The 113,257-nt window shown below is 45.8% G+C and overlaps 4 protein-coding genes, 2 long non-coding RNA genes and 1 other non-coding gene across 11 annotated transcripts; 3 read left to right on the top strand and 4 right to left on the bottom strand.

Annotated features, from left to right (window-relative positions):
- Positions 1-12,186: 12,186 nt before the first annotated feature.
- On the bottom strand, positions 12,187-17,194 carry LOC126496921 (serine protease 40-like). The gene is made up of 5 exons (XM_050134605.1): positions 17,017-17,194; positions 16,241-16,403; positions 15,353-15,627; positions 12,929-13,095; positions 12,187-12,510 (listed from the first exon to the last, which is right to left on the bottom strand). Exons 1-5 carry the CDS (start codon positions 17,192-17,194, stop codon positions 12,187-12,189), a joined length of 1,107 nt encoding a protein of 368 aa, XP_049990562.1.
- Positions 17,195-40,602: 23,408 nt separating this feature from the next.
- Ptpn18 (protein tyrosine phosphatase non-receptor type 18) lies at positions 40,603-55,201 on the bottom strand. Of its 4 annotated transcripts, none has more exons than XM_050134781.1 (15): positions 55,069-55,201; positions 52,128-52,236; positions 51,789-51,865; positions 51,602-51,697; positions 51,471-51,509; positions 46,354-46,422; positions 44,527-44,589; positions 44,110-44,252; positions 43,215-43,281; positions 43,055-43,132; positions 42,880-42,969; positions 42,592-42,680; positions 41,408-41,613; positions 40,947-41,021; positions 40,603-40,781 (listed from the first exon to the last, which is right to left on the bottom strand). In XM_050134781.1, exons 1-15 carry the CDS (start codon positions 55,159-55,161, stop codon positions 40,714-40,716), a joined length of 1,362 nt encoding a protein of 453 aa, XP_049990738.1. In that variant the 5' UTR covers positions 55,162-55,201; the 3' UTR covers positions 40,603-40,713. The 4 variants fall into 4 exon arrangements, with proteins under 4 accessions (XP_049990738.1, XP_049990737.1, XP_049990740.1 ...); XM_050134780.1 differs by having other exon boundaries at positions 41,408-41,616; XM_050134783.1 differs by lacking the exons at positions 40,603-40,781; positions 40,947-41,021 and adding an exon at positions 41,984-42,096 and having other exon boundaries at positions 41,469-41,613.
- Positions 41,610-42,872, top strand: LOC126497008 (uncharacterized). The gene is made up of 3 exons (XR_007590502.1): positions 41,610-41,969; positions 42,073-42,147; positions 42,679-42,872. It is a non-coding gene; the product is annotated as an uncharacterized lncRNA (long non-coding RNA).
- Positions 55,202-66,056: 10,855 nt separating the features above from the next.
- Positions 66,057-70,758, bottom strand: Imp4 (IMP U3 small nucleolar ribonucleoprotein 4). The gene is made up of 9 exons (XM_050134699.1): positions 70,607-70,758; positions 70,381-70,489; positions 68,029-68,112; positions 67,179-67,288; positions 66,972-67,104; positions 66,744-66,898; positions 66,563-66,657; positions 66,385-66,458; positions 66,057-66,295 (listed from the first exon to the last, which is right to left on the bottom strand). Exons 1-9 carry the CDS (start codon positions 70,607-70,609, stop codon positions 66,183-66,185), a joined length of 876 nt encoding a protein of 291 aa, XP_049990656.1. The 5' UTR covers positions 70,610-70,758; the 3' UTR covers positions 66,057-66,182.
- Positions 70,759-71,039: 281 nt separating this feature from the next.
- On the top strand, positions 71,040-75,092 carry Ccdc115 (coiled-coil domain containing 115). The gene is made up of 5 exons (XM_050134700.1): positions 71,040-71,289; positions 71,373-71,476; positions 71,558-71,640; positions 72,368-72,499; positions 74,085-75,092. Exons 1-5 carry the CDS (start codon positions 71,179-71,181, stop codon positions 74,195-74,197), a joined length of 543 nt encoding a protein of 180 aa, XP_049990657.1. The 5' UTR covers positions 71,040-71,178; the 3' UTR covers positions 74,198-75,092.
- A 1,160-nt stretch (positions 75,093-76,252) lies between these two features.
- On the top strand, positions 76,253-76,324 carry Trnae-uuc (transfer RNA glutamic acid (anticodon UUC)). The gene has a single exon. It is a non-coding gene; the product is annotated as a tRNA-Glu (tRNA).
- Positions 76,325-101,764: 25,440 nt separating this feature from the next.
- LOC126496988 (uncharacterized) lies at positions 101,765-107,384 on the bottom strand. 2 transcript variants are annotated; one of them, XR_007590493.1, is made up of 3 exons: positions 107,274-107,384; positions 102,179-102,320; positions 101,765-102,075 (listed from the first exon to the last, which is right to left on the bottom strand). It is a non-coding gene; the product is annotated as an uncharacterized lncRNA (long non-coding RNA). The 2 variants fall into 2 exon arrangements; XR_007590494.1 differs by having other exon boundaries at positions 107,206-107,375.
- Positions 107,385-113,257: the final 5,873 nt, after the last annotated feature.

Raw genomic sequence — 113,257 nt, forward strand, 5'->3', positions numbered from 1 at the left:
TTGTGTGTTTGCACGTCCCGCCCTTATCGTGTTCCCCTCTCCCCATTAAAGCGCACCCACGTGGGAGCTGCGTGTCTGTCTCTTCCTTTGCGTGCCGTCTATCCCGTGTTTGTCCACACACCCACGCCGCCCCGCCGCCGTTTTTAAAGGAATAATACTCTGCCTCCTGAGTGCTGGAATTCAGAACTCAGCACAAAGAATCATTTTTAAAAATTTCTTTGCATTGCTTGTAAAGACATACACTCCCTTGCTTAGCATATGGGTGATTTTCTTCATGTGGAAGTTTGTATTGATTTGAAACAATAACATGTTCTTGTTCTATACATCCAGTTGAACTGTGTTCGTTACTAGTGATAAACATTACATTGAAAAATGCATTTTTGTGTCTCGCTGAAGTCCTGAGGCCCTGTCCTCTGTGGGTGTGGCATTGCACCAGTTGGAACTCTGCTACTGACAGTGACCTGAGGATTTTATGGCACGTTTATCAAATGCTCTTTTGAGACTTGAGATGAATCAGAGACCTTTATCACATCCATCGGTGTTGTGCCTCATGAAGAAGAAAGAGCAAGTAGGGTGCAGTCTGGACATGCTCAGCTGTCTCCATCATGGGATAGGAAACACACACTAGGTATGTTTTTACTCAGGGATAAGAGATTTGTTTTTTAAGTCAGTGACCACTATGCATGAGGATAGTCATCATCGTGTCTCAGCATGAGGACCAGACTCTGCACCTCTGAACTGCTCAGTGAATGGTGGCTCCATTGTGGCCACAGTAACGGCTGCGCCCTCCTGGTGAATATGCCACCCTAAGTCAAGGCACTAGTAACTGGGGAGAAGGTTCAGTGGGTAAAGTGTTTACCACACGAATGTCAGGACCTGATTCTGGTCCTCAGAACCCACACAGGAATGTAGGTTCAGTTGTGGAGTATGAGGGGTATCGTTTTGTTTTATTTTTAGTTTTTGATACCTTTGTATGAGTTCCTTATCCACATCACTCCCCCTCCCATCTTAAACTCTGTCCAAGTTCGTTCTCCATTCCCAAGTCAATCCCAGGCTGGGAAGGCAGAAGCCACAGGAGCTCAGCCAGCCAGCATCTCTCCAGCCTACCAGCCTAGTCTAATCTGAACACCTATTTAAAAAACAATGTGGACAGTCCTTGAGGAATGACAACTAAGGCAACCTCTGACCTATACACACATACATACATGCACATACACACATGCACAAATGTGCACACATACATGCACACACAAATAAACATATACTTGTACACACACGTATACACGTTTGTGTATGCACACAAACATATACATTTATGCACATACACATGAACAAACACAAACATGCATACACATGTACATAAACACATACATGTTCACATACCCGTGCATAAAAATGTACACACATGTATGTATATTACACATGTGCACAATATACATATATATACATCTTCAAATACACATATACATATATACACATCTGTCCAAACATAGAAAAACAAACTCATGTACAGACACACATAAACACACAAACACACCTACCCATGTACACAAGACAAATGTGGACACACATACGCATAAACATGCACACACACATATGCATACTGTTGCACATACATGTACATGTACACACAGTCACACACACAGATGCACACACAATCCATATATACAGGTGTGCACACACAGGCAAATACTGTAATTTTATTGTTCATTAAATCCCTTCTATTTGGCTGACTGAGTCACATACAACCCTCACAGCTGCTCACAGCTCCATGAGAGTTACTGAGGGCTCTCCTTCGTTAGTCTTTAAAGCACACAACCATTCTCCTTCACCTCCAGTTGTCCACAAAAATCCAGGTGTGCCTGACTGCAGAGAAAGGAATGTTTTGTTTGCTTTGAGTCTAGAGCCCTGTGCTGCACTGACTAGGGCTCTCCCACTGAGTCTTTAAAAGGACATCTTTTCCAGCAGCGGGCCCAGCGCATCCCAGGGCAGGGGAGCTATGCTGCCCCCTCCTGTAGGTCCACAGCAGCTGAATTGACCGTGCTAGAGGCCGGTGTCACCCCACAATGTAGGTCCACAGCAGCTGAAGTGGCCATGCTGGGCCAGTAGCACCCCACAATGTAGGTCCACAGCAGCTGAAATGGCCGTGCTGGGGGGCCAGTGGCACCCCACATTTATTAACACATTAGTCCTGGTGTAAAGAAGCCCGGGAAAAGCTACACCACTTAAGTACAGCTTCATTTCTGGCTAATGTTCCATTACTCTTTGTCTTCGCTAGGGTTTCTATTGTTGTGAAGAGGCACCGTAACCACGGCAACTCCTACAAGAAAACATTTAACTAGGTGGCTGGCTTACAGGTTCAGAGGTTCGGCCCATTATCATCGTGGTAGGTAGCATGTTAGAGACATGGCACTGGAGGAGTAGCTGAGAGTCCTACATCTTGCAGGCAACGGAGACACCAGGCAGTATCGTGAGCAGAGGAAACCTCAAAGCCCACCCCCACAGTGACACACTTCCTCGAACAAGGCCACATCTGCTCCCACAAAGCCACAACTCCTAATAGTGCCACTCCCTATGAGATCATCGGAGCCAGTGACATTCAAACCACACTACTTGTACCCAGTAAGCATGAGTGGAGGACCTGAAAGCTCGTCTTCATGGGGCTAATCCACTAGCATTTTCTCATTTAACACTCGGGAATACCGTGAGGACGGAAGAAACCCCATTTCATGCTCGGCATCCATCTGTGTGCCCACTAGCTCTCTGTGTCTGCCACCAGTCCCTGGAAGATAAGCTTCCAGTAACCCCAACTCAACGACCCCCACCCCAAAATGTACAGCTGTCAGTGACTATCCACTTGCTATGATTTGACTGTTTTTTTGTTTTTTGTTTTTATTTGTTTTGCTTTGCTTTTGCTGTTGTAACTTGCTTGTGCAGAGACCCAAAGGTCATTTTGACCTGTCTTAACCACTTAACTTGACAGAACAGGTTTTACTTGCCTATGTAGATACTGAAGGTCTTCTTGTGGGTTTTTTTTCCCCCCTTTTAAAATCCTTCGCCATACCCCTCCTTTAAGGCAATCTCAAATTTGTCTCAGAGATGGTTTGTTCTGCTAGCAGCTAATCAATAAACTTTTTAATTAGAATTGGATTGAGCCTACGGTCTTTTCCCAGGGGTCACAAACTCCATAATGATACCACTAGCTGAGCTATTTTTAATACAGCCAGACCTTAATTTCCCCTGTATAATCTCGTCTATTAACCTCCACAGAGTCTTGCTGCTTTCTCCTAGACATAAGTCTTACATTACCTGGTGACAATGTGTGCTCTCCCCGATTAGAGCAAGTCAGATGGCAGAGCTGAGGTCCCCACTGCCCGAGGCTGCCAACAGAACTGATCAATGCTGTAACTCGAGTGACCGAAGGTCATCTGTCTGCCCTATTGGTTCATGGGACCCCATAGGGCAGCCCCTGCTGTTGGACCAGGTCAGGGAAGTCCAGGATTCCATGAGCTCTCCACGCTCTGTCCACCCCCCAGCCCGAGTCGCTCTCTTTGTCTCTCTTTTCTCTCTCTCTCTCTCTTTTCTCTCCACTTCTCTTCTTCCTTGACACTCCTTGTCTTCCTCCTTAATGCAGAACCAAGACAAAACTCAAGTCCTTGAGCAGTCAGGACTCCTGAGCTACATCACCAACCACGAGCTTGTCATTAGCTGGTCACTAGCTTGTCACCATGTTGTAGCATAGGAACTGCGGCAGGGTAGTTTGTAGAGAAGAGAAGTTTATGTGAGGTCAAGGTGCTGGCACACAGATCAGGTGAACAAGCAGGCAGAGGCCTCCTCTGGTATCAGGACATAGTAGCAGCATAAGAGGTGGAGAGAGGCGCCCTTAGAAAAGGTCATGGAGAGCCAGGCAGTGGTGGCACACACCTTTAATCCCAGCACTCGGAGGGAGGCAGAGGTAGGTGGATCTCTGTGAGTTCGAGACCAGCCTGGTCTACAAGAGCTAGTTCCAGGACAGGCTCCAAAGCTACTCAAAAAAAACAAGAAAGAAAGAAAGAAAGAAAGAAAGAAAGAAAGAAAGAAAGAAAGAAAGAAAGAAAGAAAGAAAGAAAGAAAGAAAGAAAGGGTCACTGGGAGTGGAGATGAGGGATATTGAGGGATAGGCTCACGGTACAGCAGACATGTTTTTGAATAGCCACTGCTATAGGATGGAAGGTTTCTGTTCTACAGTCAAGAAGTGTGAAGTTTCTATTTTCTGGTGTGCTGGGGAGTGAACATGGGGCTTGGTGAGCACAAAGCAGGCGGGAGTTATATCACCAACCCACTGAAAGATTTTTTGAAATACTCTTCACTTGTCTGCTCTCGGAGTCATTTTGAAATCTTTAATTTGAATTTTAATTGCTGTTTCATTTCTCTGGCAGTGTGTCTGGAGAACTGTGCAGAAAGACATTCATCACCAGTAGCTTTGTGGTCATTTGTGAGTTAGGAAGAGCCCGAAATGAAGAATGGGTGCATTTTGTTCTTTGCCATGTAAAAAGCCTGAATTACTTATGCTTCTGCTTTCCTTTACTTCTCCTGGTCTTTGTTTTAAGAGAAAGTCTCTTGTGTACTCTGATGGCCTTTAACTTGTATGTAACCAAGAAAGTCTCTGACCTGATCTTCTTGCCTCCACCTCCCTAGGACTGAGATTACAGGCTTGCCTCACCGTGGCTGACAGTTTGGGTTTGGATTGGATTGGATTTGATTTGATTTGGTGGTCTTATTTTTTCCTTGGGATGTGTATCAGTTACTGCTCTATTGCTGTGAAGAGATCCCGAGTGCTGGGATTAAAGGTGTGCGCCACCACCTCCCGACAAAAGTTCTTTTAACAGACAAATATTTAAGTCTGTATATAAAATTTGGTATTAGATAAAGAACAAAGAACACGGTATTGTAAAAAATCTTAACTATGATAACTAAAATTTAAAATTAGTTATTAGTCTTCCTCAAAGGATAAAGAAAATCAGGCAATTTTATTAACTAAAGGAAAAAAAAAAACACAAGCCACATTCTGAGACATTCACGTAGGCTTTAGAAAAGTGTGACTTTGTTGCCATTGACCGTGGGGGAAGGGGATTTAGCTGCTAATCGTTTCTTTCGCTATTTATGTTTCTTAAATACCTTTGTAATTAGACTTCTTAAATTGTTTATGATGTGTGATAGTCTATCTGGTTTAGTTCCAAGTGATAAAATTATTCTAATCTTGGCTTTCATGGAGCTATAAATGAAAATGCTATGTTCTCTCATTTGATGTGCCTGTTTGCTTACCCTAAACCCTACCTTATTCAAAAATTAATCTTCTAAGAGCTAAGGTTTTTCACTGCTTTCATAAATATATATTCTCCTTATTTGGCATAATTTGAATACAATAAAAAAATTCAGTTTTTAAGTTAAATTTCAACTCCATTTACTCTACCTAGTCATACTCAAAGATTTGGATTAACTCTTCATATTCAAATTATATGAAAAATACAATCCCTAATAATAACATCCATGATGTTTTATACCTGAAGTACTGATGGATTCTTTTTATTTAAATAGCATCTAAAATGTCCTATAGTACAACTCATCAGGATGAAAAATTAAATAATATTTGTGATTTACTAATAAAAAAGGGAGACAATAATATAGTAACTCATTCCAAAGTTCCATTCCTAACTATTTAAATACATGTTAGTTTATAGGTGCAAATAACTGCAAATACAGAAGGAAATATGTAGTCAATCTACATATTTCAAAATGTGTAAATTTTGGTTATTTTAGACATGTTTATTTCATATATTACTTTTACTCCATTAGGCCAAACTGTTCTCTCTCTCTCTCTTTCTCTCTCTCTCTCTCTCTCTCTCTCTCTCTCTCTCTCTCTCTCTCTCTCTCTGTTTGAGATAGGGTTTCTCTGTGTAGCCCTGGTTGTCCTGGAACCGCTTCTATACTGCTCTTGAACTCAGAGATCCGCCTGCCTTTGCTTCCCGAGTGTTGGATTAAAGGCGTGCACCACCACCACCTGGTGTCAAACTGTGCTCTTGATTACTTACTTTTATACTAATTCTATGTCGTGCACAAACATTGTGTCAGTTTCAGAGGATTTTTAAAAAAGAAAATCAGATCCAGATGATGATGGCTAACAGTTTTGATTTGATCCAAGAGTTTTTTATTAACGGCTTTTACCAGCTATTCCTCCCACCTGAAGACTGCTGTCTTGCCCAGTACTCTACCTCACTTACACCAGATCCTAGTGAGGAATATTCCCAGCTACAAAGATCTTACAACATTGAACATAACACATGTGACCCCGACTACAACATTGAACATATAACATGTAGTCTCCCAGGGAACAAAATGCCATGCTTGGCCAGCAGGGGGAGCTGGAGAATTCCTGCAAAGATGCTGTGCCTGCAGAGACTGGCTGACCACGGTTTCAATGCTCTGGCTGGGACGGTGTAGGACCCAGGGCAGTTTGGTACACACCTGCCAAGACAGACTCTACAGAGACCCACCAGAAAGTAGGCCTGACCTTAGGGCAAGAAAGACCAGAAACTGAGATCACCCAAGCACCACCCAGGAACAGACCCGTAAAAGGAAATTCCTAACGCTCCAACTATTGTAGATAGGATCACCTGATGTCCCTTAGGCCAGCATACTTATCAGCCTTCACCAAGACACCCCAAGACAAATGTTGGCCAGTCAGTGGTCCTGAACCTTAGAAATCCCTCACCCTTGTAGGGTCCACATCTCCTCCCGGGGTTCATTTTGAGGATACCTTGCAGTTTCTGGCCACACATCCAGTTTGTTCCTGTGCTCCCTCTGCCTCCACTGGTGGTTAGCTTAGGGATTTTGTTTACTCTTGAGCCTGGTAATTTCCCACCTGCCTGTGGGGGGTGGGGGTTCCATTGTGCAGCAGATAGGTATATAAGGTTTTTCTAAGCTTGAATAAATGGCATTCAGCATTCTCTCTTCACGAATGACCCATGTCTCTTGTGAGTTCCTTTAATCTCCATGCCCTTGCCTGCCTGCCTGCCTCGCGAATGGTACAGTAGCGTGAACTGTACCGTCAAGAGTAACACAGGTGTTACAACTCTAATCTCTGCTATTATAAAAACTCATCCCAACTGAGCTCAGGGCTCTCTGATCCTGCCAATATGTTGGACACATGGAGAGTCTGAGTTCGAACTTGAATAAGAATAAAGGCCCTTTGCTTTTGCATATGGGACTCAGTCTCCTAGTTGGTTTTGTGGGGACTTTGCAGTCAGGGCATAACACAAGCCAACCAAGAGACCAGTTGCCTATGTAACTCCCCGAAATAGCCATTCCTTGTCCTTCTCTGTGTTGAAATTCATATCTTGTGACTGACAGATAGAAACCCCTAGGATCTAGTAACCTAAAAGATCACTAGCTTCTGCCCATCAAAGCTAAAACTGTTTTGGGTGGTTTTAGTGACTGTAAAAGTTTGTGTAGACCCTAGTCCTCAGGCCAAACTTGTCAAGAGCTGAGAAAGACTCTGCTGGAAATTTCCTGTGTCGATAAGATGAAGACAAAGACTTGTATCTGGAGTGGCCCCACAAAGAACTGTAAGCAAAAGGTTTGCCTGTAGGAGATAGGACCTGGTAGGAGAAATTGGGGTCATTGTAGGAGAGAGTGGTGTCAACCCTCAAAGGAAATCTTAGGAGCCTTAGAACCCCATCTTGCTCCTCTTCACCCTTGCTTCTCAGCTACAATTCAGTGAACAGGCCTCATCTGCCGCGTGACCTGATGTTAATCCTACCAGTCAAGACCACTACCACAACTGAAAGCCAAATTTAAAGCAACCTTTAAATAAATACTACCCGTTGTAATAAATCTGCTTGCCTGTCCTGTCACCTGGGTACCCTGTCCCTTAAAGAGACAAGCCCTGCTCACTCCCAACTTCCCCTTCTGAAAACATGGTTTCTCTTTGCAACAAGTGACCACCAGCATCTTGACTAAGGGCAGATAACCAAGTCACCATCTTCATTGAGGTACTCCTTGCCTTGTCTCACCATTTACTTACGATTTTGTCTCTAAATTTCTCTTACTGACTCTGTTACGTGTGTGTTTTGCACAGTGGCATGCTTTTGGTAGGGCCCACGAGAGCATCCACTTCACCCAACTCCTGTTTAATATATGTGTGTGTGTACGCATGTGACTTTTAATTTAACTTTATGTATGAACATAAGTTAGTTTTAATTCTGTGTATTTGTGTATAAAACCTAAATTCGACTGTGTATTTTGTACTTGTGTACATGTACTTTCTGTTGAAAAATGTTTTAAGTCGTCCCAGTCCTAATGAGCTCTGTCCATTGTATCTCATTCCAGACTAAGAAAGCAATGTCTCAAATATGGTAAATTGATATGTACTTTTAAATCTGTTACAACACACTATATAGTAATCCAACTCTCCTTTAAAATATATTTTATCTAATGATAAATTTAAGGTTATAAAAATCTATTTCAGATTAACAATTTCCTGTAAACTGTTCTCCACTATTGTCAGTTTTACTGCTAAGCTTCTACTGCAAACAGTGTTTTTTTCTTTGCCTTTCACAAATATAAATCTCACCTGTTAAGTTAAAAACCTGTACGGTTAAGCCTGGATCCAGCTCTCCAGGCAGATCCTATACCATAGTCATAACTTATCTATACCCGATAAACAGCCCTCAAGTGTTCAGAGATCTGGGGAATATGGCATTTAAATGTTTAATTATTAAAGGGCTTTTCATGGGGCTGGAGAGATGGCTCAGTGGCTAAGAGCACTTCCTGCTCTTCCAAAGGTCCTGAGTTCAATTCCCAGCAACCACATGGTGGCTCACAACCATCTGTAATGAGGTCTGGTGACCTCTTCTGGCCTGCAGTCATACACACAGGCAGAATATTGTATACATAATAAATAAAATAAATATTTAAAAAAATAAAGGGCTTTTCATAACAGAGAGACAGATTGGTTCCTAGCAGCAATACCCTATTTCCTCCAAAGAAGACAGAAGGCAGGTGGGCACAGAACAACCTCCATCCGCAATTAGCTTCATCAAGGGAAAGTGCTAACCACTGGGGAAAACTGCCTTTCATCTAAACTGAAAATCTCCAGACAGACAGTGGATAAAGGAAAAGTAGAATCGACAGCTTAGCTGCTCAGGCCAAGGCAGGCTTGTCTTCCTACAGATTCCTGACCCACAGGATCCGTCTGAAGCCTGGCAGGCTCTGCTTCTAACAACAGAAGGCAAATACAGCCCTCAAAGTCCCTGCCCTCAGTGACCATGGAGGACCCTGAAGAGTGGCTCAGGGTAGCCAATCGAGTGAGTTCTCCGTCATTTTTAAATCAATAACTCATGTGAAATTTTATCCTTCTCGAAGATCTCTGATGCAGTTTGGTAGCTGAGAGGTTTTGCCAGTTTAAAAAGGACAACCTCACCAAACAAATTTCAGTATAACTTCTTACCATGTTCTAAATAAAAGGTGTTTAAGATATGCAAATATGAGTTATTAAGGTGTGTGCCTGTAAGGTATAAAGGTCTGAGAACAAATGAAAGTTACCAAATTTCTTTCTCATGCTGTCTTTCGTCGTTTTAACATTATCAATAAAATGCTGATAAGCTATTAATCTAACTCTGGCAGAGGACTCTACTGCAAGATCAAGATTTTAAATTCTCTTTGGTCATTTTCTAAAGATACTTTTATTTACGCAAAAACATTTGTCACAATCATTCTGGCATAAATATACTGCTGTTTATACAATATATGTGTCTAAAACTTATGTTTTACAAACTCAAAGAATTCTTGTGGGTTCTAGGGAGCTGAATTTATGGACTCACCTTAAACAGATCAGATATACCCCCCTCTTAATTCCCTAGTCCTGATAGCCTCCTCCTCAATTACCAGGACCTAAAAAAAATTTTTTTCTTCCTAAACTTAACCTTGTTCTCTGCTCTGCCAACACCTCACCAGGTCCAAGAGACACCAGACAGTTTCGCACCACAAATCCTGGATAGGAGTGAAGCAACCAGATACTCCAGGACGTGACCAGCACCCAGCTTTCTCAGGTCCCCCAAGACTCTGACACCCACAAATAAGCAGGAAGCAGTCTTGAGAACCCAATGCCCTCATCTCCTTAACCTGCCATGCCTAACTCCTTACCTTTTTATTATAAGAGAAAGGTAGGAATGTTGTAATAAACCTTCGGGCCTGCCCTGTCACCTGGGTACCCTGTCCCTTTAAGAAATAAGCCGCGCCTCCTCTCCATCTCTCTTTCTTTCTCTGTCCTTCTTCTGAAAAGGTAGTCTCTGCATCTCTCTTCTCTTTCCTCCTCTTTCTTCTCTTTCTCTATCCCTCTATGTCTCTCTCTCCCTTTCTCTCTCCCCTCCATAATCCCTTTACCCTTATACCTTATACTCTTTCCAATACCCACTAAATAAACTCGATACCCAAGCGCTCTCTCTGCATGGCAGATCTATCTGTCTCCCACCTGCCGTGGTCTCCCACCCACCAGGGGACCTGCCAGGGTCACGTGCATCACGAATAACAACACTGCCTAGGGGGATGGGCTCTAGCCAGGTCCATCTCCAGTTAAAAAAAAAAGAAAATGGCCCCGAATCAAGTTTTGCAGGGGCTTAAGAATGCCAAACCCACAATTCCCATTGCTCATCAGGCCCAAACAGGGGTAAGCGTACATCCTGACACATTCCCTGCCTGTGAACCTCCTGCCTACGCGTGACTAAGCGCATCTAGTGCCGATGGGTCAAACACACTTGTTAAGGGAATGAACACATGTGGCTTGCTATGTCCCATAAACAATAGCCACCAGCATCGTGGAACTATCTGTCGTTGGACAAGTGGCTTGCCAATCAGGGGTATTTTTGCTTCATGGGTCTCTTAGGCCTAGTAACTAAAACTTAAAATGAAGCTTTGGCTCTCACACCACCCGTGACATGCTATGTCACTACGGGCAGAGCAACAGGCCAACACACCAAGGGCAGAGACTTTAGAAACTATGATCCAAAATAGCCGCCTTGCTGCTTTTCACACGGATTCCTCAGGTGTCTTGTCCCAGTGATGGAAACCCAGGAAGAAAGCCAGAGCCCATGCTAGGCACAGAAGAAAAGAAAGGAAGGAGGGAAGGAGGGATGGACCTGCAGAGAGGGAGGAAGGGGCAGGGTGCACACTGGGAATCTTGGCATTGCAGCAGAGGGTCTGCAAGTGGGCACAGCATGCTGGTTGTGCACACAAGAGCTGTTTTGTTCCCACCTGCTGGGAAGGGCCTGGGATATTCTAACAGGCTTGGGAAGGGTTTCTCAAAGCCCCTGGATTTCTCCCAGGGCATCATGGATCTGCAAGGAGCCCAGTGGCTCCCTTGTCTCCAGTTCATGTTGGAGGGTGGAGACTGTGCTGTGGAGCCCTAGTAAGCTCCCAGACAGACTGAGTAGGATGTGGTGACTCAGAGAGGTCTGCAGGGCAGCTCAGGGCTAACCCAGTCATTCCCAGGTCTGCCACCAATGCAAGCGGAAGCAAGGACTATGGGTGGGGCTTATCAGACAAGGGGTGGAGTTTGGAGGTAGACTTTTAGGGAGATTGCTGCTCTTGCGGAAGAACTTTGAGGATTACTATTGAGATGTCAGACCTCGGAGACCCTCACTGCTCGCTGTCAAACTCTCTAGAAGCACTGTTTGACTTTGGGCTTGCAAGACGCCCCTCATGCCTGAGCTGGGGCTAGCTCCAGGAACACAAGGCAACATAGCGAGGGCTTGGCCCAATACAGTGGCTCATTCTTCTGAAATAACACACAACCTTAGGGGCAGGGCTGGACTGTATCTCTGGAAGCCAGCTGGGAGACAGTCAGTTCCTACACTGGTAGGCCAGCTCCCTGGCTGTCTCAACTACTGTTCCCACCCAGAGAGGACATAGCCTTATGATATTGGAGAACTGGAAGCCTGGTGGGACACGGTGGGGGGGGGGGGGAAGAGGAGGTTGTGTTAATGAGACAAAAGAAGAAGGATCCAGAAATTTCTTCAGCTGTTTTATTCTGTCAGGCCTGGAGCAGGGATAGCCTCAGCTAGGCAGATGAGCCCACAGATGGCAGCGTTCAAAGTGGTATCATTGAAAAGATTGCTAGATCTTGAGAGCTGGCATGGCTCTGTAGCGCCATCACGGAATCTGGAACCAGAGCGACCGCAGGAGGAGGACTTGAGAAGAGAGGAGGGCTCTGCAGATACTGGGTTTGAGAACAGTGCCAGTGTTAAAACTCCTCCAGCCGACCAGAGTGGGTGCGTTCTCGTCAGCGGGTGCCGAGAGGGGGTCGGCGTCCGGCGTCTCTTCCTTTTTCTTCGTGATCCAGTTGGAATAGTAGGAGACTTTGGTGAAGATGTTGGGGCTGGAAATTGGCTCTAGACATGCTGGGCTCCAGCTGCCCAGCCCTACCAGATACCAAGAGCCATTCAGGGAGCAGACAAGGGGACCACCAGTGTCTCCCTGAGGAGAGAGAAGACACAGCTGATAGGTTCAGGAAGGAAGGAACACACATTGCCCAAGCTAGAAAGGACTTGCTGACTCTACAACTATCTTGAGTGGTGCCCTTTGGGTCCATGGAGGCATATTTTTGTTTGTTTGCTTTTATTTAAAACATAGGAGACCTCTCTAGTCTGTATCTTTGAGGCAGGATCATAGAATTCTACTTACTACAGTTGCAGAGGGACCTTGTACAGCACCCACCTGGGGAAACCACAGATTTTTAGTATGTGGATGGCAACTAGCACAGCTGAACATCTGGCACCTGTCCCACCACCCACAGGGGAGAGGGAGCCCCTAAAAACACACGCGGGGTGGCCTGCTGGCCGGGGTTAGAGAGATGGCTGAGCTCAGCTGCAGTGTTGGCGCCATGGTCGCTTACTAGGCAGATGGATTTTCCGTTCTTCACGTCCCCAGCACATATCATATCATCTTTTATAATGTTATATTGACCGACGCTTTCTGAAGTATGGAAGAAGGTTTCGCATTCCTTGACATCAATGAGGGAGACCTCTGCTTCCTGCAGAGGGAAAGGCGATGGCAGGAACTCTGTGGGAGAAGGGTTCAGCTGTAAGAGGCAGCTGAGGGAAGGTGCCAGCTCCCTTTCCAGGACGATTTGGGGTGGGGCGGGGGCGGGATGAGGCAGTCACCCGAGGCCACAGTGGCGGGGAAGGGCTCGTGACAGGCATGCGATGACCAGTGGAAATGGCATTCAAGAGCAAGCAGAGGGGCTGTGGAAGACAGGGACAAGCTGGAAGTCAGGGCGACTGCAAAGGTCTCAGCATGAGGACCTCAGGCAGAGCTTCCTCAGCAGGTTAGGAAACTGAGACTGTACCCAAGGGCACATAAGTCAAGGAAAGGGCAACTCAGCTTTCCAACAGCTCTGGCTGCTCTGTGGAGCCCAAGCTGGGTGCAGGGATGCTAGAGTCTGGTGCAGGGATGCTGGAGTCTGGTGCAGGGATGCTGGAGTCTGGTGCAGGGACTCTGGAGCCCGAGTGCAGCTGTGGCATAGGACTCAGAGCAGAAATGTTTAGGACCACGACAAGAAGACTGGCCAATCACAAGGAGCAACTGGACCTGGAGATGTGAACTCTGCTTCCAAGTGCTCTCACAGATCTGGCCTGGGGTCGCCTCATAGGAGCAGACCAACAACAGCACGGCTCACTTCATGCGGGGGTCACCGTGCGCAACCCTCAAGGTTGGTCAGGGGCTGCCTGTGTGTAGCAAACCCAAACCTGCCCCGAGGCCCAGCAACCGTGATCAGCAGGGGACGTGACAGAAGATGGCTGACGGTTTGGTCTCTTAGGGAGGCCAGGTTCTCTGCTCTGAGAGCTGCCCCAGACCACACCTTCCTTCTGTGCTCCTACTCCCATCGCCTGGCCAGGCCTGAAGACCCTACCTGCCCTGACATAGGCCCTTAGAGAGTGAAAGTCTGTCCCTTCTAGTTCTGCTGAGCCATTGTTCTCGGGACAGACTGTGGGACTGATCCCAGAGAAACATCTGACTGTAAACCTCCTTGGGGCTGCTTTGCCAGATTGTGACCCTAAGTTTTATGTCAAATTTATATTTACTTTATTTAACTTGCCATTATATTGTCTTAAATCAAAAGCATTCTGCTGGGCTGGAGAGATGGCTCGGTGGTTAAGAGCACTGGCTGCTCTTCCAGAGGTCCTGAGTTCAATTCCCAGCAACCACGTGGTGGCTCACCACCATCTGTAATGAGATCTGGCGCCCTCTTCTGGCATGCGGGCATACATGGAGGCAGAATGTTGTATACATAAGAAATAAATAAATAAATCTTTTTTTAAAAAAAGCATTCTGCTGTGGGATAATGCTCTTGTATACCGTAAGATTTGTCACTCATATTAGTTTAATAAAATACAGATTGGCCAGTAGCCAGGCAGGTGACCAGACTAAGAGGATTCTGGGAAGTAGAAAGGCAGAGAGTTACCAGCCAAATGCAGAGGACGTAAGATGAGAATGCCTTACTGAGAAAAGGTACCAAGTCTTGTGGCTAAACATGGACAAGAATTGTGTAAGAGCTATTTAATAATAAGCCTGAGAAATAGGTTTATATTAATGTTATAATTAATATAAGTCTTTGTGTGTTTCTTTGGGAATGAATGGTTGTGGGACCAGGAGGGACAGAAATTTCCATCTACAGCATCCTGTGTAAAATCACTGCCTAGAAACTATTCTCAATCTAAACATCAACAGCTGTCCCTTGCTGATAGTAGGCTCTTCCTGTGGTCCAGCATACCAAACTCCAAAGACACTGAATTTCCTTGTATGCAGAAAACCCGTGCACTTGAAATCATCTCTATATGAAACACTATCTGACCCAAGGCAAATGCAATACAGAGACTAGCAATACTGTATTGTTTAGGGATTAAGGACAAGGAGAATGTCAGTCCCCAACACTCAGGCTTTTGGTCCCCAAGTGACCGGATTTGTGCATCAGAAACAGACTGCTCTGGCCTTAAGGGTTGGGCAGTAAGGTTCTCAGAGGTGAATGGCTCCCAGTTAAACACTAAAACCTACCCCATGCCTGGCCGCTCTCATCCTCTTAAGGATACCTCATGTCTTTCCTGGCCAGGGTAGAACAACCACTGTTTGGTTCTCTGTGCCTTGCAGTGCACAGAGTCAACCGCACTTAGAGCTCTGGAATCAAAGAGCCCGCACTTCTGATCTGAACGGTGGAGTTTTGCTTTTGAGCCAGAAACCGAGGTTCTGGTTCAAAAAAAGCACAGCAAAGTCCTCCACGGTCTCTTGCCCCTCACCCTCTTCACCTGCCCGGTGTACTCACTATCCTCTCTGAGCATCCCCCAGCCGCTTATCCAGCAGGACCTAGCTTGAAACACCTTCGTGGTATTCTCTGGGACGCAGGCCGGGAAGATGGAGGAGCTGTACGCCGCAGGCCTGTGCAGCTGGATCAGAGCAATGTCATTCCCCTGATGGTGGAACTTGTTATACTTCTCATGCAAGATGAGCTTATTCACCGTCATCTGCCGGCTGGAGTTGGTGGGACCGCCCAGCTGGTTGTACCCTAGCAGAATCCGGTAGTCAGATGGTTTTCGGGACCTATTGGAGGGCGGCACCTCTGAGTGTGACGGCTGCTGACAGTTGACAGTGTCACCTGAATTACCCACCCTACAGGCAGCCATATTGCACGTCCTATCATAGTCCTCCCCTCCTGATACTGGGATGGCCCTTCTCTTGAAGGGCAGGCGACCTCCAGCAGCCTGAGGACTTTGGTCCTTTTGGAGGCTTCCAATCACTTCTCCAGCATACCCTAGTATCCAAGGAGCTGTGGATTTCATTCCCGTTAAAAACTATTTGAGGTGCATCCAACTGCTTCATCTTGGAGGCAGAAAGACTGCTCACTTCCGGCCCTGACCAGATCCCTCTCAGGGCTGCGTGAGAATTGTTTTTCTCAGAGCTTCTAGGAATACCTAAAAGGAAAAATATGTTTCCTAGCTCTGGGCCTCTCCTTATTGAGGGATGGCAAGGCAGGTGGCGGGCACCATGCAAAGGCAGGGCCACAGGGCAGAGGACTCCCATTGGCAGCAAGCTATCCCAGAACCCAGCCTAGAAGGACTGTCAGCTCTGCATCCTTCACCCCTCTCCTTCCCTCCTAGTGACTCTCTCCTGCACCCCCTTCCCAGTAGAAGGGCCCCGGGGAGGGAACACGCACCTTAGGAAGCAGTGGGCAGTGCTGGCTACCCAGTTTTTGTCGATGAGAACGGCTCCACAGATATGACTGCCACGAAAGAGCAGACTGGCCTGCCACGGCCACCGCTCAGAAGCTGCTTTCTGACCGCCATAGATCTTCCCTTGGAAATTGGTCCTGCCACATACTGTGGAGACAATCCCAGCCGCCAGGCACCTGCATTCAGGATGCATGTGCCTGGTGCCCCAAATGTCAGCATCAGCGGGACCCAGGGGACGCAATGACTTCTCTTCTCCCTTTTCAGGTGGCCAGAGTCAAGATCAAGAGCGGAACGGCATAGTTCATGTTAACAAAGAGCCTCTTGGATGGCGGGGATGGGGGTGGGAGGGGTCAGGCTGGGAGCCTCTCAGGAAGGGTCAACAGAAGAGAGGTGCAGGCAAAGGGGAGCATGCCGCCAGGGTCTCTCTTCAGACTTTATTCATGTGAGGAGCACAGCTCTGAAGAGGCGGAAACCGGGGCTGACAGAGGCCATTGTTGTCTTTGGATGGGGGTGCCCTCCCGTCTCAACCCAAGGAAGAGCATAGTATAGCCTCATGCATGGCCTTGACCCTGAACTGAGGGGTCCAGAGATCAATGGGAAAGAATCAGCAGAGGCTGTGGGTATCCGGTATAGACCCCCCCCCCACCTCCAAATGTTCACCTTCAGTGTAAAGGCCTGAAGAGCCTCCCAACTGCCTATGTTCAGAGGGAAAGGGAGGGGACATGCCCCCTCCCATCTGTCTCCTCTTCTCAGCACTTACCGTTCTGCTGGGCTTGGGGGCCTTTGGGGATGGGCCAGACATCCACAGTGAGTGGTGCTCTTTGCGGGGGCGTGTAGTCCTGGGCATGGAGTGGCAAGAAGCTGAAACAGAGAAGACCAGCCAGAAGGCAGGCTCCGCTCCAGCCCAGACCCAATTGCTGGGCCCTGGTGCCCCGCATCTGGCCGGCCTGCCTCTGGGTTCCAGACAGAACAGAAAGCACGTGCAGACAACCGCCTACGCTGGCAAACTGCCTCTAGGGAACTCCATCCCTCGCCCATCCTGACCTCGCGGAGCTGAGCAAGTGTGCTGAAAACCTAGGTCCATGGGAGGCAGTCTGCCCTGGAGGAAGTTTTGTCCTCAGACCCTCTTCTCGGGCTTCTGCAGAAGTATGCTCTTGGGGGAGTGGGGCCAAGGAACATTCACCGCATCCCAGAATTTCCCAGGTTCGTTCTGTTGCAGTGCACACGCAAAAACACGAAGTCTCATCATCGATACTGACATGTCACCAGCTCATCCAAGTCCACAATGCCATCAGCTACCTCCTCTGATGGGGCTATGTGTGGGTAAGAGTCCCCACCAGTAACCAGCGAGTACTGCCCTTGAGCACAGTTCTAGAAACTAAACGGTCCCAATGTGCCTGCCAGGATTAGTAGTGGGTGAGTTAGGGTCACTTGCTAAAGGCAGGTAGGCAATGAAGAAAATACAAGGAAGGCGCTGATTTAGAGTCGGTTTTATGCCCTCGTTAGAGGTCAAGGCCTGGGGAAAGCTTTCCCTGGGACTCAGAGTTCTGCCCTTGGGATTCTCAGCCAGTTTTTCTTTTTAACGTCTTATTGTGTTTTTTTTATTATTATTATTTTATTTTTAAATCGGAAAACAACACACATTTGCATGCGCGCACTTCTCTAAGCTCCCCGCCAAAACAGTCAGGGCGGATTGGAACAGGATGCGCTTTCTGTGCCCCCAGCCTTCCTTGCTGGGGCAGATTGTGTAGCATGGCTGTCTTAGGCACTTCATGGTGATTGCGTGTGTTTCATGCGACTTTGCTTCATCGGACAAAGCAGCAGCCATGTATAAAACACTTCCTCCTCTGCCTCGGCTACCTGAAGAGACAAAAGGGGGGCGAGTGCTCTAAGGTTAGACCCCATGCCCTTGGCTCTGACCGAGACCTGCCCGTGAGGAGCATTCATCCTCTGGAAACTTTCTATGTATACAATAGTCTGTTTGTGTGTATGCCTGAAGGCCAGAAGAGCGCGCCAGACCTCATTACAGATGGTTGTGAGGCACCATGTGGTTGCTGGGAATTGAACTCAGGACCTTTGGAAGAGCAGTCAATGCTCTTAACCACTGAGCCATCTCTCTAGCCCATTGGAAACGTTTCTACACTAGACGCTGAGACAGGGTTTCACTGTGTAGCCCTGGCTGCCCTGGAACTTACTCTATAGACCAGGCTGTCCTCAAACCCACAGAGATCCTCTGTCTTCCAAGTGCTGGAATTAAAGGAATGTGCCACCACCACTGGCATACGGTTGGATATTTCACTACTAATATCATAACATTAGGCATTAGGCACCAGCCATGTATCCTGGCTGGATGGCTCTGTTATGTTTTAAAAGGTTGTAAGAGGCCTTTTTATTCCCTTTCTTTCTCGTTTGGTGAATGAGATCTTCGGGTGGCTTTAAAAGGCCTTGGGTGGGATTACAACCTGATCAAATGAAATCAGAAAACACTAGGGTGACACTTGGGGTTTAGCATATGTCTTTTCCTTGAAAATTGGGGTTTCTGGTGACATTCCTAGAAAACTGCAGGTTTATATCTAAAAAAGGAGAAAATCGGTAAACAGTTGTTAACTATACAGGAATAGTATGTGTGTGTGTGGGGGGGGGGGAGGTCTGGGTGGGGAGTCTCACGAAAATAACCACACAATCCAAAGGTAAAAAGGTTTATTTCCTTGGTTCTTTGAGAAAATCAGCAAAATAGACAAACTCTTATCCAAAATAACTAATAGACAGAGGGAGATCATCCAAATTAACAAACTCAGACAGGAAAGGGTGAGATATAACAACAGAACTGAGGAAATCCAAAGAATCATTAGGTCATACTTCAAAAACTTGTACTCCACAAATTAGAAACTCTAAAAGAAATGGATCATTTCCCTGATAGATACCAATTACCAAAGTTAAATCAAGATCAGACAAGCAATTGAAATAGACCTTAACTCCTAGGGAAATAGAAGCAGTCATTAAATCTCCCAACCAAAGAAGAAAAGCCCAGGGCCAGACTGGACTTTTTAAGCAAAGAATTCTACCAGACTTTCAAAGAAGAGTTAACACCAATACTCCTCAAATTATTCCACAAAATAGAAACAGAAGGAACAATGCCAAATTCAATTTATGAGGTTACAGTTACCCTGATACCCATAACATACAAAAATTCAACAGAGAAAGAATTACATACCAATTTCCCTTATGGATATAAATGCAAAGATACTCAACAAAGTACCCAGAAACCAAATCTAAGAACATATCAAAAAGATCCTTCACCATGATCAAATAGGCTTCATCCCAGGAATGCAGGGATGGTTCAACGTTTGAAAATCAGTCAATGGGCCGGGCAGTGGTGGCGCACGCCTTTAATCCCAGCACTCGGGAGGCAGAGGCAGGCGGATCTCTGTGAGTTCGAGACCAGCCTGGTCTACAAGAGCTAGTGCCAGGACAGGCTCCAAAGCTACAGAGAAACCCTGTCTCGAAAAACTAAAAAAANAAAAAAAAAAAAAAAAAAAAAAAAAAAAAAAAAAAAAAAAAAAAAAAAAAAAAAACAGTCAATGTAATCCACCATAAAAACAAACAGAAAGAAAAAGCCACACGATCATCTCATTAGATGCTGAAATTCCACAAAATCTAACACCTCTTCATGATAAAAGACTCAGACAGACTAGGGATAAAAGGGACATACCTAAGCATAATAAAGGCAATTTACAGCAAGCCTATAGCCACCATCGAGTTAAATGGAGAGAAACTCAAAGCAATTCCACTAAAATCAGCAACAAGACAAGGCTGTCCACTCTCCATATCTATTCAACATAGTCCTTGAAGTTCTAGCTAGAGCAATAAGACAACTGGAGGGGATCAAGGGGATACAAATTGGAAAGAAAGAAGTCAAACTTTTGCTATTTGCAGATGATAGGATGGTATACTTAAGCGACCCAAAATTTCTACCAGGGAACTCCTACAACTGATAAACACCTTTAGCAAAATGACTGGATACAAGATTAATTCAAAAAGATCAGTAGCCCTCTGTCTTAGTTACGGTTTTATTTCTGTGAAGAGACATTAAAACTACCACATTCAACCAGGCAATGGTGGTGCACACCTTTAATTCCAGCACTCAGGGAGGCAGAGGCAGGTGAATCTTTTTGAGTTTGAAGCCAGCCTGGTCAACAGAATGAGTTCCAGGACAGTCAGAGATACACAGAGAAACCCTGTCTCGAAAAACCAAAAATACAAAAACAAAAAAACTACCGCATATATACCTGCATGCCAGAAGAGGGCACCAAATCTCATTATAGATGGCTGTTAGCCACCACATGGTTTCTGGGAATTGAACTCAAAACCTTTGGAAGAGCAGCCAGTGCTCTTAACCTCTGAGCCACCTCACCAGCCCCCTCACTATAAATCTTTATAAACATGAACACTAGTATGCACACAACAGAATCTATACTAGGGTGTTTTGAGATTTCTTCTGCCAATGGGGTCAATCCAAAATTATTTACTTCAGCCTTAGGCAGATTGTTTGCACAAGGGCAAAAGGCAGCCACTTTCTTTAGCAAAATATCTCTAGGCAACATACTAAAATTCTTCCCCTCTGAAACCTCTTGAGTGAGTCCCCATACACGCCTGTCTACCATGCTGCCCATTAAGGGGTACTTAAAGCATTCCATTGCTTTCAAACCAAAGTACCAAAGTCCACATTCCTCCAAACACACACATGGTCAGGCCTATCACAATAATACCCCAGTCCCTAGCACCAACTTCTGTCTTGGTTAGGGTTTTTATTTTTATTATAGGCTCACAACCATCTGTAATGAGATCTGGTTCCCTCTTCCGGCATGCAGAGATACATGTAGGCAGAACACTGTATAAACAATAAATAAATCTTAAAAATTTTAAAATAATTGTTTATTTATTATGTATAATAATTTTATTTATTCTGTATACAGTGTTCTGCCTGCATGTATGCCTGCATTCTGGAAGAAGGCACCAGATCTCATTATAGATGGTTGTGAACTACCTACCATGTGCTTGCTGATAGGTGAACTCAAGACCTCCGGAAGAGCAGCCAGTACTATTGTCCTCTGAGCCATCCCTCCCGCCCTCACAACTCTTATAAAAGCAAATATTTAAATTGAGGTGGCTTGCTTACAATCTTGAGCTCCAGTCCACTATCATCATGGTGGGAACATGGCAGTGTGCAGGCAGAAACAGTTTTGAAGAAATAGCTGAGTCCTACATTTTGCAGGCAACAGGAAGTTGCATGACTCACTGGGCAGTATTTTGAGCATAAGAAACCTCAAAGTCTGTTCCCACAGCATCACACTTTCCTCCAACAGGGCCATAACCACTCCGACAAAGCCACACCTCCTAGTAGGACTACTCCCTGAGATTATGGGGGCCAATTACATTCAAATAACCATACCCTCGTAGACTCAAATGACAAGAGGTCTGAGAAAGAATCAGAAACACAGCGCCCTTCACAACAGCCGCACAGAATATAACTCTCACCAAGCAAGTGAAAGACTTGTATGACAAAAACTTCAAGTCTTTGAAGAAAGAAATTGAAGAAGACATGCAAAGGTGGAAAGGTTTCTCCTGTTCATAGATCAGTAGGATTAACACAGTAAAAATTGATATGGGAGAGTCTTCTGTTTTGTGTTGATTTCATTGGTTAAATAAAGAAACTGCCTTGGCCCTTTAATAGGACAAAAAATTAGGTAGGCGGAGTAGACAGAACAGAATGCTGGGAGAAAGAAGCCGAGTCAGTCAGACGCCATAGCTCTCCTCTCCAAGATGGACGCAGGTTAAGATCCTTCCTGGTAAGCTACCACCTCGTGGTGCTACACAGATTCTTAGAAATGGGTTAATCAAGATGTGAGAGTTAGCCAATAAGAGACTAGAGCTAATGAGCCAAGCAGTGTTTAAAAGAATACAGTTTCCGTGTAATTATTTTGAGAAAAGCTAGCCTGCGGCCGGAAACTGGGTGGCGGGAAGCGGCCCGCTACTCCTATTACAAAAATGACTATCCTACCAAAAGCATCTATAGATTCAATTCAGTCCCCATCAAAAGTCCAACACAGTTCTTTACAGACCTTGAAAGGACAATAGTCAACTTCACTTGGGAAAACAAAAATCCCAGGATGACTAAAACAATCCTGAACAATAAAAGACCTTCCAGAGGTTTCAACATCCCAATTTCAAGATACACTATAGAGCTACAGTACTAGAAACTTCATAGTATTGACATAAAATCAACAGGTTTATCTATTAACAGAATTGAATTGAAGACCCAGATGCAAATCTACACACCTATGGACACCTGTTATTTTTAAATATTTATTTATTTTTATTATGTATACAATATTCTGTCTGTGTGTATGTCTTCAGGTCAGAATAGGGCACCAGACCTTATAACAGATGGTTGTGAGTCACCATGTGGTTGCCAGGAATTGAACTCAGGACATTTGGAAGAGCAGGCAATGCTCTTAATCACTGAGCCATCTCTTCAGCCTGACACCTGTTTTTTATACTTAAAAAAAGTCAGAAAAAAAAGAATATAAAAAGACACACACACACACACATTGAAAAAAAGAAAGCATCTTCAACAAATGGTACTGCTCTAACTGTATTTCAGCATGTAGAAATATTTACATAGACCTGTATCAATCACCCTGTATAAAACTTAAATCCAAGCTTATCAAAGACCTTAACATAAAATTAGATACACTGAATCTGGTAGAAGAGAAAGTGCGTAATAGCCTTGAATCATTGACACAGGAGACAACTTCTTGAACAAAACACCAATACTGCAGGCACTAAGATCAACAATCCATAAACGGAACTTCATGAAACTGCAAAGCTCCTATAAGGCAAAAGACACTGCCAATAGGTCAAAAGAACAGCCTAAAGAATGGGGAAAGACCTTCACCAACTCCATATCTGACAGAGGGCTAATATCCAAATGTGTAAAGAACTCAGGAAACTAGACATCAACAAACCAAATAAAAAATAGGGTACAGATCTAAACAGGGGATTCTCAACAAAGGACTCTCAAATGGCCCAGAAACACTTAAAGAAATGTTCATTATCCTTAACCATCAGGGAAGAGTAAATCAAAATGAGTCTGTGATTCCATCTTACACCTGTCCGAGTGGCTAAGATCAAAAACACAAAGGACAGCTCATGCTGGAGGTGATGTGGACCATGGGAACACTCCTCTGTTGCTGTTGGAGGGCAAACTTCTACAGCTACTACGGAAATCAGTATGTCAGTTCTTCAGAAAACTGGAAATCAATCTACCTCATGATCCAGCTATAACACTCTTGGGCACATACCCAAAGGATGCTCCATCCTACCGCAAGGACACTTGCTCAACTATGTTCAGAGCAGCTGTATTCATAATGGCCAGAAACTGGAAACAACTTAGATATCCCTCAGCTGAAGAATGGATAAAGAAAATATGGTACATTTACACAACGGAGTATTACTCAGCTGTTAAACACAATGACGTCAGGAAATTTGCAGGCAAATGGATGGAACAAGAAAAAAAAATCTTCCTGAGATAACTCAGACCCAGAAAAACAAACATAGTACGTACTCACTTGATAGAGTGAGGTCTGTCTCTGACTATTTTGCCCACTCTCGGGATCCTTTTCCTCCTCCTGGGCTGCCTCACCCCGCCTTGATATGTGCGTTTGTGTCTAGCCCTAGTATGCTTGTTATGCTATCTTCTGTTGATCTCCCTGGAAGACCTGCTCTTTTTCTGAAGGAAAATGAAGGAGCATTGGGTCTGGGAAAGAAGGGAATGGTGGAATTGGAGTGGGGGCTGGGAGGGTTAGAGGGAGGGGAGGCTGTAGTCCAGATGCAATGTATGAGAGAGCAATATAAAAGAAGAAGAAAAAAAAAGTTTTATTTCTGCAGAAGGGTATGCAGCCATGCCCAATCAAACAATCAGGCAACCAGACCCAGATGGGGTCTGACTGAGTCTTAATTCCTAGTACAAAGCAGTCCTGTACCTTTCTCTGGGTGGGCAGAGCTCAGTCTCACCAGCTTCAACTTCCTGGGTAAGGGGTTCTTCCCCTTCTCATGGGCCCATAATTTCTACTGTCTTTCTATTCAGCAGCAGGTCCTCCTGCTTACACGTGTGCATAGGCATTGCCCATGCCTTAGGAACTACTGCTTGGAAACTGGTGAGACCTAACCGAACTCCTACGCCTTCAAAGCTGAAGTTCAAAGATAAGATAACCATCATCTTTCTGTCAGAGTCTCACCCTGCACGCTCTGCCCCAGACTTCCAAACGGCACCTAAGGCTCTCCACCGTCATCCTAAATCTGCAGTTACTTTAGACGTCAGAAACAGCGAATCATCCAAGGGCAGACCACCCTCTGGATGAAGTCAGTTATCCTTGATGGCAAGACACATTCCCTAAGAGCCAGTTTGTCCCCTGAAGTAATAAGGACTTCCTGGGGCTGCCTTGCAGAACCAGAACTGCCATTGGCCATGCCAGAGGAGCCCCGAGTTGCAATGGAAGCCCACCAGAAGGGCATCCTCCGATGGGGCCAATCTTGTTTAGGCAAGGCCACGGGACTGCAGACCCTGGGATGTCTTTTGCCGTGCCTTTACATCTTTGCTGCAGCTCTCTCTCTCTCTCTCTCTCTCTCTCTCTCTCTCTCTCTCTCTCTCTCTCTCTCCTCTCTCACGATCTGACTGGCTGTCGGTCGATCTCCACTGCACACAGACACACACAGAGAGAGAGTGGAAACATCCCATTCTACTGGACATTTTTACCTGGGGGTTGTCGAGAAGACGACCCCCTCCCTAAGCTGCACTAATTTGATAATAATGATGATGATAGCCTATGCAGCGTTTTGATAAATAAAAGCAAATACAAGGATATGTTTCACAGCCAGGGTCTGTGAGTCTCACCTAAGGAGCTGCTTGGATTGTAGCTCAAGTTAATGACTAACAATTGAGTCCCAATAGCCCAGCTGGTTTAAATTCGTTCAATCTTAATGTTGGGGATGTGTTCATGGGTCTCAGAGTGCATCACAGCTGAAAGAAAGTTTTTAAAATAACAAAGTTAGAGTAAGATTTTTTAAAACACAACTTTGAGGTGAAAACATCCAGGAAGATAATCTAAAGTTTTAGAAAGGCACATAGATGAATGCAGAACTCCTCAAGGTCAGGGAACAAGAACAAAGCAGCCCAATTATTATTGGCTGCCGTGCTCTCTTTGCTAGGCAAGGAGATGATTAATTCCTTATACCCATTTCTGCCCTCAAAATCCCGATATTAAAAAAAAAACTATTTAATGAATGGATATGTACCCTGAGGATTTAAAGTAGAGCTGACTGATTCTTCTTCATATGTAAAAGTTTAAGCTTGTGATTTCTTTAAGATTCCTTATAAGATTACCTTCCAAGATAAGTAATAAAGTAACTGGCCCTTTCTTTGTAACTGCAAAATGCAGCCTGCCAGTAAAAGACCTGACAAGAACACCTTGCTTGTCCACACAGTTAAATCTATAACAAGTTGCTTGGGTATGAATGTGTGTGGGTTCTTGGGATAATTTTTTTTTTACTTGCAATACATAATGTTTAGTCATATGAGGGAGATGAAAACCATGGTTTTCTCCCTATAACAACTTCCTTGAGAAACGGAATACAACTGTTTGGACTCCTGTACTGCCTGGAACATTCCGTTGTGGTATAAAATCTGGGGAAAAACATGAGGGAAGGTGGAATAAAGAAGGAAAACATGTAGAGAGTTTGTGAGGGCCTTTCTTCCTAACCCCCCTCAGATAGAAAGTCTAGCCTTGCCAACTCCATGGATTTTTGTCAAAGCCCTCTGCTGTTGGAGGCTGCCTCACCCCCAACAAGAAGTAAACCAAGTCTACACTGAGCATAGCTTGAGCCCAGGAGACCTCAAAGCCCGCCCTCTTGGTAACACACTTCCTCCAACAAGGCCACACCTCCCAATAGTGCCACTCCCTGTGAGCTTATAGGGGCCAGTTACAGTCAAACTGCTACAGGTACTTTTAAAATAATTGCTCAGATTTATTTGTTTGTTTTATGTGTTTTGACTGTGTACTGCGTGGGTGTCTGGTGCCTTCAGAGACCAGAAGAGGGCATCAGATCCCCGGCCCTGGAGCTAGAAGGAAGTAAAGCACCCTGCGGGTGCTGGAAACCAACCCTGGGTCCTCTGCAAGAACAGCAAGTACTCTCAACATCTGAGCCTCCTCCCTATCCCCAGGTGGGACTGTTAAGAGTTTATTTGTGAGATTACTCATTCATTGACTAAGGAGCTAACGAGCTCTCTCAAGAATGCATGGCTGAAGAAGCCCGTTTGTCTCTGGTCTCTCCTTTGTGTCCCATTCACCCTGCCTTGGCTTGCCTCACCTCAGAGTTCTGCAGAGACCACACAAGCAGCTTTTGCCTTACTCAAACGCCACCCCTGGATCTTGGCCCTTTTCTGCCTCCAAAAACTAAGTGACCCAAAGAAAGCTTTATTCCCAAGAAATTTCCAGCTAGGGTATTTGTTAGATTTCTGAGGCTGCTTAAAGGTCAGGAGGCAGAGAGGGGATGCATCTGATGCCAGCAGAGCGAGAGGCAAACACAGCAAGAAAGGGGTGTCTGCCAAAGCTGAAGGGGACGCCTGGGGTTAATAGAAGAGCTTTGGGGAATGGGAAATTAGACTCAGCTGCTGGGGCGAAGTGAAAACCTGCAATTTCTCCTTGGAGTTGTTTGTTGAGAGGAGGCTGTTTTGTCTTTAGAAACCGCCTTGCCCTGGGCTGTATTGATGCAGGCAATAGCGGGAGACTGAGGTAGGCAAGGGCATTGAAGGCAGAGGAGCTATAGTTTCAACACAGGGCCCTGGTCAGGATTGACACAGCTTGTTCAGGGTTTATTCAATTATAGTAGCAGAAAACAGATGAGGAGACTCAAGACAACCAGCACAAAGTTGTGCAGCTGTGGCTGATGATGTGGGAGTCCCCTCTGTGTGCCATGGTTACCATTAATGAATAAAGAAACTGCTTTGGACCTACAGCAGGGCAGAACTTAAGTAGGCAGAGAGAACTAAGCTGAATGATGGGAGAAAGAAGGGCGGAGTCAGAGAGACGCCATGAAGCTGCCACCAGAGATAGGCGTGCTGAAACTTTGCTGGTAGGCCACTACCTCGTGGTGATCTACAGATTAATAGAAATGGGTTAAACTAATATGTAAGAGTTAGCCAATAAGAAGTTAGAGCTAATGAGCCAAGCAGTGATTTAATTAATACAGGCTGAGGCTGGGGGAGTGGCAGGTGCGAGGGGACCTTCAAAGCTTGATGTGTTTGTTGCACGTGCATCTTTCCAGAAGGGCTGCACCTTTTTCTCCTGCGCCCGCCCATACCCCTCTCCACCTCCTGAGACTTTACTGCTTAGCATTAGAAGTGTCTCCTGCTGTTCCATCTCACACCCACCATTGTTCTCAATTTTCCATATCCCCTTCCAGGAATGGGTCATTTTCATGAGGCTGTTGGCATATTGTACTTCAGCCATTGTTCTTGTGGCGCTGCTTTGCATGCGGCTTGCTGCACTCAGAAGCATTCTGCATTCCATGCGGTCTCAAAACAGTTTCGCTTTCCATACTGTTTCCATTTTTTTTTTAAATGAATACTATCGGGTAGACAGCTGTCCCCTTCTGTTGAAGACTTTGCTCTTTTCAGAGAGTGAAGTGATCGGATAGTGGCTCAAGGCACGCAGATGCCCACCACATCTAAGTCACTCCCTACACATAAAGATAGTGGTGACCTTTGTTCTTAATATGCAAAGAAAAAAGATAAAGAGCCAGTGGAGAAATAACAAGCGATATGAATGTCATCATAAACGTTGAAACCTATTCAATTTCTCTTAGAATTAGAGGCTCAGAAACCCCAGCAAATAAAGAACCCATCTTAAAATCAAGGATCACAAGTTTGGAACACACCTCACAGCAAGGCAAGGGTGGAGAAATAGCCCCATCTGGCTGTGCTCTTTGAAGTGGGGTTATCAAGAGTTAGGGGAGGGTAACTTAGAAACTGGTGTCAAATTTGAAACTGCCTGTGCTTGTTATGTGTTTTGGAAGTGTTATTCTTTGGTTGAGCACTTGTTTGTCATCTGGGAGACCCTGGGTTAAACCCCCGGCTTACAACAAGTTACACGCAGCCAAATCTCAGCACTTCAAAGGCAGAGGCAGATGGAGCTATGCGTTCGAGGCCAGCCTGGTCTACAGTTCCAGGTCAGCCCAGGCTATACAGAGAAACCCTGTCTCAGAAAACAAAGTTACTTGCCTTTATTTTGTTTCTGCATTCAAAAATCCTTCTATACAGCCCAGGCAGGTTGGCTTTAGACTCTAGGTCCTCCTGCCTCATCATCCTGAGGGTTCCATTATCACTGTGCACCACCACACCCTGTGAGTACACATCTCTTTTTCTTTCACATGTGTGTACATGTGGTGTGTGCTCGTGCGAGCAGGTACAGGGGTGGATGCCAAGGGGTTGACTTCCAATGTCTTTTTAAGCTCCATCTCAATCACAGAGGCAGGGTTCCTCAGTAGAACCCAGACCTTGCTGCTATGACTAGTCTGCCTACTCTGCTTGCTTTGGGGAACCCCCATTTCCTCCTTTCAAGTGCTGGAATTGCAGGCATGGCACCACATAGACTCAGCTTCCACATGGGTTCTGGAGACCCAGACTTCAATCCACATGATTGTGCAGTGAGACCTTTAACCACTGAGTCATTACCTCAGTCCTGTACATGCCTTGCCCGGGCATTTCCCACCCATGACTTCGTTCCCCAGATTTCTTTATGAAGATAAGTAAAAACAAGGGAACGGCTGTGTGGATCTGTAGGGAAGGGGTGTGATGGGTCTGCTCGTGTTTAAATGATAGGGGAAGACATCAGTGACTCTTCGTTTTATGTCACAGGATCCGAAATTTGAACTAAAATTTTGTATTATGTTTTAAACACTAAGAAGAGAGCCAAGCAGATGGTGGTGGCATATGCTTTTAATCCCAGCACTGGTGGAAGCAGAGGCAAGTGGATCTCTGTGAGTTCAAAGCCAGCCTTTTCTACAGAGCAAGTTCTACAATAGCCAAAGCTACACAGAAAAACCCTGCCCCCCAAAAAAACAAAGAGAAAGCCCAATATGAAAAACAACTATTAACATGTTTTCAAGAGTATCAAGAAAGAGTCAAATGGCAAATTATGCTAAAAGGACCCTAGTGGCTTCTTTCTTATCCAACTTTGCTGTTCTCTTTGTGAGTCCTTTGGAATAGTCTAGGGAAATTACCAGAAAATCAGAACTGTTCCTCTCATTAAATTTTCACTAAGCATTTCCATCTCCTTACTATGCCAGGATCTGGGCAAAAGGGCAAAATCATAACATTTGAGAAGGAAAACAATTGAAGCCCAAAGAACTCAAGCAAAGACACAAAGGTGTCAAGTAAAAGGAAGGTAATGGCAGGGCTGGGACCAGGCTGCATCAGGCTCTTCTACCGCCTGTTTCCGGAGGCAGGCGTGTGTCCTCCTCAGCAAGCATCATGCATCTGCCCCAGATCTGACGGTTATCACAAGAGTTCAGATTCAAGCCCCTGTACAAACCTTGCTGTGTGTTCCAAACCACATGACTGACAACCCAGATCAGTGCCTGCCAAGCCTGGGTGTCCTCTGCAACAGCATCCAGCAGCATTTTCACCACTATGGGAGGTTCTAGCCTCATGCCCCTCACAGTTTCCAAAACCACATGTACTTACTGAGCACCCGGAGTGTGGCCAGTGCAACCAAGAGACTGGGTTCTTTTCATTTTACTTCATTCTAAATAATTCAGATACCCACATGACCCCAGCAGTCCCTGTAGTGGAAAGCTGCTCTGTAGACGCTGGACATAAAAAAGACCAGTAACCTATGACAGGGAGGCTCTGACATCCCGGTCAGATGCTGTCAACAAGAACAGTTAGCCAGGGCTGGAGAGATGGCTCAAAGGTTAAGAGCATTGCCTGCTCTTCCAAAGGTCCTGAGTTCAATTCCCGGCAACCACATGGTGGCTCACAACCATCTGTAATGAGGTCTGGTGCCCTCTTCTGGCCAGCAGACATACACACAGGCAGAATATTGTATACACAGCAAATAAATAAATAATTTTTTTTTTTTTTAAAAAAAAGAACAGTTAGCCAGAAGCAGAAGCCAAAAAGCAAAGTTAGCACATTTAGAGATTTTTCTAGAACTATTTGGACTTTGATGGATTGGGCCTATGTTTTATTTTAGCAGGTGTTGTGTACATACTGAGTTTTACAGTCTGAGTGGTATTTCCATCATGGAGTCAGTTGCGCTAAGGTCTGGGGTCCTGTTACAGTACAAACTGCAGAAGAATCTCCTCTCCCATGCCTCTCCTTGGGGCTGGTCAGTCCTGAGAAAACCCTTGGTTTTCTTTCAACCTTTGCACCCATGCCTTTTTCTCTCGAACTCTTCAGTAACCACTTACTGTTTCCACTTCCTGCCCTCGGGGTTGAGAAAACATGGTGTTTTTCAAGTTTTAAAGACCCATTCATTGTGCTGGGTGTGGTGATACATGCCTTTAAGTCTAGCACTGGGAGGCACAGGTGGGTAGATCAAAGCCAGTTTGTTCTACACATAGTAAGTTCCAGGCCATCCAGGGTTACGTAGTGAAACCATGTCTCAAATCCACATGCACACACACACACACACACACACACACACATGCGCGCGCACATGCACAAACCCATAACTTTTAAAGCATTCCATTAACCCAAATACCATGTCCTCAAGTCCATATTAGAACTAAAATACTCAAAAATAAAAAAAAAAAAAAAGAACTAAACTAAGAGTACAGTTGCTCAATAAAACAACGACACGGGACTCTGCAAAATAGAATGTGTTAGCAAAATTATTACTAGAGGATAAATGTAGACATATTTGATATTGGAAAAGTAGGGGGTTGAAGAAGGTAGAAGATTGAAGGAGCCATGTAGTTGATCCAAATGCTACTTCCCTTTAACCCTAACCCTAACTCCACTTTACTTTCCTGTTACCTATCTATTTCTGCCTCCCCTAAGATCACGCTCTTTATGATCACCTTTTTGGCTTCATGACCTACACACACACACACACACACACACACACACACACACACACACACACGTGTGTGCCATTTTAAATGTAGGCTCCGCATATGAAATACATGTGGCTACTGTCCTTCTGAGTCTGGCATCATTTTAATAACAAAATAAGTTCCAGTCACAATCATACCTCCATTTTCCTTGTTGACCGCATTGAATTCTATTATGCATGGGTACCACATTTTAAAAATACATTTGTCTGTTGATAGACATGTCAACTGCTCTAGTTCCTGGCTAGAGTACACAGTCTGGTTACAAACACGGATGCTCAAGCATCCATAGTATGTTGACTAAAAGTCCATCAGGTATATCGAGAGTGGTACAGCCGGGTCATTTCGTAGTTCTATTTCCAACTTGCTGAGGTGCCTCTGCACTAATTTCCATAGCAGCCACACAAGTTTACATCCCCACCCACAGTGGACAAAGAATCCCTCTCTCACCACATAGGCATGGGCACACATCGTTTGTTTTCTTGATGCCTGAGACAAGATAAACTCTCAAAGTAGTTTTGTATTTTTGGTTGTGAGCCTAGCCTTTAACAGCTGAGCCATCTCTCCAGCCCTCAAAGTAGTTTTTTAAAAATATTTTATTTATTCATTATGTGTACAATATTCTGTCTGTGTATCTGCCTGCAGGCCAGAAGAGGACATCAGATCTCATTTCAGATGGTCATGAGCCACCATGTGGTTGCTGTGAATTGAACTCAGGACCTTTGGAAGAGCAGGCAATGCTCTTAACCACTGAACCATCTCTCCAGCCCCTCACAGTAGTTTTAATTTGCATTTCCCTGATAGCTAAAGATGTTGGACACCTTTTCAAGTATTATTTTGGCTATTTGTGTTTCTTCTTAATTTGTTTACATTAGAGTGTGATATGCATCATCACTTAAAAAATGCAGAGACGGGCTGGAGAGATGGCTCAGAGGTTGAGAGCATTGCCTGCTCTTCCAAAGGTCCTGAGTTCAATTCCCAGCAACCACATGGTGGCTCACAACCATCTGTAATGAGGTCTAGTGCCCTCTTCTGGCCAGCAGGCATACAGACAGAATATTGTATACATAATAAATAAATATTTAAAAAATGCAGAGACTCCCATGGGTATATGTTTATAGAGATAAGTATTATTAATACACATATTTTTAAAAATGGTGTCTGGTGAGATGACGGAGCAGGTAAAGGTGATTACTTCAAAGCCTACAACCTTAGTTCAGTTCCCCAGGACCCACATGATGGAAGGAGAGAACCAACTCCCACAAAGTGACCTCTGATTTCCACATGGGTGCATGGTGCATGCACAATCACACACGATAGATAGATAGATAGATAGATAGATAGATAGATAGATAGATAGATAGATAGATAGAGACAGACAGACAGACAGACAGACAGACAGACAGACACAGAGAGAGAGGACACCACTGGAGTAACTCAGAAATTCCCAAAGTTGAATATTAAGACTGATAGATTCACGAGTATCCTAATGCAATTTTTTTTTCAAGATAGGATTTCTCTGTGTAGCCCTGGCTGTCCTGAAACTCACTCTGTAGACTAGCCTGACCTTGAACTCAAAGATTCTCTTGCCTTTGTCAAGAGAATCCCAAATGCTGAGATTAAAGACACGCTTACCACTGGCCCTGTTCCTAATGCAATTTCTAAGGGAAGATTAATAAACATGTATTTGAATGAAATGCTACAAATAATTTTATGATGATATGTGGTACATCACTGGTTCTTTCCTGTTTCAGTTTCTGGTACAGGAAAAGTACGTAGCCTTTGTCTGTGAGTCATCTTGAATGAGGAATGATTTAGTAAAGGGCACTGCTGTAAACACCGTTGAAACATTTCATCTTTTCTCCCTGCATTTCCCTCCAGAATGTAGAAAGGCTTACAGAGGATTCTTAATTCCATTATGATTTTTGATTTGCATAAGTTCCATGAGCTTTCTTTCTCCTTTTTTAGCAGACATTGTGGGAAACACTGGTTATGGTGTTCAGACTTTGAAAATTCTCAGCTGAGAATGGTGTTGTGATTGTTAATACTGATTATCAGTACAACAATATCCAGATTTACCTTAGAGACCAGTCATGGGCTGGGGCATGCCTACGAGGGATTATCTAGATGAAGGTGGCCTCTGGCTATGTCTGAGAGGGAGGTTAGCTAAGGTGAGAACAGTGCCCAACAGTGGGCAGCACCATTTCACAATCTGGAGTTCTGAACTGAATGAAAAGGAGAAAGGATGCTAAGACCAGCGTTCATTGTTTCCTGTTTCCTGAATGCTAACGCAGGGGCAGTGTGACCAGCTGCCGCCAGCTCCTGCTTCCAGGACATCCCTGCCATGGTGGACTGGACACTCACGCTGTTGGCCAAAAAAGACGTCTTTCTCCCTTGTCTCTCTCAGGGTATTTTATCAAAGCAACAGAAAAGTAACTAATATGTGTTTGTAGAATTAAGCTCTGAACAGAGCTGAGGGCCCTTAGTGGACTTTACACAGCCCTGTGGTAAATCCAGCTTTGAAACTGAAGTACCACGTCTCAAGCCTTGGGATGAGAATGGGTGGTCTCTTGCTCAGCCCAGGAGCCCCTGATAATCTCAAGGGAAGAGGAAAACGGGATTCCAGTAGTTAGTGTGGTTCTGAAGGTGAGCCCTCATGTTATCACTGTGATAAGGGCCAAGGGGCAAAGATGTGGGGGACTGTTGCATTAGGAGCGGCGGCAGGGCTGCGTCCCCGGCACCCGGCCGCCCGCATGGCTAGCTTATGCCCCGAAATAATTACACGGAAACTGTATTCTTTCAAACACTGCCTGGCCCGGCTAGTTCCAGATTCTTATTGGCTAGCTCTTACATATTGTTCTAACCCATTTCTAATATTCTGTGTAGCCCACGAGCTGGCTTACCAGGGAGGATTTTAACCTGCATCTGTCTGTAGCGGGAGAATCATGGCGATTCTCTGACTCAGCTTCTTTCTCCCACAATCCTGTTCTGTTTTCTCCACCCACCTAAGGGTTGGCCTATCAAGGGACTTAGGCAGTTTCTTTATTAATAAGAAATCACTCCCACATCAGGGGACAGGGTCTGGAAGGAAGTTTCCCTGACAGGAACCGCTGGAGCAGAGTGTATCAATCACTGATTGCTAAAGGCAAAAGATTAGAGCAATGGCACAAAAGGAACCCTTGGCAGAAATAACCTTTGCTTCGTTATCACAGGAAAGCACCCATGCTTGCTGGAGACAAGGAAGGGTGAGGTGCAGGCAGGTGTTGCACTGTCCCTCCTCTGTCTGAGACAGCGAGGACAAGCTGTACCTCCAGCTGAGGGACAGAAGGAAGCAGGTGGCACCTATATTCAGAGACTCTGTCTGGGTTTTTCCCCAACACTTTCATGGGGCCTCCCTTTGCTCCAAATAAATGCTGTATTTGAATCTCTGGGCTAATGCCTCTGGTGCAAAGTGTATAACAACTTGGCTTTCCAGCTAACACATACTTAGAAATTTAATAAGATTCTTTGCAGAAAAACTCCAGCAAAGAAGACGGAAAAGACCAAAAATGCAGTCAAGTACTCCTTGCTGAAAATAAATATAAATAATCAAAGCAAATGTAACATGTCAGACAAATGTTCTAATCAGGGGTCACACCACACAGTGGGTGTACTGGCAAATCTGATATTTCAACAGAAAAGCGCAGCCTGTTCACTGATCCCACCCGAAACCTGTTTGTGGTCTTGGTTCTGTTTTCTGCCTCTCTGTAAACCAATTATCTTCTGCTTTGCACATTTTAATCCTTGTCAACACCCCTCTGTTTTCTCCTGCTATTTTCTTATAAGTCCCCAAAATGGTTCCCACTTTTCTCATGCTTTCCTGACTTGGGGTCTCCGAGAGTTGGAGACAAGAACCTGTCTTTCCAGGCTTCCATCAGAACTCCGAAGGAAGTTCTGTAAAACAGGTGTGTATCCCACCTCAGCGCCAAGAAATAGCCGGGGCTTGGCGGGTGACACCCATATCATCAACCTGAGACCTGCCATTGCCAACCAAGAAATGCACGGATGTCTTTGGTCTTCTTCCTTCACCACCCAGAGATGCTCTGATCGCCACCCTCACCAGCTAGCAGGTTATCTCAGACTCGGGTGCCACTGTTAAACTTTGCTTTCACTTTGATTGTCATAAAAATTCTCCTCCCTATATGCCTGACTAGTCATGAAGTCAACAAACATCCTCTTCTACCAGGTCTCGAAAGGTGGATTAATGCAGCACAGAATAATAAGAACCCAGAGACAGATGTTGGGGTTCAGGCTGAAGATCAGAAAAGTTAAACAGCCAAGCTACTAGAGAAGTCTCACCTCTACCAAGGCTGGGCAACTGCACACTGAGCCTCTGTCTCCTCCCGTCTTATACTACCCTTTAGTGCTGAGGTTAAAGACGTGTGATTCCCTAGTACTGGGATTAAAGGTGTGAGCTATCACCACCTGGATTTGTTTCTGCGTTGACCTTGTGTAGCCCAGGGTGGTCTTGAACTCACAGAGACCTGTCTGTCTCTCTCCCAAATTCTGGGATTAAAGGTGTCTGACACCACTGGCCTGGCCTCTAGGTTTTTAGTTTTACCTTCTGATCTTTGGGCAAGCTTTATTTGTTAAAATATCACTGTAGATTAATAGTTGCTTAGTGAAGCAAGGAAGCAAACATTGTAGGCCTTATGTTATCAAGGAAAGGAAGAATGTGTCTATTTCCAGAAGATGAAGAGGAGGAGGAGGAGAAGGAGGAGGAGGAGGAGGAGGAGGAAGTCTGGTGGCACAGACTTGTAATTAGTTTCTCTGGAGGTGAGACAGAAGGATTATAAATTGAAGACAGCCAACTGTGGTGGCACACACCTTTACTTCCAGCACTCAGGAGGCAGAGGCAGGCATCTTTCTGAGTTCAAGGCCAGCCTGATCTCCAAAGGAAGCTCCAGAACAGCCAGGGTTACACAGAGAAACCCTGTCTGATAAACAACCAACCAAACAAAAGAACCTAACGAGTTAGTTCAAGACTGACTTGAGAAAACTTACTGAGACTACATCTCAAAATAAAAAGTAAAAGATGAATCAGGCATGATTACAGGTATAAATAGTCTCAGAATTTGGGAGATGGAGGCAGAATTAGGAGTTGAAGACCAGCGTTGGCCTAGAGAGTGATTTCAAGGTCAATCCAAGTTACGTGATTCAAAACAGCTGTCTTAGTTAGGGTTTCTATTGCTGTGAAGAGACACCATGACCACAACAACTCTCACAAAGGAAAACATTTAACTGAGGTGGCAGCTAACAGCTTCGGAGGTTTGGTCCGTTATCACCATGGTGGGATATGGCAGTGTGCGAGCAAACATGTCGCCGGAGAGGTAGCTGAGAGTTCTACATCTTGGGCAAGCATCACAACAAGTGGTCTGAGAAGCTGAGTAGAATCCTCAGAAGATAAGAGGTCTCAAAACCCGCGGCCACAGTGACACACTTTCTCCAACAAGACCACACCTACTCCAACAAGGTCACAGCTCCTAATAGGGCCACTCCCTTTCCCTTTCAAACCACCATAATAAATAAATAAATAAATAAATAAATAAATAAATAAATAAATAAAAAAAAATAAAGGCTGCAGAAATAGCTCAGTGGGTAAAAGCACTGGCTACTCTTCTAGAAGACTTGAATTTGAATCCCAGCACCCAATTGGAAGTTAAGAGCCATCTCCAATTTCAACTCCAGTTCTAGGGGATCTGATGCTCACTTTCAGTTTCTTGAAGACATGGTGCAGACGTAGAAGCAGGCAAAACACCCATACATATAATTGTTTTCAACTTTAAAAATAAATAAACAGCTAAAAGATGGTTGCGGATATAACTCAGTCATGAAGAACCAGGCTACCATGCATGAGGCCTGAGGTTTAATCTCCCGTATAACAAGACAAATGCAGACAACAACAGCGACAAGACCCCTATTTCTTTGGAACAAGATCAAAGAATGCCTAAGACTTTCTTCTTGACCAGACTTCACTTCCTGTATCCATGATGTTTCTATTGTGATGTGACAAAACACCGGATTCAGGCCACTTAAGGAAAGACGGTTTTATTTGGGGTCACAGTTCCAGAGTACAGTCCATCAAGGTGAGGAAGTCACGGCGGGAGCCTGAGGCAACTGGTCACATTACAGCTGCAGTCAGGAAGCAGCGAAGAATTCAGGTGCTCAGATCCCTTTCTTCTCATTCAGTCTAGGACCCTGGCCTAGGGTCTGGTGCTGTCCACACTGAGAGTAGGTCCTCCCACTTCTCTTACCCTGATTTACAGACTCTCACAAAGATGTGTGTCTCCTACGTGGTTCGAGACTCTGTCAAGTTGACAATCAATGTAACTGTCATACAGGATTAAAGACAACAAAGACTAGCAGGCTGGCATTTATCCCGGCAAAAGGGGACTAAGAGGAAGGCTAGGAAGGTGGCTGCAGAGTCCAGTCAGGAGGGAGCCGCAGTCTGGCTTAGGGCAGATTTCCAAGACAGACCTGCCAGGACCTGCCAACAGTTACCCTAAGTCTCCCCATCCTAGAGACTTCAGCTTCTGGACTTCAGCATGGCCACTCTTTCCATTCAGACAGGGAAGCTAAGACCTGAACAGCATTCCCTGAGCTCAGCACTGACCCTATCAACTGGAAACCGCCCCAGTTTCTGGCCTCCAGGAGAGAACTTTGGTCCGTTTCTCTTTGTTGGGATGAACTGATCTTCCTCTTTCTGCAACAGCTCCCCATTTCCAGGAATTTACTGTTTTCCTTGCTGCTATTTGGGACTGAGGAATTCAATAGTTCTGGCTTCTGAGATTGACCTATATGTCAGCTGACACCCCAGATGACACCTTATCCTCATTTTGCCCTTCCATTTGTCAGCCCAGGGTGGTCATTCCAACCCAGGCTCTAAAAATGGCACCTTGACCCATTTCTGTTCCAAGCTACCTCTCAGTATGATCAGCCCCAATTTTCCTCTTAGAGTTTAGATTCATCAGAGGTGCTGAAGATTTACAGGGTTCCCTTGTCACCCCCTGCTTCCTGTTGGCAGAGTTGTTCATGGCACAAAGTTCTTTGAACACTTGACAATGTGGCCAAATAAGGCATGTTTCATACTCTTTTCTTCTTCTTCTTTTTTTTTTAACCAACATTTGAAAGGCAAATGACTTCCCAGGACCACTGTGAACTTGGGAGTCTGGAGCTGAGTTTATGACCTGCTCACCACTGAATTCTCATACTAATCATTTTAGTGATGTGTGCCCAGCTAAGCAAGTTCCTGGTAGGAGCCCTCATCAAAGTCGGATCAGTCTTTCCAAGAGCCTCGAGAAGGCACAATGTCAGAAGGCACAGCCAGACGGAACAGCTGTCACATGGATGCTGACTTGGTTGTGGGCATCATGGGGGGGGGGGTGGCTGGATCAGGATTAGAGCATTGTGCATGTATTTATTCTTGTCTTTCCATCTCAGAGAATCTACTTTCTTGCATCTCAAGAAAGAAGGTTTGAAGTTCTGTCTTTCTAGATGGTGTACTATTTATCTTACTGGGTGATCCATTTCTTTGACCAGCCGGAGATCTTTCTAGCTCATTGGGAGTTTGCACGAGGGTCTAGCTATACGTGTCTCTAGCTGGAGGTGTGCATGTCAATTCAGGCAGGTGTCTGTCTGAGGCTTTGTCAAGTTAGAACTCTGTCTGGGGTGTACTTTCCAGTGATGTCGTCTATCTCTAGTCTGTCCAGCTGGTGATTGGTCTGACACTCTGGGGTTTGGTTCATCTGTCTTATTAGGCCAGAAGTCTGTGTAGCTGGCTGTAGGCATGTCCACCACGTGGTAGCCTGTGTATATCTGTCTGTTCTGCTCAAGGCTGACTAACTACAGACTGTGTGAACAATTGTGTTCAGTGTCTTGGACAGGTCTTTCTGCCTCCTCAGGTTCTGTCTAAGATAGATTCTAATTTGTTGAGCTTCCACTTGTATAACTGGAGATGTAGTTGTATACATTTGGGAGGTATGTCGGCTCATCTACAGGGTCAAGTATGTCAGTTGGGGTCCACCTGGCAACCTGGCTAGCTTATGTCTATCTACCTAGCTTGGAATTTGGCTTGCAAATCTTGATGTGGGATCTATCTATCTCTACCTGAAAGTAGTCTGTCACCCAAGGGTCCCTATCTAGATGAAGGCTGGAAGTAGTTCACCAGTCTGCAAGCTGGGATTCTATCAAAGACTATGCCAGGTCAGCCTAGCTGCTCATGATCTAATAGTGGGACGTTCCAGCTCACGCATGCCCAACTAGGGATGTATATCTGCCTGTCTCGCTGGTTGACTCAGCTATCTGTCAGCCATCTGACCAAAAGGAGCAAATTCCATGTGTCCACCCAAACAGGAATTCTATGTCAGAAGGGCTCCGTCTGTCTGGATAGCTGGGAGTTTAGCGGATGACCTGTGATGTCTGTACAGTCCCGTTCTGTCTATGGCTGGTAGGTCAGTCAGTCTGCCCAGTCTAGCTGGGATGTCTTGTACTAGTTCATCAGGAATCTGTTTATGTCTGGGGTTCTGTCTGGCTAGGAGTCCATTTGGCTAGCCAGGCAGAGTGAGGGCCTGATTTGAGGGGACTAGTGATCACTGACTGGGACTGGTCTTAAAGGCTATTGGTTGGTTTATTTCTCTCTGGCTGAAGTCCATCTGTTTTGCCATAGACAACTCCTCTGAAGGTGTGGATATTTAGCGACCTAGCTCTATGTCCAGATTTGGTGAGCTATGTTTTCCTATCTGGAATCTTTTTTCTTTTTCTTTTTTTAATCTGCCTGTCTGGAGTCAGTCCACTTGGCCATAGCTAGGCTTGATCTGGATCTGTCTGAATAGTGAGAGGTCCATCTACCCATCCTCAGGGTCATCTACCTCATCCCCTTGTGGTCACCTGAGTGCCTGGGCAAAGGAAGCCCCGGTACTGAGGATACACCTCTCATTCTGTGGGGAGGGGATGTCTCTGGAAGCTTACCAATAGATTATATCCTCTTGGGTATATGGGGAGGGGGTCGCAACGCCCACTCCTGATGTTCTTTCTTAAATTTCCTCAGGGTAGACCCACCACCAGTGATTTCCCACTTACCTCTCCAAGCCTCGGGCTTTGATTGCTATAAACACTGGGGCAAAGCCCTTATTTTTTCTGCCCTGAGAAAGTTTTATTTTGATGCAGACCCACAAGTCCCATTTCCAACACAGCGCACAGCAGCAAGGCTGCAGAAGTCCAGCCAACTATTGAGCGATAACACTCACACCCGCGTCCACTCCGCTGGAGGATCCCGTGGTCCTTTGGGTCTTCCAATGCGCAAGTTGAAGCCTGAGAGAAGGGAGAGAAGTTGGGGTGTGAAAGGGGAACCTCTCCCCAAACACCCTCGCATGCCCCCAGGCCCTGGTATATGAAGGACAGCCTGAATCCCAAGCTCCAGCCAGAACTGCCAAATTCCTGGGGCTCTCCAAAGCTGCACCGTAGGCTCTGACTTACCTAGACCACCAGTCTGCGCTCCATTTGTTACTTCTTCATAGGCATCAGGCCCGGGAGGATTTAGATCCACAGGAACTGCGGGCATAAGAACCTCTACCGGTCAGTTCAAGCAGCCTTCTCGAGTCCCAGGGGACTCGACCGAGGGCGCAGTCACAGACTTCCCTCGCAGAGGTAAACAGCTGGAGGCGGAGCCACGGGCGTGGCCAAGTCCGGAGGTCTATCTTTGGGGCCCGTCTTAGACCCAACCTCTCAACTGAGACCTGACCTGCGATTCATTTTGGGGCTTGAACCCCGATAATCAGGAGCCCAGGACGTGGCCAGACTGGGTTTGGGAGCTGACTCCCGCGTGGTTGCTTAGATCTCCCACCCCCACCCGGAGCCTTAGCAGGTGGCGAACATGAGAACAGGTGCGCGCGGGTGGCCCTCAGCCCTGCTTTCCGAGCGGGCCGGCCCCAACTCACCACGGCCCGGTGGCGTCGTCCCCGTCGCGTCTTCGGTGTGTGCCACCGGCCGCTGGGAACGCGGAGTCACCTGGCTGTAGATTATGGTGTCGGTGCTGCTGGGCACCCGCGTCCCCCGCCCTGCGCCCGCAGGGGCGCCACGCTTCTGAACCACAGCGTACGTGTCGGCCATGGTCCGGCTCTGGGATCCGGGTACGGAGATGCTCCTGCTGCGGGCAACAAGCAGAGGAAGTGAAAGCGCAGAGTACAAGGAGAGCAGGGGAGGGAGCAAGCTCAACCCCAGGCTGCGGGCTTCCTTCCTGCCTGCCGGCCCCAGTCCCCTGCGCAGCAAAGGAGGGAAGGGGCGGGCCACCCGAGGGTTGAAAGCGGGGTTCCGCGTCTCTAGTATCCCTACAGTAAAGGGGACAGGGACAGACTGACAAGTAAGACCCATGTAAAGGCAGACTTGGTCGAGTGTGGCTGTAGCCCCAGAACTCCTACTTGAGAGGGGAGAGAGGAACAGGTGAATCCCCAAAAACCTGATGTACAGAGTGAGACTAGACTGTCTCAAAACATATGGGAGGTGAGGACCCATACCCGAGATTGGCCTCTTGATGTAGGAGGGTCTTCTATCTATCTGCTGACTTTCATTGGTTAATAAAGAAACTGCCTTGGCTTTTTGATAGGGCAGGAGTAGACCTAACAGAATGCTGGGAGAAAGAAGAGTCAGTCAGACACCTTGGAGCCAGCTTCCAGATCAGGTAAGCCACCAACCACCTCGTGGTGCTACACAGATAGCAAGATGTGAGAGTTAGCCAATAAGAGGCTAGAACTAACAGGCCAGGCAGTGTTTAAATGAATACAGTTTCCTTGTAATTATTTCCGGGACTAAGGTAGCCGTGTGTGTGGGAGCCGGGCGGGACGAAAAGCAAGCCTGCCAGCAACTCCTTCTACATCCTCTGACCTCTCAGTGCATGTACACACACACACACACACACACACAGAGAGAGAGAGAGAGAGAGAGAGAGAGAGAGAGAGAGAGACACAGACACAGACACAGACACAGACACAGAGAGAGAGAGAGTCTAAAAACATTTGCCTAATTAATTACTGTCTGCAAGAGCAAGGGAAAGGCTAACTCAGAATGCAGGGGTAGGCAGTCCAGATGCAGAGTGGACTGTGTGTGGGTCAGCCAGTACCAGTACCTGAGAACACCACCTGGTGGGCGGGATGTGGCAGACGGCTCTGGGGAGATCCTGAGGGACAAGGAATCCTTTCCAATTGGGGCACAGTTCTACAGGAGAGCAGGCGGAGAGGGTCGTGAGGGCCATGCCCCTTCTGCTGGTCACTGTGGATGCTGAGATAAGCTTATGAGGGGACAGACTGAGGAAGTAGTCCTGAGGAGGCGAGGGCCCTGGCACAGTAAGTCCATTGTTGTTCTCAGGGGTGTCAGAGTGTTGGTGGCTGACAGAGTGGAATTGGGGGCTCCGTACCTCCTTTAGTTTCTGGCGGTGGGGGCTGGTGTTCTGGAGAGTACGGGAGAATAGCTGGGCCACGGTGTGGTACAGGAACCTGTACTGCTCCTGTTGGGGTGAGTGGTCATTGAGAAGGGAAAACACAGAAGCCTCCCCGTGTCCTAGGGAATAGGAAGGCAGGGCAAGCACACACCTCTGTCTGCACGGCTGCAGGACGCTGTTTCCTCATCTCGAGGACCACATCAAAGAGGTTGAAATTGGGTGGGATTGTCTGGGACAGAGAGAGGGAGTGTGAACAGGCCCTGGTAGGCAGGTGTGAGACACGCTGCACACAGAGGAAGATGACATCGTACCTGGGTCAGCAGCAACTGCCTCACGTAATCCACAGCACACAGGACACCTGTTCGTCCGCAGCCAGCGCTGACAAGCAAGGATCGGAGCAGACTCTATCACAGCCGGCCCACAACGACCTTTTCCCCATTTTTCCATTCTTCTCCCAATCCCCTCCACTTCCCATAGGTTTTGCCGTGTTGCCCAGGCTGGCTTGGACCTCTTGATCCTCTGACCTCAACTTCCTAAGTGCTGGGATGGCCAGCCTGTCTATCATACAGATGCCAATACCTCTTCTACATGGAGAATTTGGGGCTGAGCTGAGTCAGATCCCCTGAAATATATATATATGATCCCTAGATTATAATTTCAAATAAAATACTTTGGTTTTTTATATGTACACTAGTGTGTGCCAATTTGGTGTGTGTGTGTGTGTGTGTGTAGAGATCAACATTATATTTGAGACAGGGTCTCCTATTAAATGGGGTGCTCACAAACTGGCTTGATTGGCTGACTAGCAAGCCCCATAGATCCATGTGTCTACCCCTCACCCAGCCATGGGGTCACAGAGACAAGCCACCCATCCTGGTTTTCCCTGGGTGCTAGAGATCTGAGTTCAAGTCCATGTACAGCAAGTACCTTACCCACTGAGCTAATTTTTCAGCACAGGAAAACCATTTTTTATTCACTTGGGCTTATTAAGTATCAGCTATATGCTTACTCCCCAGTAGGCAGTCTGTGCTCGGCAAATGCTATAGATTCCAGCTCATTATATCATGAACATAGGGACGGAAGTTTCTCAAAAAGAGGCAACGGAAAGGGAAAGGCTGCTTTCGAGCCAAAACCTCTCTTCCTTGCTTTTCTGCCTCACCCTCTACCTTCTGCCTCTACAGAGCCCAGAAAGCCTGTTCTCGAAACCTGCAGTGGATACAGAGGGGTCCAGGGCCAGCTCCATGGAGGCGACGGGCCTCCTCCACCATGGTGAGAATGTGGTCGGAATTGCTGGGAACCCCATGGTCTGGCCAGGACATATACTGCAGCTGGTGCACGGAGCGCGATTCCTGGGATGGGGAACAGAGAATAGAAAAGCATACATTTATAGAGCACCTACTATGGCCCTAAGTGTATTCCATTGAAATCCACCAGATAAGGCTGGGGGAAGAGCGCTTGTACAGCATGCACGAGGCTGTGCGCTCCATCCCCAGCTCCGCAAAGGAAAGCCAACCCACGGCATAATCACTGAAGGTGATGAAAACCATCAAGAGAGCCCAGTTTATGGCGGTGGAAACAGCTCCACCCGTGCAAGAGCCCCTTCATCTTTTGCCTGTTCAGTACCTTCTGGAATGTAACCCGGAGGGTCCTGAGAATGATGTCTGCATTCACTGGCATCTCCTTTATCTGAGCATGTGAGAAGAAGAGAGAGAACAAAAGGGAAATACAGACCTGCAGGGGCACATTTCATACTTCTAGAAAGCAAAGCTTTGCGTTTTGATTTTGGTTTTGAGACCGGTCTTGCTGTAGAGCCCTAGGCTAGCCTCAAACATGAGAGCCTCCTGCTTCAGATTCCCATGTGCTGGGATGACATGTGTATACTACATGTGTATACTACATGTGTATATACTTGTGTATACTACCATGTGTATATACATGTGTATACTACCATGTGTATACTACATGTGTATACGTGCTGGGATGACATGGGTATACTACATGCCTGATGCAAGCAAAGCATTCTTGAGTAAAAATCAAATACTAAAACATTTTTAAAAAGTCTCTGGCCTGCAGTGCTGTTCTTACATTTCTGGGACCACAGACTTATTTCCCATGTTGCTGAGAGACGAGAGAGCTTTCTGAGCATGGCTTCCAATTCAGACTCTGTTGGGCTAGCTTACGTAGTGTGTCCTTGTTAGAATTCCCAATCCTCAGAGGACTTATATTTTCTCTTTGCTTCCTTGTCCATTCTCATTGTGTATTTCTTTTTTGTTGTTGTTTAGCTTTATTATTATTATTATTATTAAAAATTTCCACCTCCTCCCCTCCTCCTATTTCCCTCCCCCTTCCCCCACTCTCCCTCCCTCTCCAGTCCAAAGAGCAGTCAGGGTTCCCTGCCCTGTGGGAAGTCCAAGGTCCTCCCCCCTCCATCCAGATACAGGAAGGTGAGGATCCAAACAGATTAGGTTCCCACACAGCCAGTAGAATCAAAACCCAGTGCCATTGTCCTTGGCTTCTCAGTCAGCCCTCATTGTCTGCCACGTATTTCTTTTAATTTCAAAAGAATATCTTTAAATGGTTTCACAGTCAGCTGGGCACTGGTGGTGCATGCCTTTAATCCCAGCACTTGGGAGGAAGAGGCAGAAGGATCTCTGTGAATCTGAGGTCAGCCTGGTCTACAGAGAGTTTCAGGACAGCCAAGGCTACATAGAGAAACCCTCTCATCAAACAAACAAACAAACAAAAAGTGGTTTCACAGCCAATGATGTTATTTCCTTTAGGTAAGTATTATGTTATTATAAATTCAGCCATATGTTTTTTTAATTCAAATAAATTTCTATACTGATAATATTTATAAATTTTCCTTTGGTCTAAACTTCTCCCAAAGTTTTCAAGGAAACTTTTCTCAGAACAGGAAAAGAGGAATGACTATACAAACAAAATTAACCCCTGTCCAGTGAACACGAGAGGTCCATTGTTCTGAAATACATTGGTCTCATTGTATCTGTATGCAGTTCTCTGCACATGGTAAAGAAATACGAATTGCAGAAACCTGAACAGGCACATTTTGGAGGCCAGCCTGGTCTACAAGAGCTAGTTCCAGGACAGGCTCCAAAGCTACAGAGAAACCCTGTCTCGAAAAACCAAAAAAAAAAAAAAAAAAAAAAAAAAAAAAAAAAAAAAAAAAAAAAAAAAAAAAAAAAAAAAAAAAAAAAAAAAAAAAAAAACCAATAAAATAATAATAAAGTAAAAACTTTAAATTGTGTTCTGATGGTTTGTATGACGAGCCCAGAGTGTTCTGAGTCTTCCGTGGTGTCAGGGAGCTGTGAGAAAACGGCTCATCCTTGCACATCCGGTTCAAGTTTTCTCCTTCTCTATATCTTCCTGGAGATCTCCCCACTACCCAAGGCCTGCAGAGCCCACCTTCTTCCCACCCCTGTCCCGGCTTACCAGGGTGATACAGAAAGGCCCTGTCTGCAGTGGCCCCTGCTCCTGGGCCCAGTAACGTTCACACTTCCTCTGCAGAGGGAGGGAGGAAAGGCAAGAGTAAGTGGGGAGGTCACTTTCAGAGTGACAAGACACCCAAGTGAGACACGTGGAAGGGCCAGCAGCTGTGGCTGTGACAGAGGCCAGCTGTAGAGTATGGCATTAAACACATGCATAATCCGCACACTCCACAGGGGCAAGATTAGTTATGTATTTATGTATTTATTTATTTTGGTTTTTTGAGACAGGGTTTCTCTGTGTAGCTCTGGGTATCCTGGAACTCGCTCTGTAGACCAGGCTGGCCTCGAACTCACAGAGATCTACCTGACTCTGAGGGGCAATGTTTTGATTATTCTGGGGGAAGGCAGTTCAGGGTATCCTCCTGCTGCCTGGAGCTGGAACTAAGTACATGAACCAATGCTTCCCATCAAAGACACATGCACTGCAAGGGTGTAGGCACTAAGTGGACTAACTGGCCTACTGCCTTGACATGTAGGAACTAAGGAGCCTCACTATTCCAACATGCTACAGAAATGCAGATCGCGGCTCAGAGAGGGCAACACTGAATTTTCAGAGACCCTTTCTCAAAGTAAGGTGGAGAGCAATAGAGAAATATACCTGCAGTTACCCCCTGGCTTCCACACACATGCTCACACATATGTACACATACCCTCCCACTCACACACATGCACACATACCACACAGCACACCCATACAAGCACACAGAGAAAGGACAAATTAGAGGACTCACTTCCACACTGGAAGCTTACAGGACTATGAGTTTAGTCTAGGAATAGAATGCTTCCCTACCAAGAAAAAGGCTCTGGGTTTTGATGCCCAGCACTGAAAAAAAAATCTCAAAATTTGCTACTACAATACAGTAATCACAACCTTGTCTTGCTAATGCAAAGACAGATTTATAGATCAATGGAAAAATTTGAGAGCTCAGAAATAAGCCTTTACAATTACTTTTTTCAATAAAGATGCCATGGGATTAATGGAGAAGGCCCAGTGGGTGACCAATTAAATGGAGAAGGCGTGGTCTTCACCAAAGGTATGGGATCAATTGAATACATACAAAAGAGCTTTGGATTCCTTTTTCATCCTGTATACATAAAAGTTAATTCAAAAGAATAAGAAATGTAAGATATAAAGTTGTGAAAAACTTAGAAAGCACAGAAGTAGATCTTTATTTTTTAGACAGTGACTTCCTAGATGTAAATGCAAAAATATACCAGCAGAATGATAGGTTAGGGGCTGGAGAGATGGCACAGTGGTTAAGAGTACTGCCTGCTCTTCCAAAGGTCCAGAGTTCAATTCCCAGCAACCGCATGGTGGCTCACAGCCATCTGTAATGAGATCTGGTGCCCTCTTCTGGCCTGCAGGCACACATGCAGGAAGAATACCGAGAATACTGTATACATAATAATAAATAAATACAGAATGATAGGTTAGAACACAACGATCAAAGCATATGTGTTTGCAAAGAGTTACTACTGAGAAAGGAAATGACAGTCCACAGGATGGGAGAGAAGCTTCATCAGTCGTATGCTGATAAGCACTTGTACCCAGAGCTCTTTCAGTTCAGTAACAAAAACAACAGACCAGTTTTAAAATGGGACCCAAGTATATGCTTGTCCAGAAAGGACATAAAAAAATATTTGAAAAACAAAACCAAAATGAAAGTTTCTTTTTTAATATTTATTTTTGCCTGGTGACGGTGGCACATGCCTTCAATCCCAGCACTAAGGAAGTAGGGGGCAGGTGGCTCTCTGGTCTATAGAGTGAGTTCCAGGATAGTAAGGGCTATGCAGAGAAACCCTGCCTCAAAAAAAAAAAGGACTTATTTTTATTATTTTTAATTGAGGAGGTGAATGCAGTGCCTGCAGAGGCCAGAATTGTTGGATCCTGGAGCTGAGTTACAAGTAGTCGCAAACGCTTGATGCTGGTGCTAAGAACCAAATTTGGGTCCACTGCAACAGCAGGATGCAGTCTTGACCACTGAGCCGTCTCTCTATCCCAGGAGCCGTTCTCTTAAAGAGTGGGAAGTAAATAACAACTGCTGAGCTGGGGAGATGGCTCATGCGTAAGAGCGGTTACTGAACAAGAATGCGGATCTGAATTCAAATACCCAGCACCCACATGAAAAGTCTGGGTTGCACCTGTAACCACAATACTGTAGGGGCAGAGGCAGGAGGATTCCTAGGGCTTGGTTGCCAGCCTAGTGCCAGGCTAAGTGGATGACCCTGCCTCTATGGAAAAAGGCAGAAAATTAATAAAGGAGGATGTCCAATTCCTCCTCTGGCCTCCAAATGTGCAAGAGCACACCACACCATACACACACACACACTTGGTGTGCACACAAACACATATACACCCAGACACACATACATGTGCACACACATGTGCATACACATGTACGCACACAAAATAGCAAGTGTTAGCGAACATATGGAGAAACCGAAACCCCTAGCTGGTGAAATCGTAAAAGGTTTAGACACTGTGAAATAAAAATTAAACAGTGATTCTACTGCAGATTTATATTCAATGAATTGAAAAAATAGAAGGTGCGCTAGAGAGATAGCTCAGCAATTACGAGTGCTTGCTGCACACCCATGAGCACTAAAGTTCAGATCCCTGCACCCATATAACAAGCCAGGCATCCTCTGTATACCTCCTACAGCCCCAGCTCAGGTGGTCAGAGACAGGACGCTCTCTGGGGTTGCTAGCTTCTAGGCTAGCTGAGAAAATTCAAGCACTGAGTTCTGGGAGAGATTCTGCCTCAGAAGGAATAAGAGAGCCGGGCAGAGCCAGAGCCTAGCCTTTAAACCTAGCAATGTGGCAGAAACAGAGAGCAGAGAAAGGTGTGTCTCTAAGCTTAATACCAATCTTGTCTACATTCTGAGTTCCAGGCCAGCCAGGGTCACTTAGTGAGATGGGAGATGTATGCACACAGGTGTACACATCCATAACTATACATGTGTTGTTGACACACAGACACAAGTATGCACAGACACATAAATGAAGGAAAACAAAACCCAGATTCAAACAGATAACTGTTTACCAGTGTGTGCGAACAGCATTATCCATAGCAGCCTAAAAGATAGGAACAACCCAAACATCTATCAACACATGAATGGGTAAAGAAAACATGGCACAAAGCGATGGCATAGTAGTCTTAAAAAGAATGAGATCCTGATGGGACAGCATGGACACACCTTGAAAACATCAAGTGAAATAAACCAGAGACAGGAGGACACTTGCTTTATAATCCCGTCTACAACTAGAACAGGCGATTCAGCGGAGACGGAAGACAGGTGGCCAGCACCAGGGAGAAAGGGGGAGTCTATGCCTTTTATTTGTGTGTGTGTGTGTGTGTGTGTGCACGCACACACGTGCGTATGCATGTGTGCATGTCTCTCTTGTATGAGAATGAATGTCAAATGTGTTTGGGTGCCCAAGGAGCCCAGAAGAGGGTGTCAGAGCCCACTAGAGCTGAAGTTGCAGGCAGTTTTAAGCTGAGTTCTGGTCCTCTATAAAAGCAACAAGTGCTCTTAACCTCCAAATATTTCTCAGTCCCTTAAGAGGCAAATTTTATGATTACATACATTTTATATGTTTTAAAAGACCCAGTTAGAGATTCCTTCATATTCCCAATAATGGCTATACAGACAGATGAGTAGGGAGCAGGCAAAATGGCTCATCTGGTAAACATACTAATTGCCAGGACCTGAGTTCAATCCCAGGAACACATGGTAGAGAAGAGAACCAATTCCCAAAGCTGTCTCTAACCTCCACCCCATTCCACAGTAGGCACTTGCACACATGGACACGCCCCCCAATAAAGGAACTTTCTAAAAAGAGAATAACAAACACTGGCGAGGCTCTGATGAAACTAGAGTTGTCGTGCACTATGGATGAAAACGTAACTCGGTGCAGCTCCTACGGAAACCAGTTTGTCACTTCCTTAAAACAGAGTTAAAAGCAGACTTCCCCCATGACCCAGCAGTTCCAACAGCTCGAGAAACGAAAGTTCATGTCCACTCGAGGTTTGCATATGAGTGTTCATAGCGGTGTGATTCACCGAAGCCAACATATGGAAACAACCCAGCATCTACAAACTGCTCAAGGGAGTGAAATGCAGAAACATTCTGTGTGGTACGACTCAGCAACAGGAGCAAACTGTGAACTCACTACCATGTGCAAGAACCAAAGACACAAAGAGAAAGACACCAGCCACAAAAGACACTCCGCTGCACAATTCCATCGTGTGTCAATCATGCAGAGTAGGCAAACCTGCCGTGATCAAAAGTGGACTCGGGGTTGTCTGTGACTCTAAACGCGGCGTGTGACTGCTAACGGGATGATGGAAATGTTGGCGGTCTCCCTGAGTTGCCCAGACTGCCCTCGAACTTTTTATCCTCTCACTTTGGCCTCCCAAGTACCAGCAGCAAGGGAGGGAGCTGCAGCTGCTATCCGCAACTGAACAGATTGTATTCCTGCAGAAAGGCGAAACCAATAGCGTGTGGGGTGTAACCACACTTTTGTGAGTGTACTTCACATGTAGAATTAGCCAGTGTGTTGAGGTAGATACGAACTGTTGAGATAGACTAGAAATGGGAAAATACAGGAAGGAGTTACAGGTTGGCACGCTGGGGAGTGGGAAGCCAGTTGAAGGTCCAGGTAACAGAATGGGCAATTGAAAAGTCTGAGGCAGGGGATGGCTGAGGCACAGGCCTTGGAGGAGAGCCCTCTCTGTCTCATCTGAGGAACAGGCAAGCGTAAGTAGAGGGGAGTGTAAAAAGCAAGGAGGGCTACAGAGAGAAAGACCAGGGAGGAAACAGGGCTGTACAGGTCCTTGGACATGTCGTGGGCTGGTGGAAGGCCCCGGTTGCCAGCGCCGAGGGGACAAAAGAAAAAAGATCAAAGCAAAACTAGGACTAGCTGCTTTTGCAGAACGACAATGGAGTCAGCCAAGGACTTTACCCAGGGTCCTAGAGACAAGAAGGAGACCCTAAGATTCCTTCTCCTGCCTCCCTACACAAGCCTTCTTTGCACTCTGGGAGGCTGAGGATACACACCCGTCCATTCTCTGTCTCTTGACAGGCCATCAGGATCACCTAGACAAGAGGAGCAAGGAAGAGGGAGGTCACTGGTGAGGAAACAGGAAGGAGGTGACTCAGAACCATGCCCAAGGTCCCCCAATGCTGACCGTGATCCCGAACTCCCAAACCAGGCGCCAAAAGTCCAACAGAGTGTGAGGCAGGGGTCCTTGGGTCGCAATGTAGGCATGACTTCCATCTGTGCCCTGGGAAAGGCCCATTCACCATTCATTAACAAGATTCTGAAGCCCACCCTCCCCACCCCCAAGCCATTTCTTCCCTGGTCACTAGCCTGACCCGGATGAAGTTGGCATTGATGTAATCTCCATGTCCTTCCTCCTGCAGCAGGGAAAGGATGACACGGGTCTCGTCATCTGCCAGTGGGTAAGACATATGGAGAGGGTGTGCAATTATCTGATGGCTTCCAATGCGAAAGCAAGCCAGGTAACGGAACACTGGTAGGACTCTGCCCCTTGTGGCTTCAAGGAGTAATGCAGCTGCCTCAAGTAGGGGAGGTAGAACTCTTTGCGGAGCGGAGGTTTGGGGCCGGGCAGTGGGTGGCTGCTGCCACTCAGGCACTGCCACCTAGCGTTTGTGCAAGTGGCCCTGACTCCCTAAAGATACCCAGTGACTTACATGGCACCACGTCTTTGTAGCGGTTCTTCTTCGTGTTCCCAGGCCGGTTGCCGACCTTAGTGGAGCACACACCCCCAGTCTTCCAGGCCACGGAGCGGGCCTTAATATCCTGGTAGAAGGCACCACGAGCCAAAAGAAGAGAAGAGGCAAGAGAGAAGAAGAAAAGAGCCAGGTCAGAGTGTAGGAACGCTGAAACATCCCAAGAGTTATCCAAACAGAAAGACTCGTGCAAACCCATGGCATAAGAATCTGTTTAATAATATCCAGCAACAGCAAGTGAAAAACACGCCTAGGTGATTCAGTCGTCCTAAGTAGAAACTACCCACTGTCCATTGTGTAGATGAAGCTGACGGAGGAAGTGGTTGAGCAACTTGCCAAAGGTCCCACAAGGAGGTTGATTTCTCAGGCCTGCACCCTCGATCCACATTATAATGTACTATAAATAATAAAATATGCATTATCTAGACCCGAAAGATTGCTCAGTGGGTAAAAGCATTTGGTATTCGGACATGAAGATTTGCGCTCAATCCCCAGAGCGTACATCTTAATAAGGAGTGAGAAGCAACACCAGAAAGTTGTTCTCTGACCTCTACATGGGTACTTGTGGCATGCACAAGACTCCCACCCCCGAACAAATGAAATGGGCTGGGAAGATGACTCAGAGGGTAGAGGTACTTGCCACCAAGCCTGATGACCCGAGATTGACCACCAGAATTCATAAGGTAGAAAGAGAGAGCCAACTCTCATGGTTACACACACACGTGCGCACGCACGCACGCATGCATGCATGCATGCACAATTTTATAAGAAGCTCAGAATCATCCTTGGCTACATATTGAGTTCAAGATCTGAGGTACATAAAATACTGTCTCAAAAAAAAAATTAAATGGTGGTTGGAAAGATGGCTGAGTGGTCAAGTGCTTTCTGCTCTTGCAGAGGACCCAAGTTCGGTTCCTAGCACCAGCACTGGCCAGCTCACAACTGCCTGCAATTCCAGCTTCAGGGGATCCAAAACCTTCTTCTGGTCTCTAAGAATACTGTGAGCACATGTGTGCATGTGCACATACATACCAAATAAAAATTTAAAATAAGTGCTTTATACAAGGTACAATGTGACAAGATGTCATATATATGTTATAGTATATAACATATAAGAAGATGCTATAGGTGCTTTATAACTAGTACATTATTATAATTAGTGAAGAATATTATTCTTATTATCCGGTGTTCATAATTGCAATGATAATAAACACCTATCAAGTTGCCATTGTGTTTGGGCCACCACTGCAAAGGGTTTTATTCCAGCCCCCAGAGACACCTTCCTACAGTGGTGGCACTGTTGGAATTTCAGTCCCAGAGGCGGAAAAACCAAAGCCCTGGAGTGAGGGAGTGAGTGCAAGACTCTGCCCTCAGAACTGCTCTCTTCATCAGCCTGAACGATACACCACGTGTATATTTATGCACATTTTCATGTTTATAAATTACATATTTCAGGGCCGGTGGTGATGACCCACACCTTTAATCCCAGCACTGGGGAGGCAGAGGCAGGCAGATCTCTGTGAGTTGGAGGCCAACCTGGTCTACAAAGCAAGTTCCAAGACAGCCAAGGCTACAGAGAAACTTTGTCTCAGAAAAACCTATATTAATATGTATTACTTATATATTTCTTATGTTACAGTATTTTACATGTGCAAATTATTCATATTTACAATTATACATGTTTAGTCTGCATATTTATTTATGAATTTAATAAATTTGGTTCTTATTATGTTTGTTGTATGTATTGTGGTATTGTTGTTTGTTGTGTGTATGGTGGTATTGTCATTGGTTTTGAGACAGGGTCTTTCAGCATGGTCCTGGCCATCCTGGAGCTCTCTACATAAACCAGGCTGAACTCAACTTACAGAGATCCACCTGGCCCTGCCTTCCCAGCGGGAGTACTGGGATTAAAGGTGTGCACCACCACGGTGTATTGTTATTGGGTTACACAATGATCTTTGTGTAAACTATCTTTTTCTTTTTGTGAGACAATCTAACTCTGTATTTCAGAGTGGCCTCAAATTATGTAACTCAGGCTGGCCTTGACCTCGCAGTGATCCTCCTGTTTTAGGCTACCAAGTGTTGGAATTACAGGCATGTGCCACCATGCCAGGCTGGAAGTGGTTATTTAATTGTCATATTTGGCTTTTATATATTTATAGTACATATTTGTGTTGGATACAGTGTGATCATGTCGCTATATTTAAAACACTTCGTTACCTGTTGAGTGGTATTCTCTTTCACAGGCTTGATTGGCACTACCTGATGTAACGTTTAGAAGTTTTGTAATGTATGTTGAGGGCACCTATCCAGTGAGCAACCCAAATAAGTGCTAAGTGTTTCTACCAAAACTACCTAATTTTTCAGACCAACTTTTAACATTCACATTTTCAAAACAGTGGAAACTGAAGTCAGACTTCCCCAGGCCACGGTCAAGGACTCGAAATTCTAAACTCCGCGGAGCTCAAAGGCTAAGCGACAACGTTTCCCTGTTCCTCTTTCTGCTGCCCCAAGCCACTTCCTCCCAGGGATTACAAGGTGACCTAGGAGTGGCCCGGGTTGGGGACTAGGAGTCCAGCGCAGGTGTGCTGCCTCCCTCCCCAGCTGCAGCCACCGCCCTGCTAGGGAGAAGGGTCGCTCGGGGATACACTGACCCTGAGTGTGCCCGACTCCTCCCAGACAGCGGTGTACTTCACCCTCTGGGCACCTGCGGGCAGAGTAGGAAAGGCTGAAGGAGAGTGTGAGAGCGCGACGGAGGTGCTGGAAGAGGAAACCAGAGAGCCGGAGGCAGGAGACAGACGCCCCGGGAACCGAGAGAAACAGGCAGAACTTTGACATTGCACAGGTGGACAGCGGTGGGGACAGCCTAGCTGCGAAGTTTGATCGCTGGAGTGTCACTCACTCTGAACTCGCGGCCAAGGATTTCTCCCTCCCGGCAGTCCCGAGCCTCCAGCTGCTCCAGGAAGCTTCGCACCAGGTCCAAGTGGCGACTCATGCTGCGACCCGCCGCCGAGGTCTGTGCACGCCGCGCTCCCACCCCGCGAGAGAGTTTAGACAGTGCGGGGCGGAGCCTCTGTCCCAGAAGCCAATGAAGGCTGCCAGTGGCTGGCAAGCCACGCCCCTTGGCCAATTGCATTAGGAGCTCACTCCACTTCGCCCCACCCACGGGCGCGGGCAGCTACTGCTGTCGAACTGGACGTCGAGTGGCTGTCTCGACCCGCAGTTCCCCGATGGCGCCTCAGGTGCTTAGACTGCGGTGCAGCAGCAGTTGAGTTCTTGTGGAACGCTCGGACCCGCTTGAACCAGCCCCTAGACCGAACTCACCACCACGTCCCTTTCCGGGTGGATGGTTGCGCCCTCAGCCCTCAGTGTCGCAGTCCAGGTTCCCAAGGTTGCACCAGGGTAGTGAGGCCACCCAGACTGAGCTGCACGCAGACATCCACAGCTGTGCCACAGCTGAAGATGAGAGAGGTCGGGGAAAGGCAGGCTTCGAAGAAAAATACTGTCCCGCCACTGTGCGTTTGGAAAAGGCCTATTCCTGAGAGCTTTTCTCTTTCTGGAATCTGCTGGAAAGGCGAGGATACCAGGATCAAGCCCTAATGTAAGGCCCTTAATCCCACACCTCTCTGAGAGGAAGAGAATTGAGGTACTGGAAAAGAGTTCATGGGAAAGCCGGGCGGTGGTGGCGCACGCCTTTAATCCCAGCACTCGGGAGGCAGAGGCAGGTGAACAGTACATCCCACCAACATACACACAAAATAAAATAAAAAGGGGGCTGCCAAAATACAGGCTTAAGTAGATGGGCTAGCAACACCTGCAGGGTAACCAAAGAATTTCAGGGGTTGCCAGCCCTCTATTGAGGGAGGGCTCAGAGGAAATCATTTGGGGCTGAGTGTGGAAGGGTGGGGCCGAGGACCAGGACCGGACGTGCTTTAAGTCACTGAAAGATCAATGGGGTCGTTGGTAACAGGCTGTCAACATAGTGGTCATCACAGTGTTTACATGAAAGAATGGAGAGCATCTTGAAAAGCCAGAGAAGAACTGGTTTGGGCTTGATTACTTGACCTCTATCCTACGTACTTTCACATTGCCAATATAAAAACAGCCAGATAGTGGGGGAGGGGATGGCTGTTTCGGGCAATAAGATGTCTCCGAAGCTAAAGGCCTTGCTGCCAAGCCTGTCAAGAAGTTGAGTTCCATTCCTGGTACACTCATGGTGGGAGGAAAAAAAACACTTCCATGAGTTAGCCTGACCTCCACGTGCACAGCCTTGTGCATAAACACACAAATAAATGTAATTTAAAAAAAAACTTAGAGGGGCTGGAACAATGGTTCGGCAGTTAAGAGCACTGGCTGCTCTTCCAGAGGACCTGGGTTTAGTTCCCACCACCCACATGGTGACTCTCAACCATCAGAAACTCTAGTTCTGGGGACCCAATGCCCCCTTCTGGCCTCCACAAGTACCAGGCGTGCACATGGCACAGATATACAGGCAAGTAATACTCATATACATAAGATAAATTTCTTTTTTTTTTTTTTTTTTTTTTTTGTTTCTTGAGACAGAGTTCCTCTGTGTAGCCCTGGCTGTTCTGGAACTAGCTCTGTAGACCAGGTTGGCCTCGAACTCACAGAGAACTGCTGCCTCTGCTCCCTGAATGCTGGGATTAAAGTTATGCGCCACCACTGCCTGGCCAAAGTTTTTAAAACGTTTTTATACACTGTGTTGGCAACAATCCTTTAATTTCATTACATGTTTTATATTTTGTGGTTTGCAGATACTAGTTTGCTGGACCTAGCTTAAATATTGAGAGATGAGGGTAAAATCAGACTGTTTAAAATGCTGAGGGTGAGTGGTCCTAAAAGGGACATCTGTACCACCCTCTCCAAGGCTCGGGGAACGTTGCAGGGTGGGGATGAGGGCAGGAAGAACATAAGAGCTGGAAGGTGAGGGGTGCCATGAAACATTGTCTTCTGGATATGGCATAGCTGTTGCACCCATGAACCCATAACTCTGGGCTTATCTAAGTGCCATCATGAATGAGAGGGACTCAGCAGGCCTCATCCCTCTCTGAGAAGCTATAGGCAGTTAATAGTCACGGGGGGTCACATTCCTCAATAGTACAGCCACTGGTAAGTTTCCCTTACTCAAGTAAGGGAACCCGCCCTACCCATGCCTATTCAGTTCACTGCAGTGGGGCACATAGACACAAAGGACAAGCAAGTAGGAGAGGGCTTGTCACGAAGGGGGTCTGCAGGAAGAGGAAGGGGATTAGAGAGGGCAGTGGGAGGAATATGATCAAAGCACATTGCATATGTATGGAGCTACGGAGGAATTGTTTTAAGCCTTAAAATGTGGGGATCTAGACTATTGTGAGTTATTGGGGAGCCACTGTTCATGTTTGTGTGTTCTAAGGGGGTCAGCAGGGATCACTGAGAAGGGACAGTAATTGTGGGCTCACTGGAGGGCATTTATGTGACCAACAGTGATTGGAAGTTGGTGTCACCTGGGGCAGGGTGAAGGTCAATTCATTAATTGAGGGGCCTCAGAGACTTGGAGGATTGGTTCCCAAGGAAGCATGTGAGCAGTAAACGCCAGCGGGATTGCTGATGCCTGTTGGATGGACATGAGTGGCAAGTGACTCAGGCAGGCAGTACATAGGTCTATGAACTCCGTGAAAATAGAAGTCACAGAAGCCGAATCTCCGAGATGACTAATGGCTGCCATTCTAAGCCAGGTGACTCCAGAACAAATGGAGGAGTGCCACTAAGGGATCGAGAAAGTCTCCATGGAGCAGCAGTAGATATCACTGATGGGCAGTGGCCACTGGATACTGGTGGTACCCAGGAGCAGTGGCAGCACTGAGAGGTCCATGGTCAGCTACGGTAATAGGCAGGGGGACAGGAAAGCTGACCAGCGCACGGGGAATCTCTGCTTTGGTAGCTGGAGATCTGTGCAAGCAGGGCATGAGAATCCAGCTGGGAGGCCCAGTGGAGTCTATTTCTCCAGAAGGAGGTATCCTTTCTGCAGAAAAAGGTTGTTTCTCTCATAGGCTCAAGTTTGGCTAATATGTAAGCCTGTCCATCTGAACTCTGACTGACTGGGAGGGTGACGGGTCTCCACTGGGGTAACTTAATTGGTGGCGATGTTTTGTCTTCTGCTTGGCTGGGATTGATTTTAGTCAGCAAAGAAAGGGGGCTCTATTTCTCTGGGACCACTGCTCTGTCTAGATGTCTGTCTCCTTGTCTAAAATTCTATCTGGCTGTCCAGATGGGAGTCTGTTCTCTTGGGATTCTGTCTATCTTCATGGTTAATCTTGACTGTCATCTTGACACACCTGAGAAGAGGGAACCTCTGTTGAACTCCATTACGTCAGGTTGCTTGTGGACGTGAATGTGGACATACTGTTTTAAATTGCTAACTGATGTAGGGGGGTCCAGTTCATTGTGGGTGGGGCTACCCCAGGCAGGTAGGTAGTCCTGGGCTATATAAGAAAACTAGCAGAAAAAAAAATATATTATTTGAAGAAAGCTGAGTGCACAAGTAGGAGAAAGCAAGCCAGTGATGCAGCAGACCCCAGGGGACTCTGCCTCCGTTCTGCCCCCAGGTTCCCACTTGAGTTCTCTCAGTGATGGGCTGTGATCTGTAAGTCAAATCAACTCTTTCTTCCCTTAGATAGGGTTTCTATTACCATGATCATGACCAAAAACAGCTAGGGGAGGAAAGGATCTATTTCACCTACCCTTCCAAATCACAGTTTATCATCAAATGAAGTCAAAGCAGGAACTCGAGGCAGGCACTGAGGCAGAGGCCATGGCGTGTTCTTACTGGCTTTGCTTAACTGCTTTCCTAGAGCACTCAGGACCACCAGCGCAGGGCTGGTACTAGGAGCACCATGAGCTTGGGTCCTCCCACATCAATCAGTCTTTAGGCCACAGGCAAATCTGGTGGGGGCACTCATCAGTTGAGGTTTCCTTTTCCCAGCTGACTTTGGTTTGTGTCAGGCTGAGATAAACTAGCCAGCACACGCCTCAAGGTGCTTTTGGTCACGATGTTTGTAACTGCTGCTGCAAACAAACTAGATCAGAAATTGATACTAGGAGTGGGTTTTTGCTGTGCTGAACCTGACAGTGTTGATTTGGGGGAGGACTGTGGAGGATTTTGGATCTTTGGACTGGGAAAGCCACTAAGTGTTAGCGAACTGTTCTGTAGGACCTTGGAAGAGAAGATAACAATGGCTTACAATGTTTCCGAGGGAAGTTTGAGAATCTTTCTCAGTTCTATTTGTGTGGTATATTTGAATCCAGAATCTGGAAGTGAAGCCTTCTTTGTTTTACTGGGGTGATGGATGCTGAGAAGGCAGCAGCAATTATTAAGAGGCCAGTATCACTGAGGTGTATACTGGGTCAGTATACAGAAGCTGTGGTCTGGGCCGGGTGCATCTCTAGCTGATAGCTGAACTTGGTAATGGATGAAAGCCTCCCACATGGAACTGGTTTGTAGGCATGAAGGGGTCATCAAGCGCAGCAGATTTGGTACTGTGGCTCGGTGGCAAACTCTGCAGAGATGCCACTGGTAAAGGCGCAGTCTCGGTTTTAGTGAAAATCAGCATCGAAGGGGTCACGGAGAGAAGCTGAAGTCTGGCCCCGTGTAAAAGTGCCAGAGTTCATGAGGAGGTCAAGAGAAGCCACTGGTGAAGGCACAGCCTTCCTAGCTGCAGCGAAGACCCCAGCATACTGGAGACTACGGGATATCAGTCAAGGACAATTAACAGAGAGGAGCCAGCCTAAGCTTACAAGACAAGCTGTGCGTGCTGCAGATAGCAGAGGCAGAGAGTGGGACTGTGTCTTACTGTTCTATTGCTGTGAAGAGACACCATGACAGAGGCAGTTTATAAAAGAAAGCATTTAATTTGGGGATTGCTTACTGTTTCAGGGATTGCCTCCATGACCGTCATGGCGGGGCGTATGGCAGCAGGCGGACAGGCATGGCTCTGGAGCAAAAGCTGAGAGCTTACATATCAACAAGCAGCAAACAGAGAAAGCAAGAGTGGGCCTGGTAAGGGCTTCCAAGACCTCAAAGCCCACCCAGTGTCACCCCTTCTCCAGCAAGGCTACACCTCCTAACACTTAAGCACTTAAGCATTAAGGGAATCAAACATTTAAATACTGAGCCCATGCCGTCCTTTGGAGCTCAGAAGATTGTGAATGAATACCAGCTGTCAAACACTGAGCTGCAAAATTTGAGCAATGATGTTGGGCTTGAGGTTTGCTTTGATCTGATTATAACTGTTCCCTGGTTCTGCCCTTGTGCAATAAGAAAGTATTAACATGTTCTACCCATTGTAAACGATAGTAACTTGTAAGCCAAGTAAACCCTTCCCTCCTCAAGCTGCTTTTGGTCACGGTGCTTGTCACAGCAACCAAAAGCAAACTGGAGCAGAACTCTGTCTAGGTAAAACTGGTCTGACTGGTTGGTGGCAAAGAGGGCAGGAATGTTTGACTCTAACTGGATCTGATGCTTTATATAGTTTTAACACTCAGAGTCCTTGGTCCACTGGCCACTCAAGAGCTGAGGACTGAGTTGATGGGTGCTGTGAGGGGCCCAGCCTGAACTGTTGTTTCAAAGGGAAAAAGAAACAACAGTGGAAAACCTGGGGGACAGTGCTTTAACTCAGGAGGCTTGTGGGGAGATTCTTGATGATAACCCCCTAATACCCAGTTATTCTCAAGCTCTCTTTTCCACTGAACCAAAAAAATTCAACAAACCGAATGGACAGAAGATATTGTCAAACATCCCTTCCCACACACACACTTCACTGCTTCACTGTTAAAAACGCTCAGGCTCCACAGGCTGACACCCTAGCCATCTGCAAGCTTGACCTTCGGCAAACAGAATGCACAACCCTCTCCATCTGCAAGCAGGGGTTTGAGCCCAGCAGTACCAGGGCTTCTTGGAAAGCTCCTCTGGGGTTCCCCAATCTCCTCAGAGGTTTCAGTATTCTGAATCAATGGTTCCTTCCTTGGAACAACATCAGCATCTCCAGGCTACAGGTACACATCATAAAGAGAACGCCACACTACACTTTAGCGCTCTCTGGAGGCTAAACAGTGATAGTACAGCTGACTATTAACAGAATCTAGAACTACCTATGAGGTAAGCCTTCAGGCACACTTCTGAGAAATCTCTAGACCAGTCATCCTCAACCTGTGGGTTGCAACTCCTTGACAAACCTCTGTCTCCAACAATATTTATATTACGATTCAAAACACCAGCAAAATTACAGCTATATAAAAATATGTATGAAGTAGCAACAAAAATAACTTTATGGTTGGGGGTCACTACAACATAAGGAACTGTATCAAAGGGTCGCAGCATTAGGAAGGTTGAGAAGCATTGCTCTAGCCAAGTGTGTGAGGCATTAATATAGATTAAGCTGGGGCAAGAGCCATCCTAAAAATAGGCGGCACCATTCCCTGGGCTTAAATTCTGCACTGAATAAAAAGGAAGCTAGCTGACAAGCAGCGTTCCCCCGCACTATGCTTCCTACGTTAATTCAAGTTCTTGCTGCCATAACTTCCCTGTCCCAAGGGACTGTATTTGAACTGGGAGAACCAAAATTAATCCTTCCTTCCTCAAGAGACTTCTCAGGGTGTTTTGACATAAACTGAGACTGAGAAGTGGGGCCGCTGCTGTCAGACCCTGTGGTTTGTAGATCATGGGAACTTGTTCGATTGTAGGAAGGGAAGGAATTTAGAACTGTGGACAGGAAAAGCGATTGAGAACTGCCAGTAGAGCCCAAAGGGCTTACATCTGTGTGCTAGTCTACAAAAATGACTTCATCCCGCCATGTCCTGAGAACTGCGGTGAAACTGAATGTAAAGTCAGTGGACAAAGACAGGGGAGATGTCAGGCTGGTGATGAGGATGCGCCGCACTGTTAGAGCAATCAGCACCACTGAGAAGCACCTGTCAAAGCACTGGATTACAATGTCTCCCCAGGCTAGCACCAATTAGGCGTGGCAAGGACACCAGGCTACATTGTATCTTAGCAGCAGAACTTGACAGCACCATCTATGTGGGTCCTGGATTTTCAGACATGAAAGATGCAAGATTGAGGGGTACAAGGAGTCATATCCATGGTTTCAGAGAACAGATAAAGCCAGGCAATGTGTGGCAGGGTAGGTATGGGGTCACTGCATGAAGCTGTGAAGGTAAAGCCTAAATTGTAACTGAGATCCCAGGATACTGGAGCTACCAGGACCATGAGATTAATGCTGTTCTCAGATTTGAAAATGGTGTCTTCCCAGTGGTGGTGGCGCACGCCTTTAATCCCAGCACTCGGAAGGCAGAGACAGGTGGACCTCTGTGAGTTCAAGGTCAACCTAGTATAGAATGAGTTCCAGGATAGACAGGGCTACACAAAGAAACCCTGTCTTGAAGAAGCAAACGATCAGGCTAAAATGACATTCTTTTTATTTGTTCAGTTTTGAGACAAGGTTTCTCTGTGTAGCCATGGCTACCCTGGAATTCCCTCTGCTCCCATGTGCTGGGATTAATGGCATGCGCCACCATTGCCCTGCAAAAGTCTTTATTATATTTTTATTTATTTTTTTGTGCATGGAGGCATATGTGGAGAGAACAACTTGTGGGTTTGGGTTCTCTCCTTCCTTCATGGGGGCTTGGAGACTGAACTCAGCTTGTCAGGGTTGGCAGTAAGTACCTTTACCTGTTGAGACATTTGCTGGTGCAGAAACTGACATCCTTAAAACCTACATATTAACTTTTCCCCTAGACTGTTTGTTACCTCTCCAAGGTGGCCTCACCTACCTGCCATTGCCTTGGAGGAAATTTACTCAGACAAGTGCTCACACATGTTTCTGGCAGCACCAGGGCCTCTTTTTTTTTTTTTTTTTTTTTTTTTTTTTTTTTTTTTTTTTTCTGATTTTCGAGACAGGGTTTCTCCATAGCTTTTGGTTCCTGTCCTGGAACTAGCTCTTCTAGAGCAGGCTGGCCTTGAACTCACAGAGATCCGCCTGCCTCTGCCTCCCAAGTGCTGGGATTAAAGACGTGCGCCACCACCGCCCGGCCAGCACCAGGGCCTCTTAAAGATGGATGTGGTCAGAAACCTGCATCACTGACCTGTAGCTCCCATCTGATGTTAACCCAGCCTCAGCACACTTCCTCTGGTACTTTATTTAGAAGTGAACAATCAGATCAGGCATGGCAGAACATACCTTTCAACTCAGCATTTGGGAGGCAAAGGCAGATGAGTTCAAAGCTAGTCTGGTCTCCACAGTAAATTTATAACCTAATCTCCCACCTCTCACCTCCCTTGTGTTCCCACCATTCCTTCTTTTACACGAGCCCCTCCTCCACTTTACAGTGACCTAATAGTAATTACCAATCCCGCTGTGGTTTTTCTCTCTCCACTCACACCCAGAGGAACTAATACACTAACTAGCACACAAAATGCAATTGGTGGCCCTTCAGTTCCCCCCAAACTAGTATTTAAGGAAATGTGTTTTGCAGTCAACTAACACTCCACTTTAAAGATCTTTGGGACACAAAGGCAAAATTTATAGGCATACAAGAATAGGAATTGCATGTCAAATGAACAGGAAATATTTTCAATAAAATTATGGAAGAAAAATCTCCCAACTCTAGATGAAGTGATGCCCAAGGAGATACAAGAGGCCCACAGGACACCAAATGGACAGGACCAGAAAAGAAACTCTGTGTCATATCAAAATAATTTAAAAAACTAAACACACAGAACAGAGTGTAGAGAAAGTTACAACAAAGAACAAATTCATATACAAGTATGCTCAGTGCTTAAGAACACTAGATGCTGCTGCGGTGGTGGTGCACACCTTTAATTCCAGCACTCAGGAGGAAGAGGCAGGTAGATCTCTAAATTCTAAGCCAGCCTGGTCTACAGAGCTAGTTCTGGGACAGCCAAGAACCATACAGAGAAACCATCTTGAAAAACCAAAAGGAGAAAAAGAATACTAGGATGCTCTTTAAGACCAAGGTTCAATTTCCAGCATCCATATATGATGGCTAAAAACTGTCTAACTCCAGACCTAGGGGATCCTATACCCTCTTCTGGCCTCCTCAGGCACCAGACCTGCAAGTGGACAGACATGTATGCAGGCAAAACACTTTTACACATAAAATTTAAAAAGAAAAAGACATTCTAATCCTTAGAACCTGTAACTGTGAGTGCATTTGAAGGAAGGGTCTCTCCCCTCGACTGAAGAATGGATAAGGAAATGTGATACATTTACACAATGGAGTACTACACAGCAGAAAAAAACATCTTGAATTTTGCAGGAATATGAATGGAGCTAGAAAATACCGTTTTGAGTGAGGTAACCCCAGACCCAGAAAGACAATTATCAAGTGGTTTTTAAACATAAAGCAACAACAACAACAAAAACAGCCTACAAGTCACAATTCCAGAGAACCTAGACAACAATGAGGACACTAAGAGAGAATACATGGATCTAATTTACATGGAAAGTAGAAAAAGACAAGATCTCCGGAGTAAATTGGGAGCATGGGGACCACAGGAGAAAGGCAAGGAGGGGGGCAGAGAAAAATATAGAGCTCAATAAAATTCAATAAAAGGAAAAAGAAAGAAGGGTCTCTGCAAATATAACTGAGTTCAGAACTGTGTAAATAAGATCATCCCAGATCATGGGCTGTAAACACTCGGACAAAGGTCCTTCTAAGAGAAGCATTCAAGAAACTTGATAGGCAGAGGAAGCATGGAAGACAAAGGTTGGCACTGAGTCGATAATAATGAATGCCCAGGGTTGCTGGCAGTCATCACAAGCAAAAGAGCTACAGATCCCCACCCTACACACACAGACTTAGGAGGGAGTGAACACCCTGACCTTGAACCATGACTCTAAAACTAACAATTTCTGTTAAATTACCTGGTCCCCAGTAATTCCTATGGCAGCTATAAGAAATAAACACAGGACACCACAATTTTGATTTTACTTGTTTTAAAATTTCAACAATACACACATACAAAGGTTCATTCTTCCAAGAAAGAAGCAAAATCCCCAAGGCCTTGCAGAGGAACTGGATCCATGAGCTGTAATGGTGGTTTCATCCCAGACTTTCCAACACAGTGGCCTCCGTGGCTCCTATGCCTCCCTTCCTCCTCTTCTACTGGGTCTCATGTCATCCAGATGGCTTCTGTTACCTCACACTAATTCGGTTCTCAGGATTCCATGTAGACATGTCTTATCCTGTCCTGACGCGCTTCCTCAGAGGTCTCCTCCTAACTGCATGATGGATCGCATCACAGCTCTCCTTGTAAACTCTAGTGCATTTGCAGGGTCTTGACAACCACGCTACATAAACCCAGGGTCCCCAGGCATGAACAGAAATGTGGGTACAGAGAAGGCGTAAGTTGGAAGAGACTGGGGCACAGACTTAGAATCTTGAGGCACCTCCCCGTGTGCTATTGGATAGGCCCATCTGAAAGAGTTAGAGGAAGGGCAGGCAGGTTGTTGGTGTCACCATGTCTCCTGGGAAAGAGGAAGGATGCACCTGCTTGGCAGAGGGACCCTGTTAAACTGACAAGTTAGGCTGGCACTGGAATGGGGTCAGCTTGCTGCTGGTGAAAAAGACTTACCCTAAACCACCGAGATAAGTGATCACAGGGCCCAACTCCCAAAACAACCACGCATTTTCCAGTGGGGAGTCTGTACCATCCCCAGCCTGAGAGGGGCTGCTTTTACTCCACATAAAACGAGGCCTGAGAACACTCCACAGTCATTAGGTCTTCAACTCACAGACACTCTGTGGGCTTCATCTTTCAGATTTGGCCTGACAAGAGAGTAGGCCTACTGTGACCAGTGAGAGGCACTTGGGGAGCATGACGACAGAGGATTTATTTTGGATCCTTCCAGCCCCCACGTGGGAATAGCAAATCTGTCTGTGACAAGTCCCTGCCCCAGAAGTCCAAGTCCGCATCCTGACTGGCCAGTAGCTCACAGGTTACTCAGCGCTCAGGAAGACCCTCTTGCGGGCAGTGTTGGTGTAGGGGTGCCAGCGCCACTCCACGTCTGCCGTGGCCTCCTGCTCCAGTGTGCCCAGGCGAATCATGTATACTAGGGTCAGGGGAAAAAGATGTCATCCCATGCTCAACCAAGCCCCTCCTTAACCTCCCCCCAGGCATAAACCAAAGCTCCAAACTCACACTTGAGCTCAAACCGAGGCCCAACCTCAGTCAGCTCCACATTGCGGTGGTCTGTCTTCTTGTAGACATGGTGCCTGGGGAGAGAGCAAGCAGAGATAGGGAAGTGCCTCAGTAGGGCTGTGGGTCAGCCAAAAGGCTACGAAGGTCATGGGGTCCCAGATACAGCCCAGAGACGCACCGGAAGGAAATGTAGTCATCCTGGTTTGCAAAGGTGATGACCCGATGGCTGTCATCTTTGGGCACAGGGAACAGGTAACGAAGGATATCAGACACCTGGGGCACAGGAAGGGACAGTCACAAGTGGCTGGCCTGACCCTTACTCCCCACCCCCACCACTACCCCAAGGCTCCCGTACTTACCCGCTTGCCCAACCGTGAGGTGAAGCCGTGAGTGATGAGGTGAGGCTTGGCCTCTGACATGGTGCCCAGGTCAGGGATGTCATGCCGCATAACCACATTGCACAGTGTGAAGTACGCCGTGGGACCGAAGGGCAGATGGCTGACAATGAGCCCCACTGTAGGGTACAGGCTGTCAGACACTCTGCCACGAGAACAGCCCCAGCTCCCTTCCCCTGTGGCAGGCCTTACCAGGTGTGCCTCGGTGCTCATGGACAACCAACAGGTCGGTGACCCCATTGGCTTTGCAAGCCCGCACCAGTGCTCCAACCTCATGCCGACCGCGGTTCATGCGCTGGGCACCTGGGAACACCAGTTTCAGTTCCTGCCATAGACCAATGTCAAATTAGAATCGGGGCCACTGACCATGGGCATCCCCTACTCCCCGCCCCCTAGTACCTTTGCAAACATCTTCAGGCGAGAACTGGGGTCTCGGGAGGTAGTGATCATGATCTTAGGATCCTCCACCCCAGCCCATCGATATTCATCATCTACATGGCTGGTCACACCTGTCGGGAGAGCAAGAGACAAGAAAATGCTGAGCCTGCTCAAGAGAATCTTCACGGATGGAAATGCACCTCTAGTGGCCAGGAGGGCAATTACCCTTGGATACCCAGCACAGCTAAGCTAGGAAGTGTTCTGTGGTGGCAGAGTTCTGAACTGCTAGAACAAGAGGTGGGGGACTCCCTTTCCTCACAACAAATACCTATAATCTCTGTGGTTCCTTCCCTGCTTAGTAAATAATGCAGTGTCGAGACACGAGGGTGCAGTGCTGAGGACAGGGCTTTGCCCAGCAGACACTCCTGTGAGGGGGAGTGAGCTAAAAACAGGGCTCTACCCCAGCAGACACTCCTATGAGGGGAGTGAGCTAAGGACAGGGCTCTACCCCAGCAGACACTCCTGTGAGGGGAGTGAGCTAAGGACAGGGCTCTGCCCTAGCAGAGGCTCCAGAGAGGAGTGAGCTAAGGACAGGGTTCTGCCCCAGCAGACACTCCCATGAGGGGGAGTGAGCAAAGAGCAAAAGCTACTGTGCTCATCGTTTTGTAAACGAAACTAAAAGCCCCCATTTAGGGAGAGCCCTGTGATACCACACAGACGAACAAGAGAGAAGTGGGGGACAGGCACAGAAACACCCAGACACTTCCATCCATCAGGTGGGCAACTGCCCAGTGTGTCTGAAGAGGACAAGGAGTCCAGTGCGCAGAGAAGTTGGTTCAGTGTGGAAGAGGGCTGCACAGCACAGTTCTACCTTCGCCGCCAGCATCATCGAACTCCAGGGACCCCTGTAAGGCTAGAGCCTCCCGGCGCAGGTCAGAGGGAATCAGCTGGTTTTCTATAAGGAAAAGACAGGGAGCTGAGTGAGACACAAGCAGGGCCCATAAATTTATAAGACACTGTGGTTTACTAGCCTGCACAAAGTTGATGGGAAAGCACTCTACTTCTTTCTTAACGGAGTCAGCACAGAAATAGAGGAGCAGAGAAGCAATAAACCAGCTATGTTACTTACTTCACTTGAGAAATGCTCTGGAGATGTGCATGGCTTTCGCTTTTAACTGTTGTGATTACAAGGCATGCCACCACACTAGTTACCAACTTCTCACCTAATTGTCAGCTTATGGCACCTGCGGAGCTAATTTTTATGTATTATTTTTATAACCAGACAAAAATTTAAAGAAGTTTTGGTAACTCAACGATGGGCATTTTGTTTGCAGGTCCAGGACCCTGGTCCTGAGGAACATTATAAAACAAGCAAACAAACAAACAAACAAAAAACAGACTGTTCTTAATGTAGGAAGAAAGACCCGTGACCCCAAAGTCTTCACACAAGGACACTAAGCTGGGTGTGGAGGTTCATGCCTTTGATTCCAGGGCTTAGGAGACAGAGGCAGATGGATCTCTGTGAGTTTGATGCTAGCCTGGTCTACACAGTGAATACAGGCCAGCCAAGGCTACAAAGTAAGACCTTGTTCCAAAAACAATTAACTGCAAAACAGGATAAAAAGAACACTGCTAGTCTTGATGCACAGAATACTTCAAGGTGAACGGCCCATTGTGGGTCAGATGTTTCTTCTGGAGATAAAGTGGGATAGTTGGGGGCTAAGCTGTGATGTGACAGTCTGGAAAATAAAACACATTTGAGCACCCCATCCACAGGCCCGGTTCTGCTCTCCAGCATGTGGAAGTGGAGGGGAGGACCACAGCAACAGCACTCCTTCCAGCTACCAATCGCAAACAGGCCCCATCTGCCACAGGACAAAAACTCCCCAGTCACTCACAAGGAGGAATGTCTAGCCATTCCTTTTGGATCTTAGAAACAACTAGAAACACTGAGCACTCTCACCCAAACAAATAAAGCGGCCAAACACATATATTCTAAAATCTTTAGACTTAAAACTAAATAGGTATAATGTACGCACAAATAATAGCTTAAAAAATGGTTTCTTTCTTTTCTTTTCTTTTCTTTTTTTTTTTTTTTTTTTTTTTTGGGTAGCCCCAGGCTGTTCCAGAATTTGCTCTGTAGACCAGGCAGGCCTTGAACTCAGAGATCCACCTGCCTCTGCCTCCCTAGTGCTGGAATTAAAGGCATGTACCACCACCACCCAGCAAAACCAAATCAAACAACAAAATGGTTTCTTTTAATGCAATATTTAATATAGTGATTACTACAAATGTTAATATATCGATCGTTTTCCCTTTTATATTTTTGTGTTTATGTGTCTGTCTGAGTTTACATGAACACATGTGAGGGTGGCTGCTGAGGCCAGAAGACACTGGATCTCCTGGAGCTGGGGTTATAGGCAGTTGTGAGCCACTTCATGTGGGTACTGGAAAATGAATTTGGGTTCTCTGTAACAGCAGTAAGTGCTCTTAACCCTTGAGTCATCTTTTCTGTCACCTCGTTTTTTTTTTTTTTTTTTTTAAAGTTCTGAAGATGGGTCACAGACACAGCACTTCTCATGCAGGCCAAGCTGATCTGGAATTCATGCTGTCGGAGAAAGCACTGTCTCTATGTCCCCAGTTCGGGATTACAGGCAGAGGCTACTAGGCCCAGTTTAGTTAGGCTGGTATCATGTGAAGCAGGCAGTCTAACAACTGAGGTACAATCCTGGCCCTGACATTATGCTTCCTAACTCAAGCAAGCTTTACGTAACACATACATACTTTATAGTCATAAAATGTACCGGGGTGATGAACAATAGATAGGAGACATAAACTCCCTGGATACAGAACCAATGAAATAGGGATAAATATGACATTTCTAATTAAGCTCTGTGATAGAGGAATTTCATTTAATGGGACAAAAATGGAAACGTGGATAAAAGCAAGGCAAAGTTTTAAACTTCTAACTCGAAAAACGAGATATTCTGTAAGCGAAACTAACAACCAATTGGTAAACATGAAGACACTGCAGCACAAATGGCCATACCACCATATGATGGAGCCATTCCGAAACGAGCGAGAGGTAGTACCTAACAGGCAAAGAACCAAAAGATGTTCGGCCACACTACCACAAATACGCCAAGTTCAAACGCGTTTACAGCAGTGCATAGTATGCTCTAGCAAGGACTGGTACCCCGCCAGGATAGGGAGGAGGGCTCACCTTCAAGAGCACGCTTGACTCGCTCTTTCTTCTCCTGAACCGACCGCTGCGCATCCTCCCGGGCCTTGCGGTACAGGTACTCCCGGCGCAGGCGAGCCTCCCGACGGAGCTAGAGAACAGACACGGTCGCTTTCCATTCCCGACCACCGAGGACCCCAACCCAGCCCTCCACGAGTCCCCCTCCACCACCACCATCAAGACAAACCCCGAACTCCAAACATCCTACCATGATGAGCGCCGCTCCCACACGAGTCTCTGATCTTTAGGCGCCGCCGGCACCACGCATCGCTCACTTCCGCCCTCAACCAGGAAGGCCGAGAGGCTTCACTCGAATGGGCTGCCGTCCGGAGTGCCCCATGTTAAGATGGCGAACGGCGGAGGGCATCGCAAGGGTATTGGTCAGCCAGGCAGCCAATCAAGTCCCTGGATTCGGAATGTCACGTGCTTTAAGACAGCGCAGATGGACGAGCTTGCCTGAGGCTTCACTGAGCGATCAAACAGCCGGTTCGCGAAGAGAAGAAGCGGAAAACTAGGCTGGTGGCTTCCTGGGACTAATCTTAAGGCCCGACGTTTCATAGCCATCTGACTCGGGAAATAGTCCGCGTCCCGGTTCCCGGAGCACCTTAGCCGTTGATGCGGGCCACCCGGAGATCGTCGCCTTTGGCTTCCGGGTCACGACTAGGAACGCCCTCTAAAGGCGGATCTCAGACGCCGATTGGCTGCTATGCAAGTGGGCGGTGACTAGGCGGCTTGGAAGGAGGTGGTTTAGCTCCTTCGTGTCCCGAGAGGGGCTGAGCCATGGAGATCTCGGCCCTGCGAGAGGAGCTGGACTCGATGTTCCTGCAGCTGCTCAGCGACCTGGAGGAGCTAGAGGCGAAACGGGCGGCGCTGAACGCCCGGGTGGAGGAGGTGGTCCACGGGGAATGGAGGGAGGGACCGACGGCGGGCACAGGGAGGGAAACCGAGTCTCAAGTCTCTCCTGCCTCCCCTAGGGTTGGCTCTCGCTTGCCAAGGCTCGGTATGCCATGGGCGCCAAGTCGGTAGGGCCCCTGCAGTATGCCTCGCGTATGGACCCTCAGGTCTGCGTGCGCGCCAGGTGAGGCACCCTCGATGGAGAGTGGGTGGGCAGGACGTAGGCCTTTGTGGCCAGAGAGATCCATCTTCCCTTCTCCTTCAGCGAGGCCCAGGATGGACCCCAGACCTTCAGGGTGATCAAAGCTGACTCCCAGACCCCCGAGGAATTGGGGCCCCGCGAAGCGTGTGAGTTCTCTTTCCTCCTGTCAGCCCAAACTCACTGAACATTTAGATGACTTAGTTCGGGATCTGGTTAATGGAGCGCGTCTAAGCTGGAGACTGGACTGTTTGAGAAGCTTTTCCTTATACTATGATAGGGAGTTACTCGATGGGACGTTTTATAGTGCGAGAGGTTCTGCAGTCAGGAAGTCTCATCGGCTGAACGGAAAATGTGCATCTCTGTATCTACGTGTTCCTTGGAAATAAACCTCTAATCCCAGTTAGTCATTCCTGAGACAAAGAATGGGGAATTTCAGGGTCTTCCAGAACATTTAGGGAAAACGGGCAAGGTCAGTTACCGGCAAACAGAATCCTCTATTCTGGAGTCAGTAGACAAGTCACCTGATTACAAAGGGAAGGCTAGTACTGTTTCCAGACCCAGACACACATAAAGGTTGGGGGGAAATTTTTTTGTTCTTTTATCTTTCTTTTTTTTTTTGGTTTTTCAAGACATGGTTTCTCTGTGTAAAAACCTTAGCTGTCCTAGGACTTACTCTGTAGACCAGGTTGGCCTTGAATTTACAGCGATCCTCCTGCCTCTGCCTCCCGAGTGCTGGGATTAAAGATGTACCCACCACCGCCCGGCTTGTTGGGGGAATTTTCAAACCTTCAGTATTTTCCAGAACCATGAACTAGATTAATGAGTTCTTTGTGGTCACGAGGATTGTATGGTCTCCAACTTTTCTTTCTCCAGCTCTGCGTAGGCGCAAGGGCCCTACTAAGACCCAAGAGTCAGGGGCCTCAGTGGTCCCTCAAGATCCCTTGAACTGGTTTGGGATCTTGGTTCCTCACAGTCTTCGGCAAGCCCAGGCCAGCTTCCGGGATGGTAAGTGAACCCTTTTGGCTTTGTAGCCATGTACTGAATTCCAGCCCACTATCAATAGGGAGCCCTTGTACGCTAGCCCCGCGGGAAGACTCTGCGGGTTTTCACTAGCAAACTGTCTTGCACGTCTGCTGGGGGTTTTCCCCCAAAGCACCCCCTGCTGTTCTCAGCATTCTAGGTTCACATTTGTCAACTGCTAAGGGATATAATAGCAACAGGGATCAAATGGAATATTTATCCTGTACAGGAGAAAGACAATGTATAACTAGATAGGCAAACAAATATACTTTTATTGTAGTTCCAGGCTCTGAAAGTCAAGAGAAAAGTAACTTGGGAGGGAGTGGCCTGGGGAGCTAGTTTATGAAGGAAGGGCCTCTCTGAGGAGACGAGGGAAGAACTTTGTGAGGCATCTGGAGGAACTATGTTCTAGCTAAAGAGACCAACTAGGCCCTAACTGGTCTAGTTACTAGGGCAGAAGCCCTGGATGGGTGGGTGGGTCGGGTATCTGGCAGAGGTGGCCAGAGGGCTGGAATAGAGTCAGCAGAGCAGGAATACCAGGAGCTGGGACCAGGAAGCCAGACCTTAGTGAGGTTCTTTGGGTGGGTGCAGAATCAGGATGAATCAGTAGGGCCAACAGAGTAACAAGAATCCTTGGGATGCTGAGTGGGGACAGACTGGAGAGCAGAGAGCGGAAGTGGAAGCAGGTGCCAGGATGGGCCAGTCACAGGATGGAAGTGGGGTAAACAGTGGGAACATGTTTTGGGAATGGAAGTTCCCAGTGTTTGCTAACGGCTTAGACGCAGGAGTGAGGGAAATAAGAGCCCTCTCAGAACGTTGGGAGGCGAGAGCTGTTTCACCTGTGGTGGTGGGCAGGCTTCCAGGCGGCCGCTGAGGGAAAGCTGAGTGGCGATTGTGTGTTAGTTCTTGTGGTTCAGCACCTGCATCTGCACTGGAGGGAGGTTTGGAAGTCCAGTGTAGAGTGCTGATGTTTAATTTCCCAGGCTGTTGACAACGATGCACAGAAACTTGAGGTGAGATCAGTTGAGGGCCAGGGAGTACCTAAGAAGACACTGGAGAATAGGGCGCACAGACCGGGGATCTTAGAATCTAGGAATTTTGAGAAAGCATTTCCTGGAGGATTAGGGAGAATCCTGCTGCCCTGAGGATAAAGACAGGACTGCCTGGCCTACTGGGTGAGGTCAAGTAACAGAGAGCAGAGGGGGAGTGCAGCCTAGAGGTGGATCGAGGGTGGTTCAGGATCAGGTGCAAAGGGAGGGCAGAGGGAGAGCAGCTTAGAGCAGTGGTAGAGTTTGCTGGACGGAGGAAATGGGGCCGTGAGGTTTGTGGTCTGTGAGGTCCTCATCCCTGGCCAGCATGGTAGATCAGAGAGGTGTCTGTCTTTGTTTTAGAGGGCATGCTGGTTTAGCACAGGTGAGGTGCTGAGGAGGTGAGGGTGTGGGTCAAGTGATGTCACACCTGGAACGTTTAGACTCTAGAGGCCAGAGCAGTCTGAGACTCACAGTCCCTGGGGGGATGGGGGACAGGGTCCATGTGTCATGCCGTGGTGACATTCTTCTTCTCTCCCCAGGCCTTCAGCTGGCTGCAGATATAGCCAGCCTCCAGACCCGAATCACCTGGGGTCGGGATCAGCTCCGGGGCCTCCAGAAAAGACTGAAGGAGTTGGACCCTGGGCCTGCCTGACCTGAATCTACTTCCGGAGGCACTGAGCACAGTCTTCTTGGATGCCCTGCCTTACTCTTTCTTTCATAATAGCCCCTGCCTCAGCTAATGCCCCTCCTCAAAATGTCCTTAGTCTGCGTCGTTTCCAGCTCTGTGAATTACGAAGTTGAGTTCTGAAGTTTGCTGAGGCAAGCGGAGCAGTGTCGAAAGTGGCTTGTAGGAAACCACTTCCAGGTCCACGTTCTCATAGAGCCTCCCGCCCTTTGGGCAAGTTAGGGAACAAGCGAATAACCTTGCACGGGCCAAGTGGGACGAGGGAACACTGTGTGCATGGTAATGGGAGAAAAGGAGTCTGGGAACTTAGGCCAGATCAGGACAATGTCATTCAATAGAAATACCTCTGGCTGGGCATGGTAGTGCATACCGGCTACTAGTCCCAGCAACTCTAGAGGCTGAGGCAGGAGGGTCACTTACGCCCTGCAGCTAGAGGCTAGCCTGGGCAACAGACCTTTTCTTTAAAATAGTATAAGACAATGCGCGCATACACACACACACACACCAGAGTAGACTGTCAGGGAAGAGGGAGTATTCTATTATGAAAGGAAAAGAACCAAAAAACTTTGACATTCTTTCAGGGGAATTGAAGGGACCTTCCCACTTGTGTTGATATAGAATTGAAGTCCAGCCTCTTTGCTTGCTGAAATTGTATTCCTCCGTCTGGAACTGTACCCAACTGCACTTTTCTACTGAGCTAACTTGAGCAGTGTCTGGAGACTTGTTGGGGAGGGAGGTTCACTGTTTATGGGGTGTAAATATTTCTTCCCAATTTGTCGATTTTGCTTATATTGTTTTTCTACTTCTTAATTGTAAAAATATGTAAAACTACAGAAAATGTGAATAAAGAAAGTGAAAGGTACAGTAACTGTCACCAAGCTCTTTGGTTTCTTAAGTTGATTGTATTTTATTTATGAGCGTTTTGCCAGCGTGTGAGCCTGTGCACCATGTGGGTTGCCTTATACCCTCGAAGAAGAGGGGAATGGATCTCCCGAAACTTAAGTTACAGATGGTTGTGAGCAGCCTCATGGGTGCTGGGAAACCCTGGGTCCTCCTGAAGAGCCGCCAGGGACTGCTCTTAACCACTGAACCATCACTCCAGACTCTCTTCAATCAGTTTTTAAGGAAAGTTGAGTCTCTCTGAGTTTTGGATTTGGGATTGTATTAATGCAATAATAAGGGAATTGTAATTGCTGTGGTTTCGCTGGGTTGTTCAGTGAATCGGGCACCCAGCTTTTCTGTCAAAGTTCAGGCTGTAAGTTTTTCTGGCTGAGTAAATGAAAATTATTCATCAGGTTGTTACCAATTTTTGATAAGCAGTAAAAAGACTAGCTTAAGATTACAAGCCTGTGAGAGAAGTGAGCACTTCCCTTCCAGATTCCCTGGTGCCTGTATGCTTGGGGCTATTGTGACTAAAGAGAACACGGCCCCCAGCCCTTTAGTTTTTCGTTTGAGAAGGGCACAGTGTGTAAACCAGGAGGGGTGGGACCTGACAGGATTATAACCAGTTTTTGCCTTCCGAGTTTTGGAAGCATTAAAGGCATCCACCATGAGTTTCTTAACATTCTACTGTCAATAAAGCGACATCTCCGCAGGCAGAAAGGACCGAACACAGTCGTAATGACCCTAAATTCTTCCTGCGGGAGAGAGTCTCGTGGACCGCTGATCACGCCACTGTCCACGGGACTGAATCTATATCGAGCCCACAAAGGTTTTTACTGCGCGGCTGCGCTCCGGGTGTGACAGGCTCCGGTAAGCGCGACACTACTGCTGCTGCCGCCGCCGCCGCCGCTGCCGCTGGGACAGGGTGAAGACAGAGCTCCGCAAAGTGTTTAGCTGCTGACTTCCGCTCCATTTCCACTCACAAAGAAGGAAGGTTCCATCCTCCCGGTCACACAACTGAGACAGCGGGAGGATACCCAGGAAGCAAAGCTGCCGAAAAATTTAAGGGGTGGAGTTTGGGCAAGCGTCCCCGCTGACGTAGATATCATAGTAGACAAAGCAGAGACACCTGCCGGCAGCTCCCATATGGTCTAGCGGTTAGGATTCCTGGTTTTCACCCAGGCGGCCCGGGTTCGACTCCCGGTATGGGAACAAGGTGCCATTTTTTGTTCTGAAGAAGTAGTTCGCTGCTCTTGACATCATTGCGCTCTTAACACCTCACAAGATAGTAACGGAGTGCAGAAGGCTCAGGACACTGCACGGCTGGCTTTTATCAGTCTATGAATTGACTTCAGCATTCGTCACAATACAAACTAGTTATTTTGTCCCGCGGTAACTGCTTATATCAGATATTATCAATCCAAATGCAAAACTATAGATATTGAAGTTAAAAGTAATATTTAATTTTTCAAAATAACACTGTGGGGTGTGGATACGGAAGTTCCTTCTGCTGACCCTTTCCGGTATTTCCTGGCCTTGAGAAGAAGGGAAATGTGGGGTAGAACTAGTAAAGAGGCGATCTGGGGACTGAGCAGAAAGCGGGGGTGGGGGCAGACGCCGCATCCTCCAGCAAGTAAGACGCGCGGGGTTGCGAACGGCAATTGCAAACTAGCGTCTTCCTTGATGAGGTTTGTCTGTCTTATCTGTCGGCCAGGGTTCTTTCCTTCTCAGCTGAGTGTGCTGGGCGTGATTCCTCCCTACAGTACGGGACTGACTTCAAACGTTCTTCGTCTGAGACGGGTTCCCTGTAGGTATCCTAGCCCGGCCTTTAATTCCCTATCCTGCCTTGTTTCCTGATTACAGATGTGCACCACTGCACTGGGCTCAGATGACAGACGACCACCACTGTGTCTACACACCCTGGTGTTGAGAGGCGCTTCAGGGGACACGCCAACAGTGGCCCCTATAGTGGCAGCCTGAAGTAACTTAGCTGAACTATGAAGCACAGATGAGAGCAAGTTTTTCAGTCATCAGCGTTGTTTTTGACACTGGAAAAGCAAATTGTATCTAAATTGTGGATGCTCAGAGGGCAGACGAGTCACAGGGATGCAGGAATCTGGGGCTACTGCTCTAGAAATGGACCTCGAGGAAGTCAGATTGTTCCGTCTTATGCTGGTTGTATATTGCTATATATTGGTTCATAACGCAAGTGATTTAAAAGTCGTCTATGTGGAAGGCTTGAAGACTGACCCCTACAATAATTCACCCTCGCCCTTGATGCCCGTCTACCCTGCCAGGTCGAGTCCAAAGCCATGTAGGTTTCAGCACTCCAGGCCCTTTGTGAACACGCAAGGCTGCCTGTACTGTGTTTGTGTGTCATAACCACCAGGCCTCACAAGAGCCCTGTCAAGCAGGAGAGCTCGCTGGCTCAGCTACTCTAGCGCGTTTGCTCTGGGGAACTCCTGTCTTCACCTCTCAAATTTTGACATTAGCTAGCCTTTATGTAGGTGTTGGCGACCCACACTCTGGTCCTAGGGCATGCGCACTATCAATATGATATCATCTCTCCTGGCCTCCCCTCACTGTGATTCCTTCTTTAAAAAAATACTTATTTCCAGTGTGTGTGCGCGCGTGTGCGTGTGCGCGCACGCGCGCGCAGGTGCCCTCAGAGGCCAGATTCCGTGGAGTAGGAGTTCCCGGCATTTGTAATCCGCCTGAGGAGGGTATAGGAGACCGATGCAGGTCCTCTGGAAGAGCAGTACATGTTCTTAACCACTGAGCGTCCCTCCAGCCCTGCATAGTGATCCTCTGCAGTATTTACTGGGTGTAAAGGCTTGCTTGGAGACGGATTAGAGTTGTGCTTTCTTATCACACCCACTGAAGTTATTTACTGTAGATTACCCTTATTTCCAAAATGAACACATTCGCTTTCTTTAAAAAAATCTTTTATGTCCTTATTTATTTGTTCTCTGAAAATTTCACACATGTATAAAATATATCTTAATCATACCTACTTCCTGTTCCTTCTCCTGCTCCCAAGGTCTTCCCCACGATATCTCCCTCCCAACTCTAAGTGTTCTTTTTTGTTTGGGTATATGTGGATAGAAATGAATCCATTTCTTTTAGAGTTCCCGGTTTAGTGGAGTTCAGATGTTTCTAACTTAGGATTTTCTGAGTTTCAATGACATGTGTTGTAATAGTTCCTTATTCATTTCCAATTTTGTTTGTTTGAGTTTTCCTCTTTCTTTTGTCTTTAAAACCCCCTGCCAGAGCCAGGCAGTGGTGGCACATGCCTTTAATCCCAGCACTCGGGAGGCAGAGGCAGGCAGATCTCTGTGAGTTCGAGGCTAGCCTGGTCTAGTTCCAGTTAGTTCCAGGACAGGAACCAAAAAGCTACGGAGAAACCCTGTCTCAAAAAAAAAAAAAAAAAAAAAAAAAAAACCTGCCAGGCATGGTGGCACACGTCTTTAATCCTAGCTCATGGGAGGCAGAGGCTGGAGGCTCTCTGTGAGTTCAATGTCAGTCTGGTCTACAGAGTGAGTTCCAGGACAGTCAGAGCTACAAAGAGAAACCCTGTCTCATAAAAGCAACAAACAAACAACAACAAAAATGTCATTCTTCACACCGAAAGAAAATTAAAATGTATTTGGAAGAACGAAAGACCAAGAATATCCAAAACAACTCTGAACAAAAAGAATACTACAGGAGGTATCATCTTACCTCATTTCAGATTATACCACTGAGCCATAATCATAAAAACAGCATGGCGCTAGAACAGAAATAGAGGGAATAGAATTGAGGATGCAAACCTAAGTCCATAGAGTTCTTCAGTCACTTGATTTTTTGACAAAGATGCTAAAAATAAACATTGGAGAAAAGGCAGCATCTTTAACAAATGGTGCTGGGGAGAATGAAATTCAAGATGAAGAAGAATGAGACCGGATCTCTCGCCTGAATCAAAACTCAACTCTAAATGGATCAAGGACCTCAAACATAAAGCCTGATAATAAGAAACCATGTCGGAAAGTAGAGGATGCACTACAACATATAAATAGGTACAGATTTTCTGGCTAGGACTCTAGTTGTCCAGGAAATGAGACCTAACAATCGACAAGCGGCACCCCAAGAGACTAAAACACTTTTGTACAACAAAGGAAATTGAGTGAAGAGGCAGCCCACAGAATGGGAGAGATTTTTTGTGAGGTATTCATCCGACATTAATCCCAGCACTCGGGAGGCAGAGGCAGGCAGATCTCTGTGAGTTCGAGACCAGCCTGGTCTACAGAGCTAGTTCCAGGACAGGCTCCAAAACCACAGAGAAACCCTGTCTCGAAAAACCAATATATATAAACTTAAAACAGGAGCTGGAGAGATGGCTCAGTGGTTAAGAGCACTGGCTGCTCTTCCAGAGGTCATGAGTTCAATCCCCAGCAACCACATGATGGCTCACAACCATCTGTAATGAGATCTGGCGCCATCTTCTGGCATGTGGGCATATATGGAGGCAGAATGGTGTATATACAATAAATAAATAAATCCTAAAAAAACAAACAAAAAACTAAACATCAAGAAAGCAAAGTATGTAATTAGCAGTGAGTGACTGTGTGGAGGAGGGAAGGCCTGAGGTCCCATCCTTACGGAGGAGCTGCAGCTGTTGAGAGAGGGCGAGTCGCTCTCCCTTAGGATGTTGGCCTAAGTAGGTTACCTGTGCCCACGCCCCGGCGGATGGACCCACACCCATGTGTATATGGGAAGTGTTAATTGGTCTCAGGGGTTATCAGTAACAATGGAAAAAAGAAAGAGACATGAAGATGAAGACAGAGGGCAGGGGCACTAGGGGGACCTAGGAAACAGGGGTACATAGTTATGACAAATGAAAACACTGGGACATGGAACCGGGAAGAGGACTTGGTGGGAGGAGACAGTTTCAGGGGGGCAAGAAGGAGACAATAGGCGCAAGTGTAACCACCATATTTGGCTATAATCTTTTTTTTTTTTACTTACATTTATTGTGTATATGTGTGCATGCATGAAGGTGCACAGGCCACAGTGCATGTGTGGATGGATGTCACAGGACAATTTACAGGAGTCACCTCTGTCCTTAATGTGGGTTCCAGAGATAGTTTAATCACTAATTCATTTCTAAAACATAACATTTGGTCTAAAAGCTATTGTAGAGCACATCAATTACTTTATATCAAAGTTACTCTATTGGAGAATTCTCACAATATTTTGCCAAAATGACTTCAACTTTATGAATATATACCCACCCAGTAGCCTTATTAAGAATGCTTAAAATCAACTCTCTATATGTTAATGTTCCTTAGTACTCCCATCAAACCCTGGAAGTCCAGAGCTGAGTTTGCTTCTTTATGGAGCTCCCACTGTGGGTCATCAAAACCCCTTTAAAAGGACAGGCTCCAAAGCTATAAGAAACCCTGTCTCAAAAAAAAAAAAAAAAAAAAAAAAAAAAAAAAAAAAAGTAGCCCAAGGCCGTGTGTCTGTGGTTGAGAAGATAAACCACTAGAGGGCAGCAAAGTCCCACAACACTTATTTCTGGCACCTTTCAAGTAAAATCATAGTGTTAAGGGTTTGGTTTTGTGCTTATATCTTATGTGATTACATAGCAAAGTGATGTCATTTAAGTCGGCAATCGTGGAGAGTTTGGATTTTGTAAGTACGGAGCTAAATTGTCTTGGGACATCTTTAGCCCCTGTCCAGCCACGCATTATTGCTCTCTTCTGAACCCCGTCTAACATCTTCGTGAATGTCAGGCAAATCCCTAAGAATGTACAGAGCACTAGTTTCCAACCAACCAAAGGGCTGAGAACGCTCAGGTCACATAAAGGCTGTCACCGGTTCCCCTGCTTGCTCTAACCCACCTGCCTAAGGTTTCCTCCAATGTAGGGGAAAAGAGCTTTGAGTTATGACTTTCTTTGTTCTGTCCCCGTCCCTGGGAGAGGCTAATTCTCCCTCTTTTGGCAGTCATTATGAGCCCGTAATTCTTTGTCTGAGGTGAGTTCCCATAGGTTCTCCACCTTCTGAGTTAGTGTGTCTTTTGATACCGTCTTTGTTCAGGTCTTGTTTAGGCAGCCACATTGTTGGGGTATCATGGATGTAACTTCCTTGTCGTGTCTAAGAGACACACGCTCACAGCGGACTTCCTGGTCCTCTGGCTCTTACAGTCTCCCTTCTCCCTTTTCCAAGATGTTCTCTGAAACTTAGGTGCAGGAGCCGTGTTGTCGATGTATCCATTGGGGCTGGTTCCCCACAACCAGCTGGTCTCTGCATGATGTCCAGTTGTGGTTTTCTGTGATGGTCTCCATTTACTGTAGACAGGCTTCTTCAGAGGAGTGGTACCTACCCTTATCTGTGGGAACAAGGATAAGTTTAAAGTGGCAGAGGTAGATGCTCTTCTAAGATCCAGGGCCCCAGGAGCCTTGCCTGGATAGTTGGCTAGGTTTCTAGTATCAAGCATGAATTTCCCTCTTATTGGGGGAGCCTTAAGTCTAACTAGAGAGCTGTGCTAATTGCACTTTCAGAGATATCTTGTCATACTAATCATTCCAAGGATGAGCCCCCAATGGGTCGTTTAATACAAAGTGGTCAGTCCTGAAATCATAGACACACAAAACACACTAAATGGACTCAGCAGGTCGTATTTATATATTTGTATGTGTGTGCACATAATAATAAAAGAGGCCATGCATTTGAAAGGGAGTGAGGGAGGTCAGGGAATGGGGAAATGCTGTGATATCATTTTAATTAAAAATATTATCCCACCTCATAAAAACAAAGCCAAACTTCATCAAACCGTTGCCACATTGGAACATGGAATTTGGGTAGCCTATTCTGTGTTCCTGGGCCATGGTCACTCTACTTGGCTTCAGAATCAACTCTCCATTCCCTTCTGAGGTGAGAATTGAGGTTACCGAAGACAGCAAGGAAGCATAGCTCCGTTTCCAGCCATCGGAGCACCAAGCATTGTTTGCAGATAGATGGAACCTTTTCCTTTGACCCCACCTTCCTGGTCCCTGAGCGGATACGAACCAGGTCTCCGGGTCAATAAGGGGCACTTACTCCTGGTACTGTGACCTGGCTTGTTTCTAAAACCCATCCACCACCTCTGAATCCCTGATGGCAAATTCAGCCACACTAGAGAGGCCCCAAGAGCATAATTAGGTAATACATATTGGTATATGAAAATGATATGTATTTGTAGATAAATGAAAAACATAACCATCTTCATTTACCTTTTTATTTATTTTTGCTGCTTGAGAAAGAGTCTCACTAGGCTAGTTTCAAGGTTAGCCCCAAACTCAAAGCAGTCTTCATGTTTCAGGCTCTAGAATGTTGAGATTATAGAAATGAATTGCAATTCCCAACTCTCGTTTAGTATTTCTTTTCTTTTTTTAAGAAAAGATTTATTTATTAAGATTATTATATTTATATAACAATTATTATATAATATACAATAATTTATATAATTATTATACTTATATATAATTATATTATTAAGATTTATTTATTAAGTGTACAATGTTCTGTCTGCATGCTTGCCTACAAACCAGAAGAGGGCACCAGATATCTTTATAGATGGTTTCAAAACCCACCATATGGTTGCTGGGAATTGAACTCAGAACCTCTGGAAAAGCAGTCAGTACTCTTAACCCCTGAGCCATCTCTCCAGCCCCCTTAACTCACTTTTTCAAAACAGGGTTTCTCTATGTAGCCTCATCTGTCCTGGTACAGGAAGGTTATTAAGAAAGAAAACACATTCTTGAGAGTGGGCTAATGAGTAGGGAATAGAGCCAAGGAGAACTGGGCCATGTGGGTCCCCTGGAAGATCTTTGTGGCCCCACCCTTCTCTTTGTGTGTTTCTCGGGCTTGTTTTCACACAGGCTTTGCTCCTCGGATGAATCCCAGGTGAGGAAGGGCACCCAGTCTTCCTCTGAAAAGTGGCAACTCTTACATGGGACCCTTAGTGTTTCACTCTCTAGTCCCTGCTGTCCCGCCACACTCCATGGCCATGACGTGAGTGACAAGTACCCTTTCTAAATCAGCTTCAGCAGTGTGACTTACAGACCAAATCTTAGCTCCTTCACTCGCCGGAGACTGGATTTTTGGCCTCGCCACTTCCCTAGTATCCTCAACAGTAGGAGCAGCAGGCCATGCTGACCGGACAGGTATTGTGTGTGCACTGCTTCCTTATTTGCAAAGTGATCTGGCCCACAACTCACCGGGTGCCCTGGCTGGAGGAGATAGACTGTTTTGGCTTTAGTTTCTTGAGCGAGGGCCTAGCTATGTAGCATAGGCTGGCCTTGCACTGGGAGGGGGACAGCCTGCATCCTGTATGTGGCATGACAGATAAACACCACTATTGTCAGAATGAGCAAGGCTTCCTGAATAAGAACGGCCCCCACAGGTGCGCAGGTCACCAGAGAATGTCATTATTAGGGGGTGTTTCCTTGTTGGAGTAGGTGTGGACTTGCTGGAGGAAGGCTGTCACTGAGGGTGGGCTTTGGGGTTTCAGAAACCCCAGCCAGACTCAGTGAATCAATCTCTGTCTCTCTCTGTCTCTCTCTCTGTCTCTCTCTCTCTCTGNTCTCTCTCTCTCTCTCTCTCTCTCTCTCTCTCTCTCTCTCTCTCTCTCTCTCTCTCTCTCTCTCTCTCTCTCTCTCTCTCTCTCTCTCTCCCTGCTGCCTGTGGATCTGGCTGGACGTAGAACTCCTGGCTCCTTCTCCAGCACCATGTCTGCCTGCACACCACCATGGTTCCAGACATGCTGATAATGAATTAAACCTCTGAAACTGGAAGCCAGCCCAATTAAAAGTTTTCCTTTATAAGAGTTGGTCATGGTGTCTCTTCACAACAATAGAACAGTGACTAAGACACCAGCTTCCTTTTGCTGTCATGGAAACGGATTACTAAGCTTAAACCATTCAGCAAAGGTCACACCACTAGGAGACAGGAGACTGACTCTTAAATCCAGGGATTTTTTTGTTTGTTTGTTTGTTTGTTTTTTAACTCAGGCAGGCAGTATCAGGCCCAAAGGAAACTCCTGTTTCCTAAACCACAAAGGGATAGTGAATCTATCCAGAAACGACACTTTTGGCCCAAATCAAGCTGGACTATAGAAAGATATCTGGTTAGATAAAAGCCAGAACATGGCAGGAATTTGCGAGTCAGCTTTTCCATCTGCCAGAAGGAATTATTTCCCTTGCCTCTGGCAGGGGGGACATGGACTTTCCATTGGCATAAGCCTGGGACTGCTTACCAGAGCCTGTGCCGACCTCCAGGCCCCTCAGTACCTACTTGCAAGCACATGTTCTATATTTCAGATCCCCACACTAGCATCCTGGCCTCTCTCACCCCCTGCCTCTACCTCAAGCTCCCAGGCATGCTCCAGCTCACGGGCATCCTCCTTAGAGCCTGTACTGTTCTCCCTCTTGCTAGTTCTCGCTACTCCAGGAAGTCTCCTTTGTCTGCTTGGCTAGCTCTGGCCCGGTCCAGTCTGTTTATTTCAGTCTGCTCTTCCAGATGCCTCTGGCTGCTCTCTACCCTGTTCACAATACAATCCTCTCTAATGGAGCAGCCACTTTGGCAGTTTCTTTACGGTTCCCTCTCTAATACAAGCGACCCTAGCTTGTACCGTAATTTGCTGCCCGTTACTCTGTGGCACAACCACATTTACTGTGTGAATGTCTGAATGTCTCAGGAGGTGTGCCTTCAGATGAGAATATGTGGAATTCCTAGGAGGGGTCAACCAGGCCTGCACAGTAGACATTTGGAAACATTCCCTGGCTTGGACTCCCTTAGGACATTCGGGGTGGGGCAATGTTTTATGGGACAGATCAATCCTAATGTGTTTCCTGAAGCTTAGAAGGCCCGATTGTTGCCTACTAAAAGTCCAATTAAGACAATCCAACATGCTCTCTTAAACTCTCCCGCCCATCCTGGAACAATCCACTCCACGCCCCTGAGACCCTGACTGAAACACAGAAATGTCTGTGTTGCTAGTAAGAGACAACTCAGAACAACGAGAGCAATTGGAAGGTAACTCTGGGGGCAGGGGAGATAATTTGAACTGGACCGTCCTGGACTGACTCAGAGCTTGAACTGGGCAGCAGACCTGAGCGTTGACGTAATCAGCAACAGTAAATAGGTCGGCTGCCAAGATAAATGCATTATGAACATAATGAATGTGGTGTGCTTACGCTAGAATGGAAAGACAAATATCTACATCTCTGAAGGCGTATGCATCTCTCCCGGTTGTCTCTTGAGTAAGCAACGGGGAGCCATTTAGCTGTCCAGACCCTCATTAATGCTAAATTCTTTCTAATTGGCAGAGGCAGCCATCCAGACGGTACTAATGGGTCCTGGCAGCTACGGCAGTGTCAGGTGCTGTAAATGAGAAGTCCTAGACAGCAACTTCGCAGCAAAGGCTGACTGAGAATTCAAAGCCACAATGGCTCCTTCACCTCCACCGACACAAACAGCTTCTGTTACAGCACACAAAGACTCTCCACAGATAGCATCTTCAAGGGCCATTTTCTCCTGGATGCTGTTAACAGATAAATGAGGTTTTTCTATTTGACTAGAAAGAGGACTGTGTGCCGGACCTTTTGGGCAGACCCCTCCCATAAATCCTACTTATCTCCATCCTTGGCCAGCCATCTGCAGGACACAGACACTGGCGAACAAGGCTTTGAGCAGCTGCTTTCCCATCGCAAGTCCTGGCCTGGTCTCTCAGCAGAGCTTGGTCCCCTTAGCTTTCCCTGGTGACTGCCTTCAGGGTGCAGTGCTTTCCTCTGAGTAAAAACAACATAGCAGGATCGGTTCAGATTCTCTCCAGTCTGTTAGAAGTGATCTTTCTCTAAAGAGCCCAGCAAGAAGGTATCCAGACATGGAGGTGATCTCTTCCCTCGTGCAGAGAATGTAGTCTCTTTTCCTCTGGAGGCCTGTAAAGGGGGTTGATAGAAGTTTCTAGAAAGTGTTCTGATTTCTGTTTTTGTTCCTGAGACTGGTGAACTGAACTCTGGAGGAACCTCATATAGCTATGTAAAGTCCTTTCTCTAGCAGAGGACACCGAGAGCTCACGGCTTCTCCAGAATTGTGCTTCGTGGTTCTCAAGGTGTCTAAAATCAAGGCAGCTGCCTCCTGAGACTCCCAAATCAGCAGATATTACACTAACCAGGGAAAAAGCAATGCGTGCCCCCGCTGGTCTCGAACTCACAGAGACCGGCCTGCCTCTGCCTCCCGAGTGCTGGGATTAAAGGCGTGTGCCACCATCGCCCGGTTTCTCCCTGGTCTTCTTGAGTCTCAGTCTTCAAGTGAGGTCTCTGCTTGATCCAGACAATTAATCAGATATAAGCCTTATTTTTTGTATTGTTCCCTTTTCCTTAGATAAAAACTTACACGTTAGAGTCCTCGGCTGAGCTAGGGTTGTTTTCTTTCTCCCCTAGTAAATCCTAGATTCTAAGCCAGCACTAAGTTTTCTCTCTGAAGCAAAGAATAATTTATTTTCTGGTGCAAATTCACCCCTGAATTTCTTGTTTCTTGATTTTTTTTCTTTTGTTTTTAGTGTGTTTGTTTGTTTTCTTGAGACAGGCTCTCTCTGGTCAAGCTGGCCAACTTGCCATCCTCCTGCCTTCCAAATGCAGGGCTGTAGATAAGACATGCATACAGTCTTAATTTCAAATGTATTCCTAATATTCTAGCTTCTAAAGCCAGAAGACTGCCTAGGATGTAAGACTGTGGGTCTCAGCGCAACAGCCAGTTCTTCCCATAATTCACTAATCTGGTGGGTTTGCCTCCTGACTGTTACATCATCTAGTTTTTGTTTTAGCTTGTCTGTTTTTTTTAAACAATGTTTAGAGGTATGCCTTTTATTTTATGCATATTTTTTTAGATTTGTATGTTTTATGTTTTGTCCACACGTAGGTAGTAACACATGCATACCCAGTGTCCACAGGGATCAGAAAAGACTGTCAGATCCCTCGGAGTTACAGATGGCTGTGTGTTCTGGGAACCAAGTCTGGATCCTCTGTAAGAGCAAACGTGCTCTGATTAACTACCGTGCCGTCTTCCAGCCCCCTTCAGCTCATCTGAGTTGTTCCTGGTGAACCAGCCTGCCTTCATCTTGGGCTTGAAAGCCATCTTTCAATAACGGCAAACTAGGTTCATTCCTGTCTATGATTAAATCTCTCTTTCTTCAAGACTGGCCTTTGTTCCACTTGTAACCTTCACTACAAATGGTTCTGTACTGCCTCTTCAAGGAGATGACATTCATGCCTTTGTTTCAAAAAGCTGTTAGGCCCACCTTGCAACCTTACCTTTGCTCGTAATAACTATGCCCTCCTGTTGTTATGAGCTTCTTATGTTCTGCTTCTGTGACCCCGCCTATGTGTCCACCAAACCCCATATTTGTAAACCCCCGTCCTTGAGCTTTTTGTAAAAACCCTTATCTTGCCCATGTCCGCTGCTGACCTCTTGAACCCTGCCTTAGAGGGATGCAGCCTGTGTTTGCTTTAATTAATTGTTTGCTTTTATTGGCATTGATTATTGGGGTCAGTGGTCTCTCTCCTCCCATCTTCAGAATTAGCAGTCTCTTCCTCTACTTCCATTTTCAGTTTTCAGTAGATCCCCCCTCACAGAGTAGAGCCCAGAAAGATTGTGAATGCTCTCAGGATGAATTCTAATCCCCAGCAAAAGAAAAATAAGACCATCAAACAAAACCCTGAATTCAACAACAGCAAACCTTATGGGCGTCTACTGAAAACTCAAACATCATAATTAGATACATACCCTTTGCATCAGCTTTGTTAAACTTAGAACTTCAAAGGGAGGACTAGCATACCAAGCGTGCAGTCCTGTGTACGTGTGCGCGCACACACACAGAGCATGTCATGTGTTGGTGAGCCTGTCTCATTCCCTTATGAGCTTGCCTTTGCTCGAAGGGACAGGACAGACAAGAGACAAATAGGAAAAACCCAGCAGGAGGGAGGGAGGGTGGAAAAGCAAAAAGACCAGACGGTGAGCTAATCTGACTCAACCTGCAAACTCTTGTGCGGTGCTCACATTCCTCCTGGGACTTCCAACCCCATCAGTTGCAGAGACCATGGGGCCTACTTATAGCTGGCTGTTAGCATTGATGACCAAATCCGACATCAGGAAAATCTGACCAGTGTCTGGCTGAGCGCGTGTAAGTTCTCAGAATCTGAGAATAAGGAATGAGATTACAGAAACATCCCCACCTACACCCAAGTGGGGGTGAGCCCGCAGAAGGAGGGTGTCGTATGAAGTCATATTTCTCTTTTCTTGGGGAACCCACCCCCATGCCTATGTCAGATTGAAAACAGAGGGTGAATCCTCTACCCGAGGATGTGGCAGGAGCAGTTCCGTGGATGGCATTTGTTCAGAACCCAGTGCTAACACCTCTTAAAAGGACAGAGGTGAGGTTTTTTCAGATAATGGTTTTCACCATTCTGTGAGTGGAAAATTGTTTCATGGTAAGAAAATGCCAAAGCACTTCCAACAGCGTCGGAAGAAATAGCTTCTAAGCTGGATTTAGTCCCAGTGGACCGGTGTATATGCTTAGAGAAGCGGCCAACTGGAAAAGAATAATGGTATTTTTATTATTTATTGTTCTTTGTGACAGTCAAAGCATATGTGTATAAACTTCACCTTAATTTGTTTAACAAAGAAATACAATTTTTTTTTGTTTTGGTTTGGTTTTTGGATTTTTTTTTTTTTTTTTTTTGAGATGGCTTCTTGTGTTGCTCTTATCCGAGAACTCGCTCTGTAGACCAGGTAGCCTCAAACTCATTGAGCTCTGCCTGCCTCTGCTGGGATTAAAGGCGTGTGCCATCACTGCCACCACCCAGCTAAAGAAATACAATCTTTTCAAATTAAGCATGTATTGGCTCCCCACAACATATACGCACTGCTTTTTTAGAGTCTCACTATGTAGCCTTGGAATTCTGTGTGTAGACCAAGCTGGCCTCAAATTCGTAGAAATCTGCCTGCCTCTGCCTCCCAAGAGCGAGGATTACAGTCACGGATCACCATGCCTGGCAATTAAGAAAGGGATGTTAATGGTGCGTGTCTGTGCATTCCTTTCTTAACTGCTAATAGAACTTCCGTATGCTTTGCGTGCTTATGCCTTTCCCGTGTGGCTCCCACTGAGAGCCCTGGTTAGCCACAGTTGTTTGATTATCTTGGTTGCGGATTAGTTTCAGACTCACGGTCCAGAGCAGGGCAAGGAAGCCCAAGAGGAAGTCTACGGGTGTTCTTGCTTTCTCTCAAATGCAAGAGATTATCAGGCCCAAAGGAAACTCCAATTCCCCAAACTACAAAAGGCAGTCCAAATATCAGAAATAAGCTCAGCCTGGACTAATGGAGGATTAGCTAAAAGCAAGCAGTTAGATAAAAGCCAGCATTCCTCGGGAAATTGGGAAGAAGTAATTTTCCTTATCTCCAGCAAAAGGAACATCTGTCTCCCCAATTAGCATCCTAGCCCTTCTTACTTCCTCCTCTACCCAAAAGTCCCTCCAGCGCATGCATGGGGCTCTCTCCCCACGGGCTGCTCACCCTTCGTATAACCCAGCTGTTGGCATTAGTCAATGCTCCAGCGCTTGCGATCCGCACTGCCCGCCACCCAGCCCCGCCCGTCTCTCTCCTGTTCCCTGCTCTTCTCCCCGTTCCTACAGATGTCCCTAGCCATGTCCAGTCTTTTTGCCATGTCCCATTTATTTCTTTCTCTCTGTGCTCTGGACTCTTCCAGATGCCTCTGACAGTTATTTCTCTCATATCCACAAGGAAACCTTCCCATACCATGGAGCGGTCATGTTGGCGGTTTATATAGAGATAAATCTACCTTACAATATCGTGTCTTCCAAGGACTTTTTGAGAAAGCGACAGTCGATGGCCATGACTAGAATTGTCCAAGACTCTGAGAGCGTGACCCTAGGGAGCGTGCTGATCTGGCCAACAAATTAATATGCTGTGGATCACCTCTGAACCATACGATAAACAACAAAGACAGCAAATACCCATAGTTCACTATAACTTAGAAGTGAGGTTTACTTAAATGTCTATCATAAATGCCCACAGATATTTAGGACACTACTGCTTTCGTTAAATAACTACGCAGTGAAATGAAACATTTCTAGTTCATGCTAGTCTCCACACTTTAAACAGAAAAACCTCAACGATCTCTCCCTTGATTCAAAGAGAGAGAGAGAGAGAGAGAGAGAGAGAGAGAGAGAGAGAGAGAGAGAGAGGTGGGATTTGTATTTTTAAAATGGTTATAAAATTTAAGATAAATTATTCTCAAAGAAACATTCTTCAGAATCATTCCTTCATTTGTTGACTATAGTACATGATTCATGGACAAGACAAAAATTTAAACTTAGATATCTGCATATATTTGCACATCAAAATTGGATGAGGAGAAATGAAGGATTAAAATGGCGTGTTTTAAAATGAATGATGAAATATATAGACCCATTCACTGCTGGAGATAAAAATTTAAGTGCTAACTGTCTAGACTAATCTATAGCTACAAGGAAACTGGTTAAGACAGGAGTTCTGGATAGACAGGGCAGTAAACAGTTTGCTATTTGTTAGAATTCCAACTGGTATGACTGGAAATCATGTGCGAATGCAGGCGCGCGCGCGCGCGCACATACACACACGCAGAGCACATTTTCTTCTCCTGACTCCATTAAAATCCATTTAGACTTCCTTTGTTTCAGAATTATCTACCTCAGCTGCAAGGGAAAGTTGTTTGTATTTCTTGAGGGCTAAACTTTAAGATCACTTCCTGCCATTAATGTCCTGTTAGGGGTGTTTGGGGGCATTTCCTGTTCCCATTCTTAGCAGTGCTGAGCCGGAGGATCTGGATGGTCGCCGATGTTTCATTTTCCAGAATGGTTTCACAGGTAGAGATGGGTCACTGTCGTTTCCCCAGGATAAGTCCGATGTGCTTTCTGGTGACGCTGTCTGTAGCGTGGCTGACAGGGCATTTTCTTCCATCTTGGGAAAGGAGCTAGGCTCAGTAATAACTGCTCAGTTACCAATATGTTTAAGTACCAGGTCTGAATCCAGCCTGCTGACCAGAGCAGGATATCAAGAAACCACGGTGCTGCTCTCTTTATTAGTGAAAGCCCCAATGGGTGCTTTGCCTCAATTAAACAAGACTTAATCGGTGGTGGTTTTATAAAGAAGAAATGTATTAAAATAATGATTATTATTAATTTCTGACTAGATTTGTCAGGATCAAAAAATGATAACACAATGAAAAGTTTTCAGCAAACACAAATCATGGAAAGCTTAAAATGTCCCTTGTGGCTGATATATCTGAGAAAAAGAATTTTTTTAATTCTTCCTTTCGTATTCAAGAATAGAAATAAACACATTCTTTTCAATAAATACTTAGAGTTTCTCTGGAGACCACAAAGTACTATTAGCTATTGTGTTTTATTTTATCATAGCTGACTTTTGTATGTTTGTTTGCTTTTGGGTTTTTGAGACAGGGTTTCTCTGTATATCCCTTCCGGCTATCCTGCAACTCTGTCGACCAAGCTGGCCTCAGACTCTGAGAGCCTGGCTCTGCCTCCCAAGTGCTGGGATTAAAGATGTGCACCAGCACCTGGACTCCTCGCTGATTTCTTAAAAACATTGTTAATCCATTTCCATAGTGTATCGACTTGAAGATTTCTATTAAAAATTACAAATGTAAATATTTTAACAGCTGTTTAGAAGAATGGAGATACACAGGATGCTTCTGAGAGGAAAACTCTGTAAACAATAGTTGATCAAATAAATCTTGAATTAATAAAAACAACTAAACCGAGAAAAAAAAAAAGAAAAAAAAAACCTAAACAGTGACAAACAGCCAAGCAGCTTCTGAAAAGATAGTGAATAAGAGGATAGATTTATCCTATCAGAAACTACAGCATGGATGATATCATCTTAGCTCAAGCAATCTGATGATGGGGAAGAGAAGGCAAAACAATTTAAAACACAAGCAAGGACTAGATATGTAACACCCGGTTTCGGTGTTACACCCTCGGTACAGTTCGCGCGCAGCTGTCCCGAATGCGAGTCCGGGCAAGGACCTGAAGATTGAACACAAGACACAGAGACCAGGGTCATTTGATAGGAGATTAAGTGAATGCCGTTTATTCAGACTTGGGGGAGCCCTTATCTACCTAACTGCAGCACAAAGATCTCTCCACCCAGGTAGGTGGGAAATTACCATATTAACAAAGGAGAAGATTCCCTGTAGCTAATCATCCAGGCGGGGCAGGGTTGACACGGAAACACACAGAAAGCTTAGTTAACTGATTATAAACTGTCCCCGCCAATGCACCCCAGGAATAAGGGAGACCAGGGGCCCACATAGATACATGCAGGAGAAGCCAGAAGCCACCTACACGTCGCACAGACAAAGAAACCAAGCCATAGCAGGGGATTAAATCTAACACATGTCCAAGGACAAATAGGATAGAAACACGGGGAATGAGTGTCTGAAGTTGGGGCCGGTGGCAATTTAAATGTAACTGACCCCCATAATTTCGGAGGCAGTGGCACTATTAGGAGATGCAGCTTTGTTGGAGTGGATGTGGCCTTGCTGGAGGAAGTGTGTCACCGTGGGGGTGGGCTTTGAGGTTTCCTTATGCTCAGGACACTGCCCAGTGTCCCAGTTGACTTCCTTCTGCCTTCTGGTCAAGACATAGCCAGCACCACATCTGCCTGCAAGCCACCATGCTCCTTGTCATGATGATAATGGACTGAACTGCTGAAACTATAAGCAAGCCACCCCAATTAAATGTTTTCTTTCTAAGAGTTGCTGTGGTCACAGTGTCTCTTCACAACAATAAAAACCCTGACTAAGACAGGTCCCAAAGACATCTCTGGGCATAAAAGTTAATTAAAAAATATAAAGAAAAAACCAAACGTATGTGGTTACATATGATTACAAATTTTTCTATTAAAAAAATTCCTAGCCGGGCAGTGGTGGCGCACGCCTTTAATCCCAGCACTCGGGAGGCAGAGGCAGGCAGACCTCTGTGAGTTCGAGACCAGCCTGGTCTACAGAGCTAGTTCCAGGACAGGCTCCAAAGCCATAGAGAAACCCTGTCTCGAAAAACCAAAAAAANTCTACAGAGCTAGTTCCAGGACAGGCTCCAAAGCCATAGAGAAACCCTGTCTCGAAAAACCAAAAAAAAAAAAAAAAAAAAAAAAAAAAAAAAAATTCCTAGACTGGGAATGTGCACCGAGTCCTGGGTTCAATCCCCCAGCACCACCTATACCAGGTGTGATAGAAGGCGTCTATAATCCCAGCACTTGGGAGGCAGGGGTGGAAGAATCAGAGGTTCAAAGTCATCCTTGGCTATATATCAAGTTCTAGGCCAACCTGTGCTTCATCAGAACCTGCCAAACCAAATAAAATAAAACAAATCCTCAACCGAACGTAAAGGCAAACAACCCTAAAGCCTTTCCCAAGCTGTGGCCGAGGGAACGGATATGTTTATAACACAGAGATGCCGTTCAGATTTGAAGTCACTAAACACCACCCATCCCCACCAGAGGGTTCCTCCACCAGGTGGTTCGCCAAGGATGTAATGACATCCAAGCAAACACAAATTAACCCCTATATACATTTACACAAACACACAACTGTCCAATGTAATCACATTAGCCACTATTACCTGCTCCGCTGGCATTAGAAGCAAGGGGAATAGTTGGGAGGTGTTTTTAATCGCAAGAGTACACTGCAAAGCAGCTCACAGTGTTTAGTATTCAGAAATAAATGCCTATGTATAAAAATTTAGGTAAACGTAAAAACTTCCAGGTGTTATCTTCAGGTAGTAACGTAGTAGGCCATTTTAAGGGTTTAAACTTTTTAAAAAATATTGCGTGCATGAGAGTTTTGCGTGCAAGTATGTCTGTGCACTTGCATGCCTGGCACCCGCAGAGGCCAGAAGAGGGCGCTGGATCCTCTGGAACTGGAGTTACAGACAAACCTAAGATGCCTCATGGGTTCTGGAAATTGAAGCTGGGTTCTCTGGAAGAGCACCAAGTGCTCTTAACTACTCAACCATCTCTCTGGCCCCCTTTAGTTTTTTGTTTGTTTTTCTTTTTCTTTTTAAAAATGCTTTCCTGTATTCGTCTCTTACTTTATTAATTAAGGAAACAGAAACAGAGTCAGGCTCTATGGTACAGGCCTGTGAGTGCAGCTACTTCAGAGGCTGAGAAAGGGGGATTTCAGACCCAAGCCCTGAATGAGTCCAAGGTCAGCTGTGGCAGCTCAGTGAAGCTGTTCTGAAAAGACAGACCAAAGAGCTGAAGGCACAGTTCAAGCAGAGAGCGCTTAACACTCGGAAGGCCCTAGGCTTAATTCTTTGGCCAAATAAGTAAATAACTAAGTAAACAAAAATGAATAAAAGCAAGTTCCTAAGTCAGCCTTCCTGTGGAGCCTGCTTTCTGACTTTCCTGTGCTTAGGACACTCAGCCTCCTGGTTGACACAGTTCAGGCCCCCCGTCTGAAAACCGTGTCTGTTTTCCCCAGCTTTCTCCGCAGAGTCACACGCTCTTGGCTGCGCGTCCTTCTCTGAGCATATATAGTAAAAGCTAATCAGGGCCTTTCTGTAAAACGCAAGAATTATCTAATATATGAAAACTAAGCCATAAAAAAAAAATTGGCGCACCAGCTAAATATAAGTGGTGTTAGCTAGCATCCAGCTTAAAATAACTTCGGCCCTCGGCGGGGGCCACTGCCCATGATGGACGTGGAATTTACCCAACGGCTAGTGCTGGTCCTACATTTTTCAAATCCTTCTACTTTTTCAAAATAGGTTGTTGAGTCGAGCTTTATGTGCTTATATGGCAAAGCTCCCCTGTTTACTGTCCCAAGACCTAAGCATAAAATCTAGTTAAGGGTTCTTGCCAAAGCATGAGTCAGTCGCAGCGATATTCTGAACCCTGTTCTTTCCTTCCATGCTCTAATATTTCTCCCATCACAACCCAAACAATTACTCATAATTAAACCGAGGAGAGGAAAGGGGCCCTGGCAAGAAGTGTACTTGGCAAGGACCCAGAGCCTCTTCATTGTCTTCCACACAGAACAGTTACATCAGTTCCTTCCACCGTCAGAGGGAAAAAAAAATGGATTTTGCAGAGCAAGGGTTGAAAACAAGGGGAAGGAAACAACCTATTTACACATTCCTCATCAAGCTAACGCATAATCTGTTTATGGGGAAAGGAGAGAGAGGCTTTGAATTGCGTGGTCGTTCTAAAGCCTGCTTTCAGTTCCTATCCCACAAGCTCATCAGCACAGGCCCACTAGCCTCCTGGGTCTCTAGGCTCAGAGGGAAATCCCATCAGTAAGGGTAATAAAACCCAGAGTCCAGAAGCTCCGGGAGAAGTTAAATGCTGGCCACATTGTTTGAAAAGCTCTCCTATTTACTCAGGAGCTCCTCTTCAAATCCTAGAGCAAAACGAAGACCTAAAGAGTCTAAATTTGTCACCTTATACCAGACGGCTTAGAGGTTGTCATAGTCAGGGTGTCTATTGCTACGATGAAACACCATGACCAAAAAGCAAGTTGGGGAGGAAAGGATTTATTTGGCTTATACTTCAACATTGCTGTTCATCACTGAAGGAAGTTAGGACAGACACTCAAGCAGGACAGGAACCTGGAGGCAGGAGCTGACACAGAGGCCATTGAGGGGGTGCTGCTTACTGATTTGCTTCCCCTTGCCTGTTTAACTTGTTTTCATATAGAACCCGAGGCCACCAACCCAGGAATGGCTCCACCCACTGTGGGCTGAGCCCTCCCCAACTGATGACTGAGAGAATGCCTTACAGCTGGATCTCATGGAGGCCGCTTCTTAACTGAGGCGCCTTCCTCTCTGATGACTATAGCTTGTGTCAAGTTGACAATACAAAACCAGCCGGTACATAAATTGTTCAGCCTCAGTTCCTCTGAAGACCAGTGACCACAATGCAGTACATTTTTGCACCCCAATGATGCAATGACCACCAATGTGTCATCAGTTCACGGGCATTCCAGGTGAGTTAGTGTCCAGCCACCTTGGGGGCTACCAGGAGAGCAAAGGTCGACCTCCAAACTAGGTTCTTCATTCACCTGGCTGCCCCAGGTCTTTCCCTGTATGCTCCTTGCCACTTCTAGGTAACCTGGAACTTACTAGTGTTCCCTAGGAAAGGGGAATAAGGCGTAAGGGGTCATCTTCCAAACCCAAGAAGCTCAAGAGACTTTAGACTACATTTCTTAAGGAGAGAGAACCAGGAGGTCCGCAACCATTCTTAAGAAACAAGTTTTGGACTCTGAGAAATTAGAGTTCTCATTCATCTCTTGCTTAGGTCCCCGAATCTCATTTATTTTCCTGGACACAAGCCCTAAACGCTGCAGTTCCCTGGGCCATCATAGACTAGGAGGCAGGTGAGCAGGACTACCTAACACCCAGACCTAGCTCCTGCTCCGCAGAGCTGGGCGACCCCAAGAAATCAGGAGGACGGAGATATCTGGGTGGAGGGGGACAAGCTATGGACTACTCTCAATTTTTGAAATGAGGGGGACAGCTCCAAAATGTTCATTCCCGAACATAATAAGTTATCACGATGCGTCCTATAGCAGAAAGCTGATCACGGGTTAATCTGACCCCACATACCAACCCCTTAAACCGCAAGCAGACCTGCGGTTCTCCGTCCAGGGTCACACATTTTAGAGACCAAGCGCCTATCTTGGCGTTGCAGCTGGCATGGAGGATGTCCTGTGTGAACTCTGTGTGAACATCGCTGACGGTGATGTTCTTTGGAATGCAGGCCAAAGGGCCAACAGTGGAGAGAATCTGGGGATCTGCACAGGCTAAGGCAGAAGTTGCTGACCAGCAAGCCTGGCTGATGGGCACAGCGGTTCCTCCTCCCCCAGGCACGTCTGTACCAATACCTCTAGAGTATTCAGAAGGCACTGGCTGAGGAAACTTGGGAAAAATTCCCCAAGCAAGTAGCAAGAAGGTCTCCACAGGACTGGCAGTGCAGTTCCAACCAAGGCAGAACTCTCTTGTTGACAAGTGACAGGCAGTCAGCTCAAAGGGGAATGGGGACTGTAAGCCAAGAAAACCATATCGGCGTCTATAAACAGGCTAGGGTTCAAAGGCCAAAGCCCGGTTGATTCAGAGGTCCTATAACGTGACTTGGGCTACAGTTTGGCTTTTCTATGTCTTTGTAGGCTTGCTTCTGAAACCCAGTTCTCCCAGAAACCAAGGCTCTGGCTGTTGTAAGGGCTGTGATCATTGTTTTGTTCTGTGGCATCTGGAAGCCCTCTCTGCACCTAGGAAACACGTCACCTCAGAAGTTTCTGGAGCACACGCCCTCCCAGGAGAGGAACTGCACACCAGCTGCCTGCGCTATCAAGCAGGCTCAGAACTGACACAAAAGCAGACGCTCCGACCTTGCCCGGGTGAGCTCACATTCCTGGGGCAGCAGTGGCAGCGGCCCTAGGGATTCCATATGCTGCTAAATGCCCTTTTAATTAGTTTCCTTTCTAGTGAGATGGAAGCAGCTGCCTAGATTCACACAGCTCCCTTTCAGCAGCCCCATTCAGCTAGGAGCTTCATTCTGCAAACGTGCCTGCCGATCCAGAGTCCAAGCAAGGATGGTTTGGGTTTGGTTTTAATTCCTTTCGTTGTTGTTGTTGTTGTTTGTTTTGAGAGTAGGGTTTTGCTCTGTTGCCTCAGCTGGCATTGAACTCAAAACCCTCTTCTCTAAGTCTTTCCATTAGCAGGTATTATGGTCCCAGGCTCCTCACTTGCTTTAGCCAAGGATTCATGTTGATGTTTTGAGGGTCACCTGGGTGCTGAGTGTATGCTCCCTTCTACCCCAGACTTGTCATTCAAGGGATAAGGCTCTCTTTTCAGTCCAACCTGTGTGAGATGTCCCTTTCTGTGACTAAAGAGAGTGGAGCTCACAAAAGACAATTTCAGGGACCCTCTTCTGAAACAGAAGGGGGGGGGTTAATCCCAGAATAAGGAGAGGAATATATGACAACCATTTTCACTTCATATAAAAAATTTCCTGGTTATTTGCCAGTTCCTTTGAAACCCATAAATACCAAACTACAAAGGCTTGAAAGAATAAGTCCTGATTTCCAGTCCCAAACAAAACAAGAGATCTTAAAGCGAGGCCGATTTTGCCACAATGACATATGATGGCTAGAAGAAATCTCACTGTGAGAGAAAAAGAAAAAGAAAATGTTTTGTCTCTAAATGTTAGAAAATTCATAGAAAAAAATTTTCAGTAATAGTCAAAAGTTAACCATTGCTTCTAGGCAAAAATCTCTGCCCTGCCCTTTCTTCCAGTGAGTGTCCCATTTCCGGGCCTAGACTTGATAAGATACTCCTAAATCCTATTGGAAGATGAGTCCCCTGCTGGAAATTTGCCGAGAGCTTTTACTGAGGGAAATAAATTATCAGCTACTGCTTAGCATTGCTTCTTCCCAAAGATCAGGAAGCAGACTAAATGCCCCGCAGTCCTTCATGATGCCAAATACTTGGGGATCTACAACCTTAACCAGAAGCAGAAAGATAGTTGGAAAGGGAGATAAAGCCAGCTTCAAAGGGAAGGAGTTAGAAAGAACACTCAGGGTCAAGAGAGGGAACATATATAAACTATGCAAGGGCAGCAAACCTCAGCTCTATGTTTGGTGCCAGTAGAAAGAATCAGACACAGTCAGGGTTCTCTAAAGGAACAGAACTTATGGAATGATCTATCTATCTATCTATCTATCTATCTATCTATCTATCTATCTATCTAGTTATCTATCTTGTTGTTGTGGGGTATTTGATTATACTGTTAAAAACCCAACTCTTTGTTAATAAAATCAACATTGGATCAGGGGGTGGAGCCATAGTTGACAAGAATTAGCCCTAGAGAGTATGGACGAACCTGGGAAACAGAGAGACACACAGGAAGTGGTAAGGAGGGACTTGGAGTTTTTCCTGTGGTCTTTTTGGTTTGGGACAGCTGGAGAGATTCTGTCTTGTTGGGTGACCAGACAAAAAGGAAGATCAGCTGGTTGCTTCTTGGTCTTTCTGAGCAGACTCAGACTCCCAACATCTGACTCCCAAGTCTTTTTTGATAAGTAGAACAATAAAGATTTATTGTAAAAGCTAAATGTGGTGGCAATGGCAGAGCTGGGGTCTGGGGGACCTGAAATTTTGCCAGACCATGACCTGAGCAGTGGGGTGCTGACTGAGGGACCACAGACAGTAGTTGCATTGAGATTATGAGAGAGACTGAACATCTCCTCTTATAATTATTTTTTCCCTATTTTGAAATCTATTATTTGCCTTTCTATTTTTCTATTGGCCTTTTCTACTGCTTTGACAAATTATATAGAATCAGTACTCATTACACTTAACTTCCATCTTTACAAATCCACCAACTCATTGAGAGTTGTCTAATAGGACCTCATGAAACTAAAAGACTATGTAAAGCAGAGGAACTGTCAACCAGATAAAGAAACAGTTCACAAAGTGGGAGAAAAATCTTTGCAATACTTCTTACAGAGGATTCCTTCCTAGAATATATAAAGAATTCAAAAAGTGGACTTGGAGAGAAGATTGAGCCATTAAAAGCTAGGCTCACAAACAAAAACACCAAGAACTCAATATCAAGAAAATAAACAACCCAATTAAAAAGTAGGTCGTGAACAGAGCGTTCTCAAAAGACGAAATATAAATAAATGACTGATAAACTCTTAAATAACTGTTCAACATCCTTAGCCATCAGGAAAACACAGATTAAAATTTCTCTGCGATTTCATCTTATCCCAGTTGTGATTGTCATCATCAGACACACAAATGTCAATAAACTGATATGAAAAATGGAACCATTATAGGTTGTTGGTGGGAGTGTAAAATAGTACAGCCACCATGGGAATCAGTCTGGAAGTTTCTCAGAAAAACTAGAAATAGATCTATTGTATGGTTCAGCAATGTCACTCACGGGCAGATAGTAAAAAAACTGGGTCCTGCTGCGGAGACCTTTGCATACCTGAGTTCCCTGTTGCTCTATCTACAGAGCTAGGAAATGAAATCAGTCGAGTGCACATGGATTGATGAACAGATAGTGAAAGTGTGGTCCATCTACACAATGGGACAGGAGAATACCATACAGAGGAAGGTAACCGCTTCATTAAGTCAGACACCACATATTCTTTCTCAGATGTGGATTATGGCTTCAAATTTAAAACTTTGTTTCCTGACTTGTAATGTCTGCGGAGGCCCGAAAGTCAGGTGGGAGTCATGGTAGATGGGGGAAGAGGCTTGACGGGAAGTGGAGACAGCAGAACACGGGTGTGCTAGGGTTTCAACAGGGACAGACTCACATGGTTTAGGGATTGACCTAAAGGTGGCAACAGAAGTTTATAGTGTTCGCAGTGACTTTACTGATGGTAAGAGTTGCAATTATTGTTCATTGGTCATTGAATTTTAGTATGCACACACACGAACATACACACACCCATATACATCCCCATACCTGTCCCTCATACGCCTCTCCACACACCCCCCCCTCCATATCCCCATACACACATAGCCATATAACCATAAAACTGACCACAATTTATAAGGTCGGACTTATGGTTATGTTTACTTATAGCACAGGTTCATGTGGTTTAATTAAAAAGGGATCGGGTATAAAGTTAACAATTAACTAAGATGAATGACGGGGATAAACACCCGAATCCAGGTATTATGTTCCATCTGGTCTGTGCCCTCTGCCCAGGCAGAAACAAGCTCGCATGTCATCTACTCAAACAGAACCCACCAGGTGGGGAAGAAAGACAAGGTCACGTGACTGCTGCTCCAAGGAGAAACAACTAGACTGCCAGGGGTACGGTTTCGCTTTCCCCTTGAAATATTTATTGAGGATAGTGAAGCCCCTAGCCTGAGTTACAAAGATATGCTTTCCTTACTCGTTCTACATAATCTGCACTTGGATGGTTGTTATACTTTAGATGTCACATAAGCTACGCGGGCAACCACAACAAAACTCACCGCAATCAGGCTTGGCTAGGATCCCACCCAGATGAGTGAATCTCTCTTTAAGTGAAATGAGAGGTGGTTTGGGAATCCTTAGGCGAAGAATCCAAAGTTGTATTTTAAAAAGGAGCAGAGAGTGACAAGCAGCCTCTAAACTGGAGGTCACACTTCAACGTCTCAGGTTGTCAAATCTCAGGTGGCTGGTTTTGAAAGCCTGAGAGCAACCCCTTGACACAGCAGCACCAGACAAAGGCTTCTTCTGGCCCTCAGTCCACAGCGCCGGTTCTATGACTTCAGCGATAGATAAGAATCTGTGGCTCACATGCAAATTATTTCTGCTGACACAAACAGTGTCCTGTAGAGAGACGACTAGCGAAAGCATCCAATCTGATAAGCGTTAGATTGACCACTCCTGGGGCAGGTAGCAGTTACCACTCTCAGGGCTGGGGAGCCGTATTGTGCATGGTGTGTACAGTAATGCCTTGGACCTTTCCGAGCGCCTATGAGTAACTTGGCGTGTCTGAGTTCAAGTGCCCCGGAACTGCATTTCAGATGCACAAGCCTTTCTATTAAAAAACATTTTAATATATATTTATTTGTATATAACATAGATTAAATAAATATATTTATATATAATATATATTTACTTCATTTTATGTGTATGAAGGTTTTGCCTGCATAGTATATGTATGCACACCTGGTGTCCAAGGAAGGCAGAGAGGGTATTGGATCCTCTGGAACTGGAGTAATAGATGATTGTGAGCCAGCCCGTGCATGCTGGGAATCGAAACTGGGTCACTGCAACAAGAGCTCTAAACCACTGAGCCATCTCTCCAACACCAAAGTCTTCTTGTTTTTACTACTGGTTTTCCAAACAGTCATCTTGACCTAAAACAAGAGTTCTGCATTATCTCTTCAGTCCAATGATTATATTTGAGATGTCAGACAGGTATCTGTTGTTATTTGAGAGTATTTATAAAACAATGCTTACAGGTGAAACTGAGTAGAGAAACAAATTCTGTTATTCTTGTCTCCTTGTCTCCGTATCGGCTTGAAGAATGACCTTCCTCCCCAGTTCCACATCCTGCATTAGTTTTGTCTCAGTGCAGCAACAAAATGTCCAACGAAGGGACCTTAGGGAAGGAAGGGTTTACGCTGGCTTAGGGTGAAGTGGCCAAGGTAACACCATCTCATTTTGATCTTACCCTGACTCCACTTATCTGCCTCTAACTCCCAAACAGTCAACACATTCAGGACTTCCCAGGACCCTGACCATGCCCAGATGGGCCACCAATATCTGCTGAGTGCATGGCCAAAACACACGCTACCTGGTCCCCTGACCTGTACCTGACTGTGACACCGTTTTGGCTTTTGCCTTTATAAACACTGTACTTTTGAGCTTGGTGCCAAGATATCAGTCTCCAGCTAATAAAAGGCTCCAATTTGGCTGTATATGCATTGTGATCTGTAACTTCCTCCTTGGGACTATAACGACAGGAATATTGACTATTGTGGCAGAGATTACGGTATGGTGGCAGAGTCAGCTAGTCCTGCTGTGTGCAGAGTCAGGAAGCAGAGACAGAGGAATGCTTATACCTATGGGGCCATTCTCACTCAAACTACCACAGCAGGGCAGCACCCTAACCTGACAGGGTGACCTTCTAAGAGAAGAGTCCTCCCTGGGGCCCTCTCCTTCCCCATCCCTGACCTCTCTCCTCTCTCTTCCTCCTCTCCTCCCAGTGGATACCCCATGGAGAGTCCACAGAAGGATACAATGAGAGGCGGCTAAAGCTCAGAAAATAAAGGCTGCATCTACTTAACACAAGGGGTTTGGCGCTTTGAGCTTATGGCTCTGAACAGTGTAGCCAGACATCTCACGCATGTGCCCAAGCCCACCTCCACAGGATCCACGATTCTAATTTTCTTACAGTCTTCTTACCAGGCATGGTGGCACATACCTCTAGTCTTAGCACTTGGGAGGCAGAGGAAGGAGGAACTCTGGGAGTTCCAGGCCAGCCTGATCTACATAGCAAGTTCCAGGCAGCAAGAGATACATGGTAAGACCTGGGGTAAAGGAGAGAGAATCTCATTGGACAAATCTTCTTTTCGGCTTTCCACTTTTTAGTTTGGCTCCTTTAATTGGTTTGTTGAGGATGTGTGGCCAGACCCCACTTGGTGCAGATTGTGACCCTCAAACTTGATAACGCACACAGGGCCCTTTCCCTTCTCTTTGGTGTTGGTATTCATCCCTTGCTGGGCTTTTCTTTCCCACCGTCCTCTGCCACAATGTTGCTCTGGCAACAAGAAGTTGCCACCCTAGGATACCCATCTTAGGGATGCTCGCTGGCGTCCGCCATCTACCCACCCCCCTTTCGCATTCCCTCACTGCCAGGTCCCACTCTTTCCCCTAGAGAGCAACGCTTCTGTCCATTTGTCGACGTCACACCTCCATTCATCCATTCAACGGTGCAAAAATGCACCAACTCAGTCCTTCCCTTAGAACGAAACTAAGGCAGATCCTTGTCTCTTTCCCTCCGAAGCACCGTCTCGCATAGCATCCGGGAAGCTAAGCGGCCGTGCAAACGGAAAGGAACACAGTTATTGGTCAGTTTCTCGCTGATGAGGGCTAATGACCCCTCCGCAGTGGTACTCTTGGTGAAGGGTTAAAGAACTACGAGCCTCAGGTGGGCTGAGAAACTGGACAGGAAAGTGGACTTGACTAATAACACCCTTGGCTGTTGTTCCAAGAAGCTTCTGATAAGATCAACAGACCAACCGCTGGTATTTACTCCGTGGAGCCTTCCTTCGGGGAACTGACCTGCTGATGGGGTCTCCCACCCTAAAAGTTCCCTTTTCTGCTCTTTAAAGATCCAAGTCCTTGGCGCGTAGGTGCAGTCTCCTCTCCCACGGAGAGCCTGCTGCCCTTCATAGTTCTGATGAAAGGCCAACCTGCTTCTAGCAAGGTTGATTTCCTCTTGTAATTCCACCAATCAATCCAGTCGATCACCTGATATCTCACTAGGCAAGTCCGTTGTGTTTCCTAAAAGAGGGTATCTCTGGTGTCTGAGACAACCACCATTGTCTCCACTTCCCCCCTCTGGGTCTTTCTAATTTTGTTTGACCCCTCATGTAGAACTGGAGGGCATGCCGTATTTAAAAAAAAAAAAATCTTGTCCACAAACAACAGGTGCTGGACAGAAATAGATGATACCATCAGAAGCCAATTTCCTTTCTCAATTGTATTTGGCAGCTGGGGAGGGCACATCTGTTGCAGGAGTTAACAGCTTGAAGGCTATCGAGGAGGCTATCTCCTTATGCTTGACGTTGCACCCTTCCTCCCGTTTCCCCGGTAACACGAGAAAGGTAAACACCAGTTTTCCTATTACTTTAAGTTACCAAATGGCAAGAAGGGCACCCTGGGTTTTGCTGACATCCATTCAAAGAAACAATTTCCCTCCAGTGAAAAGAATAGAATCTAAGTCTCACCTCTGGCCCTTGTAAGGAATATGACATTCTAAGCCACCCCAGGCTTTACCTACTAGTGTCTCCTTCCTTCAAGAGATAATCCAGCTGAGCCTGTCAATCACCTGGTCAGGTCCAGCCCCTGGAAAGCCAGTTCACCTGTAGACATACTAAGGGGAGGAAGGGCTTGTAGGGGTCCAGCCTCGACAGGTTTCGCACGTTCCAGGGTAGGAGCGTGAGGATTAGAATGTTTAAGCAAAAGGAATAGAGATATGAGAGGAATAAAAGGCAGAAATAGAACAGCATTGGAATGGAAATTCAGTGAATACTGAGCAGCCTGCACTAAATGGTCTGGACTGAGCCTTTTGGAAGCAATGAGCACGGCAATGGGACAGGAAGGTCATCGGTGGTGGATGCAGAATTAACAACATAAGACACATATGTTGGTCCTAGAGAGGGTGGTAAAAACGAAATCTGTTTAATATGATATTAACCGTTTTTAAAGCATACAGTTCAATAGGCTAACCAAGGCAGCCTCTAGATCTTGTCATTCTGCTTTGCACTTCACAAAGACCAGTGCCACACTTTGACACAAGGTAGTAACTAAGGTTATTAATAACGAAGGTTTTTACCTTGCCAGAATATGACTATCACTTCTAACGGGAATTAGTCTGGAAAGTTGGCGCAACAGAATTTTGAAAAGAGCATAACTCCTTCCTACGAAAGACCAACATTACATTAGAATTACCCACAGGGCAGGGAACCCTGACTGCTCTTTGGACTAGAGAGAGGGGGGGAGGGGAGTGGGGTGTGGGGAGTGGGGGAGGGGAGGGAAAAGGGAGGCGGGGAGGAGGCGGAAATTTTTAATTAAAAAAATTTAATAAAATAAAAAAAGACATAAAAAGATTCTAACAGTATGTGGTTTCCTTAATTTGTATTCTAGTTTTCTCCATTCTTACAGAAAAAAAAATGCTAAAGTTGACTTTCTTCAAAATTTGCTTTAGACTTGACCAAATTGGAGCTCAAACTGCTTCAGCAAGAACATTCCTTCAAAGTTACAAATGCATCCGTAGAAGTTGCTCTAAAATTCAGGGATGGATTACATTCATAGAATAAATTTAAGTTACATATAAACCCAAAAAGTAAGAACTCCACCTACTTATAAAAAACAAAAATGACCAGAGACAGGTGGATCTCTGGGTGGTTGAGAACAGCCTAGTCTACATAGGAAGTTGGAGGCCAGCCAAGGTGACACAGTAAGACTTTGTCACAGTTAAAACAACAACAACAGGGTGGTAGTGCCAGACCTGGGGAGGTGGAGCTAGGAGGGGTATAAGTTAAGCCCATTCTTGGGTTACATAGCAAGAACCTGTTCAGACAGGTGCTGGTATACACCATGTAGCTCAGTGCAGAAGTGCTGGGGAACCTAGAACAAATTGTCCAGTTCTGCCTTCTAAAAATGATCTAATCTTGACCCCAAACTGATTCCTTTGGGGGATTTCTATATCTTACTTTTCTTATAGCGCATTGGCCAGGATCATTGTATTTTTATTACAATTTTACATTTTATTTCTATTATCTTCAGAAGAATTCTTGCTACCTCCTCTTTTCTTTCTCTTCCTCTTCCTCCTTCTTCTTGCAACAGAGTCTCACCATACAGCTCTGGCTGTCCTGGAACTCTCTATTTAGACCAGGCTGGCCTTGAACTCATGGAGATCTGCCTGCCTCTGCCTCCTCAGTGGTGGAATCAAAGGCAAACATTCTTATTTTATCTTTTTATTTTGTTTTATTTTTCATAGTGCTAGAGATTAAACCCAGAGTGCCTTATATATCTTGGACAAATATTCTTTCACCTAACTACACCTGGACTCTTAAATAAATGAGAGGCTTTTTAAAAATTGTTTTTATTGCCGGGCGGTGGTGGCGCACGCCTTTAATCCCAGCACTCGGGAGGCAGAGGCAGGCGGATCTCTGTGAGTTCGAGGCCAGCCTGGTCTCTAGTGCCAGGACAGGCTCCAAAGCAACAGAGAAACCCTGTCTCGAAAAACTAAAATAAATAAATAAATAAATAAATAATTGTTTTTATTGAGCTATATATTTTTCTTTGCTCCCTTCCCAAATGAGAGGTTTTTGAATTTACATTTAGATTTGCCCAGAAATTTGTCCCCAGTATGAAGGACTACAACCCTAGCCTTTGGGATTTTACCTAAGCAATTTCTGAGTATAAGAATACCATGGAGTTATTTAAAAGATCCAATTCTCATCTAGGCCTATGGGAACCTATTCCGAGGGCAATGCCACTTAAAGGAAGAGTAAAGGGGCGGACACGCAAAGCAAATGAAAGAAAAGCATAGAATAAAAATCAAAAGTATTTATAAGGGTGGGTAATGTCCTCTGAAGCAATAAAACTTAACATGTGTGATGACCATTTTAGAATTTGTTTATACTCTACCTTCCAAATATTACTAGAAATGTATTTGTCTGCTACAAGTCAGCACCATGGTTCATAGGATCTGGCCCTAGATCCATAATAATTAGAAACCAAACATTAATAACCTTCATAAGGAACTGGATGGCCCTCGGGTAGGGCTTCCAGATGCTTCTCCGTCGAGGCAGGCACTCACCACTTTCCCTTATTTCTGAGTTTCGGGTCATTTTCCTTAATGGGCATCAAGTGTTCGGCACAGATTTCGCTCCACGACGAGGCTCCTAAGGTGACCTCTTGTTTGTTATTTCCATACTGGCAACGGCCAACTGGCTTTGACGCATGCGCAGTGGAGGATTTCGGTCACTGCATTCTTTTCTTAGTTCTTTACTTGTAAAGTGGGGATAATGGAAACCCCAACCTTATAAGGCTCTCATGAGGCTTCAGTGGGAGTTCATATAAGCTAAGCACTTAGAGTCTGGCACATGGCAATCACTAACTTAGTTAAATCGATGCTGCCCTGCTCAGGGCACGTGATGTCACACGGCCGCTGACATTTTTACAATATAAGGAAATAAAAGGAGGAGAAATCTTTGCGGCAATAGCACCAGGGTGGCAGAGCTGGTCAGCGAGCCCAAGGACATTTTGCAGCTTGCATTCAAGTTATTTATAGCTAGGCTGGGAAACAAGTTCACAGTTCCCAAAACATTGAAATGGATTTATTCCAGGCTTCTGATACCAAAGATAAATTGTGCAAGTCTTAACTCGTTTGGTTCTGCTTTGCTCCTGTACATGGGCAGTGATAATTATGTAAATCACCTGCATAAGTTACTGCAAGAGCTGTCTGATGTTTCTAGATCAAATCTAACCAATTGTGCTCATGATGTCATTTCCCAGAGCAGGGAAACGTTCTTTCTGTTCACCACAACCAACTTTCCCAGCTTGCTTGACTGTCTTCATTAATACAGATGTATAAAGCAAATGTTACCAGCCAGTCTACATAATCAAAGCACAAAACCCATTTTTTTTTCATAATCTTACCTTGCGTTATGCAAAATGAACATCTGCAGTGTGTGCAGAGAACACTAATAATCTTCTGGCATGCAGTGAACAAGAGGCCACATTTTATGCTGGCATAACTAAGACATTATATATGCATATGAATATGCATATTTGCCCGTGTGTGTGCTGGCTGGTTTTGCGTGCCAATTTGTCACAAGCTAGAGTCATCAGAGCAAGGAGCCTCAGTTGGTGAAATGCTTCCTTGAGATCCAGCTGTAAGGCATTTTCTCAACTGGTCATCACGGGGGTAGGGTCCAGTAGGTGGAAAAGGGTTCTGTAAGAAGGTAGGCTGAGCAAGCCAGGGGGAGCAAGCCAGTAAGCAGCACCCCTTCATGGCCTCTGTATCAGCTCCTGCCTCTAGGATACTGCCCTGTTTGAGTTCCTGTTCTGACTTCCTTCAGTGATGAACAGCAATGAACTCTTTTCTCCCCAACTTGTATTTTGGTCCTGGTGCTTCATTGCAGACAAAGTGTATATGTATTTTTCTGTGATGTATATGACACAAATTGATTATAAATAACCAGATATATCCCAAATTTTCTAAGAATATAATTAATGTTGATGAAAACAGGTTTAATTAATAACAGTTCTGATGAGTTAAATTACCTGAAGCCATGGTTCTCTCCTCCTCAAGTCTTATTTCCTAGGCTGGGAATGCAGCAGGTGTGAACCAGAGAGCACACAGTCACAGAAGGCTCAAATTATATTTAATATGTGTATTTCAGGAGCAAGATGGGTGATATGTGTCACCATGGGAACAGCTGATTAGAATGAAGTCTTTATTGCCGTTCATTCATCCTTCCCTGTGTACCTATTCAGCAATATCTACGCTAACTTCTCCTGTGATTATAGACATACTGAATGTATCACAGTTGCAGGTGGTCCACACAGCACAGTGACAGCCCACGTCCTCATGGTTCCCCAGCCTAAAGGAATTCTGCTGACATGTTTCTACTTTATGCACCTATAACAGCATCACGTGCAAACAACAAAGAGATTATATACATGTCTATATGGTTTGTGACCTGTCTATTTGGTAAAGATTTGCCGTATCTACCTAAGTCTGCATAAGAAATCATATTAAAACTTGATGGCTTTAAAAGCAAACTTGATTTTGTCCACGAATCTGCAGTTTGAGCAGCTCTTGATGGGGACAGTTTACATTCGGTTCACTTAGCCTCATGTAGCATGGCTGAAATATTTGAGCTCCCTGGCCACGCGCCTGGTGTCTGGGCTAGGGCACCCAACAGCTGGGACTGAAGCAACTGGGATCCTGCATCCTTTTTTTGCTTTCTATATAGTTTTTCTTCATGGCGCCTCCAGCAAAGAAGCTCCTGGTGAGCCACGCTCTCAGGTGACAGCTTATATGTCACAATCCCAAGAATCGTATTGTGATGGAGAAAGAAAAGGGAGGAAGAAAAGGCTGTCTCGTGTGTGTGTGTGTGTGTGGTGTGAGTTCCCTGCTCTTTGACGTACACTGCAAGCATCACTCCCACGATAGATAGTATGCATTAGAAACAAGCCACAGAGCACAGCCTACAGGGGATGAGAAACTAGACCTGATCCTGTGGGGAAAGTACCAAAGAGAGTCTGCTACTGAGCCTCATCCCCAGCAACTCACTTATTATTGTTATTGAAATATATTTATTAATTAAAACACATACTGTTGGTTATCAATAAACATTTGTTTGCCAAGTAAGGTTAAGAAGTAATTAATTCTCATGTCAATAAGGATTTTATAGTACACATCTCAAGACTTCAATTATGGATGTATCATACTTTATTTAGTCAATTTCATTATTAGATACATGAATTATTTATTTTTTGTGCAGATAAGTTTTATGACTAACATTCTAAAACAGAATCCGTTCTTCAAATGATACATTTTCTTTAAGTAGATTCACAAACAAAGTTTTAATGTTGGGTTGGGGTTGGAGCATAGTGATAGCCTGCTTGCTTAGCATGCAGGAGTCTATTGGTTTATTTCCCAGGACTGCCAAGAAAATCATTCTGGGTGAATGGCTACATATTTTTAAGATTTCTGAGTACCCAATGCAAAGACGCCCTAGATTTTATGTCTTTACTACTTACTGCAAAAGCATCTGCTGATTAGCCTGACAAGCCAAGATATAAACACAGAGTAAAATATCAATACATTTCTGGCAACAAATACTCAGAGACAGATGGACATTATGCTGTATTATTACATATAGTGTAATATGATCTCTGTTCTCATAGTCTATGGCCACCCTGTTTATTGAGAGAAGATTAATGACGAAAGGTAGACATGAAATTCACTCAAAAAAAAAAAGGAAAGATATAGATTTCTATTTTTTCTTAACAAGAGGCCACCAACTTGACTCGTCGCTTCCCAAGATGTCAATTAACTAACAAAAAATGGCAGTTATCAACAAAAATCAAACTATCCTTAAGGTAAAACTGGAGGCTCAGCAGAATTCTGCTGCCAAGACTTGAGAGAACCTTCTCGCACGGTTGCGGCAAAGAGGCTTGGACGTCAGTGGGGGGAACTTGACTGGCTCTTAACTGACCACTGTTGTCTCCTCTGTAATATCTGGGTTGGCTGCAAAGCACTTGTGTCAGAGCTAAATGTCTAGATGCATCTTGAGGTGATTAGCACAATTCTTGGCACATACGTGCTGGCTGCACTCCAGCATGGCACCAGAGGACAGACAGAAAGCATCATGAGCTCAGAAACAGGTCTGAGTCACCTGGCCCAAGTTCAGATTCGGATCCACCACAGCCTAACCATTGAATGGCCTCTACTCTCAACCCTAAACGTGGCCATACCAGTTAAGAGTTAGATTCTATTGTTCATGAAACATTAGCTGCAGATTATGAAGTGTTTCACGGCAAATGCAGGTCACTCCAGGGCCATTCTGCAACAGATCCCTGCTGTAACCAGAGAGCATCGCTACAAATCCTGACTCAGTGAATCAGGAAGAAGACACACTGTGAAGCTCAGATATAGAGCTCTCTGATAGCAAGCACTTCAGAAAGACCCGGAGGTCAAAAGTTAAAAGAGTTGACATGCATCCAGCCAGGAGGTGAAACCTATACCAAAATTATTCATGAATGCCATGCGGATATTAGTTACCAAACCCACAATGCTAACCATTGAATGACTTCTATTAAGAACCCCAAACACAGCCATACTTGCTAATATAGGGATTCTGTCACTGTTTCTTGGTGCGCTGTTTTCAGTGGGTGAGCTCAACTCTCCATTGCTTTCTTGCTAAACTTCAGCTCACAATAGTTTCCTTTTTGTGTCATGTTAATTTTGGTAGTTTTGGCATACTTCTTACTACAAAAAGAGATATAGAGGGACTATATCTTGGAAATATTTGTAATCACAAGTGTATTATGATAGACTATCTCTATTTATATTCTTGTAAATAATAATGAACATTATACATATTAAATAGACATAATTAAATATTTAGAATATAGTAAAATATTGACTACAGCAATGCATATATATATATATAAAATTTTTTATTTTTGGTTTTTCGAGACAGGGTTTCTCTGTAGCTTTGGAGCCTCTCCTGGAACTAGCTCCTGTAGACCAGGTTGGCCTCGAACTCACAAAGATCTGCCTCCCGAGTGCTGGGATTAAAGGCATATGCCACCATTGCCCAGTGCAGTTATATCTTGATATGTATACTAAGAGTCATTCTGACTAAATGGTTTTAGTCCCTCATCTAAGAAGTCATGAATATTTTCAATATTTATTTTCTTGGAATATGATTTCAATATGATATCCAAGGCAAAAAGCTGCAGAAAATGTGGTTATAAACAATTTAGAAGCACAGAACCTGCTTTAGACGAAATATTTGTTCTGATAGTATTTCATATCAGATGTACTTTCTCAATCCAGCATAAATTAATTCCTTGATTAGCGGCTTTGCTATAGGTATTTCTTTTAAAATTGTTTATAATAATCTTTGTTAGAACGGAATGATTATAAACTCCATATAATTTTAATATTTTCCATCTGTTTCTATTCTTTGAAACGGATCCCTTTCTATTGATCTCTTTGTGGCTTGTTTAAAGCATGGCCTATTCTTTTTTTTTTTTTTTTTTTTTTTTTTTTTTTTTNACAGGGTTTCTCTGTGGCTTTGGAGCCTGTCCTGGAACTAGCTCTGTAGACCAGGCTGGTCTCAAACTCCCAGAGATCTGCCTGCCTCTGCCTCCCTAGTGCTGGGATTAAAGGTGTGCGCCACCATCGCCCGGCAGCATGGCCTATTCTTAAGATGTGTAAATATTTGTGTCGAATTAAAATTTTTGCATCTCCATCCCAGAGTTCTCCGACTCTGCTTTCAGTTAGCATCTGCCGTCTCCCTCGTTGGCCCTGTTATGAGATGCATCGCGTGTCATCAAACCTGCGCTGCAGCCACGCCACAGGTGCTTTTTCAGTTATTTGAATTCTAGAATTGTTCCTCTGCCCCACATCTGGTAAGGTCACACGATAATCATCCTTTTCTTAGCCCTTCAGATCTCTTGTGACTTGTTAGCATGACATAGAAGTCACCCTCAATGGCCCTGAAGAGAATGTCACAAACATGCTCCCCTCTAGCAGGAGGCATTCTTGTATTTGGCACAATTGCTAATACCAGGCATGAGTTCCATTTTTTAGAGCTGGATTTCAATCTAATCAGGAAGTTATTGGTTACTCCCATAACATTTATATCACTATTGCACCAGTGGGTGTATCTTGCCAGGGCAATCATTATTGTAGCTCATGGGATTTACAGATGGATAAAATGGTTGATAACTCTCTCCCAATAGAATTTATAGGCCCTTCCAACACTCTCAAAGCTAGCCAATAGGGATGAAGCTTCCAGGTCAGTACCAGCTTGATTTCTCTATGCCCTATGTCTCAGGTTGTGGTATCTCTATCAATGGGAGCTTGCCATCAAGTTCTGGAGGGGAACAAAAAGCAATGATCATAAAAATTTCAGGTGAGCCGGGCGATGGTGGCGCACGCCTTTAATCCCAGCACTCGGGAGGCAGAGGCAGGCGGATCTCTGTGGGTTCGAGACCAGCCTGGTCTACAGAGCTAGTTCCAGGACAGGCTCCAAAGCCACAGAGAAACCCTGTCTC

Source organism: Alexandromys fortis, unplaced genomic scaffold (assembly GCF_014885135.2).
Source record: "Alexandromys fortis isolate MF-2015 unplaced genomic scaffold, M_Fortis_MF-2015_v1.1 scaffold_20, whole genome shotgun sequence".
NCBI lineage: Eukaryota > Metazoa > Chordata > Mammalia > Rodentia > Cricetidae > Alexandromys > Alexandromys fortis.

Excerpts from the sequence above, each read along its gene's own strand:
- LOC126496921 (XM_050134605.1), bottom strand. The coding sequence starts at position 17,194 with ATGCGGGGCACCAGGGCCCAGCAATTGGGTCTGGGCTGGAGCGGAGCC. Across the intron at positions 16,404-17,016 it reads CCCCCAAGCCCAGCAGAACG|TATGTGGCAGGACCAATTTC; the intron begins GTAAGTGCTGAG and ends TTGTCTCCACAG. Across the intron at positions 15,628-16,240 it reads ACTGCCCACTGCTTCCTAAG|GTCCCGAAAACCATCTGACT; the intron begins GTGCGTGTTCCC and ends GCCCTCCAATAG.
- Ptpn18 (XM_050134780.1), bottom strand. The coding sequence starts at position 55,161 with ATGAGTCGCCACTTGGACCTGGTGCGAAGCTTCCTGGAGCAGCTGGAG. Across the intron at positions 51,866-52,127 it reads CTACAAAGACGTGGTGCCAT|ATGACGAGACCCGTGTCATC; the intron begins GTAAGTCACTGG and ends ACCCACTGGCAG. Across the intron at positions 51,698-51,788 it reads TCAATGCCAACTTCATCCGG|GGCACAGATGGAAGTCATGC; the intron begins GTCAGGCTAGTG and ends GGCCTTTCCCAG.
- Imp4 (XM_050134699.1), bottom strand. Across the intron at positions 66,899-66,971 it reads TGAGCACCGAGGCACACCTG|TGGGGCTCATTGTCAGCCAT; the intron begins GTAAGGCCTGCC and ends TGTACCCTACAG. Across the intron at positions 66,658-66,743 it reads CCTCACGGTTGGGCAAGCGG|GTGTCTGATATCCTTCGTTA; the intron begins GTAAGTACGGGA and ends CCTGTGCCCCAG.
- Ccdc115 (XM_050134700.1), top strand. The coding sequence starts at position 71,179 with ATGGAGATCTCGGCCCTGCGAGAGGAGCTGGACTCGATGTTCCTGCAG. Across the intron at positions 71,290-71,372 it reads TGAACGCCCGGGTGGAGGAG|GGTTGGCTCTCGCTTGCCAA; the intron begins GTGGTCCACGGG and ends TGCCTCCCCTAG. Across the intron at positions 72,500-74,084 it reads CCAGGCCAGCTTCCGGGATG|GCCTTCAGCTGGCTGCAGAT; the intron begins GTAAGTGAACCC and ends TTCTCTCCCCAG.